The sequence below is a fragment of the Solanum lycopersicum genome, chromosome 1 (genome assembly GCF_036512215.1).
Source record: "Solanum lycopersicum chromosome 1, SLM_r2.1".
NCBI classification, from domain to species: domain Eukaryota; kingdom Viridiplantae; phylum Streptophyta; class Magnoliopsida; order Solanales; family Solanaceae; genus Solanum; species Solanum lycopersicum.
In genome coordinates, this window is record NC_090800.1 from 80,756,791 (window position 1) to 80,882,993 (window position 126,203).

The 126,203-nt window shown below is 31.8% G+C and overlaps 14 protein-coding genes and 1 long non-coding RNA gene across 21 annotated transcripts; 7 read left to right on the top strand and 8 right to left on the bottom strand.

The window, feature by feature from the left end:
• Window positions 1-4,311: 4,311 nt before the first annotated feature.
• Window positions 4,312-10,741, bottom strand: LOC101252525 (glutathione S-transferase zeta class-like). 2 transcript variants are annotated; one of them, XM_004229765.4, is made up of 10 exons: window positions 10,381-10,653; window positions 10,139-10,238; window positions 9,939-9,995; window positions 7,873-7,958; window positions 7,701-7,772; window positions 7,366-7,419; window positions 7,197-7,272; window positions 6,068-6,129; window positions 5,831-5,890; window positions 4,312-4,801 (listed from the first exon to the last, which is right to left on the bottom strand). In XM_004229765.4, exons 1-10 carry the CDS (start codon window positions 10,567-10,569, stop codon window positions 4,703-4,705), a joined length of 855 nt encoding a protein of 284 aa, XP_004229813.1. In that variant the 5' UTR covers window positions 10,570-10,653; the 3' UTR covers window positions 4,312-4,702. The 2 variants fall into 2 exon arrangements, with proteins under 2 accessions (XP_004229813.1, XP_010325736.1); XM_010327434.3 differs by lacking the exon at window positions 7,701-7,772 and having other exon boundaries at window positions 10,381-10,741.
• A 798-nt stretch (window positions 10,742-11,539) lies between these two features.
• On the top strand, window positions 11,540-19,787 carry FKBP53 (peptidyl-prolyl cis-trans isomerase lFKBP53). 2 transcript variants are annotated; one of them, XM_004229766.5, is made up of 11 exons: window positions 11,540-11,696; window positions 11,779-11,852; window positions 14,924-15,296; window positions 16,386-16,647; window positions 17,250-17,402; window positions 17,565-17,798; window positions 18,357-18,639; window positions 18,747-18,834; window positions 18,915-18,956; window positions 19,048-19,096; window positions 19,306-19,787. In XM_004229766.5, exons 1-11 carry the CDS (start codon window positions 11,684-11,686, stop codon window positions 19,388-19,390), a joined length of 1,656 nt encoding a protein of 551 aa, XP_004229814.1. In that variant the 5' UTR covers window positions 11,540-11,683; the 3' UTR covers window positions 19,391-19,787. The 2 variants fall into 2 exon arrangements, with proteins under 2 accessions (XP_004229814.1, XP_069143467.1); XM_069287366.1 differs by having other exon boundaries at window positions 11,544-11,696; window positions 18,360-18,639.
• Window positions 19,788-20,331: 544 nt separating this feature from the next.
• Window positions 20,332-26,643, bottom strand: LOC101253129 (ATP-dependent DNA helicase 2 subunit KU80). The gene is made up of 12 exons (XM_004229767.4): window positions 26,361-26,643; window positions 26,098-26,190; window positions 25,927-25,978; window positions 24,817-24,948; window positions 23,935-24,335; window positions 22,861-23,147; window positions 22,549-22,744; window positions 22,239-22,445; window positions 21,519-21,686; window positions 21,091-21,417; window positions 20,857-20,987; window positions 20,332-20,753 (listed from the first exon to the last, which is right to left on the bottom strand). The coding sequence occupies exons 1-12, from the start codon at window positions 26,373-26,375 to the stop codon at window positions 20,633-20,635; spliced, it is 2,130 nt and encodes a 709-aa protein (XP_004229815.1). The 5' UTR covers window positions 26,376-26,643; the 3' UTR covers window positions 20,332-20,632.
• Window positions 26,644-27,683: 1,040 nt separating this feature from the next.
• Window positions 27,684-30,159, top strand: LOC101253424 (uncharacterized). Its single transcript, XM_004229768.5, has 7 exons — window positions 27,684-27,928; window positions 28,017-28,073; window positions 28,520-28,645; window positions 29,307-29,376; window positions 29,467-29,559; window positions 29,642-29,755; window positions 29,837-30,159. The coding sequence occupies exons 1-7, from the start codon at window positions 27,789-27,791 to the stop codon at window positions 29,888-29,890; spliced, it is 654 nt and encodes a 217-aa protein (XP_004229816.1). The 5' UTR covers window positions 27,684-27,788; the 3' UTR covers window positions 29,891-30,159.
• A 635-nt stretch (window positions 30,160-30,794) lies between these two features.
• Window positions 30,795-35,182, bottom strand: LOC101253722 (AT-hook motif nuclear-localized protein 1). Of its 2 annotated transcripts, none has more exons than XM_004229769.5 (6): window positions 34,868-35,182; window positions 33,839-34,171; window positions 32,897-32,964; window positions 31,878-32,009; window positions 31,493-31,660; window positions 30,795-31,350 (listed from the first exon to the last, which is right to left on the bottom strand). In XM_004229769.5, the coding sequence occupies exons 2-6, from the start codon at window positions 34,140-34,142 to the stop codon at window positions 31,066-31,068; spliced, it is 957 nt and encodes a 318-aa protein (XP_004229817.1). In that variant the 5' UTR covers window positions 34,143-34,171; window positions 34,868-35,182; the 3' UTR covers window positions 30,795-31,065. The 2 variants fall into 2 exon arrangements, with proteins under 2 accessions (XP_004229817.1, XP_010325760.1); XM_010327458.4 differs by having other exon boundaries at window positions 34,668-35,182.
• Window positions 35,183-38,629: 3,447 nt separating this feature from the next.
• On the bottom strand, window positions 38,630-44,239 carry LOC101255543 (65-kDa microtubule-associated protein 3-like). 3 transcript variants are annotated; one of them, XM_069287371.1, is made up of 13 exons: window positions 43,861-44,239; window positions 42,772-42,860; window positions 42,460-42,666; window positions 42,114-42,356; window positions 41,616-41,825; window positions 41,383-41,538; window positions 41,086-41,245; window positions 40,732-40,883; window positions 40,563-40,650; window positions 40,185-40,258; window positions 39,971-40,045; window positions 39,662-39,881; window positions 38,630-39,501 (listed from the first exon to the last, which is right to left on the bottom strand). In XM_069287371.1, exons 2-13 carry the CDS (start codon window positions 42,841-42,843, stop codon window positions 38,897-38,899), a joined length of 2,262 nt encoding a protein of 753 aa, XP_069143472.1. In that variant the 5' UTR covers window positions 42,844-42,860; window positions 43,861-44,239; the 3' UTR covers window positions 38,630-38,896. The 3 variants fall into 3 exon arrangements, with proteins under 3 accessions (XP_069143472.1, XP_010325766.1, XP_069143474.1); XM_010327464.4 differs by having other exon boundaries at window positions 39,662-39,887; XM_069287373.1 differs by having other exon boundaries at window positions 39,662-39,887; window positions 42,772-42,832; window positions 43,861-43,991.
• Window positions 44,240-44,632: 393 nt separating this feature from the next.
• Window positions 44,633-51,499, bottom strand: LOC101254032 (uncharacterized). 2 transcript variants are annotated; one of them, XM_026031746.2, is made up of 2 exons: window positions 49,211-51,499; window positions 44,633-46,483 (listed from the first exon to the last, which is right to left on the bottom strand). In XM_026031746.2, the coding sequence occupies exon 1, from the start codon at window positions 51,208-51,210 to the stop codon at window positions 49,225-49,227; it is 1,986 nt and encodes a 661-aa protein (XP_025887531.1). In that variant the 5' UTR covers window positions 51,211-51,499; the 3' UTR covers window positions 44,633-46,483; window positions 49,211-49,224. The 2 variants fall into 2 exon arrangements, with proteins under 2 accessions (XP_025887531.1, XP_004229818.1); XM_004229770.4 differs by having other exon boundaries at window positions 44,633-46,488.
• A 629-nt stretch (window positions 51,500-52,128) lies between these two features.
• Window positions 52,129-55,125, top strand: LOC104645453 (uncharacterized). Its single transcript, XM_069294993.1, has 4 exons — window positions 52,129-52,138; window positions 52,431-52,483; window positions 52,593-52,908; window positions 53,722-55,125. Exons 1-4 carry the CDS (start codon window positions 52,129-52,131, stop codon window positions 53,769-53,771), a joined length of 429 nt encoding a protein of 142 aa, XP_069151094.1. The 3' UTR covers window positions 53,772-55,125.
• A 5,633-nt stretch (window positions 55,126-60,758) lies between these two features.
• On the bottom strand, window positions 60,759-63,505 carry LOC101254336 (LOB domain-containing protein 19). Its single transcript, XM_004229771.5, has 2 exons — window positions 63,053-63,505; window positions 60,759-61,312 (listed from the first exon to the last, which is right to left on the bottom strand). Exons 1-2 carry the CDS (start codon window positions 63,329-63,331, stop codon window positions 61,088-61,090), a joined length of 504 nt encoding a protein of 167 aa, XP_004229819.1. The 5' UTR covers window positions 63,332-63,505; the 3' UTR covers window positions 60,759-61,087.
• A 1,701-nt stretch (window positions 63,506-65,206) lies between these two features.
• LOC101255841 (probable carboxylesterase 9) lies at window positions 65,207-67,779 on the bottom strand. Its single transcript, XM_004231117.4, has 2 exons — window positions 67,371-67,779; window positions 65,207-66,753 (listed from the first exon to the last, which is right to left on the bottom strand). The coding sequence occupies exons 1-2, from the start codon at window positions 67,621-67,623 to the stop codon at window positions 66,044-66,046; spliced, it is 963 nt and encodes a 320-aa protein (XP_004231165.1). The 5' UTR covers window positions 67,624-67,779; the 3' UTR covers window positions 65,207-66,043.
• A 9,436-nt stretch (window positions 67,780-77,215) lies between these two features.
• LOC101256138 (LOB domain-containing protein 30) lies at window positions 77,216-82,487 on the top strand. The gene is made up of 2 exons (XM_004231118.5): window positions 77,216-78,206; window positions 81,808-82,487. Exons 1-2 carry the CDS (start codon window positions 77,829-77,831, stop codon window positions 82,243-82,245), a joined length of 816 nt encoding a protein of 271 aa, XP_004231166.1. The 5' UTR covers window positions 77,216-77,828; the 3' UTR covers window positions 82,246-82,487.
• A 5,787-nt stretch (window positions 82,488-88,274) lies between these two features.
• Window positions 88,275-94,079, bottom strand: LOC101254637 (pentatricopeptide repeat-containing protein At1g01970). Its single transcript, XM_026031751.2, has 2 exons — window positions 93,258-94,079; window positions 88,275-89,678 (listed from the first exon to the last, which is right to left on the bottom strand). Exons 1-2 carry the CDS (start codon window positions 93,723-93,725, stop codon window positions 88,899-88,901), a joined length of 1,248 nt encoding a protein of 415 aa, XP_025887536.1. The 5' UTR covers window positions 93,726-94,079; the 3' UTR covers window positions 88,275-88,898.
• A 1,909-nt stretch (window positions 94,080-95,988) lies between these two features.
• LOC101254941 (brefeldin A-inhibited guanine nucleotide-exchange protein 2-like) lies at window positions 95,989-109,262 on the top strand. The gene is made up of 11 exons (XM_004229773.5): window positions 95,989-97,585; window positions 99,374-99,691; window positions 99,797-100,142; window positions 100,235-100,657; window positions 100,741-101,030; window positions 101,446-101,719; window positions 104,936-105,435; window positions 105,533-105,854; window positions 106,038-106,416; window positions 106,633-107,318; window positions 108,393-109,262. The coding sequence occupies exons 1-11, from the start codon at window positions 96,399-96,401 to the stop codon at window positions 109,002-109,004; spliced, it is 5,337 nt and encodes a 1,778-aa protein (XP_004229821.1). The 5' UTR covers window positions 95,989-96,398; the 3' UTR covers window positions 109,005-109,262.
• Window positions 109,263-109,314: 52 nt separating this feature from the next.
• On the top strand, window positions 109,315-110,254 carry LOC138337516 (uncharacterized). Its single transcript, XR_011210867.1, has 2 exons — window positions 109,315-109,428; window positions 109,799-110,254. It is a non-coding gene; the product is annotated as an uncharacterized lncRNA (long non-coding RNA).
• Window positions 110,255-111,523: 1,269 nt separating this feature from the next.
• Window positions 111,524-112,456, top strand: LOC101255242 (calmodulin-like protein 2). Its single transcript, XM_004229774.5, has one exon. The coding sequence runs from the start codon at window positions 111,685-111,687 to the stop codon at window positions 112,258-112,260; it is 576 nt and encodes a 191-aa protein (XP_004229822.1). The 5' UTR covers window positions 111,524-111,684; the 3' UTR covers window positions 112,261-112,456.
• The last annotated feature ends 13,747 nt before the right edge of the window (window positions 112,457-126,203 follow it).

Here is a 126,203-nt window from a genome sequence, read left to right on the forward strand (position 1 = left end):
TTAAAAATATTAAAATTAAAATGATAAAAGTATTTTAAAAGATGAAAAAACATTAAAAAAATCATTCTGATCAAAAAGATTTTCCCTTTGATAAATATATTTATCATGTAATGATAAGTTATATAATCAAACACCATTTATCAAATATTTTTTTCTAAATTCACCGAATATATTTTTGATCAACCAGTCTAAGAGTTTGTCCTATCGATTTTGTCTTAATTGTCATTCCTAATTATTCATGAATATATTTCAATTAGACCCCTAAAAGTGATTTACTTGTACGTAGCAGAATTATTTTTACAGAATAAAGGAGTCGAGGTTTTTAAAAATATTTTGGGCTAATATTTAGCCACGTAAACTCGGAAAAATTATATAAATTAATATATTTTAGAAAATAATTATTAATTTTAGCAATATTTTTTGTTTATTACCATTTATAGCAATGATTTGTTAAATCTATAATATGCATTAAAAGTGAATTATGTATGTAATATATATGAATTATAATTGTTTTTTAAAATATATTATGTTTGTTTGGTAAAAAATTGTCACATTGTATTATAAGTGTATTAAAATGTGTGATAAATGTATTATTCATCATTAAAATTTGTATTATATGTGAATAATAAATTGTTCTTTGTAATATGTATTAAACTTGTATTATAAATAAATAAAAAATAATCAAGTTTTAAAAATATTTACCATTTATAGCAATAACATTTTTTTTCACTTGACCACTTTCAATCCATTTATAACACAAGTTTAATACATATTACAAAGATAAATTTATTATTCATAATACAAATTTTAATGATAGATAATACATTTATCACACATTTTAATACACTTCTAATACAATATGACAATTTTTTACCAAACAAACATAATATATTTCAAAAACAATTATAATTCAAATATACTGCATACATAATTCACTTTTAATATATATTACAGATTTATCACACAATATTGCTATAAATGATAATAAATAAAAAAGTATCACTAAAATCAGTTTTTATTTCTAAAAATATATTAATTCATGTAATTTTTCCTTTGTTTTATTCGGCTAATCAGAGATTAATTCAACTTTGAAAAATAGTAGTAGTAAATATCCCATGTGTATTAGAAATGACCAAAAAATTGAATTAAATTTGTTCCTATTTTATCTACTAGATTAAATTATCATACCACACTAAAAATAGTTTATCCTCCTTCCATGTATTAAATTAAATGTTAAGATTATTTTTCAGCTTAAAATTGCCCTTCATAAACGAAACAATGATTATATATAAAACTTGATTAATACACAGACTTTATTTATTAATCTACGTAATATTAGTATTTTATACTATGATATTTAGATATAGATGTTATTAATTAGTGAAACATATCTTTTATGATCTCTACCTGTTGGGATGTTAACTAATCTATAAGTTATGAGTAAAGAGAATATATTTTTATTACGTACTCATAATCATTCACCTATGAATAAATTAATATTTTAATATAATGATTTTTTGTGATCATGTTTATTGGTGTCATTTTCAGTGTATTTGAGTATTTAAATACATCAACAAATAAACAAATTATTTCGACACTTAAATTATAAACTGCAAATTGCAACTAAACATCTAAATTCTTTATACAGTGTTCATATTAATATTTTCGGTTTAAATTTCGATTGTAAATACATACGATCGTAACAAGTAATTCTTTAATTTTTTAAAATTCTTTTTAAACACTTGAATTAAGTTTTTCTATTAAGCATTTAATTAAACAAAATATTCTTATTAAATTCTTTTAGTTTACATATGTGTTCTCTATCATCCATTACATGAATAAGTTAACTCTTAACCAAAAAAAAAAAGTTAATTCTTAAAATATATCACCTACCCTTAAATATATGTATTTATCTTAATAAACTACAAAACCTCATACCTATCTCAACTAAGATTAATGTGTATATTTATGCTGGGGATGACATACTAGACTTAATGTGTATATTTAATTATGACTTGATGTGTATATTTAAGAACATGACATAGAAAATGTATTTTTGTTCTTCCCATCTAGTGTTTCTCAATTCATATTAGATGTCAGACTAAATTTGAATACCTTAAATTCATAAAAATATGTCAGTCATGGTGAATATACTGTTATGTGTCTCTTCTTGATTATATAGTATAAAATATAAATAAACGGCTAATAATAGAGACTACTAATTAATAATCTGTAACAACAATCAAGAAATATTAATATTATACGAAGATCATACTCCCTCCGTTTTTAATTATTTGTCAATATTTTTAGTTATTTTAATTATTTGTCTTTATTTTTTATATTTTTAATTATTTTGAAAAATATAAAACTTTTTTAAAATTTTAAGTTTTTAATTCATCTACTTCTTAATCAATATGGGTAAAATAATAAAAATTCACAATATCAATTTTTTTAAAATAAGTATAGCAATTTAAAAATGAAGTAATTAGGGACAAATGAAAGATACATTGTATTAATTAATGCTACTCAACAGTCAAATACGTTTTCCCAAATTGGATCCAAGTACAAACTGATGTGGGAATTAATTTAATTTACAATGATTGCATATGGTTATGCCAAAGTTTCTTTTGAGATAATCACATTCTATTTTCAACGTCTAATGTACTTTTATGATGAAAAAATATATATATATTTAAAAATTTATTTCTTAAAAATAATAAATTTTTTCGATTTTCTTAATCAATGATCATAACAAAATAATTGAAAAATAATATTTCTCAAACCTTTTGGAAGATCAAACTAATCACCAATTTATGAAGTGTAACATTTCAGTTGAAATATGGAAATTATCACTAAAGTTCATAGCCTCTTCATTCACATGATAATATCAAATTATAAAGGAAACGATGATATTTTAGAATCATTATTATGATATTAAAGACGTTTTTGATTAAGTAGATGAAAAGGGGGATAATTAAATTCTATAAGCGAATTGAAAGAATGATATTTGTGCGTAACTTTTAATATGTTAAGCACAATTCTTTTTTTTTTTAATCCTTTTTCAATTTTCATTTCAAATTCTATAACAAAGAACCCTTATAAGTAAAGCACATAAGAGTAAGTTACGTAAATAAATCAATTAGTAACGAAGGATATGAATTGAACTATTTTACTTATTCTAAGAATACATTAAAGTTTGTCTACTGTTATCTGCATATGTTTCATAAACTGATAATTTTTTAAATATTTTTAATGAAATTTCATTTAAACACTTGTAATTGAATATTTAAACACATGATAAAATATTTCTATTAAAACATGTTCGGACTTTCTTTTCTAAAAGCAACGTGTGTGGATGGTAACCCAGACACTGACATAATAATAATAATAATAATAATAATAATATAATAGCAACGTCATGAGAAAACTTAAGGGCCCGTTTGGACAAAAAAGGAAGGTCCCAATCGAAAGCACCTCCTTTGCACCCCATTTTCTCAGCCCCCCATTTACGATTTACGGCATGTGCTTTAAACGTTTTATTTAGAGGAGTTTTTATATTTATGAGATCTGGAAAATAAAAATTCGGATTGTGAATTAGCTAACAGATTTTATAACTTGTTTGGTTAATTTTTTGGATGATTAAAAAGTATTATTTTTTTAAATTAAAAAAATGCGATGTGGTTTAATTAAGTTTTTAAAAGAAAATTGAGAAAATGCATAACTATCCCTTTAACCTATCTCGAAATCTCATAAGCACATTTATCCTATACTGAGGTCCTATTATCCCCTAAACTTATTTTATATAAGTAATTTTCTATACTTTTTGGCCTACATGGCACTAGTTTGAAAAAAAAATCAAACAACATTGGATCCACAAAATAATGCCACGTAGGTCGAAAAGAGTTAAAATATTATTAATAAAATAAGTTCATAGATAGTAGGACCTTAATATTTGTCTGCTAATAATTTTATACACTTTTAAAAAACTATAAGTAAAAGGTAATTTTACTATATTACCCACTGAACATAATAAATGTATTGATCTCATAAAATGGACAAATATTATAAGACATTCAAAAATAATATAGTGTCCAATTATTATTAAACAGAGAGTAGTAAACATTGTGAGTTTTTTTTTTAATTACTAAACAGTATAAAAATCAATATATTTGCATAGAAAATGTGGACCTACAAAATTAAAGATTAAGATATTTACACCTTAGGATCACTCTGAGCTTTTGACACATTTTATTCCATGCTTGAATTTCCTTACGCATGACAAAAAATGTGAATAACCTAACTTCTCAGTCATAGCAAAACAACGATTATATTAATATACCCAGTGAATATTACAAGGGAGATACAAAGACAATAAAATATATACAGACCTTACCTCTACCTCGTAGAGATAGAGAGACTGTTTCCAAAAGACAGTCGACTCAAATGCTTCTCAGTCACATAATAGAAAAGTTCCATATTACAATATTCGTCAACAATATTTTTTCTTTCATAAGATTTTCTATTAAAAAGAAAAAGATACTTTATAGTTTCTTGCAATTGTGCATTTAACACTTCACCCTTAACCAGTACGAAGAAAATCTTGTTGGGAGTGTCAATGGATCCTGCAGAGTGCGACTCGGATTAAGTCGGAGCTCTAACGTGAGCTCCGGACACCGGGTGGAAAACCGAGAAAAATATAAGCTCAGGGGGAAGCATCAGGCTGTCGTTCTGGCAAGGAAGCTTGGAATTCTGGTAATGCTTCACAAGAATCATATATTTTCCTCAAGGTTGGAAACTCAGACTGAACATGCACAATAATGTCAACATCAAAATGTGAGATTTTTTTTATCTGCTAGTGAGGCAACATAGGGGGTGGGGTAAAAGACAGTAGAAGATGCACGTTAGGTTCACAAATATTAAATGAATGTGACAGTATATATATTCCAGAGGAGAGAAAACAGGACACATGTTTCAGTTTTCACAAGTGTGATGTAAAATGTTAAGCCACACAAAAATATACAAACAAAGGCTATATATTTATTTTTCATATATGATTGTAAACTATGATAGGGATGTCGATGGCGCGAGTGTGGTGTGCGTTTTATCTCAATCCACAAATTTACAACCTATGTATAGTAGTTTTTATGCAATTATTATGAAACAAATATAGCAAGATTTTACTTAATTACGAAATGTAGCATTATTTTTAATTTTAGAGTCGAGGAAGACACTATATTCACACAATGTATAATGTCGCTACCTAACTATATCCATGTGTGCCTGATTGCCTGCTATAGAACTCCAAATTATCGTTACACTGATAATTTTTTAAACCTAGTGCAATTTTGAATAAACAAAGGGCCTTAATTCGCTGTCGTGTAATTTTTCCTAACATGAAATGATAATGAAATCTTGTCTCAATTAAGGTAAAGATTCGATGAATATGATCACGTAATCTTAAGTGAATGCCATGAAAATGGCATTCAATTACCTTATTGTCAATTAGCCATCCCTAATACTATAGCTTATTTTTGGTGGGGAAGGTGAGATTCAGAGCCAAACTCATATCAACTAAGTTCACTAACAAGCTCACACTTGGTTACTTAGTCAAATAAGATGTGCCAAGCTTGAGCTCGTACTTGAGCTTATCTATTTAAGTGTTAGTCCAGAGCTTGATTCAAGTTGGCTCGTTTTGTAGTTAAGGACAATGAAGTTTGTTTAATCCAAAGCAGAGAGACTTGAGGGATCTCAGAAGATTTTTAAGCTAGTTATCATGTTGCAGTCAAAAAAAAAGAAGACCCAAATACATTTAGTAGCCACATAAACTTACCATGTCAATGTCAAACCTTTTAGTAGCTACTGCAATTTGAGGTGCCAAAAACACGTCAGCCTACAATGTTCACCGCGTTATATCAGCTGGGATCATTTAGGAATAACATTGTCAAGATTATTAGTAATCATTTAACTGTTGACATGATATTATCTCCACTACTTTCGAAGCTAAAAGAATTCAGGTGCACAATAAAACAATGCTATCAAGAAAGCATACAAGCGCTAGACAAAATACCATATATACTTCATCTCCTGTAGCATACTTTCCAGCAGAACCTGTCAGCAATTTTTCAAGAGCTGCTCTAAAACAAAAGAAATTTCTTCAGAACCAATGAAACAAGAGGTTCAAGAACAATACTGATCAAGGAAACAAAATTCACTACATCAGGCAACAGAAGGAGTCCTAGTTGAATCTTATAATCTATAGAAACATGAGGATAGTGTCATCTTGTCTAATTTGAATACCAGACGCCTAAGCAAACAAAACGAGGATATTGAACACTGCCAGGCTAAAAAAAACCATACAGAACTAATTTTACTCTTTTGATACATGAAAATCAAATTGACTACTAATTAAGGCAAATATGATCTCTATCCAGATATATGAGACACCCTTTATGACAATTAATCCAATAAATGTTCAATTGGATTTCAAAAAGTTTGAACATGTAAAAACCATAAGCAAAGTTTTATGGAATCAAGTATTAAGAACTCAATTGATAATATAGAAGATCGAAATCCCACTCATTTGATGATTTCCCTATTATACAAGTTATATTTACAAACCAAAAAGTAGTCCGCTACATAGAAAATATCTAAGCAAAACTAACTCCTTGATAACCAATCCAGTGAAACTATGTCAAATAAATTAGAAAAAGAGACTCCATGATGATGAAATTTCTTTTTTTTTTTTATGAGTACAACATGAGCATTTATGTACCAAAACAACTCAAAGCTCAAGATCGAATTAACTTGAAAGCTTTATTGGTGACTTTTCTTTTCTCACGTGGACTAAATGAGTATGGTAAATAAAACATGCCTAAAACTTATCTGACAGGAGAACATTTCCTGCGGTGGATACACAAGCAAGCATAGCCTGCTTGGCTTTACATAATTTCCCATTTTTACCTTCTTTTCTTAAAAATCAATGGTAGTTTCAATTTTTAAAACCTAGGCAAGGAAGAGATTATTCTATTAAAACATTGATAAAACCTCAAATACAAAAATGTCTTTGAGGACTGGAGGGAGGAATGATATAATTCCCTAAAGCTACAGGTGAAGTAGCAGAAAATTGTTAGGAGATGGTTAGGAAAAGAGCAAAGAACAAACTTAGGAATCGACAGGAAAATTCTAAAGAAACTTACCTCCAAAACCTTTTTGAATGTGAAATTTTGCCCATAATTGTTTCTCTTCAGGACCAACCCTTTCTTCCATGTACCTCTGAAAATTGAATGGCAATTATTATGGCCCTGACAAAACAACATCCTTAACAAGACAGAGCATAAAACGGGACTGCTGGAGCAAGAGAAATACCAGCACTGATAACATATGAAGTGGCTGCATATTGGAGCTGACAATACTTGCTGCCTGCAGAGAAAGACAAGGGGTGCACAACTTTTATCCTAGTTGCAGCCAAACTTGCTCCTTAGAACATATTTTATGAAAAAAGTCAATGTTCATCATCCATAAATTTGGAGATAATATATATCACCATTCTTCGAGATATCTTGCCCTTATGGACTCAAGATAATGAGCATACACATGCAACACAATTCAAAATGCCCTTTAAGGACTTCTCTTTCAGATTAATTCATAATGCCCTTCAAGGACTTCCTAAGTGAAAGGATCCATAGGCACTTGGATCTAACCTGAAGATTGAGAGCTCTTAATTGAGGTTTAATTGGCAACAGGGGTCTCTGATGATACTTCTCTTCCAAATACTACCCAAACAGCAAAGAGATTAACACACACAACTGAATCATTCATGACGGTGTCAGGATTAGGAATCAAAGAAGATCATATAAGCTTAAGAGATCCTACCAGTAAAATTGCATAGGAGTCTGAAATTACCACATCACCATCTACCAAAACAGGAACATAATGAAGAGGATTTAATTTATCAAACTCTGCAAACATGTATAAGACATTAGTCAGAATTAGCGGTGCTACAAGAAATTATGCATATACCACCAATATTCATTCTGGAAGCATTGCTCAAACTCAGAAACTATACTAGGTAATTCACTGAACACTGATTGCTATGGAAGATTGTGTTTATGCTCGTGTTAGGTAAAAAATTAATGGATCCAGAACTTCATCACAGTTCTCATAACTGTATTGCAGAGGCCGGCTGCCGGTATCACAAAGTTCTACAATCTGAAGTTGAAACTGGCTTTCCCCAACTCAATCAAGAGAGAATATCCTTATATCATCAAGTAGACCTATCTATGCTTCATCTTTTTTTTTACCCTGGATAAATTTGTCTGCTTTGACGCTTTCAACAGGGCAAGAGCTTGCATGTATACAAATGCTTAAATAAACTGACGCTACATACACAATATTATGGATATCCCATAGTAAGACTTCCAATTATTTATACACCTTTAATCCTTTCTTGACTTAAAAAAGGTCTTATATTACAGGAAGATTTAGGCACCAATAACCAGAGAGCTAAGTACTTAAAAAGGCTACTGGCTCAGCATCCTTACCAAAGGAAGTGAACGATTAAATGGGCATATATTTCCGTCGAGAAGGGTGATCTTAATCATATCACAGAAAATGTTGATTGGACAATTTTATGCTGTCTTAGAGAGGAGGATAGTTTGAGCTACAAAAACTAGAAATCAGAACCCGAAACAGCTGCTATTTTAAGATGATTTGGAAGACATGCTGCGTGAACGATGTCCTATGGATAAAAATGGGTAAGATGAGATCTTATTGGTACCAATTAATAAAACACTTCAGAAAAATATTGTAAATCATGAATGTTCCTGGGGTTGTAGAACCCACTTACAATGAGTCTTTCTTTTCCCTGATCAGTCCCACTGAATATGAGACATCTCTCATTGCCTATTGGCATAATAAACAAAAAGCAGTCACCTCAAGCCTAAGTTACAGATATGCATAGGCTTTTTTACTATATCACTGGCTAATGAGATTACTGTCAGGTGAAGCTGGAAACGTCACAAGGAAAATGCCAAGGGAAATGAATAATTTTAGGGATGGGCCTGAATTATTTAACCTAAAGCTGAACACTTGCATGAAGTTAGATCTATTTCTCTTAAACCCTGTCAGTGTTCAAAGTTCAGATATTTGGTACCCTGCCACGGGGAGCTCTCTATTATAAGCAGGCTAGAGAAGCAACGGGGCAATTCACAACTGAACAATATGTGTGTTATACTGGGGAATTCGGCATAGAGCAATTAACAAGAAGTTTAAGATATACTTTTTCAGCTTATTGGTTCTGAACCGTACATAAGCTAATGTTATGAGTTATCCAAAACAGTCGAACGACTTCTCTTACTTGTCGCGGAAATAGTTTCTAGTTCTACCCAGTGCCCATCACTATAGTAATCATGAGGTATAAGCTACTAGTGTTATACGTTTCAAAAACAGCCAAAAGGCTTATTCATACTCTTAACTGAATGACTGCTATTTCTGTTCATCACTACACTAATCAAGGACTATTCACTATACGAGTTCTGTTTAAAAGTAATCATGGCTCAGGAGCTATAAGCAAAAGCTTCACTTAAAGGGCTTACATAGACTCTGAAGAACCATGAAGTTGAACCATCAATAGCATATAGTAATGTTCACATTCTAACAAATATGGCAGCAACTAGGATCTCTATGTCTAATTAAGCAGATAGGAGCTAGATTAACCAATCTTCAGACTGTCGGACTCACCGTTATTTCTATTTAAAAATCTGCAGAGACATCTCGCCCAGACCACAAAGAATAGCTTTCTTGGCTGGAGTTATCCACTACTTATAGTAATTTCTATGGGAAATCTTCTTTTATCAACACAATATTGCCCTCAAGACAAGCCTTTGGTAATTCTGAATTCCATACAGGTGAATGACTATCAAAAAAATCAAACAAAATACCTGAAGTGAACTGTTCTCCTTTGCCAAGGTTGACTGCTCTATATTCATAAGAAAGACCTGTGAATCCCAGAAACCAAAACACAAAGTTAACAATCAAATAATTATTCAGTTGAAGTCCCCAACCCCAACACTCACCCCCACACAAAAAAAGAAAGGATATTAAAACAAAAATTCAATCTTGGGATTGACCAAGAATAGACCTTTGAGATTTAAGGCGAAGCGAACTCTCCAAGAACATGAACTTTGCCAGAAAGAATACAATACAATCTTCGAAACCCATGTTGAATCAGTTGCCTTCTTCTGCCAAAATGCATTGAACTTGGAATTTATTACATAAAAATGTAAGCTTTCAATTTCTCGTTCAGCTCAAAATTAGCTCCTTTCAAGCTTTGTGTTTTTTGGTTGGTGTGCGTGAAGACAGAGAGACAGAAAGAAAACTTACCATTGAGTTATCGGATTCCATGGAAGAACCCGAAATGGGAACAGCTAATGAAACATCAACAATGGAGTTGGTAGTTGGAGTTACAGTGTTAGAAAAATGTCTACCAAACCACAGTTGAAAATTGTCAGCTTTGACTAGTTTAATATAGGATCTGCTTATTTGCAACAACATTGGCGGATTTATCTTCATTTCTACTCACTTTTTCGGAAAAATTAACGTTTCTGCTCTCTGTTGTACATCTGAATTCGTATAGGAGAAAGACATATATATCTAAAGATAAATTGTGTTAAATTATTTTGATAAAAAAAAGAAAGAGATTTTTTTTAAAAAAATAAAGAACGGTTTATTTTATGGTTAGGACAAAAAAACAATATTCCCTCGATCTTAATTTATGTCACTTTTTTTATTTTAAAAATTAAATAGTTTAAGTTGAATTATAAATTTGCGTATAAAATTTTATTTTTTAAAAAAAGGTAAAATATATATATTTGTAAATCACGTAAAAGAATACTATGAGTCCCTATAATTAATAATTCAAAATATTTAAAAAATTTATAATAAAATATAAATTTGTTTAACTCTTGAAATCATAAATAGAATATTTTTTTTAAGTATAGCACTAATTTTTATCGAATGGTAATATATATTAAGGATTAAATAATATTATACTTAATAAATATATTAAATATTAAATATAAGTAATAATTTTCTTGCACTTTAAAATTGTAGTCTAGTTGTAATTCTCATCTTATTTTCACAAATTTAATTATATTTATGTTTAGAATGATAATTATGATTTATCATAATTCTTTTTGTTGTTGTTAATTTATTATAAGTAATAATATTATATTATTATGTTCATTAAAATGATATTCTTTTACCTTATTATTAGAGCATGTTTTCATATAACAATACCAACATAAGTTTGCTCCCTAATTATTACTATTATGATGATGAATTATCATTTTGTTAAAATATATTTTTGTAAGTAATGATAATTGTGAGTGATATATTTCTCTTTAAATACATTCTATATTTTTAGAAGATCCATTTATTTTTTATAAATAGTATTTTAATATTATAGTACACACAAAAAAATCAATTTTATTTATTATTCATTAACACGGAGCACATGCACTTAACTTCACTTCTACTCCAATAAAAGTTTAAGCGCGCTAAGTAAAGCAAAGAAACAAACTCCCGCCCAAACTCACACGTATAAATAGTTTAGGGTTTGAGGGGAAACAAAGATCACCGCTTCGCTTCGCTTCGCCTAGGGTTCACCAACCGCGAAGCTAAAACAATGGCGTTTTGGGGTAAAATTTTATCAACTGTTTTCTAAAGCTTTTTTTGATCGATCATCACAAGATCGCTTACTTTTTTTTTTTGGTTTTATAGGTATTGAAGTGAAAGCTGGTAAGCCAGTTACTCATTTGTCCAATAATGAGAGAGGAAGACTACGAATTTCTCAGGTGATTTATGGATGAATGAGATCTTCTACAATTCCCAATATTTTTAGATAAATTAGTGATTGACACAGTGAATTAGAAATCCATGTTGTATAGGGTTTAAAGTTTAAACTACTATAATCTCAAGATTCATATGAAAATATTTTCTTTTTGGGACTTCAAATTGTTTGGTACTAAGGCTGATGATGATAGGAATGCACTTAATGCAAGCTGATCCTGGGAATATGGAGATACAACAGCAGGAGAGTTTGAAATATCGAACCTACATGAAGTTTCTTATCTGAAAGAGTAAAGCAACTTGGTTAAAATTAGGACATGACAATACCAATTACTTTCATTTTGTGATCAAACATAGAAAACTCCCGTCTTTCTACAATACAAGTTAGGGATGACCAAGGTGACTGGAAGAATGACCCTGAATTAGTTGCACAGGTGTCTGTAGATTATTATACTGGTTTGCTAGGAAAAGCAACTCCAACAAGAGTTAAGGTCTCCTAGCTTTATTCAGAATGGTACTCTTCTAACTATTGATCAGCTGGTTGATTTCGTTAAGCCATTTACTAGACAGGAGGTAACGTCTGCTATTATTAAAGTTACTAGTATTAAGAGCCCTGGGCCTGGTGGTTATGGTAGTTGCTTTTCCAAAGCAATATGGGGTATTGTTGGAGAGGACATCACTGAGGCAGTCATGGACTATTTTCAGAAAAGGTAACTGTTAAAACATTCGAACTCCACTATCATTGCACTTATCTTTAAAGTTACAGAACATAGCCACAGAACAGAACCAATATTGACCAATCTCTTACAGTAATGTCTTGTATAAATGCATCTCCAAAATGATTTGTACAAGATTAAGAACTATTGTAAATCATTTGGTGGCTGAGAACCAAGCAATGTTTATGCAAGGGAGATCAATGATCCAATTTTTTTTGATTTGTCATGATCTACTTGGGCACTACTAGATGAAGTCTTCACCTAGGTACCTACTGAAACTTGACTTATAGAAGGCATATTACAGGGAGTGAGTTGGAAATATTTAGGGGAAGAAATAAAAGGCTTTTGATTTCCTGGGAAATTCATTAAGCTGGTGATGACTTGTGTGACGCCAACAAAATTCTCTGTTAAGGTAAATGGAGAAAGCCATGTTTTTTTTAAGGGAGAAGAGGACTTAGGCAAGGTGATCTTGCCTCACCAGACACCACTGTTGTTTTTCTTGGTGATGAATTACCTTACCAGGATTTTAAAATTAATGAGCTTGTTGCTAAGTTTAAGTTCCGACCAATGTGTAAGGACATACAGTTGACTCATCTTATATTTGGCGATGATCTTGTGCTATTTCATAAAGAGACAGTTTACTTAGTAGATAGGATCATGGAAGCACCAACAGATTTCAGTGATGTTACTGGGTTGGGTAGCTAATATAGACAAATCAAGAATCTTTTATGGCTAGAGTAACTTATGAACTTAAAATCCGAATCATTGCTTAGACACAATTTTCTATTGAAGCATCCTTACAAGATATCTTGGATTTCCCCCTCATCCAAGAAATAGAGTAAAATGCAATGCCAACAAGTAAATTGACAAAATTACCAACTAAATCAAACTGACATACTCCAAACAGTTATCCTCTGCAGGCAAACTTTAGACTAGAAATGTTGCTTTCTTTTCCATTCATAGTTTTTTGGTAGAAGTATTTACTAGTGAATAGGAGGTGTAGGGAGTACATGAGGGGAAGCTCTAAAAACAGAAGGAAGATCTCCTTGGTTTCATGGGAAATAGATTGTTTTCCAAAGAAGTTAGGGGGGCTAAATATCAAGGGATGTAGAACTTGGAATATTGCTTCGGTTGATAAATTGTTGCGACAGCTTATTCAAAAGAAAACTCACTATGGGTCAAGTGGGTCCATGGTGTATATATGAGATCTACTGAAACTCTGAAAGCATATGGGATTACCAGACTCCTCCAGATAGTAATTGGTATTGGAGGGAGATGAACTCTTTGAAAGAAAGGATGAAAAGATGGTATGTGCAGGGGATGTATTGTCTGACTCCTAGAGGTGAGTATTCCATTACTTGTAACTATTTAGATCTGACAGGAGAACAACCTAGACTTGCTACTACTGAGCTTATATATAGAGTCATTATGTGGTTAGCATCTCAAAATAGACTGCTTACAAAAGACAGGTTATTGAAGCTGAATATACCAGTGGAGGAGAGTGACTGTTGCCTGTGTGCCCATCAAGTTCCTGAGTACCCAACACATTTGTTTATGGAGTTTAGCTGGATCAATGTAGCGGACTGGTGCTACACTCTATGATAGATAATTGATAAGAGGTTTGATCAACCTGAAGAACAAGTAGTGGAAGCAGTTCAAAAAGGGGATACTAGAAGCTGTATGAGGAGCTATGATACACCATGCATGGAGAGTTAGGAAATGGAAGATATTCTAAGGAAATCATGTATAGCCGGATGAAGTGATTGCACATACAAAGAGAAATAGTCGTACGCTGTGATTCCAAGAAAGCAATCAGATCTAGAGAGGCTTTACATAGATTGGAAATGTAACTAGTTGCTGTTTTTTTGTTTACTTAAGACCTACTTTTCACCATCCTTCCTAGAAGATGGCTGTGGAATTAGGTGCCCTTTAGGTTGTGATTTGTGGTTGTTTGTTGATGGTAATCTTTCACATTTAACCAAAAAAGTAACGATAAATTGTTTGGCATCATTCAATTGCTGTACAAGCTAAACATGATGAAATGTTTTCCCTACCAAACTAATTTTTCAACAGTTTGCTAATCCTTTATTCCACAGAGGTCAATTTAATGCTTATTTTAGCTTTCTAGTTAGTCAAGTACTGTCATATAGAATGAAATGGAGCAACCGTGCGAGTAGTTCAATTTCAGGCAACAAAGCAAAAAGATGTAAAGAAAGGGGAAAAGTTTAAAAGAAGCTCAAAATCTAGATTAAGCTTTCATTTGAGTTGAATTATATTTGTGATGCGTATTCATTTCTTATTAAGGATGACCGGGAGATTAACCACTTTAGCTTCTTGCTTTGCATGTTGTGTCCTTTTAGGCAACATTGGGAATTGGGAATGCTGAAACTAAAAGTTTGGTACAGTGTAATGTGGGGAACAAGAGTCCTGTTTTCCTCTGCGCTTTGTTACCTAACAAGACAGAGTCGTGCCATTTGGATTTAGAGTTTGAGGAGGCAGAAGATGTGGTTTTTTCTGTTCTTGGTCCTAGAACTGTTTATTTGACTGGTTACTATGTGGGAAATAGTCGGCGAGCAAATGTAAACAGTGATACAGAGTCATATGGAGAGGATATTGCAGACACGGAAACAGGGGAATCCTGCCATGACAGTGATGATGACAAGTATGATGATAGCTTTATCAATGATGCTGAACCAGAAATATCCCCACCTTCACCCGCTTCAAGCAGTGGAGGTATCTTTTTAACTCCATGTGATCATGTAAGGTTGAAGCTATCAATTGTCTCTTAAATGTGATTATGAGTTCTGCACCTATCCTTTTCTGCTGCTTATCTCCATGAGTGTGGGTTGTGTTAGTCCAGTGGGATATCTCCTCTCTTTAGACAAACTAAGCTTACGTTTGTACATGCAATTCCATATCATGATTTCATATCCCAAATTCTCCAAAAAGCATGCTTTGACATTCCAAATCATGATTTCAAATTTTTATAAATGTCAAAATTTGACCCATAAGTTAATATTTTGTAAAAAAAAAATCCATCACTTAAAATTTTGCAAAAAATGTCTCATGCTTCCAGCTAATTGATTGTCCGTACCTTGTGAAATGATTATATTCAAAAAAATAACTGGTTACTCCTATTGTTTACTAGTGGATCTATATAAAATTATGTGTATTTGGAAGTTTGTAATTATAAGACTTTATTTTTAAAAGAAATATGGAGATATGCGATTTATCAATGCGGTGTCTTAGGATACTCCAATATCTTGTTTTTGAACTTTGGTTGCTTATTTGGTAAGAGTTCATAAGAAATGAGAAATTTTGATGGTTTTCACAACTTGTGGGGCTTTCATTTATATGAGGAAAAAAATACAACTTAAGAAATCCAAATTGCAGGGATTGGGGGCAGTCGACAGACTGCTAATCCCCTCTCTCTGCCTCCCTCCAAATCAGCACGACCTGGCAGTATATATGTTGATACAAATGATCCAGCTGGTGTGCTGCTCCTATATTAGGAGCAAGGTATCGTAATGTAGCAGGGGAATCTGCTGTTTCGGCTACCACAATAGTGTATTCCATTGCTCCTATTATTTTTCTGATAATGGTCCACTCGATACCCACATCTCCTACTAGTATAGGTAACGGGTAGTTTTGTCTACCAAGATTAGGAAGATTAAAAAAATTCCCTAGCTTTCTTTGTCCCTCTTTGGATTCAAACTCTGGTCTCCTTCATTGACGGTTACGCCGCACCCATGGATGCTAGTGTCTCTTATCTTTATGCATCCTGCACTTCTATTCTTCTGATAGACTTTTTGGCATTTTCAGTTCAGGAAGATGATGAGAATGTGTCAGACAATAAACTTATCAACAACAAAGGCGGCCATAAAAGGCTTAGGAAGAAGTACCAAGTAAGTGAGTCAGAAAATGAGGATATATTGCAGGAAAGCGATGATGAAGATAGTTGTCTCTTATCTGCTCTTAAGAAGAAAACAGACGTGAAGGTTGTAGTAGCATCAGAAGATGCTCAGAAGAATGACATTCCTCATAGGACAGAAAATGGTGGTGCAGTGGAGTCTAAAAAAGCTAAGTAAGTCACACAGAAGCAACTACTGATTTCTGTTATTGCAGTAACTTTTTGGTCTTGGACGTGGTTCATTATAAGCATTATAAGGAACTAAGGTATCTAGTATGATAGGATCTTCTCCTTTGAAAACCACCTTTTCTCATAGCTGGATTTTTTCATGAACTCCACGAAGCCTTGCTGAAAGTTTTCAATGTATAATTGGTCTATTATCCATCCTAGGTACCCGATCTTACCAAAGGAAATTTTACATTGAATCATTTCATATTTTCTCTAGCTTTGAGTGTTACCTTGAAGAATTTTTTAAACTTTTCTTTTCTTATATCCATTGTTGGCATTTAGACCTGTTGCCAGTTCATGATTGTTTACAAAAGTAAGCTAACAATTAAGATTGAATAGCATCTGGCAGGCCAGCTCTTGAGTAATCCTGAAAAGGAAAAACGACTAGAAACTATTCCTTCCAAGTGCATGTTTCATCTCTGCTTTGTGGGCATGCATTCATGTGGAATGTTCTTCTCCTTTATTTTGTCCATTCAAGGGAACATTGCTAATCTCTAGCACAAGTGTCTAATCTTCCAGCTTATTTTGCTCCATCTTATTGAACACAGACATGAAAACAGCATTAACTCAAAGAAGAAGAGGAAGCAGCCTGATGGCAATGGTGGTAAACTTCTTGAAGCAAATACCATCAGTGATAGGAAGGACAACAGAGAGGATAAAACAAATTTGGTGGATGTTGGGTTCGCAATGACAATTGATATGTAAGATGTTGCTTTATTTTTGAATTAAGTTGTTCTGTTTTTGTTCTTACTCATGTTCAGATTGCTAGTTTATCCATTATATATGTGCTGATCAAGTTTCTCTTAATTTTTTTCTTACACCTCATCACCCTTTTAATTTTTTCAAGCTATATGCTCTGGCAGGAAAGATGGCCAATCTGATTCTCTGGAGCCCCTTGCGGAAGAGGATTCTAATCATGTTCCAAAATCGAAGAAAAGAAAGCATTCTGTGGAAGCCAAATCTGTTGAAAACCATGATACAGACTGCGCTGTCATTCTTAAAGAGGATCAACTGAAACAAGATCCTCTAAAAGCTGGTCACCTGGGTGAGGATCCAATTGCAATAGATGAAGAAGATCAAAAACTGACCATCAATAAGTGAGTTTTTAATGTTTAATTAGCCAGGCTGTTTTCTTGAGAACTTCACCAAATCTCGATGCTTCCTACTGCCTAAAAAGGGGACCCTACCTTTATCAGAACTCTTTTTTTGCCGAGGGAAAATAGGTTGGGAAAAACTAAATCTGCTGCGAATTACTACTCCTGTTCACTTTACTTGTCCATTTTTGGACTTGTACGCCCTTAAGAAACAATGATTATATGAGTAGTTTACCACAACTCATATTAATTGATGTGTAGTCCTAGGTCTTGGGAAATGATTTTGGGGAATAAGTAATAATGTTGAGGGTAAAATAGGAAAAAGATAATTATGTTTACGTGATACATTGAAAGTGACTAGTAAAAGTGAATCTATTTTTGGAATAGTGGACGAGTAAGGTGATCGGAGGGAGTAGTAGATATGTCATTATTGTCAATTTGATGTACATACTCTGATATCATGCACTTGCCTTATACCTGCATTCTCTAGGCAAGATTGTAATAAAATTTGTTTTAGGGACGACTATTTGGTTATAACATTTTGACCATCCATGCATGCAGTAGTAGTAAAGATGGAAAATCTGACTCTGTAGCTGATGAGCACCAACCGGATAAGAAACTTAAAAAGAAAAAGAAAAAGAAGACGAAATCTCAGGACGACTGTTTGGTAAACAAGGATCTTCCTGTTCTGCAAGAGAATGAAATGAATAGACAACCCGTGGATGTTGAGGACAAGAGTCTGAAGGTCAAGTCTACTGTAATAAGGACCTTGTCTAATGGGTTGACCATTGAAGAGCTCGCTGTGGGTGAACCTGGTGGAAAATTGGCCGCTCCGGGAAAGAAGGTAATTTAGTTGAGAATTTATAGATATCTTGAACTATGAATTGAGGCGACTTTACCTCAAGAAAAATAGAGTCTCATTTTTTTTTTGATGTTCGAACTGTTGCACAGATCAAAGTTCATTACACCGGCAAGCTAAAGGAGAATGGGCAGATATTTTACACAAATATGGGAAAATCTCCATATAAATTTCGTCTAGGTATTCACAGGACTCTTGGAAGAATTCATTTTGTTTTAATGGACTTTTGAACTCAGATTTTTCCTTTTTCTTGTTTGAAGGTGATAAAGACGTCATAGAGGGATGGAACCTTGGTCTTGCTGGTAAAGATGGCGATGAGTAGATTTGATATGTCTGTAATTCTTTTCTTTAATTGCTGCAGCTGCTAATATAATATTGTGTTTTCCATAACAGGCATGCGTGTGGGTGATAAAAGAAGGCTCACAGTCCCACCATCAATAGGGTATGCTGCATATTCATGTTCTGAATTTATTTGAAGACACAAGATTCCTCTCCCTGCTTCCCCTCAATCCTTCCTCTCCTTTTAACTTTTCCCTTCATTACTTTCCCAGTATGAGTTCCTTCCTCCAGAATCCTCGACTCTGCTACTGAATGCACATGTAACTTCCTTTTCCAACTTTGCTCAATTCTTGCTATTTCTCTTTTTTGCAGCTACGGCAGTGAGGGAGCTGGGGAGAATATCCCACCAAACTCATGGTTGGTGTTTGATATTGAATTGATTGGAGTCCGTGGGTAATTCAGCTTAACTTATCATTCCTGGAAGGAAAGTCACCTATGCAGAACTTATCTTTTCCTCTTGAAATTTGAGACTTGAACTGTCTATTGACATTGGCGCTGAGGCAGGATTCAGACAGAGAGATAGAAACTTGGGGCACTTTCTTCATTACCAGGATGGAGTGGCTAATGCTTAAAAGGCAAACTTTTCATAATTTTGTGTTGTACTTTGTAAGCGTTGAAAGAAAAGGAAAGTAGGACAAGCCAGCCTCCAACCTTTCCAGGTGGGGATTTTTGCATACCTGGCTCTGTTCATGATTCTCTAATAGAAAAATATACTGTGAATGGATTTTTGCATACCTAGAGATCGTATGCATTGAAGGATAATACATTTTATAGTGTTGAATTTCCAGTATAAACTCACGTTTAGTATGTTTAGCATTAAGAAAAATGTTATTCATGTAAAATAAATGCTTTTTCTGTCGTAATTTTAAGTGGTTGGCAAGTAAGAAAACATTTCCCAAAAGTTGTTGCATAGGGTTGTGAGTGGAGGGTAGGGGTGTGCAACGCTACTTATGTAACTTAACTTATTTTTCTTAGAGAATATTTTTCATAACTTAATTGGGAAATATTTCCTCCAAGAAACTTCCTGTATAATAGTCGAGTGTTATTATAAGTAGCATCAGCTATTGTTCATCCTTTTAACAATCTCAAATATCATTAACTAGATTGTAAATCAAGGGATCCCTAAAACAGTTTTCTATTTGTACAACGGGAGACATAGTATTACATTGTTCCTTTTCTGTTTTTGTGTTTTGACACAATCAGAAAAACAATGTTCCATTCGCTTTAAGCCAGTTGAGAGGAGTTTCTAGTTGAAATAAGCTTCAATTGCTGCAAGTACGCTCATTGCCAGTTGTTTAGGAGTCAACAAAAGACGTGTAATATAGTACTAGGCAACACTTTACTGCATAAGTTATACCTTCTTAATACCTACCACCCTGCTAGCAACAGGCATGGACATAGAGACATCTATAGAATAGGTTTAGACATGACAAAGATAAGCAAATAAAAGAGAAGCCTTTGAATGACCAAACAAACAACTTGAGGATGGAGTAACATAATGAGGCTGATTGAGGTCTAAGATACAATCTTTAGCAGAAGCCTCAAAAAAAGATCTTTTCAAGTCTACATTATCATTCTTGCCGAAAATGCTGATTGCCTGTACATCACACAATATGCATATCTATCTGGGTTTCCTTTTCTACTTCCCTCCCAGGTATATACTCATAATATCATCCTCTGCTTTAGCCTCTGATTTCATATTTTGCGAGTCAAGTTCAGGCTTGACCATAAAGCTTCTAGCCTCATGTTCTGAAATTTCACTGATAAATACAAAGTTACCAATAAAGAAATCAGCATCAAGGAAAGAAAACAAAGGAGGACAGAGCAATATAAGCAGTTCAACATATTAAGGATATTACAGACCTGTCTGGAGCTTCTGCCTTGGTTATCAAAGTGATTTCATGAGATGTGAGATATAGACAGAAACTTCTCAGGTCTTTTTCTTGGCAAAATTTAGATAGGTGGCACAGGAAATCATTGAACTGCTTTGGTTCCTATGCAGGTAAAATTGACGTTGCTATGTTAGTTTGTTTGGGTGTGTGGCACAGATATTTGATATTTAACTATAGGACATAGAGAGAGAACCAGAAAACATACCTGCTCAAGGATGCAACCTTTGCGTAGAGCCACCAAACATTGCAATGCTTTATGAAATGTATCTCCGTCACAAGAATTTTCGACGAGATCAAAGATCCTATTTTTCATATCCTGAATGGCCTTACTAATCCATTTTGGATTATCTCTTCGAGACAGCATATCCTCAAAGTCTTTGACAGGATTAACATCTCCAACTTTCTCAACTTCTGTTTTGGCTGAGTATTCCATGGAGTCTATAGCTTTGACATCAGCATCTTTGTTGAATTCTTCTATCTCCTCATCTGATCCTGAAGGTCTCTCTTTTATTCTTCTTGCTGATTTTTTCAGCTGTGCATTAATTATATAATAATTGGTAAGGCATAAGCCACCATGGTCGGACTATTCTAGAAAAGTCCAATATGAATAAAGGGATAAATATTGAAAGTTACCTTTGGATTATCTTTTAGTTCAAAAGACCTACGGAGTTCCTCTATGATGGACTTGTTTTGAGAAAGAAGTTCAACATCAGGTTCTGTTATCTTTCTGAGGGTTTCATCAAGTGGAGGAACAGCTGCATCTGGGTGCTTTGACTTCAGGTTAAGATAGCGGTAGTAACGCTGGATATTTATATAATACTAATTAATTAGAAACTGATAGTGCAAAAGGCAATTATGGAGCAGAATTAGGATTCTTATGTTATGATTTTTTTAATTTCATATTAGGACTCAGAGAGTTAATGCACTGTTTATAATCTAAAAACCCGAATCTCCAAAGGTTTCTATCACCAGCATCCTGTTACGCACATTATTAAGCTGAAGTACCACCTAGGTCAAATTATCAACATATATTTAATATGAAATGATTAATCAAATCAACTTATCCAACTTAGCGGTGAAAAGGTTGTCAATACCAACTTAACGACAATTACAACTCACCAACAATGTCAACGAGAATCATAACAACTTCTAACCAAATTCGGCGACAGAAATGTTTTAAATGTTAATACATCACTTTGCTGCGATGACCATGACCAACTGGAAAGAAAATATCCTAAATTCATGAGCTCTTTACAAAATTAGTTTAGTTATGTCCCCAATGAGCGATCTAAGTGCAAAGGTAAATGTAGTTTCACACTTAATATTTAAACAATATCCTGCACGACGTCATACCTCTAGAACAGGATTAGGTGTGAAGTCAGGTGATAACACTTCCTGTTTTCCAGGTGGTGCAAGATCCAACATCTGAACCAATTTATCTGCTGCGTCTTGTTGCTTTTCATTTGGCTGCATTGATGAAGGTAAATTGCTGAAAGAAGGAAACTGGAAATCCCGAACATCCTCAGCAAAGGGAAGAATATTGAAGTAAAATGAATCAGGCTGCAAGCAGTGGTCAATGGGAATGTCAACAATCTAAGAGTGGAATATCGACTAAAAAAAGATAAGAGAATAATCAAGAGGTGAAAATTTGAATCATACTTACAGTATTATCCTTGTCAGAGACATTTGGTGTAAGGACCCCAACAACAACATTACCTTGGCCTTGCCTCCATACACATCGGACGATTGCTACTTTGTTCATTTCCTTCATTGCCCTTGCCAAAGCAGAAAGTGCAAGGATGGCATTTTTGTTGCCAGGTTCGGCTATGAAGATATTTACATCTTTCAGGTAGTAATGCCTGAGTAAGTGGAATATGACTAAGAAGATTGGAAAGATAAACAGCACAAGAGTTCCCACCTATCCCAAATATTAACCTGAAAAAACTGTATAGTATTCAAGAAACTAAAATTATACCGCATTATGTTTGAAGAATCTGTGAATCCTAGTAGCTTCACACTTTTCTCCGGTTTGAACTTTACAGCCTCCAACTCAGCAGAGGATATAGGAACTACTTGAGGTCCATACTGAAAACCTTTAATCCTCTGTTCTGGTGGCACAACTTTATTAGGGTCTTCTATGATTTTATTTTCGTATTCAACCTTGATGTCATGAGCACCAAATTTATCAGTGGTAGGAGTCCTTTCGGAGTACTTTTTCAGGGTAGGAAACTTCTCTTCAGATGTTTTCTTGTAAACCCACACCTAATAAAAAGCAATTATTAGTTCCTTTTTTCTTCCGAGAAAGATAAGGTTAAAAGAACATTTAGTAGTAACTAAACATCCACATCAAACTGTCTCCAAAATAGAATAGGAAGGAATGAAAAGGAAAACGAAACATGCACATATGATTAGCAAATTAGGGACCAAAAAGGACATACATCAGGTGTTCACTTTTAGCTACCCCAACTTGTTTCGGATTGAAGCATAGTTGTCGTTGCTTACTTCTAAAGTTACCAATCCTACTCATTTGCTAGACTATTGTAAAACCCCTACAATCCCCATAGACTTAAATCAGATACAACAGTTTCTAGATGAGAGTAAACTATCCAATCTGATTATCACAATATCTGTTGATTGTGTAAATATGAAATTCCGGGAGGATAGTTTTATTGACCCTAGTATTGATGGTACTGGATATTTCCCTCTTATATAAATCTGTCTCCAAATTAACCATTCTAGTAGCTGCCTGACACCATGATAAAATACTACCCCTCATGATTAGATCATGTCCCAGACATTTGATATGATAGACTCCTGAAAAAAGTCACAAAGAGGTAATGCAAAAACATAATCAGTCAAGATTCCTTAGGAAGGAATGCATATGTTATCACTAAATGCTCACTTGAACATAATTCAGTATATAGGGCAAAACAAAAGAAGAAAAAAATAAAAAGACTAAGAAAAGCTATTTTTCATTAACAGAAGAAAAAGGTAAAGAACCAAAATTGAAAAGAATTGCGTAAATCAGCATAAATTTCTTAATTCTCACCTTGATCTTCAATTGTGCACTAATTTCAAGATCACCTCTGTATATCGTGACTGGCGATATATTACGAGTTCTAAGTGCACCTAATAAAGAAGTTGGACTTTCCACATATACTACTTTTGAGGAAGATTTGTTCGAGAATACTGACATTAAAAAATCATTTTCTTCCATAATGCTCCTATTTGTTTCCCGATCTTGTTTCATTCTGACAATTACACAGTCCATCTTAATGCCTTGTGCTGTCATCTGGGTAGCAATGGTGTTTACTTGATCTTCCTTTGTTCCTTCAAATGGATCTTTGATGCGAGAAACAGCATTTGTAATAAGGCAAAGACGTCTCTTTGCCTTGTTGGTTCGTCCAAACTTAATGAGCATGTCCGTACCAACAACAATCGCATCAAGAACTAATACAGACAGTTAAAGAATCAAGAACTCAAGATCATCATGAGCACATAAGAATAACATTGAAATTAGAAGTCAACAAAATCACATGCCACAACTACTGTAAAAAAGTGCCAGTGCAAAGGCTACAATAGAACTAAACCAGTGCAGAAATATATTCCACAGCTAAAAACACATCCTATGGAATGAGAAAAGCTATTATACCTCATAAAAGCCTACTCTATTCATGGAAATCCTCATTTGTAGCTCTCATAGAAATTAACTTATAATGTTTTCTTTTAGCGCCTGATTTTGGTTACCACCAACACTTAAAGTTGTGTGCACAAGCATGCATTTTAAATGAATCATAATAGAGTGAGGCAGATGAATTAATATAGAGGAATAAGTATACTGAGGGAAGACGGACAGTGACTTGAACAAGGATTGCATGCTTAACAACTGAACTAGTCTGAACTATCACAACCCAGTAATTATAGAGGATACAATCTCCAGGAACACTTCCTCGTGGAAGTTTTTGCAGAGCATCAACAAGATCTTCATCTACAACTTTGATATTTCGCAGAACTGTCACGTGTTCATATCCTCCTATTTCCTCTTTCAATTCATTCTTGGTGTCTGGGAAAAAAAATACATATACAGGTCATCTGATAAAATTCCATCACCAATGCTAAGAAACAGAATTTTTTACCGCAACAAATTCCAGAAAGAGTCGGGTAATCATATGAAAATGATATGGACAGGCCAGTCCAACAACCCATTCTCCTCTATTAAGAAAGGGGAACAAAGGACACACAGTGTGTATGGTATGATAAAAAAGGCTTTCATTGACGAAATAGGTTGATTAACTTGAACTTTGATAAGTATTTTCTACCAAAAGTGCAAAAAAGATTTCATTTGCTTGTGGATGAAAGTTATTTTCCTTTACTATTATCCAACTCTTAGTTTATGTCATTTCTTTCAGCTAATACTTAGACATTGTTGTCAACCTTCAATACACAAAAGTATCACCAAAACATTATGTTCATACTCTATTCAGTTAGGTTAGAAGTAATTAGGTATCAGGAAGAAATTAGAAAACCACCCTTCAATGAAGATAAATGTATGACAAAGGAGAAATATACCGAAAGAGACACATAATTTAGCATTATCAGGTCAGTTAAGCAACAGCAAGCTGAAGATCTGAACAAATTTGTTATATAAAAGAGAGTACAAAAATGTCGAGGGAATAACCTCATAAGATTCACTCTTAAAGAGGTAAACACAAAAGATGGCGTCACACAAATTTTCTTCCCCAATATATATAAATGAAAATCAGGGTAAACCACTAACAAGCTCCCCCTGCGCTAGAATTTTATGAACCAGCTCCACCACAAAATTTCCAACTAGTTGAATCTCAACCTCCTCCATAAAACCTTAATCAGTTAAATCCTTCACTTTATACTATGACGATTTCTTCCCAATTATATCCAACCAAACACCAGAAAATAATAATTTCAAAAAAAGTGACTTGCGGATAGAAAAACATTTTCCACTAATGTAGGAAAATTTCACTCCATATCAAATACATCAGCAGTCACTATGCAAAAGACTCACCTGCAGTTCCAAACAAGACAAACCCCACTTCATCATATCTGCTGAAAACCAGCTACATACACCAAAAATAGGACAAATATGACATTTTTCTTAACGGGTATGTAATGTCGGAAATTAACAATTCCAAACAAAAATTAAAACCAGAAGAAACCCAAAGTGGCAACATGTTACCTTCTTCTGTATCAACAATGAGCAAACTTTTTCAATCTCAGGTAAAACCGAGTGCATGGAAGGACCCACATCAATTACCAATACCAACGCTTCCTGTTCACCCAAAAAAAAAAAAAAACTCTCAGTTGCAAACCCCTGAACTAAGTTTAGTATCCAGTACCAAAAAATCTAATCTTTTTTCAAGAATCAAAAGGAAGTGATTCAGTGAAGCACAAATTGAGGAAATAAATAGTGGGTATGAAAAAAAAACTGAAGTTTACTACCTTATTACGAGCCATTAGAAGGGAAATGAGCGTTCACGGCTGTTTGGTTCTTCTTCTTCCCGCGCCCTTAGTTGAATACTTGGCAGTTTCTCAAAACTTGCACTGGAATTTTCACATAGTGCTTCTCCAATTTAGTATTTGAAAATTGAAGAAAGGGAGAATTCACACGTCGGCTCCCCTTTTTCTTGTTAAGTCTCTTCTTTCCCCATAAGTTATAAAACTTATAGTTTTGTATCTCTTTGATTACTGACTTGACTCCAATCGTGACATTTAATTAAGAATAGAACGATTTTAACATAAGTTATGTTAGTTTATTATTATTTTTACTTTATGTAGTACTTTTTGTTTTAATTAGCTAGCATATGAAAAATTAAAAATATATTTAAACATAATTTTTTTTTAAAAAAAAAAACACAACATGAAACATGATTCATATTAAAAGTTTTTTAAACTAGTAAAGATATTCAACTACACCAAATGTACATACTTATTGATCTTAATTCTTATGTAACTTTATTAATAACTTTCATTATTAATGAGTCTCTTAATAAAATAAGTTTTAAAAAATTAGATAGTTTCAACAATTATATATTGATCAAAAAGAAAAAGTCTAGAAATTTTGGGATTTGAGTATTTAATTTAATTGATCATTAAATTTTTTTAAAAAATTAAATTACTCCTTATTTATGTAGCTGTGAAAAATTTTCAACTAAAAGTGTAATAAAAAGTTTTAACTCCTTATTTACGTAACTATGAAAATTTATCAACTAAAAGTGTAATAAGAAGTCATAAAAAATAAATTATTTTTCAAAGTATTTTCTAAAATGGGAATTTATCTGACCAAAAAAATAAAATAAAAAGGGATTTTCTATTCTAAAAAAGTATTTATTTTCAAGGTCATAACTCATAACTAAATACAATAAAAATTGTGATATTTTACTTTTTCCCAAGAAATCTGCTACTACCTTATATTAGAATTTTCAGTCACTTGGGGCCAAAATAATATGTCTTAATATAAAGAGAAAAAAGTTGTTTTATTCTTTTCTTTCGCTCTTAATTGTCATGTTATATTTTATTAAAATTAATTTATTAAAATTAAAATTAAATCACATTATATTAAAATTATATTTAAATATTAAATTTTTACATATTGATATAATTAAAAAGATATTATAAAATATTGATTAAAGTTCTAATAATATGACCTAAAAAATAATGAAAAATTAAAAGGGAAGAAAAGGTTCCATGTGATAATTTTTTTAAAAATGCTTACGTGTCATTATGGGAAACTAAAGGACTATCCACAAACTTTTCTCCTATGCTCTAAAAAAAAAAGCACCATTTTTCATTTTAAGGATTCAAGAAAAGGGGAAAAGCAAAAACCAAGAAGAAAAAAAGCAGCTCCCATTTTTTCTTCCTTGTTCAGTAATGGCATCATTAAGTAGCCACCATTTTTACCCTAACAAGTTCATAAGTAGAGTATATACTAGTAAATCTTCTTTCTCCCATTTCATTGTTTCATGTAAGGAGCAGCAGCAGGATGAGAGCAACAAACAAGTGGGGCGCAGGTAGTATTCCCTATTCCAACCCCTCTCATCAAAATGTTTCCTTTTGATGTGCATGATACTAAATCTAGCTCATTGCTAATATATGTAGGGAAATAATACTAAGAAGCAGTGAAATTGCACTTATTGGAGCCATCTTCAACTTCAGGCATGTATTCTCCTTGCTGCATTCAAATATATATGTTTGGTTTTGATTACTTAAGTCTTTTGTAGTAACCCCTTTTTCAAGATTTTACAATTGTTGCTATAGTCAAGCTACTCATTAAAATTTTGGATTTTCTTTTGTTGAGTTGAGTAATTTGTATAGAGATGGATTTCTGATCTGTGGGGCATTTGTTTCCTGTTTGCTCATAGATTTTGAAGTTGAAACTTGAAAATTTGAGTTCTTGCAATTGTGTTTGGATATGTATTTTACTCGAAAAGAATTTGAAGTTTTATGACCAGAAGTAACAAAAACCCCCCAAATTGGCTATTTGAATATTACATTGTCACAAAAAATATTTGAAGATACCTTTTCAAAATCTATGGCGAAACGCTAGCTTAGAAATAAGATGATTTGAGTAGAAAAGATTGAATCTTGTTTTTGTGATGCAGTGGTAAAAAGCCAAATTACTTGGGAGTTCAAAAGAATCCACTTGGTTTAGCTCTTTGTCCAGCTACTAACAATTGTGTTTCTACTTCTGAGAACATCAGTGATGCTACTCACTATGCACCTCCTTGGTAACTTTTCTTTTTCTTTTCCTTTTCCCACAGTAATTTGTATGTTTTATGTTTGGTCTCTATCTCTATCATTGATAAAAAGTGCACGAAAAGTAATCGACTTTTCTATATGGTGATGATGAGATGATGCTTCACGTTTAGTCTAAAGCAACAGTATCTATGTGCACATGGAAATTGTGCACATTAATAGGATAGCTACTAGTTGACACATGAATCACAAAAGCCTCCTTTTTTTGACCATTTCTATTTGACTAGAATCACTATGGGTGATCTTGTGTGTAAATTAATATGTGGGTGTGGCCCGGCATGGTCCTGGGTAAGATGCACTCTATCTAGACTATCAAAAACTGACATGATGTTACAGATAATTTTCAAGATGAAATGGATGTGTTAGATCCTTTCTATCCAAGAATCAGTATGCTCTTGAATATAAACATCTTTTTTTTTTTTATAACCGTGGTGTGAACTTCATATAAGCATCTTGGTGGACTGTGCTTTTAGAATAGATCAATATGCTACCCCGACAAGGTCTTACTATTTTCGTCAATGAAACTAAGGAAAGGAATATGATAAAATTTTGAAGGTTAAAAGATTAGCCTTTAATCTTTATCAATAGGGGTACTGTAGAGAGATGGTAAAATTTTGGTGCTTTGATTCTCAGGAACTATAACCCTGAAGGGAAACGTGGTAAGGTCAGCAGAGAAAAGGCAATGGAGGAGCTACTTCAAGTGGTAAAGAGTCTTAAAACCAGTTTCTCATCATAACAAATAGTTGAACAATATATTTCACTTACCAACCTATTGATCTGCATCATTTTGAAGCTAAAATCAACAAAACCAGACAAATCCTCTCCAAGAATAATGGAGAAGAAAGATGATTATGTGCGTGTGGAATATGAAAGTCCTATCTTGGGGGTAAGTCCTCAAAGTTGTAATTGCTCAGTTACAGACGCAGCATTTTCCTCAGCCACTAATGAATAAGTTCATGTTACTACAGTTGGTAGATGATGTTGAGTTCTGGTTCCCTCCAGGCAAGACATCAATTGTACAGTATAGAGCAGCATCTCGCATGGGGAATTATGACTTTGATGCTAATAGAAAGAGAATCAAGGTATGACTATACATACTATTTGCTGTTCTTGTGCTTTCCAACCTCGTTTAAGTCATTGGCTAATCTGGTCATATAAAACAGGCACTGAGATTGCAATTAGAGAACAAGGGATGGGCATCAGAGGACACAGTCTGAACGGCATGATCATCTACTGAATACAGATTCTCATATATTGAGCTTCTTTAATTTGTAAAAGCTTAATAGAACAGATGAAACTACACTAGTATTACTTCTGGGCAACGTGTTAGCATTTAACACTAACTGGTTAGTGAATGGTGAAGCAGTTTCATCACTGCACCACAACCCACATTGGTGACTTGGTGTGGGTAGTGATTTACTTGGTTGTATGTCTCACTGTTTTCATTTCATCAAGAAACCATGCTCAAACACGAAATTTAGATTGATGGATGAGTTGAAAGTTACTAGGTTAATATTTCGCCACTATTATTTTCTAACAATCATCAGTTCAATAATTTTTTTAAAAAAAATTATTAGAAACAAATGATAAGCTTATAAAATGTACAATTTAAAGGGTTACAAAGGATACATGTAGTGCTAATAATAAAACATACTTTCTGTGATAATATATATTTGGGGTTAAATTCCTGGACATTTTGTTTTATTATTTGACCATATATTTTCTCTGTATCTAACGCGCTCTGGTTTATAATTTTGTTCAAAATTGCATTTTTGTCTTAGGTTCATCGATGAAAGGAATCTTACTGTTTGTGGATGGCCTAGAGAAAACATATAGACAGTAGACTATTAGGATACTACTGATGCTATTTATGTTTTTTCTCATAAGACTTCGACAAATAGAAAGAAATTAACAACTGATATTGTCCTTGAATCTTAAACAAGTTCAACATCAAGTCATATAAGCTTGATAAACTTTGATGTAATATCAATTTGGCTTGATAATGTAAATCTGCTCAACTTTGAAGTCGAGCTTTATGTTATATACTTGTTATACATATTTAGTAGCTCATACACATTTCCATTTTAGCATGATATTATTAGAGCAATAATAGCTACAGTATTTGAGATAAAAGGTTTTTCTGAAACCACCCAAAAGAGAGTAACAATTTGAGTGTAACTACAAACCTTCAACTTTTTGACCAAACACGTTAAATGTTAAAGCACTCAAAAAGTTCCCTACAACTACACCATAATGATAGATGCTCTTCAGATGAAACAACATATTCTACCCTAACAAAAGTTATTGCCGATCAGACAAGTTATACTATTCAGGTACTGGGCGTATGAAGTGCTTTCACAATCTGGGAATGAATTCACGTAGAGGGATCAGATTACTCTCCTTGCAATGATATGTTAATATCTGTAGTAGACTTTCTTGAATCTTGAACAGATGGCATGGCCGTCCAGTGATTTGGTTGAATGGAAGAAGAAATAACATTTTGAGTTCCAGCTGCGGGAACATTTACAGTGTGTGCATTGGAACTTCTAGGCTCCATATTAGAGCTATGGGGCGCAGCAGGAGAGAGCGTTCCATAAGTTATTGCTTTGAGTTCTGCTTTCTGTTTCTTGGGCTTGACCTCTTGGTAGTTGCTTGGTAGAAAACTTCCCACTACAACCTAGTATATATTGAAAAAGCAAAGAACTTGAGCACTCTCAATCTCTATACTCCTGACTAACAGTAGAACATAAATAGGAAATTTTATTGTGAGAAAATGTCATGCCAAAGATTGGAATTCATGCAATAGAAAATAGTTTTACCTGGACAGGACTAGCAGCTATTAGCAGTCCTGCAAGTGTTCCTCCGACAACACGTCCATCCGGACTTGCCAAAGAAATGCTCATTCCTCCGGTTCTGCTAGTAGTACGAGAACCCCCAAACTCTGTTGGAGTAAAGGATCCAGACAAAGAAAGGATTTCAAATCGACCCTACACGACAATATTACACAAGGAATTTTGATCATTCATCAAATGTAATTGAGGATACCAAAGCAGGAACGAGGCTTATCCTTCTTTTCCCTAATGTAATGCACAGCTGCACCTCAATCCCCAACTCGTTGGAGTCGGATATAAGAAAGCTAATAACCACCACGATGTGATGCAAATTAGAGTCACTGGATGTTGAACACACAAGAAAAAAACCAACCTCATAAGTTAGAGTTCCCCCTGATGAATTTGGCTGGCGTAGAGTGACATTTGATATCAAACCAACAGCAGAAATAATGCAAATAGCTCGAGGCCCTTGCTGAGAAAATGAGATTATCTTCATGGTAACATCCTAAACAACCAACGAAAGAGTAAATACGTTTCTGATCTGAAGAAGTAATAGAGTAATAAACCATAACAAAGTGTTGTGTGGCGTTACTAATTCCCAGTTAGAAATTTGCTAACTGGGAAATGAAAGGATCACTCCTTTATATTAAATTCCCAAACAAGTATGAATTATTATTGGCAACAAAGCTAAAGTAGCTATAATATACAATTACACTAAGTCACTATATTTGTAATCTAAAAATATAGATTTTTTTTTTTTAAAAAAACATTGTGGAGTTATTTAGTGCATTTGGAAATTTGCAATTGCCAATTTTCCCCTCACACCAACAGAAACAACTCTATGTGGTTTTTTTTAGAAAGAGAAACAACCCTATGTGTTTATGATCTTATTCTTACATTTCATTTTTTTTTATCAAGCTATTCTCAAATGGTATTTGCAACAACATTATCATTTGAGATCTAATCCTACACATATACATCTCAGACTTGGTGAAAGACCTTTGAGAACCTTTTCCAAACATGGCTGACTGTGTAGAATAATTGCATGATCAACCATATCCAGTTTGAAAATTCACATCATCTGCAAGCACTTAAATTATACTAGTCATGTGTATGCAAGTCACCGATCACACAGCCGAATACAAATGATAGTTACAGAACCAGAACTGCTAACACCATTGTGCCACTAGGACAATTAGTACAATACTCACTTATACAGTCATTTGTTAAAACACTGTTGGATCACTCTTTACTTTTGTCTAAGCAAATTTACTTGATACCTTTTTCCTTAAGTAGTTAAACTCTTTGATAACCAAAAACTGACAAGACTTGTTCACATGATTTTAACCTTTGGAAATAGTTTTATTAACATTCTTGTACAACCAAACATACCTCACCAGCTTCAACTGTGATCATGTGAGGCAAAAAGTTGCCACCTGTGGAACATGAAATCCATTCACCTACAAGATGAGATCTAGGTGATTAGCTGCAAAACTTGCATGGCTAACTGGAAGCATATCACTTAAGTGAACTCAACCAATAAGGGAAAAAGATTATTTTTCGTCTCGACAAGGCTACTTAAGTTCTCCTGCCAAAATTCAGACTTATTTACATGCAACCAAAACAAAATGCAGAAAAAACAACTTCCTTGTGATATTTTTCCTTACAAAACCTTAGATTACCTACCTCAGAAAAGCTGGCCGAGTAAATTTAAAAACAAGAATTACATTTACTTTTTCATTTGCACCAAGAACAAGGGGAAATTGAAGAATCTAGACCACGCTCCTCATTCAGAAGGAATCCATGTATGTTTCAAACATAGATTCTTTTAAAAGGGTCATAGTTTATGTTGTTTGGATTCTTCAAACATGCCAATGGGTGCGTATCCAAAAGTAGTGTATTTATTGAGAATCCGAGACGGGTGCAACATGGAAAGCGAAGAATCCACCTAATTTAGGCCATAGTCCATACAAATCATGTCCCCCTGATGAACTAATGCTAAATCAATCACTAGTAGTTTATAAAATCAAGTCTCATTATCTTCATTTGGCAAAATGTAGAACAAGCCACGAGAAGACGAAAACGAAAGGAAAAAAGAAGAAGTTATAAACTACAGCTATCATCATGAAATCAAGAATATATGGTCCCCTAGATAGCACTAACTAGCCAAATGAACAATTAATTCAAGCCCCAATTCTCCAAAGGAAATTGTATTTAACTTCATTCATATTAAAAAAACCTCAACAGTACTACTCCATATCCAATATTCCAACATTCCAGGTCCCAACTGAAAACACACTAGTTAGAATCAAAGGCATAAAACTTGTACATTACCTAAATTTTCAGCTCCCACTTTGTTTCGAGCCTTTTTCTCCGATTCAGGACGGGCAACACTCACTTTCTTCGACAAGAAGTCTGCTGAAATAGGCGTAGGTGAAATTGTCCTTGCAACTGCTCCATCAGGCCCATACTTCCTAGGACGTCCCCTTTTCTTCTTCTCTGAGCTAATTGGAAAGGCGGTAGCCACCGGAGGGGGAATCACCGCCAATGTACCAGGTGGTATAGGAGTAGATTCTGTTCTAGATACCATATGATAGTTTGATGGAGCTTCTGGAGCTATAGCTTCCCTTGACTCCATTTTTTTCAGCAGATATTAATGCTTTGCAACTGTAAACAAAACAAAAAGAGTCAAAGAAGTGAGCTTTCTTACATTTTCCTTCAATGGAAAACTCAGTTTGAAAACAGAATCAATAAGTACATTGAACAATCATCACAAAATTATATAAATATCATCCTTGTAATACTCAACTATGTCGTTCGAACTCTTCAAAAATGTGTACCGTATCCTTCAAAAAGCAGTGCATTTTTTTAGGATTCAACCTCATTTTTGAAAAGTCCGAACAACGTAACTATTCAACCAACATCATTGCACATCTCAAGTAACACATCAAAAAATAACCCCTCAAAAAAAAAAAAAGACAACTTTTTTTCCTCTTTGCTGAAAAACACAAGATGGCAATTCAATATTTTTAAAGAAAAATACAGAGAAAGAACAATATGAAGAGCATATTATAATAGCTTAATATGACTTCTGGAAAAAAAGCCAACATTTTCTAAGCCTTTAATTTTCTATTGACAAAAATTCAAGAACCAAAGTACAGACCAGAAAGAATGTTCTTGTTTGTTTTAAAGATCACACCATGGCTGGCTAAGTAAAAAACTAATCTTTAGACCAAAAAGCCAAAAAGAAAATTTAAGACTTGCAAAAAAAAAAAAACAAGAAAATTTTCAAAGTTAGTAGTCATAAACAACAGATTTAAAAACAAACAAACAAAAAAAGAGTGAGAGTGGAGTTTGACTTACACTGCTCTATTTCACAGATCAAATTAAATTTTACAAAAGAAGAAAAAATGGTTATATAACCAAAATATTAATAAAGTTTTAAGATGAAAACAAATAGCTGTTTCCCAGCAAGAGAACCAGTTTTCAGGTGAGCAAAATTTCAAGACAAAGACACAACATGTAAAACAAAAAAGTGGAAAGCAAATTTCTGAATGCAATGCAAATTCACAAAAAAAAAAGAAGGAAAAAAAGAAAAGTTAATTATTTTTTCATATTAGTTGCAATAAAATATTAATTGCACTAAAACCAAAAAAAAAAATGTAATATGATTAAGATGAATTTCAAGTCCGAGTAAAGAAATTAATTAAAAAAGGGGTTCATTATGATTATTGAGAAAGGGTATTTTGGTAAAATGGTGATGAAATAATAGGTATTATGGGGAAAAAGATAAAGTTTCTTTTTGAAAATTGTATTAAATATTGTAGAAAATAAAAGCTGAAAAAGTGAAGGTAGGGGACCAAAAGTTTGTCAGAGCGGTCAACCTTTTTTGCCGCTGACCTACTTTTTGTCCTTTTTTTCAAACCAAGGGTATTTCTGAGATGTCAAGTTTATGCCCTGGAGAATTGAATTAATTACTAAACAATGCCACTGATATTTGATTAGTTCAATTATGTCCAATTTGAATAGACATTAATACGTACTTACTATTTTTCTGAAATTATAATACTCGTGAAAATGGCAAAAAAGAAAAAATAAATTACCAAACACAAAATTTAATGAATAAACAGACTTTTGATATAAAGCAACAAAAAGAAAAAAAAAATATAAGCGCAATAAGATGATATGAAATATGTATTATAGACACAAATATATTTTTATCTTATAAATAGATATAAAGTACTTTTATCTTGTGAAAGTAAAAAAAATAAAATTATTTCTGATAAATTATCTAATCAAGAAAAGCACAATAACATGTATTTAAAGAAAATACAATAATATTAAGTCTTGCTGGAAGAAAAAAAAGTAAGAGAGAATTATAAAATATATAATATAATAATTGAAAAAAATTATAATATAAAATTAATAATATTAATTATATGAGAGAAACTAAATAATATTCGATTACTTAATAAATTTAGAATAAAATGAAAAATATGTAGAAGAGAAATGAGGGTGGCACTAACATGTAAATAATCAAATTCTCACTAATAAATTTAAATACTTAATCAATTAAGCTATTCAGCTCTTCGACGAAGAAAACAGACTTTAGGAAAATGATTCAGGTAGCTCAGATTCTAACGTAAAAAACTACTTATAATAATGAGTCCTAAGAAGTAGTATCATCAAAGTAAAACACACATAACAATAAACTATTTTTTTTCATAGGAAAAGAGAATGTGATATTTTCTTGAGAGTATTGAACTATCACATAAAATGATGATGGAATAATAGTATATAATATTATTTTCATTTATATTGGTGGAAGTAATTTTTCACACGTGGGAGACATGCAATCGGATCTACCAAATTATTAACTTGAAAACAACAAGAAATTATATTTACATGTTTAATTCCAAGTGAAAAATATTATACATAACATAAAATATTGATTAGGCATATAAAAATAAAACAGTCAAATAAAAAATAGATTTAATTTTTAAACTTTAAATAATATCACATAAATAGAGTATTACGTATTTTCTACGGCACCAATGACATTATTAAATTGCATTATTTACTTTATTTTATAACAACACAATATATACATGTCAATATAATCTTTTTTACATATTTTCAGTTAATACAATATACATTAAACAACTGATAATTATTAATACTTAGCTAATATCGTCATATACTAGTTGATACTCTATCGTTTGAATACGACTCTTTTCTAATAATTATAACGCAATATTTTGAAGATATTAATATCGAAACAAGATTTTTTTTTTATATTATTATTAAAATAGCGATAGTAATCAATTGTATAGATTTTGTGAATCTAATTCATAGTGACTTAATCCAAAAGTTACGCACTAAATGACAATTCTTTTGATATTTTGGATCGAAAATCAAAATATAAAAACCCAATAGTCAATGAAAATTCATTGTTTCCTAATAAGTACCCTACATTTTTTCTGTCAAAAAGTAGGCTACATCAATTTTGAATCACGGGTTCAATCAACAATGATTTTCAAAATTAATTATGGCAGATTTCAACTAATTCCGCAAGAGACAAAATTCAACATTTTAGATTTTATATACTATACGATAGAAAAGTTTTTTTTTTTTCTAAAAAAAGAAAATAGTTAATTACTGATAAAATATTATTAGTAACTTACAATATAAATGTGTAATAATACACATTAACAATTCAAAATAATTTATTTTTTACATTATCAATGTTATTTGACTTATTATAAGCGTATCTTTTTTTTTTTCAAAGTTAATATCTTGCACTCAAAAGAAAAATAATCAAAACAAAAAATAGAAAGAAAAACAACGTTAAGTTAATAACAAAAAACACTCTGATAAATAAACAAACATGTATGCTAGTAAAAAAACGGAGGATAAGATCTCATGTGAAATAATTAATTAATACTATTCTCTCTCTGTTTCATTTTAGTTGATTATTTTTTAATACATATATTAAGAAATTATTTATAGGAATTTTTTTTTATTAATTCACACAATAAAAAACATTTTGAGAACTTTACAAACAAATATAAACACTTCAAAAAGAATTAATTACAAGAATAATATATTGAAATTTCAATGAATTTTTGATTTAGTCAGATAGACAATTAATATGGCATGAAACAACTGTTTCAACTAATATGAGAAGAGAGATAAGGTCCGTTGTTTAAAAACATTAATATCTATATTTTCCTATGACAGCCATGTTCTCAATTAAAAATATATCATATTCTATCTAATCACGTCTTTCAATTTTTCTTCGACCTATATCGGCCATGTATACCAAAATATTTGAGTGAGCTAATTAATATATGAACAACATAAGTGAGGCCTCTTCAATGGTATTTCCACATTAATTCAAACAGATGAGTGTTTTATCAAATTGTTCCAATTATATTTATTTATTATTGCAATCACAATAGCAATGCAGAATCAAATTAATATACTGAGGGATGAAAAAAATCAAAAAGGAAAAAGGACATTTGTGGGACCTATTAGGCTTTTTGGGGCAGTCATGGCCCATCTTTGATAAGTTGCTGAAATTTTAGTCAAAAGCTTAAATTATTGTTATTTTCGTATCTGTTTACCTTTTTTTTTTTTTGGCGGTAGGAATAAATAAATTGGTTAGGCAAATAAATTCATAGAAAATATGATCTTTTGCACTTTTACAATTAGAACATAAGAAAATTATCGGTCTGCATCTCTTAAGTGTTATATTAATTTTTCATCGTAAAACTAAAACATTTTTTATTGTCAAAGACTAGCAAATCGTTTATCCATATCAGAAAGATATATTCATTTAACACCTCTCAATACTTTCCGTTTTAATTTATATGTACACTTATTTTTTGCTTCAAATATATAACATTTTATGAGACTAAAAACTATTCATTTTAGATAAAATGAATAGTTCAAATTAAATTGTCATTTGGTTGTCTTTTTTTCAAAAAAAAAGAAAAAAAAAGTTGTGGACCGAAGAAGCTTGAATCAAAAGATACTTGACCTTGACTTAAAATATGTTTCATAGCTGACTAATTTTAGCTACCAATTGAAGCAATCCAATATTCACATAAACTTACCAGCAAATTCTCTCAAAAAGTAACTTTGACTGTTGGAAAAGCAAATCCCTATATTCTTTGGCCTTGGAGGACTCTTATTGAGAACATTGGTTCAATTCACACCACCACATCATCAGAATAAAATAAAACAGCACATCCCTCACACCTCGTATCTGTACAAATGACTAAAGAAAAAGCGCAGATCAGTATGTGCAGGGTTCGAGTGGAACCACGTTAAAAAGAAAAGGCATTGGCTATAAAACCAGATGAGTATCCATTGATACTAGTTGTACCGCTAAATCAAGCATTTGGTAATGACGTTGGCATGTGGCAATGGAACGTAACCAGTTCTTCTCTCCTCGAATGAGTACTCGATATTATCAGCACAAGCAGAAACATGGCGACTGGATGGGGTCATTGCAGTCTGCATGGCAGTGGAAACTGATGAAGGAGTTGCTGGCATTGGAATGGGCAATGTTTTTGGGGTAATACTTCCTTCAACAGCAGAGGCAATCTTTGTTGGAGTTATAATTGGAGTCTTGTTGAAAGACACTGTTTCCTTGAGTCTTCCTTCAGCAGTAGTAATCTTGGTTGGAGTCATAACTGGTGTTCTGTTCAAATACAGTGCTTCCTGGACCACCCCGCTCTTTAGGGTCTGATTCTGAATATTGATGGTACTAGCATTTGATGATAACAATGACGACAAGGGAGAAAGAGGCTTCCTTGTCTGTGTTGTTGCATTTTTAGGTGGATTTAACGGGCCCTTCCTTATCTGTGCTGATTTAGTTCTAGGTGGATTTAAAGGGGCCTTTCTTGTCTGTACTAATTCAGTTCTAGGTGTACAAGGGGGATAGAGGTTTCCTTGGTTCTTTCTTGGTGCCAAGATGCTATCTCTTCTGCCTACAACAAAAATTCAAAAGTTAGACAATTTGAATATCAATAGCGCGGTCCAATTTAGAAGCCTCAAAAGCTCAATAAACATAGACATAGAAATGAGTATACAACAATTTTGGTGGAAAAGTAAATTCAGATACACTAGAGGACAAGATCACAAGCCTACCACTTTGGGGAGTTTGCTGTTTCAACGAGCTTGACAGTCGAGAGGATGGTGCAGGTTTACCAGCATATGGGATTTGAAGCATTGATCCTCCAAGCGATAGTCTTTTATTGGTCAAACCTCCCATTGATGGTCTAAAATTCTTCTTTGCACTCTTTGAAGGACTAGGTATTGAACCAAAAAGTGCTTCTTGCTCCACCATCAACTGTCCCTGAAGCTTCTTCTGGTCCTTGAATAAAAAGAAGAATCTTATAAACAACTAATACACAGAGAAGTCATTTCATGTGTAATAATAAAATGGAAAATCCATACCCTCTGTCTCTGACGCTCGAGCTCCCTCTCCTGCTTTAGAACACAATATTGCTCAAGCATATAAAGAACGGCTACCTGGAAAGCAAAACTGAAGGCGTAAGTAAACAATACAAGAGCGTTATCATCAACTTCCAAGAGTTAAGGCAGCTGCAGATGTGGATTCAGGGTTAGTCTTGCTTAATATTGCTATAGCAAAGTCGAGTTAGGTGCTTACACCATCATACAAGAATTCATGTCCTCTTTCTTTCTGCCAAGCGCTAGTTCTCAATCTCAATGTCTCCACCATAGCTGCCACAAATTCAATTTTAAGATTCTTACCAAACTAGAAAAGTTTAATTGGCACACTAAACAGCCATGCAACAATGTAGGTGATTTGTTAATGATAAACTATAATTGATTTGCATAACAAATTTTCAGAAACCACACATATGATTTAACTCTTACTTTCTGGTATCTGCATTCTTAGAGTACACTTGTTATGCAGTAAGCTAACTCAAAGAAGATTAATATCAAAATCTAGGCAGGTTATTTGTATTAGCAAAATCAATATTTAATGATGGGAGACACGGGGAACAGAAAATAGGTTCCGTACCAGGTATTTTGTTGACAAGAACTCGAGCTTTCTCAGCTCGCTTCAAATTACGATGTGTACCTTTTCCACCATGGTAACGATTTTCATCCTAAAATAAAACATATTAGAAACAGAAGTATGGCGCAGAACATACAGGAAAAAGGTCAAAAAACAGAACATAACGTCCAACCCTGTTGTATTCCTCCAACCAACACTCCTCATCACATGCAGCCAACCACTTCTCCAACTTTTCAAGAATCTCTCTCCTACTAAAGGTTTCCTCTTTAACCTTGGCAATCTGGACCTCGATTTGCTCAAGCAGATATGAAGGATCAATTGTGCCTACAAATTATAGCTTTACTACTTGAGAAATACAACAAAAACTTCACACGTATTGGAAAATAAATAAATTTCTTTTAAGAAATCAATTTGCTTAAGCATACAATAATCCATAAATTATGACAAAATGATTTAGTTAGAATGCATTTGGTTAGAAGTAGCTACGTGTAATCTTGATGACTAATTCATGACAGGAATAAGTTACCAGATTCTATAGCTTCAACAGAAAAGTCAACTGAATTTTGTGTTTCAATAACCAAATGTGCTTTCCTACAGATCTCCTCCAACTCCAGCCTCTTTCTCAGAAGAACCTCTTTCATTTTTGTTGATTTCATTGCCTGCAATCTTGACACTTCTGCCTCTGCCTGCATAAGTATTATAGAATTGCAATAATCATTACTGCTATGAAAGCATCACAACAAGCCTAGAGAGCTCTCAGTTTCTGCTAGAAATTAACAGCCTAAAATAATAATTGAAGAGAATTAGTTTATGTATTTTATACATGTTGAAGACTGTCGGCAGACAAAACATTAGGCTCATTTATTTCATTTTCTGAAGCCGCTATGTGCCTGGTGAAATCATAAAATTTCTGTTGCTCCTCTAGTGGTGTATCCATCAAGCTCCACAGCTGAATCAGGGTAGTTGCAAGATCTTGAAGCTAAACAACAAGAAGAACAACATCAGTAGGGAGACAAATATGTGGTTTGGAACAATTAAATTGACATTTATACTAACCCTAAGCAATCTTTGTTTCTTGAGCTCTTCCAATCTGTTGATCATAGCAGAAAGCTTAAAGATCATATCTTTGCTTATGTTTTTCAAGACACGAGAATCTTCTAGGGTTGGATCAACCTCAGAAATAGTTTGTTTGTAATCAACCCCAAGGACCACACATAATGAATTGATAGTTGTCAAGTGGTCAACCAGCAGCTTCAGGCGGTCACTCTGAAAATGTTTACAACATTCTATTAGACAAACAGTAACTCTTGTAATTCTTTATTGCAGAGGAAATATTTCCGATTATTATGAAACTCTGCAACATTAATAGTGGAATGATACTCCCCGTTTGTTTTTTCCTCTATTGTAAGCTGTTCTGATGTGTCTGTGAAGTGACAGTTTACCGAACTCATTTTGCAAAAGTCGGAACTTTTTGTAATAATTTTATTCAAGGCAGCAATCGTGAGCTAAAACATGCAGAGTTTGAAGCAAGTAAAGAGAAGAAACAGAAAAAACCTTCTCTTTTTGCAAAGCAAGCAAATAATTCTGCATTTCTTCTAGTCTTCTGACAGACAAATCATTCTCATCAATTACACTCATTTGAGCATTCTCTTGGAAGTGTAAACAGAGCTCTTTCGAGAAAGTCTGTATCTGATCAACAACAGCCGCAAACTGGTTCATCCTCTCTCCTTTTCTCCTCTTCATCTCTTCTAACTTAGGCTTAATGGCCTCAAGTTCTTCCTTCAAACTTCTGGAAATCTGCTATGTAAGGAGGCCAAATGTTGAAAAATTTCTACATACCAAGCAAAAGATCATAAAGTTTTACTGAATGCTCCAAAGGAGAGATTTTTGTTTGTCTCACCTGCCTAGCATATGATGATTGTTCTCCTAGTGCTGCACATATCTTTGCAATTTCTGCTTCAGAGTCGGCAACAGTTTGCCGCAGTTGAGCCCGGCAACGACTTGCCTGATTCACTTTTCTTCTATATGCCTCCAGACACTCTTGCTGTAGCTCGAAAAGCATCTTATCCCTTTCGATATCAGGCTCTCCCATCTCATCCCATATTCTCTGATCCAAAATACAAGGTAACACACAAAAAAAGAGTACACTCTCAGAACACAATGTAAGTCTTGTATTTCTTAATAACAATAGAAGAGCCTAGTTCCAGCAAACCTGCATCTCAGAGAGAAGAGAGCCACAAGTTGTTTCCATATGCAAAGGCTTCTCACTTTGGCTGTTATTCATTGTTGAAGCATTAACACCTTGAGAAAGAGAAAGAGATGGTAAATGGAAAAGCTATAAGACTAGCTAAAGGCAATCCTGAAGCACGGAGATTGAATTTAGATGAGCTACATAGGAAAATCCCAGCTAAATTAGAATAAAACGTTGAAGTGTTTGCTGATTTATCACTCTCCAACCTTAAAATGAAAACGAAGCATTAACAATGAAGCGAACGACATTCTTTTTTCATTGTTTCAAAAGTTATATCTTTTAGCACCTCTTGGACAGAATCTCGCAAATGATTTTTGATATTTATTTTGTTAGGCAATAAAAACATATATCGCGCCAGAACTAATCTATTCAGTCAATCAACTATACCTCAATAACAAATTTTATGCAATTTAAAAGGATACCGCAAGAAAAAAAAGGCCTTTTAAGCCATGTTTAGTTTCTAGTCCAAAATGTGAAGATTATCATATGTAAAATTCCAAGAAAGACGAACTAATTGCCATAGAAACTAGAACCCTACTTCTTTGGATGTGCGCTAACAGACAAACATCTTGATCTGTTCCCCTTACCAGAAACTAAAAATCTTGAATATCTAAAACTCTTTTGCTCCATGAACCATTACTTACTAACTATTCAAAAAATGCCAACCAACAACAACAAGATATCCGGTGTAATTTCACAATTGGAACCTTAACCCTACTTCAAGAAGATAGAGAGGTTGTTTTTGATAGACAACGCCAACTCAAAAGATTCACGAAAAGCCAAGCCCTAAGTTAAAGAAAATATGATACATTTAGTTTAGAAATAACAGCTTTCAACTTGAAAACCCCCTTTAATTTGTAAAATTGAGTTAAAATTCAAGAAGCACTCAACCTCACCCAGTTAAATGTAGCAACAAAATAGTATAGAAGTCTCCATGGATGTGAATATTACGATCATTTGTTTAACCTATACACAGATACTGAATTCTGAAAACAGAGCACCAAATTTTCATCTAAAATACAAACAAACTCGAGTAATCAAAACCCTTACTAGAATTTTGATCAGCCGTAATTAAGAGAAAACTGTGATCCTTTTCCGGCAAATTTGCTCAACCCAAGTGAAATTATTGTTGTGATAATATGAAATTTTGTTAAAAGGGAAATGGAGAATAATCGTGTTGTTGAATTTGAGTGAGAGAAGGAGGGAAAGAAAAACGTTAGCTTTTGTTTTGTAAAGCAAACGTATGCACAAAGAGAGCGCTTTTATCTCTTTATAGGCCGTTTCATAATCACTGTTTTTGAATTTCAAAGTTCATCTTCCTTTTCTTTTTTTTTGTATTTTATAATTAGTACTATGTCAATCTTCAAAAGATATGATTAATGGCCAAGAAAACGTATTTTATAGTTTCAGCATGAAATTTTCGAAAACTGATAGTTGAGAAAAGTTTTTCATCATTTATAAAAGCTTCGAATTATCTTTTAACCTTTTACCTATTCAATTCCCGTCCAGAAGTCTTATATATTCTTTATTACATGCTAAAAATTTGGATAAAAAAAGAGTTTACGAACTTTTAAAAATTATAATTTGAATAACGTATGATACTTTGTAATACTTTGAAAGGTTTTGCATAAAGCCATCGTTAAATAACAAAGATCATCAAATATTATTTTATATCCTCATCGATTTCATATGATCGTAATATTCACATCCATATGGATCAAATGGATACCCATAATAAATTCATTTTAACCATATTTGAGGAGACTTTTAAAATAGCTTGAAGCGTATATTTGACCAATTATAATACGAGCAATCCAAATCATTATATATGGTCAAAATGAGCTCATATTTTATTAATATGGGCTGAAATTATCACCCCTAAATGGACCATAGCAAAATAACTACAACCAATTGTGATTCACACTTAGGAAGCTTTGGTGACAACAGTCCAAAAAAAAAAATGTGGCAATTACAAAGAATCTCAAGAAACATTATTGGCTGGAAACTTATAACTTACCCTCTTGAAAACTCATGTTTAAATATCAACTAAACTACCAACTTTGTGATATATAGGTGCTAATGACCTCAAAATGACTATGTTTTAGCACCTAGCATCAAGCAAATCTGTCTGAGACAGACCTCACAAAATGGCTCACAGAGGTCGTCTCTACTTGTTGTGCTTTTTCTCGAACAAAGCCTTCCAAACTACCACGCGAGGCATCCTGCCTGTACACATACATAAATGGGAAATGTGCAGAGGAAGAGGACTAGCTTGTACTAATCCCCTCAATGTACCAAGTTGAGAAAAGAGGCATCAAGTGTTGCTCCTCTCCTCACGGACGCTTGAGACCAGGTGACCACTGACTGAGCTGAAGTGGGATGAAGTTCACATGGCTTTGCAGATTAATTGGAGTTCCACTACACTTCTTCACATGGATCAACTGATTGGACAACCTAAGTTGCCACTAATCTTGAGGGAACCCCAAAGTGGCAAAAAGCTTGGATTTCGGCACAACATAACCAGTTGCTCAGAAAGCTTGGATTTTAGAATTCACATCCCATGTGAAACATATGAAAGAGAGAAAAAGCATCTAACAGCAATTGTAATTGTAGTTTAATTTTCATACATAAAATGTGCTGACATAACTGAAATTTGAAACTCACAGAATAGTCGAGGTACTTTGGGGTTTAAAGGTTCAATAAGAATGCCAAGCTTTGTGAGTGCAAACTGGACCAAGTCCCATGATCAGCAGGGATTGGCCAGACGGGGATCTTGTCCATCCAGAAGTCATTCAGAGTCTCAATCCTATGCTTATGAACATGCAACTCCCAACACTAAAATTTTATCGTTCCATTTTATTTAATGTGAAATGAAAAAATAAAAGAGAAAGATAAGGGGCTACAAATTCTTCTCCACTAGACCTTCAAAATTCCTTTCAAAAATAAAGATCTTAGCTGCCCAAGAAGGACGTAATGAGAAAATAAATGCAGAAATTCAACAAAAAGATTGGAAGCATCACAGCAAAACACTTTTATCACAAAATGTACTGAGGAATGCCAAGCAGTTCATTAAACAATAAACTGGAACTATTTTCTGCGGAATATGCCTTCTTTCTTAAGCACAAGAAGACGAGAAAGAATAAGGTATTATGCACGCGAAGCAGAAGATAAGAAAGCATTGTTTTCATTTTTAAGGTTAGAAAACTGTCATCTGCGCTTCACTAATGAACATCTCTAAGCAATATAACATAGGCAACACCAGTTGAGTAACAAAGAGCATTTCCCAATGTGTAAATTTTCTCCAAAAAGAAATAACCCAATGAAGCAAATAATGCAAACATAAAAGATGATCAAGACGCAGTATGTTAAGTAAGGACATAAAGAGCAATAATCTGCAAATAATTAACTTACTGAATCTTAAGTTTTACTCACCAAAACCTTTACAACACTCAATCCATATGCCAAAAGCTTGTATTCTTCAAAATAGCAGCCTGCCAACATTGTGCTATCGATGTTCCTGCAGTCCGTTTGTGATGGCTCTCATACGGGAACTAGCCATAAAACACTCTTGAACATCTCATACATTTCTAACAACCCAGAGCCAGAAAAACTAGTCTGTCCAATTTCCAAGATCCATAATGGGTGATCTATTCTACGCTTAGCATACCAAAACCTACCCTATTAGATACATGAAAAATCTAATTAACAGGATGAGCCATAACTTGAAAAAAGAAGAGCGGAAACAGGAAGAAGCATTTATTTTGATTCCAATTTATGAGTTAAATGTTTAACTTGTCAACTACATCACCATTTACTTTTAAGAGTGGCAGAAGTACAGTTAAAAAGAAGATAAAAGTCCTTGTTAATGAAGGACCTTGAGATCCAAAGAAGCTCCATGAGTTAATGATAATAAGCCTTCCACACATGTTTTTGACAAGAGGACAAATGTATTAACTTAAGAGAATTCAGGTATCTGCATATGTGGAGCAGGAGTTACAAAATTGTGGATAAGTGGGTAAAGACCTCAGGGGTAATAAGGGATGACGTAACAAGGAATAACAATCAAGACGTGAATTTTATCCTTGATAAAAGCAGGAGCAGACATCAGCCTTCTTTAGACATGCAAATATATGATACTTCTACGACCAAAGTGTAGGTATAGCAACAATTCAAATAGAAAAGGAAAAAAAAAGTGATGACAGAAAAATTTGCATAAGCTCTTTCTGTGTAAAGGAGAGGTGCCAACACACATTCAAGGAAATATTAAATAAACTTCAATTTGTTGCCCATCATTTTCATTCTGGGATGGTATACACGTAATTAAGAAAAATGAAGAAACAATTACAGGAATATGTGACGATAGCTTTTATGGTTGAACAGAAAATTACAGACAATGACAAGTTCCCATAAGCTTTCTATTCATCAATTGTATGTCCAATTTAAGATATATGCCACAAACTAGTCCTTAAACAATAAACCTTCACACTTTTTCAATGTTTGCTAGCAGCTTAAGAGGTCCTCACCTCAATCCTCATAACTGCTTTCAGAAATTGAGGCTAAACTTAGCAACCTATGGTCAATAGAAACACATTGATTATGTTTATCTTAAGCATAAACTAATTTAGTAAGAACTGCCATTTCAACAAATAGCAAATCAGGGAACTAATTCAAGAGTTGACTGGAAAGAATTAATTACAAGCAAACCATAAAAATCTCTCTAGGAACAAGGGCAACAATTTTAACAACACCATCACAACTTATTACACTTGTTTGACAAATCATATATCCACAGATTGTTCTCACACCAGGGATGCATAATAGATTTGGAATTATAAATCGCTTCAAAAGCAATTCCAAGAATGTGAGTAAAATTTAGAGATTGACTGCATTTAATTTTGCCAAAACTTTCCTAGAGAAGTCCTGGTGATTTAATAAATAGTCAAAAACATGTCTCTTCATCAGATCAAGGTATCAGGAATTCAAATAAGTTACACAATTATAAGTACTCTGTATTTAGATTGAGACTCATCTTTCAAGAAAATAAAGTTCTTACTTAAATTGGATTAGTTTTTAATGATTATCCAAATATCAACGAGGTTCGCATATGCTTATTAACTATTATTATTATTATTGCGTCATAACATAACAGGATCATACACAATTATATGTGTTGAATGAACATCATACAGTCTCATCTTCTCCAAAATTTCCCTTGTTTCTGCAATAGGACTTAGATTTTAGAGCAAACAGGCCAAAATAGAACTTGACCGAAACAAATCGTGAATTAAGCTAGATTTTTATCCTTGTCTTCTTTATTCTTTTTCCACATCAAGATGAGTTCATTAGCAAGTCAAATTATTTTGGAATATCCTCAAGAGTATGTATTAAGGAAGTCTATTTACATGATGATTTTAAACTACTATTGAATAGAATCATGTCATGTATCTATGTTCAACCTCAATCAGAAGCCAAAAATAAAATCCAATGGTACATCAACACTAACTCCTCAATTGCCCAAAAAAGTTGGGTTTTCATAGAGTTTCAAATTGTCATCTCCAACTAGAAGGTTTTGCCATCATCAAAAAAGGAAAAAATAAGAACAAACGAATAACTTGAAATTTTTTTCAACATTCTCGTACAATTTTGTTAATCTACAAGCTCTAGTCGTGGAAGAAGAAAAGGAGGAGGTATGAACAAAAACTGTTTTACAATGGGACGGGCTCATGAGTCATGATGTTCATATTAAGCAACATAATCAATACAAATCTTCACCCATATTCTCCACATACATTTGGTCACTCTATTAATCCACAAGATCCCTTGTGTTTCACCAGATTATAAGCAATCTTTTGGATAAATTTCAACTTATAGTCTTCTAGGTTATTCCTTTGGATACTACCCACCAATTGCTAATAGCATAATATAAATATCTATAAATATCACACACATTCTATAAACAAAGCTGAAATTTTGCTAAAGAGTTCATCTTATCCTAATTCCTAAATTAATATAGCTAATAGAAACAGGTTAAGTCAATCTTGGTCGTTATTTGAAAATTCAGATTATCACTGTCCTCAATTCTTTGGTTAGCATCTGAGAAGTAAAATCAATAGAGCAGCAGCATATACAATAAATGCACGATAGTAAAAGTTAATCACTAACTCAGATATGGCAAGTGCAACCAAGTTTAAGTTTTGAAAATTTATGACAGGTCAAATAACTATCTAATGTATGTGCAAAGAAGCTCATGGGCTGTACTTTACAGAATTACAACAGCAAAGACGACAAAGAGGCTGCCAGATGTTTCAACCTTTTGTCTACACAAATATACAACCCACATCTAACATTATAGTATGAAAAATGGAACAAGGAGGACTATAATTAAGTTAGAGTGGGTCACCAGCTGTAAGATCTCTAAACAAGCCCCCCAGGCTTGAATCCGCTGTCAACACAATCTGCGCCGGAGTCCAGTTCACAGGATGAATCAAACCATTTAGGGTTCTCAGGGTAGAAGTTCTCAACAACGAAGCCAACATCTGTATCTATACTCTCATCATGCCTTAAGGGCTTGGTCAATTTAGAATTCCCACAGTCAAGAATGCCCTTCTGATCGAATTCGCTGCACTCCAATGGTTTCTCTGATTTACAAGACTCACCCAGCAGATCCTTCTCATTCCTACAATCTGACCTTATCTGATCCCAAGATGCAACCTCCCCAAGTGTTCTCCCAAAGCTGTCTTCATCTTCCTCAATAAGCTCTGCATCCTTCCCATCCTCATAAATGCGATGATCGTGAACACCCCAATCTGCCAAATCATTTTCCCCGACCAATAGATCATCCGAGGTCGGCTTATCTGAGAGCAACCCAACTGACTTTGATCCATATTCTCTCACATTCCTAAGCTTATTCGCAAAATCAAACAATTCACGAGACACCGAGCACAATAACTCATGAGGAACTTTCCCAATCTGGCCCTCAAGCAGTGCAATCTCATTCCTTGCTTCCTGCATTTGCTGCAAAACTGAATGTTGCAGATCTCCACTATCCTTCCCAAGGAACCCAAAATCTTCATTTTCTACTTCGTCGCCCATCCCATACACTGTTTCCTGATCCATCAAAACCCCTCCTTTATGCCCAACTACTCGATGCATTATTCTTGCATTCCCATCTGAAGCACCAGGTTCATGCCCCGAGTGCACTGCATACAACTTAAAGACTGCTGTCCCTTCCTCCAGATAGACAAATGACTTATCCTTCTCATTATAATTTGATATTGGAACTATCGCCCTGATACGAAACCCACACCCACACCGTTTTGACGTGTAAGGCTCTCTTTTTAAAATCCTCGATTTCTTCGAGGATGCAGGCTCTCCAGCTCGATGACACGCGTAATCTTTAACCTCAGCTATAAATGGTTTGTACCTAACATATTTCTGCCTAATACACAAGGCCACTTTATACTTTGTGGCCAATTGTTGTAATCTAACAGGCACTTCCTTTGCGGGTACTTCAAATGATTCAGTATACTCAAACCTACGTCTCTTAGTACGTGGCGCAGACTCTGAGCACACGGGGCAAACCTCAACACAAACCCTAATATAACTCTCAGGTATTCCATAAAATTTAGCACCTACAGTCCACACCTGTTTAATTCTTTCTACAGTTTCTTTCAGTCCCAAGTGTTTTAAATCCGCATCACAGTGAAAACTTGTGACTATATCATGCCATTGATCAACATGGGAAACGAATTGACTGGAATTATTCTTGAAACACAGTAATTCATTACCATTCAAAGGGTCGATATTCGCGATAAGCTTGTCCTGGATCCGCTTCCACGCCGTGAGGTATGCCGTGTCCTCATTCCGGTCCTTCCACACCAAACGCCAGCTTTGAAGCACCGACGACGGCGTCACAGATCGAATTTCCTCCGGCGTCGCCGCACGGCCCGCGAGAAGACAGCGTATCATCAGGGCATGTGATTCCTTATTGAAAGTGTAGAATTGAGATGAAATGTGAGCTTCTGGGCTTATATTCGCCACAGCCACAGTATGCCGATGACGTTTCTCCGCCTTATTTTTTTCGCCCTTTCCCAAACCCAAATCAGGGTTAGGGTTAGGGTTCGCAGAAACGATGTCGTTCTGCTGCTCCAATTGGGGTAGCGACTGAATTAGCTGCTGGTGATGGTGATGGTGATGGTGATGGTGCTGATGTTGATCGGGATCGGAGGAAGTATGGCTGGTATCATCGTCGTCGTCGTCCCGGAAGAATCCAATATCAGAAAAAAAGGGTTCTTCTTCCTCCTCCTGTAAAATTGTCGGCTGAGATTGATCCAAGATTTGATGATGCGGGTCCAAGTGATGATGGAACATATCTTCTTCTTCAACTTTGCTAGGATTCATAGCTTTCTGCAAAATGGGTATCTAAAAAAAGCGTTCCTTTTTCTGGTCTCTCAGAGTAATCGAAGTGGCAGGGAGACGATTTGCTGACACAAGTAAGTTCCCTCACATTCTTGATTTTTCCGCTCACTGCTTTCTTCTGTTGAAATACCGATTCAGTGGTAGTGCGAAATAGAAAAGAACATAGAGGAAAGTGACGGACTATGTGGAACTTCAAGTCTTTGACTCATGTCAAACATGCACTACTACTACTACCTTTTGTTGTTTGTGAGTTTTGAATGTTTCTAAGGTTTGCGCCTCTTTAACCCCTTTTATATTGTGTATATATTGCCTTCAATTTCTCTCATCTTCTTGTTTTTGTGATCTTTGTGTTATTCCCTTTAGTTTGAAACAAATGTTTGATTGATCTAGGTTTTTAATTTCAAGTTGAGATTATTTTGAGAAAGATTTCTTTGTGATTTTACATAATATAGATAGTCGGCTTTTTAAAATCGTCAACAGTGTTATGCAGAGATAACTAAGAAGTATTCTTGAGATGATATAAGAGTAGGAGAAAGAAACGTACAATTATCATGTCGTGTGATCTGATAAAATGTCACCGGCAAAAGCTTAAATCTGTACATTTATGATTTCGCCTGATTAACTTAGTTGTGATATTAAAGAAAGAATTTTAATTCTTATTAAGTTGTAAGATGATTGAGCACAATCAACATAATCTACATAGTAGTTTTATAATTTAAATGTGTGAGCCTGTTAGGAAAAATAAGATTAAGAATGACATATTAACATTAATGTAGGAATGTTATGGTGAATAAGATGATTTGAACATGTAAAGAACAGATGCACGAATACCCAAATGAGAAAGTGTGAGAGGTTGAATACAATTGCTACAATGAAAGGAATAGTTAGATCAAAGAAGTAATGGGGAGAGGTGATGATTGGACATGGAATGACACATCTTTTTTCTGAGGATATGGCCTTAAGATAGAAAGATATGAAGATAGCATAGGGTGGTATGGAATAGGTAGTTAAGTATTGTCTCACTTTTCGGTTAAATTAGGCTTGATGGTAGTCGGAAACACAATGCATGTCATAACATTAATGTTATTCGTATAAATGTTATATTCTTTTTCTCCAGAGTGGGCATAAACACTGGAAAATCGAAACACTGAACTGAACCGAAATTTTTCAGAATTTCTCGATTTCGGTATTTTGGTTTTCAGTTCGATATTCGGTTTACTTTTTTGTATTTTTCGGTATTTCGATTCAGTTTTCGGTACGTATTATTTTGATTTTTGGTATTTCGGTTTAAACCGAAATATTATACTATAATGTATATTATATTAATTAATAATTATTAATATTAAATAATTTTTTAAAAAAAGAAACCCTGTGGCCCTATTTCTCTCTCTTTCATCTTTATAGTTTCTACTGATTTTCTTTTTCTCCTTTCCTCTTCTTCCTCTTCCTCTTCTCCTCCAGCCAGAAGCAGCAGCAACGCTGGCCGTCCGCCAAAAAAAGCAGCAACGGCCGCGAGAAGCAGTAGCAGCGCCGGCCGTCCGCCAGAAGAAGCAGCAGCGCCGCCGCCGCGCCGTCAAGCAGCCAGCAGCAACCGCGCCGCGCCGTCAAGCAGCCAGCAGCAGCCGCGCCGCGCCGTCCGCCATCAACATTCAACCAGTCAGCAGCCGCGCAGGACCGCAGGTTTGTTTTTTTACTTTTTTCATTTTTTTTTCTTTCTGATTTTGTTTTTGTTACTAGTTATTATGAATTTATTGTGATTTTTTTATATATAGATAAAAAGTTTGAATTAATAAAAATCGAGCCGGATTAAAATATTTTGGTTCGTTATTCGATACACAATTTACAAAAACTAAAAACCAAAAAAATTATTAAAAAAAAACCGAAATCGAACCGAAATACCAAATGTCCACCCCTACTTTTTCTTATTAGTTGTCATGTGTTCTTTTATGTCATATTCTCTTCTTTAATAACTATTTTGATTGTTGCACTTGAGCCCTTTCGAAAATAGTTTCTCTACATACCATCGGAGGCTACCTAGAATTCCAGGGGGGAGGGGGGCGCAAAGTGAAATTACTTGATGGCGCTTGATCAAAGCTCCAGTAGATAGTCACTCCCTTCTCGGATAGTTATACGTGAGACTTTCACCTGATAATGTTTTGTCCTAAGTTTTAATATATATAAGGATTTCCAAAAATAATAAAGTAACACTAGGATGTTTTTGGTTAAATTTTAGAAAATATAGATTACGTTTGATATAATGAATAAGATAAATTGGCTCATTACAGAAATGATAATTAGTATCACGATAAGTTATTTCTATCTTTTGATGGAATAACAATCAAGGATAACTAGTAAATGACAAAAATATCCTCTAGAACAAAACTTGGAACATTTTGATGCAACAATAGATATCATTTTTGTACTTTTTGGTTGTCTATAATGAACTAATGTCATCTGTTAATAATTTTTGATAAAATTTCTCCTGAAATACAGGATTTCCAAATCAAGTTTCCTTCTTTTTTTTTCTCCATGTTGCCGCATGAAGCACTCTGTAATACTTCACTCAACCACTCAATTGGGATCATCAACTTCTTCGTCGTCGTCGTCAAGTTTCTCCTCTTTCTTAGTTCGCAGAGATGTTTATCCAGCTCACGAACAACCTCATCTAATTTCTTATCAAGATTTGATGTCCATTTTAATCATTTTTCATTTTTGGTCTTTCTATAGTTATTTTCGAAAGCAAAGAATGATCCTCCTCTTTTTCTAAAGTACCACTACTTTTAACTTGTCCCTCCTCATTAGTACTTCTTATTCTCTTAGACCTTTTTGCCTTATCTTTTTCTATTAAGAACTTATTGCTTGATATTGATAAGTGTCATAGCAATTTACTATGTTTTTTTCCTTTTCTTCTTGCACTTTCTTAGGACAAGATGTGTTGTCCATTACATAAACTTGATTAGTCTAGCGTTGTGATATTTCCTTTGCCTTGTTATTGTAGTTCTTCATGTGCTTCCATACATCTTTGAGTTTCAATGATGAAATGGACGACTTATTAAAAAATTAAGCATGCCCCTTGTGTTGTTGCTTCTTTTATCATTTCACGTGTTAGCAATTATTAGTACGTGGAACAATTTTTTGAAAATTAGGACAATAAAAATGGTAAAAGAAGCAACAAACACAAGGGGCGTGCTTAATTTTTTTGAAGTCGTCCATTTCATCAATGAAACTCAAGGATGCATGGAAGTACGCGAAGAACTACGATAACTAGGTGAATGAAATATCACAACACTAAAAGGCTAATGAGGTTTACGTAATGAAAACCACATCTTGGCCTACAAAAGTGCAAGACCAAAAGGGAAAAAGCATGGTGAGTTGTTCTGAGACTTATCAAGATCAAGAAGTAGGTTCCATAATAGAAAAGGACGAGGCAAAAAGATCTAAAAGAATGAAAAGTACCAATGGGGAGGGACAAGTTAAAAGTAGTGATACTTTAGAAAAAGAGGTGGATTGTTTTTTGCTTTCGAGAAAATAACTACTGAAGACCATAAAAGAAAAGACGACACTTGCAATGGACACAAGATCTTGATAAGAAATTTGAAGAGGTTGTTTGCGAGTTAGGAGAAAAAGGTAAGGATTAACCTAGAACAGATAAGCATAAACAAACCAATCACTATATTTTTGTAATTTGAAAGTTAAACTTGTTCGAGTTACAAAGAGAGGACAGGAGATTACAAACAAGCCTAATATTACTAAGTTATAGTTTTTCCCTCAATCATATAACAATCATTATCATGTGAGATGATCTCCTTATACGGGAGATCTTAAAAGCATTAGTTGTTTCACGTCGTATTCTCAAAGATCTTGAATAATAAGTTTATTAACATTCAACTCTCATCACTTACAACTGTTTTTTTTTTTTTTGAAACTTCATTGTTTTCTTCGTTTGCAACAATCATATCATTTGGCATTGATTTCTGGATGACAGACAATATCCGTATTTAAGAATGAAATCGAGTATATGAATTTTTTACAATTCTAAGAAAGTAAGAGGGAACTAGTAGTTAAATGACGATACAACAGGGACACTGGGAATTTGCAAGTACCAAGAAGTGATAACTCAATGCTGAGTAGCACCTTTCTCTTTGGCGTTTAGATATATATAAGACAAGTTAGCTATGTGAAATATGTTTCATAATTATGTGCAATCCTTTATAAATATATATATATATATATACCTTACTCTTTGTGTAAACAGTGACTACAATTTCTTTGGGTAGAAGTGGTAAGCTGTGAAATCAGGTCTTAGGTCTAACTCACCCCAAAAGATTAGCTCAAAGGAAGAAGGATTGCTTAAGGCTTATAAGTAGTCTACTCATCTCATTAATCAAAGATATGTGACTTTTGTCATTCTTCAACACCCACCTTACACCCATTACTCGTATCGATAGTGAAATCAAAAGGATATTGGTTCAAATATCGTAAAGAAGGAGATTAGATCAAAATTTCTCAATTACCCCATCAATTTTGAGTTAAAATCTCCAAAGAAAAAAGAGAAGAGAAAAAAAAATAGCTATTCTGATTTGATGATTCATGTTAAAAAAAAAGAAGAACAAGCATCATCTTCTAGTAGGAATGACAAAAACAATTGTTGAAGATAATTATATTGTAATGGACCAACGTGAAGCAAATGATTTTGAGGCATAATCTTGTTTTCACTTCATTCTTTTGTATATCGATAATTTGAATTGTATATGACATAATAAATGAATTATAATCGAAGAATCATCATTAGTATGTATTACATAAATAATAATCATATGTCTTATTGTTCATATAGTTATATAAATCCAATTGCCATATACATAATTGATACAAATAATCAAAAATTACACAATTATATTGAGTGCGGAGCTAAAAGGGTAAAAAAATTGTCAAAAATTTCAAAAGGGCACATCAATTTTTTAAAAAACCAAAACGGTAAAATCGCTCACGACTTTTGCCTTCTGAAAAAGCGAAATCGCTGCAATAGCAGCGATTCTTAAATTTGCTTTTTTTTTAAAAAAAATTAAATATATCGCTCCACCCGGAGCGATTTTCAAAATAATAATAAAAAAGTTACTTTTGTTATAAGTCGCTGCAGAAGCAGCGACTTCCATTAAGTTTTTAAATTTTTTTCTTTATTTAAAAAATAAATTGATTTAATTTTTTTTTAAAAAAAATCATTGAAAACGATTTTTAATTAGTTTTTTTTTAAAAAAAATCAAGTCGCTGTAAAGCAGCGATTTACACTTAATTTATAATTTTTTTTTGAAAATTGAATTAAATCGCTGTAAAAAAAAATTAGCCGATTAAATTAAATTTTCAAAAAAAAATAAAAATTTAAGTGTAAAGCAAAAAATGTGTTAATTAAGAATTCATTTTATAAACACATAACCGAAATATATAATGAATTGTACTAAATCTCTATAAATGTACAAACAAACATTAACACATACAAATCAATACAAGTAACCGAAAATTACTTAATTTTATTAACTTGTTGACTTAAAATATATAACGACTTGTATAAAGTCTATTTAATATACATATCAAAACAGTATACAATATTGATGAAAAGTAATAGAAGATTACTCAAGTATATACATTTGTTGACTTAAAATATATAACGACTTGTATAAATTCTATCTAATATACAAATCAAACACTAACATATAGAAAATTTATAAAAGTAGAAGAAAATTTCATAAATCACGATATATGTTTAGATGAAAAATCATCCACGACTTGTATATAATTAATCTAATATACAAATCAAAATATCATATACAAAATGATACGAGGAGTCTTAAATTACTCAATTATATACAATATATTTAGACAAATTCACACACAAACAAACTTAGTCTGAAATTTGATACAAATTATATACATCTACAAATAATTTTCGAATAAATCAACTACTTCATATCTTAATACCATTCTAACGGATCTTAATACAAGTTAAACACGAATTAACCAAAAAATATATGAAATACATATACATAGAAGAATATACAACTTGTAATGGATAGATTCTTTTGTATATCTTTTTTTGTGTTTAAGCCATAAAAAAAAGTGAATTTTTTTCGTTCATATACTGAAGAAGCTTTGATTAAATGAAAATAATGATTATTTTGCATTTCTTCAAGAAGAAGAAGAAAAATTTATTTTGAGAAAGTATTCTAATTAAACTAAATGATATTTACTTAAGAAATTATTTTCCTTAATTATCGCAAAGATTTTTTATAATTACTTATAAAAAGAACGAACTATACAAATCAGAATCATAATAACTATTTAAACTATACCTATGACACCTAAATAGACAAATTATAATTAAGGAGGTCTACTATATTTTTCATTGTAGCTATTTATTTTGTTAGATAAATTTAGTTTGCTTACTTCAAAATTTCAAATAGCAAAAAGTCTAAACACAATTCTTCTTTCTTTTATCCATTTTTACCTTCTTTTTCTTTTGGCTTAATTCATCGATAGCTCTTAAAGTTGGCACAAATTTTCATTAGACATTTTAACTAAACTTTATTCATTAACAAAGTCCAGTTAATATGTCTAAACATACAAAACTTTTCTTTCACAATTTCATCTGAATTTATTTCTTATGTGCTCCATTTTTATATGAAAAACTCAAATGAAAAATATGGAGAAAAGTTTCGAACACTTCTTTTACTAATTAAAATTTTTTAAAGTCTGCAAAATAAATTTATTTTACATGTATTGTAAAATGACATGTCAATCTGTTAGTTTTGAGGAATATTAATGAGTTAGTATACAAATGGTAAAAATACATTTAATCTCAAATCAAAAGAAATGTATATTTGATCCATTAATAGTTTACAGGTATTTTTTTACATTTTTTGTTATTTTTAAGATGAAGATTCTTTCCGTAAGAATTAAGATTGTATAGTTAAAGTTAAGGGAAAAAAACTATAAAAACATAAAATATAGTAAAAATGTATTTTTATAGACAAATAACTTATGAGACGAAAAAAATGGATAAAAACTCACAGCCATAAAGAAATATAAAAAATCGATCGAATCTAATTGTATCAAATTGACCTATTTCATTTTTAAATAAAATCATAAATTTTTGTTTAAGCATATAACTGTTTTGAAATAGTCGTTTTAATTCATAACAAATTAAAAACTTTCTAACCAAATAATATTACATGTATGCAAATATATTTTATATATTATCAATATTTTTAATATTCTTTAAATATAAATATAGCGTAGGTCCTACGCCTTTGGTGAAGGGATGACTCGTAGCCGTCCTTTGCCCATTAATTATAAGGTTTTAGGTGATTAGATTTAAAAATTTAAAAAATAATATAATCGATACTCCATCGAACAACTCAATAGAAAGTTCTAGATGAAATAATATAACAAAAAGGTTTTTTACATTTTTTATTTAAAAATTTCATTTTTCACTAGTTTTGGCTCCTGATTGATACAGATATTTTCCTGATAAAGATTTTACATATCTATTAATATCATTTTCCTAATCTAAAGATACGAATTCACTCTGATATTTTTAAATCTGACAAAATAAAATCACAAATAAAGATGTAATGAGATCAAACATGGGATAATAAAACAGCAATATATATATTTTTTATTTAAAAAATACACCAACTTTATTTATAATCCTAAATCATTCTAAAACTTTTTACAAATACTATTATAATATATTTTTTCGTTTTCATTTATGACAAGTTTATTCGTCTAAGTACTTGTCTTTTTACTCAACAAAAAAATGATTTTAAAATTTTCCCTGTCAAAAGCAATTTATAAGATTTTAACAAAAAATAAATGAAAAATATTAACTTCACATGTTAAAGTAATTAAGAAAGTATGATATGAAAATTTTCCTTTTTAATACTAAATTTCAAGAAATTTTCTGAAGTTATTAGTGTTTATTTTGTATTTTTTATGTTAAGGATGTTCATTTTTTAATTTTACTAAATCTTTCAATAGAGTCAAATCAAATTAATTATATTAAAAGGAAATCATAAAGTATAATTAAAGTAATGATATTAGAGAGGAACCAAAATTAGTGAAAGATGAGATTTTTCGTATCAAAAGTTTGATGAGTGTTTTCTTGACTTGTTCTTTAACTATGATTAAATGGCTTGCTCAATTAAATTAAATTTAGACCTTTTAATTTTTTTCAATTTTAAATATAATAAATGTCACATTTAAATATGAAAAATTTGAGAAAAACGGTAATGGCGATGAACCAAATCCTAAATTGTTACGGATACAGCAGTGGATCGGATCAAGCAATGTAAGCCCAAACCCGAGTGACAATAGATGGTATTGGGCCACAGGAGCCATAGGGGAGCCCAATAGATAATGAAACAACAATGGGAAAGTTGTGCAGTATAGACAAATGTTTAGCTTATATTAGGTAATATAGTTATATAATTAAAGAAATTTATAATTTTAGGTTACAATTTTCCAATACTTGTTACTCACGTGAGATTCGGCTCCTCTCCATTTTTTTCTCTCCATTTTCCCCAAGTTTTTTTTTTCCATTTATATAATAGTTTTATTGCAATCTTTTGTTAAAAGAATATTAATCCGTGATTAATAAATTACCTAGAGATAATAAAATTATTTTAACAAACTAATTTCAATTTCATAATAAAATTACGAATACAGTGATACCAGTACATACGATAGTTAATTATAGTTTCTATACTTTTATTTCAGTTAATTAGCTAAAAAGATTATTTAAAAGAAAAATTTTAAAAAATCTTACGTATAAAAGAAATTTAGGAAGAGAATTTTTTTTCCTATATTTATGGACAAGATGATATGTTGCTAAGATAGTTATATTATAATATTTTTTAATACTTAATATATAATGTATTTATTAATTAAATCATGGTTAGAGATTTATTTTGGAAATTAAATCTTAACCATTTATTTTAACCTATGTCACGTGTCACTGATCCAAATAGGAACTTGGAGAAAATGGAGAGAAAAGAAATGGAGAGGAGCCGGATCCTTCACGTGATTACTATAATTCGCCTATATTGTATAATTCAGTTTTTGATTGTAGAAATCAAGAACTTTATATATGCTTACCTTAGTTATTTGTATATGTTTTATGAAAAAATTCATAATAAATTATCTTGTTTGAAAATTGGCACGCGAAATATAACAAACGAAATTCTAAAAAAAAATCCAAAATGTATAAATACAATATTTGTATATACTTTCCCTATTTGTATATTCGCAAGCGAAAATATACATACAGACAGAAATATACCAACCACAACCTCAATAGCAAATAGTACTATAACTACGAAGCGTATTTATCGAAACTATATTTATAGAATCTTATTACGTCTATTTATATTTGCTATTTTAAAATAAAATAGTTCCTTTTAACCATGCCAATAGTCCCAGGGCTTTCGATCTCAAACACTTCGACCATGTAGCTTATAAAATATGTACAAAGTATATACACACCAATAATGTATATTTTAATCTTAAACATTTTTTTTCTTAAAAAGAAAAAAGGCTATTTTATATACATAAACAAAGGAAGAAACACTAGGAACTCCGTAGATCGATGTTACAGTGATTTAAAACAAACACAATTAGCATTAACTAGAGAAAAACAGAGGGAAAAAAGTTACATACGTAGACAAAAAGAGAAAACTACATGCATAATGATTTTGATAGTGAGTTAATTAATTAATTATCTCCCTAGAACCTAGCTAACTGTAGATTAGTAATAAAAGTCTAGAGACGAATTGTGTTACAGTTAACTTGTATATATTGAGCTAGGTCACATAGAGTTGTCTAGTTGTTGATCCAACACATTACATAAATCTGTTATATCTATCAAAGGATCCCCAGAAGTACACACCGATGACGATACATTAGAACAACATGCAGCTGCTAAGTCTGCCTGTAATGGCGTTGGTGGCGGCATAGGGAGGTGGTGGTGGTGGTGGTGCAGCATCGATATTCGTGCTTGAACATAAGCTAACTCTGCTTGCAATGTCACAGCCTAAATACAAGCACAAAAGATATATATGGTTTAGTTAGTACTCATTTTTGTATAATAATAAATGGTTTGAATTCGATTTTAAAATATTAAATTGAATTGAACCTACTAGATAATTACCACTTAGAAATAAAACAATATTACCTTAGCTTGTTCTATCATGGTAACGTTATTAGTTTAATATAAAGTCTCCATATATTAAAAACTTATATTCACGTGCTAAATGATAAGATGAAGAAACTTTAATTTGTGGAATTGCATAGAAGCTACCTGTCAGAAGAAAAGTCTAATTTCATTCATTAGAAGTCAACTTTTTTTTTTTCCTTCTTATATTATAAGAATCACTTGCAACCAGTAAAGCTATATTCTACACTTACTTTCTTGTTTATGAGAAACTATATAATAAAAAGATCAAATAATAATTTCTTTTGTGTCTCAAAATAATTGTTACATATTTTTAAGAGTCGAACTATGGAATATCACGTGCAATTAGTAATATTTTGTAGACTTCCATAAAAGACAACAAATAAATACTAAAAAAGAAAGAAAGTCAAATTATTGATGTATTGAATATTTCTCGAGCTGCTAAAGTTGATTAGGCAGGGTTACTTGTTAGCTCCGGCAAGCAAAAAAAACATTAAATTATATTATATAATACATATGCATATAAAACTCACATCAACAAACTATTACATTGTGTTTATTACTGGGGCGTCAAATAGGCGGATTAAAAATATTTGGGCGGATTAAAAATATTTGGGCAGAAAAAAATGAACTATAGGTTAATGAGGTTCGCAAACACCTGTTTTGTTATATTTTCAGCGCTAATATTCAAAAGAGCAGATTTTCACTATTGATAATCTCATACAAACAAAACAAAGTATATGATACAACTATATTTAACTAGTACCACCCTTGATCTGAATACTTAAAAAAAAAACTCTCGTCTTTAAATAATCAATGAGTTTATTGTCAACCAGAAACATTTTTTGGTAAAACCAAAGTAAATATATTTTGAGTGTAAAGATAAACAAAGGTTATATTCCAACATTTTCATGCTCCTTCAGTTTTCAACTCCGCACATGCAAGTGTTTCTAATAGCATAATATTCTACTTCTCTTTTGGTCAAGTTTGTCAAAGAAAGATAAATATAATATCCTTTCACTTTCGTATATTTGATTTTGATTTGACATAAAAATTATAAAAAAAAACTTAAAAGACTTTTGAATGTTATAAAATTAAGTAAAAAAATAAAATAAAATGTAACCAGATAAAAAGTTTAAAAAAAATTACTAAAAAAGTTTCTTTTCAAACCAACTAAAAAAATAAAGCAAAACATACTAAATTGAGTATGTATAATATGCAATAGTTAGTAGAGATAATATACAACACAAAACTAATTTTTGAAAGAAGAAGACTTTAGTTTAGTTTAGTGATCAACACTCATACTATGCTAACTCGATAAAATGATAAATAACAGCTAATAGATCAAGAGGTTTTTTGTACAAGATATTTATCAAATCACCTAAAAGAATATCTACAAGTAAACATTCATAAGACTATGAGATTAGTAATTTTTTTGAAAATTCACAATTAAAGCGGTATATATGTAACTTCAACCCTTTTCTATTCCGTGACTCGAATTCATAATCTTTGATTTGATAGTGAGAGTGGATGTTACCATCCGAGTAACTCTCAGTATTACCTTAAATATTGAGTTGATGAGATTAAGATAAAATTTACCTGTTGTTGAAGGGAAATGATGTGACCAACACAGCCATAGACAGGGTCTCTAACTCTAGCAAGAGCTTCAAAATAAAGTGTAACAACAGTTTCAAAACGTTTATTTGGTGGAATAGTAAGTAATAGTTTTGATGTATTACTAGCACCAAACACCTTATGAACAACAGCAAAATGAGCCATGCCTTGTTCTGAGTCAAAATAAGGTGCAAATATGCAACCTTTCACACATTTTCTTCTAAGGAACTTGCATGCACCACAAGGCCCAGTACCATTGCTCATATTTTGTTAGTATTAATTAGTGTGTGTGTGTGTGTTTCTCAAATTTTAATTGTGGGGTATGTGGAATGATGATGATGATGAAGAAGAAGAAGAAGGAGAGATAAAGATTAAATTTATTTATAATTGTATAAAAAGGTAGGTAGGACTACTGCTTGTTGCTGTTTGTTACTACAAGTAGTTTTTAATAGTATATATAGGAAAATGTTAGTAGAAGCTTTTGGTGGTGGGTCACTTGATAGACAGCTATGCTACTCCCCCTTCAACCATATTTTATTAAATAAAAAGACTTTTTTTTTAATCGCCTTAATAGTTGGTTAGTAGCTAAGTTATATATATAAATATTGTAATTTTGTGTGAGTAATATTTTATAGTATATTTTAGTTTGTTTATTTAATTTTTATTTGATATTAAATTTTTAAAAATAAAAAAATTTGCAATGGAGGAATATGTTGTTTCATAGTACTTATTTTTTTTTTTACTATATAAAAGATTTACTACAATATTTATTTTATAATTTTTTTATAATTAATATTTGTATTACTTTAACCAGCTATATAGAACGACTCCTAAGTTATATGCATGGTAAGAAATTTGTTGTACTATTTGGTGAATTTATAGATAAATATAAGATTCATACAATAGTGAAATTAAGATACGATTATCACTATAACAGAAAAAGATGACCATATTGTACATTAACATGATGACATGTGAGAATAGGTTTACTACTTAAATTTACTTTTAGATACAACACTAAGTATGATTTTTTAAATTAAAATCTTCAATATTTGGATAAGATTATGTTAATTAGCAAATTAACCCTTCTAATATAAAAAGAAATAAAAGAATGTTTTAAAGGGTGCCTTTTGAGTTTTGGGTTGCATATAATATAAAATTGGTGTAAACTTTGAAGCTAAGTGAAAAGAAAAAAGCAGAAAATAAGGGGAGAGAAGCTGTAGCTTGCGTGAAGCAAACATGTGTACTAGTGTTAGAGGGAGTTGATACATGAGGACGAGAGTAGCATTTTTTTAAAAAAATAAAATAAAAATTTCACTATGATTTTTATAGTTTTGATTTTTCGCTCAATATCTAATATTTATTTGAAGAATCGAATAGTTCCGGATTCATATCTAAATTTTCATTTTGGCCAATAAAACGCTTTCTACCTATATCACAATCATTAGTGATTATCGTGGTCTATTTTTGGATGACCAGTGCAAGATATGAAATTGTGAAGGTAGTATTTAGTAATGACTTTGATCACCTTATGAATATAATAACGAAGATCTCTTTTTGAACAACAAGGATAGGGTGAAGTAACCCAGCCAGATCAAGACATTGAATGGTGAATTCATCATGTGTGGATTTAATTTCTATCATTCACAAATCAAAAAATAAATCATTTGTTTCGAAGACACAAGTGAAATATAAAAAGAATTTTTTCTCCAAGCCATTTTGAGCTCTTCAACACATCCAAACAACCTAATTAATAATCGAATTTAAAATATAAAAAAACATAATTTTATGTTGCCTATTCGTCAAAAAAAAAATTTAAAAAAGAGATAATATTATCGTTATTATACATAAAAAAATATTAAAAATAATCATTAGTGACCATTACTATTTTTGATATATATTCTTAAAAATCTTTATCGATAATAATTCAAATGACATTTATCTAATATAAATAAAATTTTAAATATTTTTTATTATTATTAATATTTATTGCCGATAAAAAATAATATTTTTATTATAGTGATATGGGAATTCTACAGTTGTAGTATTTAATGTAGTAGCAGAGGCACTGTTGGAGTGTTGAGTAACTCGAAAGGAGGTACAGACAGACATCCCATCCAATTGTCTCTTACTCAATACTTCGGCCCAACACTTCTTTTTTTTTTCTTTTTCAATTGTCATTTCAATCATAAATCACACTCAATCTTCACCACTATTAATTACGTACTGCAGTTAACAAAAAAAAAAATATTACAAATGAAAGCAAAATGAGGATTGATTATCTTTTTCCTCTCAATCAATGAACAATTTCATATATGCATGTAACACTACTGTATGAAGTTAGACTTTTTGTTGTCGATTACTTGTGGTATTGTTGGTCACATGTTTGGAGTAATTCATTTATTCACGATATAAAATTTGAGAAAGTAAGAAATAAATAATGTAATCTTTAACATATCGCATTACGAAGAGTCGCGGAAAAAGACTTTCATTCTATCAAAATTGACTTTAAAAAGAAAAAGTAAGATAAGCATATTTGTTATAGATAGAATGGGTTTGATCAAATAGCAGTAGGACTAGAAATCAATTTTTTCACTTGAGAGCTAAAAAAAAATAACACATTCGACGAAATCTAACGGTATAATTTAAGGAAGCTAGAATGTATATATATTTTATTCTCAGTTCTATATGAAATAGTTAAAAATATTTTAGAAAGACCCTGCTCAAATAACATATATCAAAGCATTTTTTCAAATAGAGATATAGTGAATAATAGAAAAAACATTATACAATATAACACTTACATGGAACATGTGCAAACTAGAGACTAATACAAACTTCCAGTAATATCACTTACTAATTATTTTTAACATTGTACTAAATTAATTAAAATATAACAATCTCTTAAAATAAAATATTGTGAGTCACATATTACATATCAGAAGCTTAGTGCGCGGAGCCAGAATACATGAATCATCAAACAAACTCCTTGACAAAATTAATAATAGCAGCAGCTCTTCTACTGTCCACCACTTCAATTCCATGAAATCCAACATCATCAAATCTAGCTTCAACCATAACCCCTTGTTTAACTAACATTTGCACAAATTCTTGTTGCCTATCAACCAAAGGGTCCCCTCCAAATCCAATAACCAAACACCTCCCAAGTCTTTTAATCTTGTCCTTACATGGCTCATTCATCATTGGATTACAAAACCTATGATCCCTATCTGTCCCTTTTGGTAAAGCAAAATCCCACAACGCATCAATTACTGGTAAAGGAAAATATGGATCTGTAGCTAATCTCATTTCTGATTTTGTCCTCATTTTTCCACCAAATAAAGGTTGGTTCAATATGACCCCATTGATACGTAATGGCTCTAATTTATTATCGAGTAATTTAAGCGCCGAATTAAAAGCAATGTTACCACCACAACTAACACCATAGAGGTAACACCTTGAGAAATCTCCATATTCCCTTAGCCATTTTTCGCCATTTACGCGATCCAACGCTTGGTTCTTGATCCAAACAACTGCCTCTACCGTGTCGTGGTATTGAGATGGGAGCTTGTTTTCAGGTGCTAGACCATAATCCAATGCCACAACAATGGAGGGGACTTCGCTACATAGTTGGTTACAACTTTCATGTATTAATGTACTTGCTACACTGAAGTGAATCCAACCTCCTGCAACGCCAAAACATAATAATTAAACTCGTCTCGATACAATATTATAAAATTAAGACATAAGAGTATAATGATCTAGGAGTTTTTTTAAAATTTTATTTTACAACAGCTTACTTTAAAATATCGAAAATAAAGTAAACGTATTAACATAACTAGATAAATATTCCTTTTGGTTTTAATTTTATGTGTTCAAGTTTCTTTTTAGCCACTATTTTAAAAAATAACCTTGTTTTTAGTTTTATATTTAATAAATTCTAACATTTTGACAGTCCTATTTTATATGACACCATTTTCTTTTTAAATATATTTTGTTAAATATGGCATCTTGTCTAATGTAGGGTAGATCTAAACGTTTAGCTTTGGGCTCAATTGAGTCCATAACTTTTATCCTATCCAAAAAAATTTGAAAAAGAAAAAGAGAGCTACGAACCGATAACTCAAACAATGTGATGGTTTTAGTAATAAAAATAATTGAAATTCCGTACTCATAAAATTAAAAATACTGAATCAAACGTATAAAATAAAGCAAAGGGGGGAAGATATAGATTAGTAATTTCAAAAATCGTAATATTTAAGACTTCAAAAAATTGAAAATACTGAATCGATCTGTGACCTACCCGTATGAAGATAAACTATAATAGGAAGTTTAGCGACAGATTTGTCATTAGAGGGCAATTTACTAGGACGATAAAGTCTCATCCATGTTTTCTTTTCTTCATTTAAAGTAATATCTTTGCTAACAACAGCTTGACCAGGGAGATGGTGTTGATCACCAGTGGCTTGAGTTGTAGGAAAATCAAGAAGACGAGTTATACTTCCATCTTGGTTTAACACCACATTAAGGTGTTCATATGGATCAAATTTTGACATGCTACCTAACTAATTTAATTGTGAGTAACTTCAAAACCAAAAATATTATTAATTACTTAACAAGGTAATTAATTAAATTAATAAAATGTTGTTAGTAGTTTTTTTGTTTTTTTGCAATGTCATAATAACAAGTACAATCTTAACTTTCGGACAAATTTGTGCTTGTAACATGAAAAGTGGATTTTGGTTGTGTATAAATGTTTGTTAGTTTTACATTGACCAATTCTTTTGGATGTTCCTAGTGACTAGTTGTTTGGTTGAGTTTTTTTTTCTTTTAAAAAATCATTTTACAAATAAATAAAAAAAAAGAGAGCCTTACTTTTTTAAGCTACTCCTATTATTATTTATGAATTTTTAGGTTTTATTCATATTCTAAGAAATTGTGCAAATGTGGTCCTTGAAAAAATTATCCTTTAAGAACAATGTTATACTCTGGTATACTGTTTAATTATTTTTATAAATAAAATATTAGATTATTGTCAAATGTATGCAAATAGTTTAGAGAGGTTTTTACTGTGGTATAATGTTATTTTATAAAATGTAATTTGCTCAAATGAAATCTTTACATTGTTATCTAAGAAATTTTAAATTGCAAAAAATAATAATATAATTTACATAAATCTCAAGTGTTAAGAGTAAATTATATTTTATCCCTACTTTCGAATACATTAAAGAGTATCTCAGAGATATTATAACATAAATCGGATACATAATACGTAGCTTGCATACATCAAAAACTAGCACTGATACATAATATATAGCTCGTATACATTATAAAATAAACACAGATATATAATATATAGCTCGGATACATTAAATACCGGCTCGGACACAATAATATGTAGTTCGGAAACATATAATAAATTAGGATAGAAATAAAAAATTTTAGAAATAAAGGGAATATTGAAAATATGGAAAGTGTAAGACGTGTATTTCAATAATTTTAAAATATGTATAAAAGCGCCATTTAGGAAAATTTCTGATCATTGGTGGGCTTCTGCTGCGCATATCCAGTGGGCTGCTATATTAGTCTTTAGAAAATGGGCCAAATGTGAACTTAAGCCCATAAAATTTTCAAGCCTCAATTTTTAACAGTTAAAGCAACACATTCAACTCAATGTGTGTTAATATAATTCAATTGCAATGTATAATATAATCTAAACGGAGAGAGTAGGGCTCGTTTGAAGCATCAAATTTTATCGAAAATAAATTCATTATTAAATATACCTTTGTTTCCTTTTATAAAAAAATTATATTAACACGCAAATTTTTTTTATTTAAAAATTAAATGAGATTAAGACATGTTTTCTTGATCACTTGGTCTCCCTTTATAAAATAAGTCGATCAGATGAAGGAACTAATCACTTGACCAAATCTACTTTAATTGTCATAAAGTAGTAATGAAAAAAATTAATAATGATTAGCAATTGTTTAAAACTTCTAAGTAGCCTTGTTACTACTACTTTGACTCCTTTAATTATTTAGTACCTTTAATTAATTTAATATTAATAACTAAATATACTATTTTTTTACACTAAATAATATGGATCATTAGCTTTCTTCTTATATAAAGCTATATAAAACAAACTGATTTTACAATTAATAGCTATCATGCCGTATGTTGGGGTGACATCCTGTCATTTAAAACACAAATTTCTTTCCCGAAATTTGGTAAATTTGTCATTTTAATTTTGAAGTCTAAATAAATACTAAAATACACCTTCGATTTTATTTTATACAAACAATGTCTTCAGTAGCAACAAGAGTTCTGATGCAGCGCTACGTACTCTTTCATTCTTTATAGAGATTTCAAACTCAAATTTTTTAGTGTAGAATAACCTTTAATTTATTAAGAGACTATGGCTATATTCCTAATATGACACTTTTTAACATAATTTTAAATTTGATCGAGCTTCAATAAAAATATTGATCACCCCATAAAAAATTCGAAAAAATTAAATAAAAATCCTTAGTTTATGTTTCCTAGGTTTTGACCACACGAGTGAGAATCAAAACCTTTACACATTATATCAAAGAAAACTTGCAGCCTGTAGGGACATAACATTATTATATAATAATATATAGCATCATCCAAATATAGATTGATGAACTAATTAAATGAAAGTCTAGTAAGCTAGTAATAATACATTATTCTTTTTGCTTTTTTGACCACTAAAAAAAAAGAGAAATATGAACCACGTTTAAATTTTAGGAATTAAACTTTTATAAGAAAGGGATGTTTGTGATTTGCATGAACGGTTAGCTTTTAAATTCCTCGCATGAACCTAAAAACAAGTAATATCGACATCTTATTTATTTTATATAGTTTGACCTTAATAATTTGAGTTAATTTAAATTGTAATGGTTTAAAAAAATTTCTTTCATGTCCTAGAGTTCATTGTGTTTCGACACTTTGTACACATGTATATATTATTTACACGTAAAAAACAAATTTATCAGCAAGATGTTGTTGGATTAATTACTTTTTTGGTGCTAGTATTATATGAAAAGGGTAAAAAAATATATTAAATAATCTTAAAAAGGTAGCAAATACAAAATAAAAGTTTCAAATAAGGTCATTTTCTTTACTTAGAAAGGACGTCAAGACTTAGTTACAAATTAAAACGTTTGTAATTGTTAATTTCTAGAACCATAGTTGTTAAGGTCATACTATTTTTCTTCTCGATGAAATTAATTTGTCAAATATCCTCCAAAACATATAATAAAATAAAAAATAAACCTTTTACAGTATTCTTCTTTTTTTTTTTAGTGGCCAGGAGGTTGAAGGATCAATTTTTAGATTGTTAATTTGTGCGAAAACTAGATATACCTACTTCGGTGATATAGGAATAAAAATAAGATAATCAACGGGGATTGAAATATAAAAATTGGAATATTAATTTTAAAAATTAGATCTCAAATATTAATTAAAGTTGTTTGTTTTTTAAGTTTTATTGACAAGTGCAGTCTTTTATTATTTCACATTACTTTATGAAAATTTATTAGTTTTGAATGATTTATATGATAATATTACAATAGAATCTTAACTTTATTAAAATGTCTAGTAAAGTATTTATATAAATTATAGAAGTTCACGGCTATTTCAGCTGTTTTTACGATTGATCAGGATTGCTCATCAATATTAACTATCATCACATCACCTCCCCATCATGACCGTCAGTTAACATCGATTCACCACTAATCATTATTTACAACTCTAATCATCAATCATCCCAACCAAAAATAGAAAATTACTGAAAATAAATTTTATAGCTAAACATCAAAATTCTATCATAGTTAATTTTTAGTATTGTTTTTGTTCAATTATTTACCATTATCATCACTATTAGTTACTATCAAACATACAAACCGAACACTCAGTTGGCACTCTCATCCACCATCGCTAATCATCACTACTATGAATATTTATATACTTTTTATTTTATTCTTTTATTAATATAAATAATATTATATCAATTTAATATTTTATTGTAATTTGTAATCAATAAAGATTAAATTTAATATTGAGCATTTCAAGTGTTAAAACCATTTTTGTTATTTAATATTTCTAATTATTATTTTCTATTATAGAAAGTTTAAAGGGAATAGTAATTTCCAATTATGATTAAAAAGTGACGTGGTTGAATGAATTGAGTCAAGTAGTCAGAGGTTATACCTTGAGCTTCTTGTGTTTGGTGAAAACAGACTGTTCTAACGTAAGCAATCGGTCATCTAACCAAGTGTCACAGTAATACGTGGCACTTCATTCTTCGATCCAAAAGGGAAAATTATAAAGATGAAAATTGTAATTGACGGTGATAATTTTGTTACGAATCATAATTTTCTTTAACAAATTAAACTACTATATTATGTGATTTATCAAAATTTTAGCTATATAAACTTAATTATTTATTATTTTCGCAATTTCTAAAATTTTCCCAAAAAAAAATAAAATAATTCCTTGCTTCATTCACACATCACACGCTTTAGACAAAATCGGACGGCGCGGCCATCCGCCGTTACTTACTGTTACTGATTCTCATTATACCTCCCTTACAATTTGTACGAATTATTTTGACCAACAATTTCAACTTCTCGGTAAATAGTTCTCTACTAATTTATTTGTAGTGTCAATATATTTTTACTAATTTATTAAAAAAAATAATGTAAATATTTTATATCATTAGTAATTTATTTCGTGTATATATTCTTTGCGTATATAAGATTGATATACTAATATTAAAGTAAATATAATTAATATACAAAGAACTTTGATATATGCATTAGATTGATTGAGGATATAATTACCTTTCACAACATTTCCTCTATTTTAAAGCTAAAGCAAAGTGAGAGTATTTGTGAAAATAAATATTTTTTAATAAAAGTTATGTGAAAATTGTTATTTGTAATAAATCAAATCAAATAACATATAAGAAAAAATGTCGAAATAACTAATACTTCTTTCATTTCGTTTTATATGTAATTACTTTCTATAAATAGTTATTTCATAATAGTTATTTTTTCATAAAATTAATGCGTGTATTATCATATTTTGTTTTAACTCTTGTGAGTTACTAACCTTGAAAATATACATTTAATCAATTAAAAAAAACTAAGTAAATATTCATGTTCATTAGTTAAATTAATTAATCAAATAAACTAATTCATACTTATTGATTGAAAACTCAAATTTTTTAAAAAAAATTAAATTACTTTATTATTATATTAACTCAAATTTTTTAAAAAAATTTAAATTACTTTATTATTATAATATAAGTACAAAGTAAAAAGATATATAAAATGAGTCCGAGGAGGAGTACTAACATTACTAAGGTAAAATTCGTGGAATCACGTGTTTTTATTACAGAGACTCATTTTTACTGTTATGGTAAAAGGGTTGTAAATGTGGTGACTGGTGAGATCATCTATACTGTGGCCGTTACGTTTTGGCATCACGAAATCCACGTGGCAATTTACTACTGGACACAGAAATGAAACGCCTCACAGGTCCTTTGAACGCCGAACTCTCCCTTTGACTTTATTCTTCTTCTTTTGTTTTGACGATCTACTCCTATATCTTTATCTAATTACACATAATTCCCTTCGTATTTACAAAAATGTTTTTTCTATATTCTCAAGTTATTTATTGTGATACGAAAAAAGATAAAATATATCGTTGAATTATCGCAAAAGAGGTCAATAGACATATTAATTCACCTATTTTGCTAAAAATATAGTCTTCTTGTTATATTTTTGACTTATTTAATTACTTATTTCAATTCTTAAAATTATTGTCTCAAATTAAGCGTCATTCACTTTCAATCCGAAGGTTTTACTAGCTCGAGTCACCAAAAGGGTTGTTTGGATGACATGCAATATGAAATTACGATTTGAAATAAAATAATTTAAAATTAAAATTTTATTTGGACAAACAATTATAATTTCTTTATACGAGTTTTTTTTCTCAAACATGACCCAGGAGTTGTCAAAGCTATCAAATTTTTCTCAGTTATTGCATGATCTTACAAAATGAGCAAACTATAGTTCATATATAAGATATCAAAATATCCTAAGGTGATACATTAATAAATTATATCCATATATGTTCTTTTTATGAATAAATGTTAGTGATTACAAATATTCAAATAGACATAATATTACAAAGATTTATTATTTCAACAAAATAATAATAACTATTTATTCTTTAATATAATTCTTTCACATGGTACATACATTTTATTTTATTTTTTAAAAAAAATTATATTAAAGTACATGTTAGGGCCTTGTTTTTACAAACTACTATAAATTTAAAGTGGGTCTAGTTTTATAAGTATTTGGAATCTCATGTCTTTTGAAAAAATTTGAAATTTAAAATCATAATTTTACATATCTAATTTAAAATCACTATTTCATATCACAAGTTTAAACGCCTATTTACTTGCCACGTGTTAAAACAACAAACAAAAGGACACTTTAAAAAAAGATAAATAAAAAACACTTCCCTTCCTGCCAAACACTCTCTTCATCTATTTCATTAGTATACGCATGTAAACACACACATTCGACATCCATCTAATTTTTTTATTTTTTATTTTTTAAAAATAGTGATCTTTTTAAATATTTTTCTATCATCTTGGGTCAAAATGTATTTAAAACTGATTGATTAGGTAAATTGTGCTTATGGAAACTGATTCAATCAAAAAAAGAGATTATATTAATAAGGTAAAGATCAAAATTTAAAACAAATATTTCCTTGTGCTTCGAGACTAATGATGTGTTTGATAAAAAAAAATGTTTGACAATTTAATGTTGTGAAAGATTATATATGAAACAATTGACAAAATTAAAGTTTACAAGAAAATTAAGATGTAATTATCATATTCTAACAACATTAGAAAAGCTACTAAAATTATCCATCATTAAAAAACTCACGAGTATGTTGAATGAATTTATGAATATAGAAAAGCAATGATAGTGTTCTTTTCTAAATTAATTATTAGAGTAGTTCTCGTTTTGTCTTTCAAGTATTAGAAAGTATACTAAGCTTAGAAAGTATTAAGTGATACATTTAGGATGTTATATCATATTTATTATTGTATTATGGGAAAAATTACGCTTTTAGTCCCTTAATTATTGATTTATTACGATTTTAATATTTTGAAATATTTTGATAAAAATATTTAACACTAAGTATTTAATTAATTAAATTATGTATTTTTAACCTTTTTATATATATTTAGACTATTTGTAATTATAATTATATTACTCTCGAACATTGAGCAACAATTCTTTTCGTCATAACATATTCATAATTGAAAAACTTATGCGTAGTAATTTATTAAATTTTGTGATTTTTTTATGTAAAAAATCAAAAGTAGTGCCATATTAATTAATATAAAAATTCAATATATTTAATAAGAAATTATAAGAATCAAATAAGAATTTGTTGATATTGATAAAGAATATTTGGCGATATATATAACTAAAATTCTTTTTAATTTATAGCGTCTTACAAGCTTTTATATAAGGACAAATGACTAGTACAGGAATTAACAGCCTAAATAATTTTTCAGTTTATCTTTTCTTCATTTTTAGAAGTGACGTGTCTATTCATTTACGACAAATATAGAATTCTTTGTAAAAGTAATTACAACTTAATTTGTCAACATTACGAGTTAAACCAAAAGAATATGAATTCCATTATGATTATAATAAAGCTTGGTCAACCCAATTCATGAAGTGAAAATTATTTGAGCAAAAAATGAAAACAATATGAATTATATACCATAGAAATTTACAAGAAATTCCCTAACACATTTTTCGTGGGAACTGTAAAATTTCAATTGATTAATTAACTATATATAGATCGACAATATAAGAAATTATGTATTACTCCATAGTTAATTTATTGTTATAACATATAACAGTACTCTTTCATTGATTAAAAATATCAATGCATAATCTTAATTGGGGAGTGGTTGGGGACCTCTTGACTATTTACGAAATGAATAGATAAAATTAATTTTTTCGAATCTCTAAAACATAAGAAAAAAATCTCTAATAAAAAACATAAAATAAAAAACTATAAGTATAAAATCAATTTTTCGAAAGTTATATGTAATTTTGCAATTTGTGCCGTGAATGATTGGCTTATCATGAATTTAACCAAGTTAATTATAATGCATATCGATTCACGTTAATCTTCATCATTAAATTATTATCAATCATATAAGAGTAGTACTTATTTCGAATTAGGCACGTCAAAAGCGTGCATCTAGGCATAGCATAACCTTATTATTATTATTTTCGTTTTTCACTCCATGTATTTGTCATATTAAAGCTTAACTAAATTTAAATTTGTATTGAAAAGTCTCTCCGTATATATTGTTCAAATCCAAGATATCTGTTTAAGAATGAGTACTTATCACTCCACCACAATCTTTGTTGATGTTAACAAGTACTTTAGATACAATGAAACTAAAATGGTAATTCTATGACTATAGTTGTTCTTTGATAACATACATTTTGGTTAATTTTTGCTGGCACGATATTATTGATGTATAATTAATCGACTAAATAAAAATAAAATATTGCTCCTAAACAATGTTTTTTAAATGGTTAATCTAATTCATACGTATTTAAAGTCGTCCGAATTAATTTTCTACAAAGGGGAAAAATACAATCGATGGAACTTCACTTAAAGTTGGGTAAGATACTTATCTAGCAAATTTATTAGCCACTTGAATGAGAAAATCTAAAATTAAAACAAAATGATGGCTGTCAATATCAATATAATACATATTTTTCATTTTAATTTAAAAGTGCTGCAATACCAACTTTTAGCAAATCTTGATATGGTTAGACAATGGACAAGAATCCAAGATAATGATTTTGCTACAAATGTTATTTTTAATACAATTTTGTTACTTTCTTCTTTCTCTTCTTCATTTCACATATTTTCCTTTTTAGTTTCACGACAAACTTTGACATCTTTTGTATAAACATTAATACAATAAATCCCACTATAAATACTAGTCCTAATACATTATTTTTCAGTATAAACAACTTTTTACTTAGTTATTAATGTATGTTATAATGATATGACAACCGAGTCTAACTCAACCTCAAAAGCTAGTTCGTGAGAAGAGAATTGTCTAAGTTCATATAAGGAGATTATTAGTCTATTTCTCGATCAATATGAAACTTTTACCCACTCTAACGTATGTAACTTATTTTATTTTCTATATTACAAATTTCGTACACGTATTTAGACGGTCGGTATAATATACCTTAAATTCAAGAATATACAAATCTTGAAAGTACTAAATGATAAAACGAAGTAGCTTTCTAGGTAATTATGTCATTCCAACAAACTCTTTATGTAATGAAAAAGAATACAAAGCCGTTTCTATTTGTAACTTCTTTTTTTTTAATATAAAAAAAAGAATGAAAAGATGAGGTAGAATGAATTCCTTTTCAACGTCGAAAGGGAGAGATATAGTTGGCGTCTTTTGCCCTCTACGCAGCTTAAAACACGCACAGGAAGGCTAATATAGACACTCTCATTGACACGTTTCAACATCTCTTTTTTTTTTCTCACTCAATTCGTTTTAATTTGTTTCTCTTACTTTTCTTTATAATCAGTATCAAAGAACACGTCTCTTTCCTTCTTTTAGTAACTCAATAATTCTACTTGCTCATTACATGTTTAACACCGTGAACACGACTCAAAAGTCACAACAAGAATTCTGTGAATTACATGAGATTTTCTTGAGAATTATTATGAAAATTTGCATGAAAATAAGTTTCTGCGAAATTTATTCAAATCCTCAGGAAAATCCTCATGCAATTCAAACAGTTTTTGTAGTGAGTCTTTTGTACTTTTTGGAATTGAGTAAACTCGAATAGGGGATCTCTTTATTTACTAACATGTTTAAGACCATAAACACGACTCAAAAGTCTTTTCTACTTTCTGAAACATTGTGTAAATTCAAATAGAGGATCTCTTTATTTATTTGACACAACTCGCTAATACTAATGTCTGATTATAACATGATTAAACACGAACAAGATTCAGAAGTCTTGTATACTTTATAAAATTTTTGTATTAAGTCAAAATCAGACAAACAAGTTGAGAACGAAAGATAACATTATTATTAGTTTGTAAGTTAGTGTCATATATGAATGTTGTTTCCTTTTTCTTTCTTTTTTTTTCTAGTGTAAAGCAAGATTGGATGTATTAGATCAAAAAGAAATATAGATAACTAAAAGGAATGAAAGAAAACATGAGGAGGGAGGTGGGTGTTGGTAATGCTAATTGGTAAATGGTAGGCTAGCAAAGGCCAAACATTCACGAGAGGAAGGAAGATAAATAAAAAAGGCAGTTGGCTTATCGCATGTTTGCTTCACGCAAGCAGCTAAATGGGGTTTGCTTCATCGCGTGGCTTTAAAGACTTCATTTAGTGTTTAAAACTCCCCTCCTCTTAGCTTCCTCCACTAAATATATATTTCTACAACAACATAAATTTTTTAACTTCAAAAAATTATTTTAAAAAATATATAAAATTATTAATACCACCAACCAAACCCTAGTAATACACAACACATCTTCTTCTTTCTTTCTTTTTTTTTTATTCTCTACAAAATACAAACAAACCCCTTCAAAATTATGTTCCAAAAGTGGTGAATTTGAATTATCATTGAAAATGAGCTCAAATAACCATAGTAGTAGCACCGGTGGTGTCTCCGCCCCAGGCGGAGGAGTGACTAGTGGAAGTACTAGTAGTGGAGGCGGCAGCGGTGGTGGTGGTGGAGGAGGAGGGCCATGTGGTGCTTGTAAATTTTTGAGAAGAAAGTGTGTTGCCGGTTGCATATTTGCACCTTATTTTGATTCAGAACAAGGTGCAGCACATTTTGCAGCTGTACACAAAGTGTTTGGAGCTAGTAATGTTTCTAAACTTCTCCTTCATATTCCTGTCCACAAAAGGCTTGATGCGGTTCTCACCATTTGTTTTGAAGCTCAAGCAAGACTCCGAGACCCCGTCTACGGTTGCGTTGCTCATATCTTTGCTCTTCAACATCAGGTTAGTATGAATACTGTCAACGTGTATAACTTAAATTCTATGATTTGATTGATTCTCGCTATGCTAGATCATATGAAACTTTTTGTTACTTGAAAAAGACTTATTTGTCCTCACAACAATATAGCTTTTTTTTTTTTTTTTGTTGAGTCTGTCTTATCACTAAAGTTGGTAAACTAAAAACACCCTTCTCTTCTTCCGTTACAAATCGTTTTGCTTCTTCTTTTAGATCTTTTTTTCTTTTTTCAACAACTGATTTTATCAATGCCTTCACTCTACTTCCACTTTATGTTTTCATTTCTAGATAAATACAAGGCTTAATCTCATTTGCGTATTCAAGAATCTATATTACTATTTTTTTAACCATTTCTCTCCATGCGTTACAAATATGAAACTCTGAAACGTATTCTTGCAGTTATAATAAAAATAAAAAAAAAATCTCTAGTTTAATGAGAGTCAAGATTACAATAATGATTTTAGAAAACAAACTACTCCATGTGTTTCAATGTTTATTCTTTCAAAAAAATGTATTTCTAACTTCTTCTTTCTTTTGCAATTTTTTCATTCTGACTTTCTATCGCATGTTTAAGACCTAAGATTAACATATATTTGGTTTAAAACAACACGATTTAAATTTCCTCTTTATTTTCTTAAAATTTATGTCAAGTCACAAATTGAAACGGATGAAGTATTTTAATTTATTCATTTACAAGATCCATTTTTTTTTTCAAGATAAGTGAAATGAGACAGCTTTTAAGCATTAGTATTATGTAAGAAATAAAGGTTAGCTTCGTATTAATTGAGGAACATGGTGTTGGATCTGGCATTGGTTGTCAAAAGTAAGTTAAGAAAAGACTTCTTCTTCTTAAGGTTACAATATGAGTATGTTTTAAGATTTTGAGTTGGCATATGTAAATTTGTCTCCAACATTTTTGTGTGGAATAATATAGTATATGTGATTGAAGATAATATATATTGACACTAGTGAATAGTACTAGATCTTGAACAAGATTTTCTTGTACAAAGGGGAAATGGACCATGATGTGTTACATTTAGGGAACAGTTTTAAACTTTGTTGAAATCAAGAAGTTGTTTTGATTGATTCACTTATGATGATGATGTGGGCAATAGTGACTCTACTTTTTTCTTACCATACCTCTTTCAATTTTGCTGTTATTAAGGAAATGGTCGGCACAAAATCTTCTTCTTGTTGTTCAAAATTCATGGAAATATATGGAAATATTCTTCTCTATAAAAGAAATGGAATAGCTTTAGTTTTTTTTCTCCTTAAAGTACATTTTGGTTATTTTTAGCACAAGGGACAATGACCACTCTTTTGTTGTTTCTCTAACAAGCATGTTGAAACCGATACTCCTCAACTAGGATAATAATAAATATTTCAAGAAGCTTTTTTTTTAACGTACTATTCTTCCCGTTTTATATTACTTGATCCATGTCGATTCGATATATCTGTCAAAGAAAAAGTTTTTATTACAGGCATATTACTAAGCGTAACTTATGAAAACTCTAAATTTGATTACTACTTCCTCCGTTTAATTTATGTGACATTGTTTGACTCGATAGAAAGAAACTCTAAATGTGACATTCTTGTGTAGCATAGATATGAGACTAATTAGGGAGTAGTAAGTTACAAGTATGGCATATTAGCACTACTTGACTTAAGTTTTGATAATCCAAATTTCCAATTAATTAGAATAGTGAATTATGTCTGCTTGTTGATAAACTTGTCATTTTTAAAACATTACTTAACGTTAATTAACATGGTAATATGTTTGGTGTTCACTACATTTTAGTTGCTTTTAGAATAAGGGATAATAAGTTTGATCTTATTAAATAGATTAAGCGATTTTTAATTAAAATTTTTGTTTAATAATAGAGATTTAATAAGATTATTGTCTCCGTGTCTGCTGGTTGACTTTGTAGATTTATACATTGAATCATTTCTTTCTTTTAATTTTATAATTTGGAGTATTGGGAAGAGGGAATAATTTCTTGCTTAAATGACTTTTATGCTTTTAGAAAGAACCCAAATCAATTTCTATTCCTTTCAATTTGTCAGTAATGCACCGATCCCCAAGTCCTTGCTTTGAAGTTTGAACTACGTAAAATTTATAGTAGCAAAATTATTTTCGATATTTTTTTTTTGATATATATTCATCTGAATTGAGATTAAAAAAATATATTTTTTAAATTTATGATGAATTTTTAATTATTTTATTCTTATTAACACTTTATAATCTTTAAATTAATGAGGGACTTTAACTATTCTATTAATATTAATGCTTTATGTTTATAATCTTTAAATTTATGAGATTGAAAAGAAGAGTATAACTTAAAATGAAGTGTATCATTATCTAATGGGGGTTTAGAGAAATGGAATGAGTATGAAAAATGTGAAGTAAATATGGACCCTTTAGAACCAAGCACCCTTTAATGGTTGAATTTTGAGGGTAAATAGGCGGTTTGGGTTAAATTTAAAAATGTCAAAATAAGTGAACTTTATAAATAAACGGCTCATTTGCTTAGATGTATTAAATAGCTTGGATTGAAATGAGTTAAAAACTAAGTCATAACTCAACGTGATTAATTCTTATTAAGTTTTAAATTTAAAGTTTGTTTTCATATATTTATTTGAGTACCTAATATTATTATAATGTGATTATAAAAAAATAAATATCAATTCTTTATTTAAAAAAATACTTTAAAAATATTTATAGACAATTTCTCTTGGATCAGTTTGAATTATATATAAATTCAGTTCAAAAATGAGTTGTACTAAGCGGATTAAAATAAGCCCAGCTAATAAAATTAGAAGTTATTAACTGCACAAACATATACAAAATGAATGGCTCAGGATTTTATGAGTTAATTTTGATACCACTTATAATCCCTCAGCTTACTTTGTGTGCATTCTGGATAATTTATATAACTTCTTGTACAATATTTTCTTTTCCTTTAACATATATTTTGAATTCTTTGATAACTTTTACCAACTTAATAATTCAAGTAAATAATTAGTCTTTTAGATCATCTCCATGATTACAAAATGGTTACTTAGACTATATAGTACGCAATACCTTTTCTTTTGATTTGGCTACAAATCTTTTCATTGAATTAAATCCCAACACTTTGTGAATTGTGAGAGTTCACACATCATGTAAGAATGTATTTTCCAGGTATGGTATATGTTATATATCAAGACTCTCTCTCCTTATTACTCCGTTCTAAAAAGAATGTCACATTTTCGTATTTTGGTTTAATTAATTAAATTTTAAACTGTCCCATTACCTTTAATCATGAGTAGTTGCTTTAATTTTATTTTTTGGGAGGGGATTTGATGCGTCACGTTTATAGCTACAGAAGTCATATCTAGTGCTTCTATCTGAATTTATATGACTCGTTTTTTTAGATAATCAGTTTCAAAAGGAATGAGACATTTTTTTACTGGACAAAAAGGTATATTTTTTTACGAACATTACAAAGTCTTCTCGTATTTCTTAAACTTGGTGTTAGAAGGGAGGGAGAATATTAATTTAGACCATCATAAAATTCCATTACATGATACCATATTTGTGTGACTCAGGTAGCAAATTTACAAGCAGAACTCTCATACTTACAAGCCCACCTAACAACCCTGGAGCTTCCAACACCGCCGCCACTGCCGCCACCGCCACCGCCACCGCCACAACAACCTCAAACAATGCTCCACCAGCCATCACTCACCATAGCAGACTTGCCAACAGCAGGACCTTCATTGCCAGCTGCCTATGACTTATCATCACTTTTTGACCCAATGGTTATTCAACCCTCATGGGCAATGCAGCAGCAGCCACGACCGCCGCCCCCTCTGCCTCTGGACCCGCGCCACTTTGGTGGCGCTAGAGCTCCGATGGACATGTCACCATCCACCGGAGGCGGGGGCGGCGATCTTCAAGAATTGGCACGTGAACTTCTGCATAGACATGGATCAGCAACAGTGCCATGCACAGAATCATCAGCTTTGCCACCACAGACCAAGTGAGATCCAAAAGTACTGACTTATAATATGTTAAATATTAGTGGTACTCATGAGATGTTTAAAAAAAAAAATTAAGAAAAATGAGGGTTATCAATTTTAATTGATCAAAAAAAAAAAACTAGGCAAAGTCATGAAAAATCTTTAATTTTACCCTATTTGTAATTTTCTTGATCCTTCTTCTTTTTTGTTTGTTGTACTACTTTTTTTTTTTGGATTAATACTAATTACATTCAATATTAGTTATAGATCTATAATGCTTAATTACTTTTAATTGCTCCCTTGTGTGTGGTGGTATCTAATTTTGATTACATTCTTGCTTCAATGTATATTATCTTTGAAAAATTTCAAATTTATTTCTCAATTTAATCATTGACTATGGACTAAATGACTATGGACTAAAATTTCGATTTTCTATCTAGGGCGAGGATAGAATTTTTTTTAGTTATGTTTTACTTTTTTGATCCGGAGTTATATGACAATATTTTTCATTCTCGTTCTTGACTTTAAGTTCCGTTTTAATATAGAAGGGGACTTCAAATATCCTCCAAAGGTCTTCTTTTTTTTTGGATTGGATGTTGAATCTTTATTTCTTGTCTAATTGGGTTTGTTGATATTTTAATTTATACACATTTTTATAACTATGAATTTTATGCAATGAATTGATTTGTCTGTTTTTAAGTCGAAGAAGTCATTTATAAGTAACGAGTTTTGTTAGCGAGAGCTATGTATTGGTGTTTAATTGAATTGCTTTACGTACACTCATATAAGATTTTTTGATTTACTTTATTTTGTTTCCTTGTTAGATTTCTCTAAAAAATATTCAGTTAATTTAGACAAAGTTGTATTTATATATCGACTCAGAGTGAATATAAATGAACCAAATTACTATTGAAGTAAACCACACACAAAACAAAACAATAAGAAAAGACATTTAAGATTGAGAAATAGATTTTTTTTCCAGTTTTGGGTAATCATAAACGAAATAAATCATTCTTAGGTTACAGATTAAGGAGTAGTTTGAATCTTTTACGTCTCAAAAAGGATACACCACATATACACTCTTCAACCCCTTTTTTAGCTTTCATATTATTCATGTTTCAAGTACAAGCAATCACTCAAACAGTATCAATATGATTGTGGTGTTGTGGTTGAACTACTTTACCCTTGAAGCATTGATTTCTGAAGTTAATCGGAACTTCAATGCAGACTCTGAATACCGGGTGGAAACCAAGAAAATCAATCAAAGAGTGTTGGCCTAGGATTACGATTTCTTTACTAACGCAATTTTTCTTGCTTTTATTAAAGTAATTTTTATTATCCAGAATAATAATTGATTATAATTTGTTGCAATCTAAGGGTATGTTCGGTGGGAAGGAAAATGTTTTTGTAAAAAAATAAGTAAATTTTTTTTTTGTGTTCAGTACGTAAAGTAAAAGTATTATCCTGAATATACTCTAAATAAGAGGTGGGAGTGGTGGTAGAAATTTCGAGGATTGGGAAGATACAATCAATGTAAAATATCACTTGTAGAGCTTATTTTGCCCACCTCCACAAGAAACGTTGTTTTCTTCATTTTTAAGAAACTTATTTTCTCTCTCAACCGAACATGAAAAAATTGGAGGTAACATAGCCTAAGATTGTGATTTGGATGTGTCGAGATAATTTTATTCTCCCTTTATCTTGTTTTTTTTTACACCTTCTAATGGTATTGTTTATTCGAAATTAGCTTATTTGAGTAATGAGAGCTACCAATTGTTTCCATCTGACTTAAACAACAATTTGGTTTTCTGATTGATTTATATTGATTATTGAGATAAAAGCATGATTATTTCTCAAAAAGGCTAACACCTATATCTTAACAAAGTGAGGTTCAAACACTTGGATTTTCACACTATCGCTAGAACTACGCCTCAGCCTCAAATAAGTTGGATTGAACAATATGAATCCTCACTAACCATTTTTTTCATTTTTGAGGTTCAACAACAAAAAGTAAAAAGTTGCAACTTATAATGAACCGAAGTAATTGAAATACTACAGGAAATGTTTTCACATTTGAGTACATCCCCAAGAACATAAAAGCTCTCCTCTTAGTTTTGTTAAACCCTCAACCTCTTACCAGAAATATGAAAAAACATACATCTGCTTGTTTTGTTGATACAAGCAGCAATGAGTTGTTATACTTTCCTGGGCAGTATGTTGTATCGACGTACAGCAAGCTGGATGAAGATGCGTGAACCAGAACCAAAACCAAAACTTTTAACTAAACCAGTAAGCTCATGAGACTCTGTTGTGCTTGAATATAGTCAGATTGAAAAGAGGGAAGCTCTTGTTTCCAGTTTTCTTTGTTTTTCAACCCCCCTTTTCTCTTATTGCGACGTGGGAATAAGCAGCAAGTTACTGAAGACGGGTTTTAGCAAACCAGTTCCTTTCGTGAAAAAAGTTTTACATACCTGCAGATTGGAAACCAAGACTGTGTCTCTCAAATAGATACAACAGAGAGAAACTCCTGGCCAAAGCAAAACACATCAGTTTAGTAATCCGCACTTTGATGTGCAATCTCTCAGAACAAACTCTACTTCTCCAACTACCCCAAGTCTCTTGAACCAACGAGCCAATATTGCATTGTTCCTTTTTGTTATTTGTGTTTCACACAATCAGAAAAATAACGCTCCATTCACCTTTCTGCCAGTTGAGAGGAAAATAAGCTTCAATTGCTGCAAATATGCTCATTGCCAGTTGTTTAGGAGCGAACATAACAAGTGAAAAAATAGTACTCGGGAACAAACACTTTACTGCATAAGTTAAGAGAATAGGTTTAGACGTGACAAAAATAGGCAAATAAAAGAAAGGCCTATTTAAGATTTAACCAAACAAACAAGTAAACAAAATGAAGCTGATTTAGGTCTAAGATTCAATCTTCAACGGAAACCTCAAAGATAAGATCTATTTAAGTTTACACTGTTAGTCTAGCTGAAAATGCTGATTGCCTGTACATCACACAATATGCATCTCTAGGTTTCCTTTTCTACTTCCCACCCAGGGGTATGTACTCATAATATCATCCTCTGATTTCATATTTTGCGACTCAAGTTCAGGCTTGACCATAAAGCTTCTAGCCTCGTGTTCTGGAATTTCACTGATAAATACAAAGTTACCAAATAAAGAAATCAGCATCAAGGAAGAAGTAAGGACAGAGCAATCTGAAGCAGTTTAATATATTAAGACAATTAGAAATATGATCAGACCTGTCGGGAGCTTCTGCCTTGGTTATCAAAGTGATTTCATGAGATGTGAGATACAGAGAGAAACTTCTCAGGTCTTTTTCTTGGCAAAATCTAGACAGGTGGCACAGGAAATAATTGAACTGTTTTGGTTCCTACTCAGGTAAAATTGATGTTGCTATGTTAGTTTGTTTGGGCGTGTGCCACAGATATTTGATATTTAACTATAGGACATAGAGAGAGAACACAGAAAACATACCTGCTCAAGGATGCAACCTTTGCGTAGAGCCACCAAACATTGCAATGCTTTATGAAATGTATCTCCTTCACAATAATTCTCCACGAGAAGAAAGATCCTAATTTTCATACCCTGTTACTAATCCATTTTGGATTATCTCTTCGAGACAGCATCTCCTCAAAGTCTTTGATAGGATTAACGTCTCCAACTTCCTCAACTTCTGTTTTGGCTGAGTATTCCATTCAGTCTATAGCTTTGACATCAGCATCTTTGTCGAACTCTTCTCTTTCCCCATCTGGTCCTGAAGGCCTCTCTTTTATTCTTCTTGCTGATTTTTTCAGCTGCATTAGTTATATAATAATTGGTAACGCATAAGCCACCATAGTCGGTCCATTCTAGAAAGTCCAATTTGAATAAAGGGATGAATATTGAAAGTTACCTTTGGATTATCTTTTAGTTCAAAAGACCTACGGAGTTCCTCTATGATGAAAGAAGTTCAACATCAGGTTATGTTATCTTTCTGAGGGTCTCATCAAGTGGAGGAACAGCAGCATCTGGGTACCTAGACTTCAGGTTAAGATAACGGCAGTAACGCTGGATAGTTGTACAATACTAGTTGTTAGAAACTGATAGTGCAAAAGGCAATGATGGAGCAAAATTAGGATTCTTGCGTTATGATTTTTTTTATTTCATATTAGGACTCAGAGAGTTCATAGATAAGCAGCACTGTTTATAATCTAAAAACCTGAATCTCCAAAGGTTCCTGTTACACACATTATTAAGCTGAAGTACCACCTAGGTCCAATTATCAACATATATTTAATATGAAATGATTAATCAAATCAAGTTATCCACCTAAGCAGTGAAAAGGCTGTCAATACCAACATAACAACAATTATAACTCACCAACAATGTAACAACTTACTTTTAACCAAATTTGGTGACAGAAAGAAAGTTTGAAATGTTAATGCATCATTTTGCTACGATTACCATGACCAACTGGCAATAAAATATCCTAAATTCAGACAGCTCTTTACTAAATTAGTTTAATTATGTTCCTAATGAGTGATCTAAGTGAAAAGGTAAATGTAGTAGTTTCACACTTAATATTTCAACAATATTCTGCATGACGCCATACCTCTAGAACAGGATTAGGTGTAAAGTCAGGTGGTAAAACTTCCTGTTTTCCAGGTAAAATCTGAACCAATTTATCTGTTGCTTCTCATTTGGCTGCATTGATGAAGGCAGATTGCTGAAAGAAGGAAACTGAAACTCCCGAACATTCCCAGCAAAGGGAAGAATATTGAAGTAAAAATGAATCAGGCTGCAAGCAGTGGTCAATAAGAATGTCAACAATCTAAGAGTGGAATATCCACTAAAAATAGAAAACAGAGTACTTAAGAGGTGAAAATTTAAACCATACTTACAGAGACATTTGGTGTAAGGAACCCAACAACAACATTAACCTGTCCTTGCCTCCATACACATCTTACGTTGTTCATTTCCTTCATTGCCCTTGCCAAAGCAGAAAGTGCAAGGATGGCTTTTTGTTGCCAGGTTCGGTATTTTAAGATACACCACATAATACATATACACTCTTCAACCCCTTTTTTAGTTTTTATGTTATTGTTTCAAGTACAAGCAATCACTCAAAAGAGGTCTCTGAATTTAGTCGGGCCTCTAGTGCAGATTTCAAAAACCAGGTGAAAACAAAGAAAATCAATCAAAGAGTGTTGGCCTACCATTACGATTTCTTTACTAACGCAATTTTTATTCCTTTTTTAAGTAATTTTTTATCATCCAGAATAATGGTTGATTATAACGTGTTGCAATCTAAGGGTGTGTTTGGTAGGAAGGAAAATGTTTTGTATAAAAATAAGTGAATTTCTCTTCTTTTTTTTTTTTTTGTGTGTGTGTGTATGTTAGGTATGCAAGTAAAAAGTATTATCCTTATATTAAAATATAATCTAAATGGGAGGTGGGAGTGGTGGTAATATTTTGAGGGTTGGAAGATACAAACAATGTAAAATATCACTTCAGAACTTGTTTTTCCCACTTTCACAAGGGACATCGTTGTCCTCATTTTTAACGTTAGAAAATTGGACGTAACACAGCCTAAGATTGTGGTTTGCATTTGTTGAGATAATTTTGTTCTCCCTAATCTTGGTTTTGGTACACCTTCGAATTAATGGGATTGTTTATTGAAATTAGCTCATTTGAGTAATGAGAGCTACCAATTGTATCCATCAATTTAAACAACAATCTGGTTTTCTTGATTGATTTTTTTTACGAGGGAAACTCGCAGCCGCTACCCTAGGGTAAAACCCAGCTCCTATACAATAGAGTTGTAAATCACATAGGAGAGGTAACTCGCACTAGGCAAGCTTGGTGCGACAAGCTCGACCCATAAGGCAAACCCCTTACTGGCAAGGGGTTTCGAATTTCAAACCTCCAACATGGAAGTCCCAAGCTCAAACCATAATATATCAGTTATTCAGATAAAATTATGATTAGTTCTCAAAAAAGCTACACCTATCTTGGATTTTCTCTCTATTGCTAAGATTACACCCAAGTCACAAATAAGTTGGGTTCAACTATATATAAACCTCACTAACCATGTTTTTTTCGTTTTTAAGGTTCAACAACAAAAAAATAAAGAGTTACAACTTATAATGAACCGAAGTAATTAAAATACTACAGAAAATAGTTTCACATCTGAGTACATCCCCAAGGACATAAAGAGCTCTCCTCTTAATTCTGTTAAGCCCTCAACCTCTCACCAAAAATATGAAAAAACATACCTCTGCTTGTTAGCAGCAGTGAGTTGTTATACTTTTTTGGGCAGTATGTTGTATCGACGTACAGCAAGCTGGATGAAGATGCTTGAACCTAAACCTAAACCAAAACTTCTAACTAAACCACTAGGCTCAAAAAGTTTGACATATGTGTTGGTGCATGAAACTATCTTGTGCTTGAATATATGCACACACACATATTTACGACTATATTCACCAAGTCAGATTGAGAAAAGGGAAGCTCTTGTTTCCAGTTTCATTTGTTTTTCAACCCCCTTTTTCTCTTACTGTGACATGGGAATAAGCTGCAGTTACTGAAGACGGGTTTTAGCAAACCAGTTTCTTTAGTGTAAAATGTTTACATACCCACTGATAGGAAACTCCTGGCTAAAGCAAAAAACATCAGTTTAGTAATGTGCAGTTTGATGCGTAATCTCTCAGAACAAGCTCCACTTCTCCAACTACCCCAAGTCTCTTGAACCAACGAGCCAATAATTCAGAAGCTTCTCTGCCAAGCACAATACCATCCCTCTCTAAATCCATCAAAACATCAAGTGCCTTGCTCAGTTTATTTTCTGTTTCATAAGCTGTCAGTAGCAACGTAATACACTTGTCATTTGGCTTTATGCCAACTCTTCTCATATTTTCAAATGCAATACAAGTTTCACTCAATTGACCAGCCATAATATAGGCATTCATAAGCAGACCACAAATTGTCGCATCAGGGATTACTCCTGCTAACTGAATTGTGTCAAAAACCCTTTGAGCTCCTTTGCTATCACCACTCATCGAATAGGCTCTCAGAAGTGCTTTATAAACTTCTGGTCCAGCATAGGTCTCTTGTTCTTCCATTTCCTTAAGTAAAGCCTCTCCTTGACCAAGCTTTCCAGCTCTAACATAGGCCATGATTATTGACCCAAAGGACCTCTTATCCAATGGTACACCAAGCAACCTCATCTCTTCAAAAGTATCTTCAGCCAGCTTAAGGTTACTGGCCTTGCTATACATGTGAACTAAAGCTGTCAGTGTCACCTGATCACATGTGAAGCCTCTGCTCTTCATGGATAAGAACACACTTTCAGCTTCTTTCAGCCGATTCTGCTTTGCATAGCCATGAATTATCTTGGTGTAATCACGAATATTGGCTTCAAATGATTCTGCTAAGAGGGACAATTCAGCTACCTGAGATATAGAAAGTGCACCAAGGAATAGATAAATTGGCTGATTTCCTTGTCTACATTCAAAAAATTGTTGAAAGTTTAGTGGAAAGACTAGTAAGCACATAGTTTACGGATATCAAGAAAATTCAGAATAATTGTAGCCCTGTTCCTGATTCCTAGCTTTCTAAGTGAACTAGGATCAGAGAAGGATGTGTCTTCAATTGTTCTTAATCAAATTGTGACTCAACAAATGATTTTGCCTGGATCCCAACAATATTGGGGCTAAAGTGGCCACAATTAAATTCACTTGAAGGGTTTAATAATGAAAAGGAGATGGATAACACAATGATAAGAAGAATCAAATGCTCTTTAAGAATAAACTAGAACTACTAGAGAACAATCCACGGATTTAATTATTATCACATGATGGATTTGAAAGATCAGAATTGTTACCACCTTTAAAAGAACAAAGCCGATTGAGCTTTTTGTACCGATGAACTTTCTAGGTATAGTCAAACACTGGCTTCAAAGTTCAAATGACTCTCCTGAGAGGGAAGACATAATAACCAGCTCTAGCAATCTCAGAGGCACATAGCAAGGTTCAAATTAACATATACCATCTAAAAAAAAGTTTTGCAAAAAAAATCTATATTTACAGACCATTAATGAACTAGAAGATTTTCATGGTATTCTAATGCTTCTACTTTCCTGATTGAAAAGGATCCAAATATTAGCATCGCAAGCATCTGGCTTGATGCATTCATAATTCTTATCTGAATAAGCTAGTAGTTAAATTGTTGGTGTGTCACCCCCTCCAACATCTCCCCAGATTAAAATTAATGATGCTGTTTATGATTCGCTGTCGTGAAGTTTTTACGATTAATAGATAAACAGGAACTATGCACGCCAGACAGCAAACACAACCAGCAACATTCAGCTTTTCGGTTAACTTGTAAACTAGAGGGACTTTAAATTACGCCTTTAGAAGTCCACTCAGATTTCAGAATTCACTCTACCTAGTAGTAAAGATATTCTCCTGTAGATCACTTCCTCTAACAGAACGTGAGGGGATTACACAGACTCCAATCACTAAAGCCATCTGCACTGAGAAGGAGATGAGAAAGTGATTCAACTGAATTGCTTTCTCGGGCTGAATCTTACAAGATGACACTGATCCCATTATTATTCTTCTCAAGGCAAAACACAGAGAATATATAGACTCCATTAGAAAAATTATGTGCAGGTTAAGGTTGAATAGTTCAGAAAACTTGCAAACAAGACTGACAATCAAGTCATTGCCAGTCCTCTAGAGATCATCCTTCACCCAAAATTTCTGAACATTTCACTGTACATAACACCTTTCAAGATCAACCCTATAACTGGAATGATTGCTTGAGCCTATCCATATTTTCACTTCTACATTCCTTCCCCACTCTATAAAGGATACGAGACTTTAAGCAACAGGGACTTCTTGTTTACGACTTCTTTGCTGGTAGCTGTTTGGATGTTCACTACAATGATGTTGCAGTTGCACTTAACTTATTTTTATCTTAGAAGTGCAGTAGTGGTAGCAAGAATGTTACAGAGTGGCCTCCAGGGCTTAGTTCAAGTGGCAAAGGTTGAGGGACTTGTGACTTGGGTCACAAGCTTTCCTGTGCCATGTGAACTAAGCCTGGTATAGAGTGAAGAAGGGCAGAGCGGGGGACCCATTATACACGACTTTGAAGGCTGAGGTTGGTCCTAAGGATTGATCCTAGACGGATTTCTGAATTAACAAGTAAAGAATGTTACAGTGTGCTCATCCTAACATAAGTGTCATCTCTATAATAGTCATTTGTCTTAAGTTTGCTACAAGTGATTAAAAGATGACACTGGAGTTGACTCAATATACCCTCACCTTTATCATTTCAAGAAAATTTACTAACTTAGAAAGTAGTGATGCCTTTTTCATCCAATTATAAGTTCCACAAACGTGCCTGAGTTATCCTACTTTTTCACCATCACAATTCTAGAGGACCTTATGTGCCAAGAACGGCACTATTATCCAGTTGTAAGGATTATGGAAATTGTTGATAGGTATTGTCAAGTACCTAATTCTTTTAGGAATAAAGAAAAGGATTCGAGTAAAGCTTATTTCACAACTTAATAAAATAGTCCTCAACGGCAATAAACCTTCTGGTAGATAATGTCCAGCCGCTTGTATAAAAGCACAGTCCGCACTCAGCATTAATTAGAAGATGAACAAAAAGGGCCAACAGTAATTTGTATAAAGGAACCATGAGCAGAAGAGGAAAGGTTCCAAGCATTCTCATGTCATAGGCTATTAGACTCAGAATTCCATTGCTCTAACTAGATCTTAGATGGGTTCAACATGTTTCCTATTTATCCATACTATCTTCTGGCAGCTACTCCGGTTTAATTAGGAGATGAACAAAAAGAGACAACAGTTATCTGAATAATGGAACCATGGGCAGAAGAGGAAAGGTCCCAACATTCACATTGGACTGATCTCAAATCTACACTTAATAATCCAGAAGTTAAGTAAATAAATAAAATCTCTAATGACTAATCTACTACCTAATGGACGATGATTGTCAAAGAAAACAAATTCATCCATTTTAATCCAGCGTCCTCACTAGTTAACATTAAACTAATGATATGCTACCAGCTATCTCAAGGAGAATATCCACAAATCAGAAGGCTTAACAAGAGGACATACACATTGTTCGACAAGAAATGGTGTCAAATTCATGTAGGACAAAGGTTTATCCATCATAAAGTGATGTCACTACTACTTCAAGGCATTACGTCAAACCTAATGTGCTGCCATAGTGAGACTCCAACTAGACTCCAAAAGGAGGGGAAAGGACAGAGAAAACGTGGGAATAGACTTGAACCCAAAGAAAAGGATATTTAATGGGCTACCAAAAGAACAAGCAAGTTAGTATTTAGATAAGGTACAGAAGACAAGGAACAAAAGGAAAGATGCATATGATTTGGCAGACTAGATTCGGAACCACCTATGAAGGTTGTTGAAAAGAGAACACCGTCAAGTTAGTAACAGGAGACATATCAACAATTTTTGAGAAGTGAGCACAACATTATGGAGATGGTTCCAAACAGTGGCGTAAACACATAGAGTGAAGGGTGGCCAGTTAAACACTCTTCATCGAAAAATTATATTGTATATACATGTCAAAAACTGCTTATACATATATTAAACCTTAAGCCCCATCAACAAAATTTCTGGTTTCACCGTTTGCTCGAAATGACTACCCTTGAGTGATGTGCCTTCAGGTGAGCGTTAAAAAGGTGAAGATGGAGGAAAATAGCAAGTAGAAAATTTTTAAACCTTTTCTGTTCGCATCCATCAAATTTAATGAAGGCAATGTGACATTCTGCACAATTCAAGTTAGGAAGTGGTCAAAGTAATGGTTGTAATTAACAATTTTCCATGGTAGATAGACGATTGAGACAAGAGAACACTAATCCAGCAAATTTTGTGCATCAAAACTCATAAAGAATGTGAAACAAAAGCCAGCAGCAAGCAAGACTTTAATGAAGTCAAGAACTATGTGGTAGAGGACGAAAGTGACATTACCTCCAAATACATGGGATGATTCAACCTGTCCAATTCCTTGAGTACCGCAAGCCAATCAGCTCTGTCAGGCTTCATACTCTTCACCCAGGCCTCTAACAAGAGTGACACACTACCCTTTTCAGGTGAATAGCAAATAATCTGTTGCATTAATGCCTTACATCTATTTATCATCTTTGGTGGAAGCTTCAATATAGCCCTTTGCTGTTCCTCAGTAACATCAGAGCCTATCTTAACCCACCTATACCTAGGTTTATCATTAACTTGGTTTTCAGCACTACTCTTCTGATTAACTGCTACATTACTCACTGCTAGTAAAGGCTTAAACCCCAATTCACGATTCTCAAAACTGGTAACTTTTTGCAAGAAAAAAACACCCTTTGAAGGATACTGATTGATTCTTCCAATAGTATTGCTTCGTATAGATGTTTGAGTGGAACAACACAAGACACCAGATGCCACAAAACCCATGTCAAAAGTCAGATATTAATTCAAGAATAATGCAACAATAGTGGGTTTTTTCACAGATTTTTGTGGGGCTTGGCTAATCCAAGTAATACGCAAGCAGAAAGTAAGTAGAAATTTTTAGAAATAACAATTCTATCAAATTGTCACAACTATCGCGGGGAAGTAGATGACACAGTCATCCATCGATACGCTAAAATTTACTTGTTATTTAGGAATCGTAATCCGTCATTATCGTAGCCAACAAAGAATGAGCGGTAGCGTTGCCTGGAAAATAAAATCGGAAGGGCTAAGTGGATAGCATAACTGCTGAATTTTTAGTTTCATTTTATTTTAGAAGGTATAAAATATTTCGAAACTTCACTTCTCTCTTTTTCGTAATAATTATTATCAGATCATAGTTGTTTTTTTTAATTTAATACTCCCTCAGTTTTATTTTAGGTGATATTTTTCACATTTTAAAATTTAAGTAAGTATATTTTTTATCGTATATTTTTCATAGATTCTTTTAACATTTTAAATTATCAATTATTGTAACTTATAATACTCTTTGCATAGTTTACAAATATATAAATTTTATCTCAAAAAATTTGAAAATTCTATACGTAAATATCCGATCAAAGTTAAATTGTGTTGACTCTCGAAAAATGAAACTGTCATATAAAAAGAGACAGATGGAGTACAATTTTTCAGAACATCACTCGATATATAAACGAAAACATTTCTAGTACAAATATATTAGTATAAGTATCAGGGAAAAATATTTCGTAATTATAAATAATAATATGTTCACATAGACATATATATATCTTTAAAATACACCGTTAAATTGTTTAAGGGTAAAAAGTCCTTCATAAAATTTGAAACCATAAGAATAATTTCAGCCAAAGTTAAAACATTTTTCAACCCCTTTTTCTAAGTATTATATTGTGACTTTCAAACATTTTTGTTACTATTTAAATTAGTTTACATTGATATCAATTTATTATGATTGTACAGGAATAATAACTATCAAAATTATAGTATTTTTATAGTATCTAATTCAAATTGTGTTATAATTATTATTTTTTTAAATCTAATTTTAATATAATTTTTTAAGAGTTTCATCCCTTCTTTCTCGTAATCGCCACTATCAAATCATTGATTGTTTATATTTAATACATTTTGATACAAACTTAATACTATAATTTTTTCAAAATTTCACCTACTTTATAATTTCAATACAAATTTTATCAAATAGTTATTAAAGTTAAAATTATGTCATATATGATAATAAAAACAAAGTAACACTTAAAAGGCGAAATTAATCAAAAAAAATATTATTTATGTAAAATTTCCTTAAAATGTTGTTTAGTTAAATATTTTTTTCTTTTGATAAATTATTATTTATAATCTTTAGATTCACAATCACAATCATCATCTTCCTACAAATATTATCGCCAATTGATATAACCACAACTACCGATCAACGATCATTACAAACTACTTTCAATTCATGATTTCATTGCTATCAATGCTAATCTCTATTCTTTACAATATTAACCACATTTACGGTTGCGATTGTCATTATTATTAATTTTCACCGATAAAAAACATTATCTACCTTTATTGACACCCAAACAATTACAATCACCACAATTACTATCGTCAATCGTCATCAATTAACAATAACAATCAATCACTACTGTTACCATGTGTTATTACTATCAACCTTAGGACACTCACAATTACAACCATTATTATCTTAATTATCAATCATCATCCCCAATCATCAAACATCAACATTATAAATAATAACCACCACAATTAGCTCCATTATCATAATTATCATCATCATAATTTGCCACAACTATCGTGTAAGACCACCCTTAACCCTTAGATACGATCGCCAATGCAATCTTGAATCATCATCGAGCATTATTATATACTCTTCGCATTTTAAAAAGAATGTTTCTATTTTTTTTAATTTGTTTAAAAAAGAACGACTATTTTCCTTTTTTGACAACACGTTAACTTTAACTTTTCACGCATCATGTTTAAGACTATAATATTAAATGACATTTTGGTACATTTGACATAACTTTAATTTAGAACTACAAAATTAAAAAATCTTATTTCTTTTCTTAAATTTTGTTTCAAGTTAAACTAGGTATTTTTTTTAAAACAAAGAGAGAACTGACATAATAATATTTGAATTAACTTATTATTGTTTTCTTTAATAAACATATCCAAAGTATTTAAAAAAAAATGTATATATCTTTAATATGTCAGGTAAACATCAAACTTTTTTTCTTTGAAAAAAAAACATCAAAATATCCCCTAAGATTTGTAAGGGAAATTTTATTTGACATTCCTATAGGGTATTAATATGTTTTTTTTTTCTTCTTTTTTCAGTCCAATATCCTAAAATTGAAGTACGAAGCAACCAGCATGTTCATTTTCTCCATTGTCAAATCATTGGGCTGCACACAACCTGTTTGATAATATTACTATAAGCAATACCAATCGCGATCTGGATTCTCCTCACTTTCTATCACTTCATCACTCAATTTTCCTGCGCCGATCCACATTCTGGCCACTCATATCGCCGCTGCAAACCCATTACTGACGCCGTCTGCAACCACCTTCGTCAGCCGCCGTGCCATTGCCAATCCAGATCCAGTCTAAACCAACTCGGGAATGGCTTCTTCGGAAGCTGATTCCCGGCTAAAGCAAGTGCTAATCCCAGCCCTTGAGAAAATTATCAAGAATGGATCATGGCGTAAACATTCAAAGCTATCCCATGAATGCAAATCGGTTATCGATTTCCTCACGAATCCATCTTCAACCCCACCCACTTCTCCGTCTGCCGAACCCGATCCGGATTTGGCAGCACATCCCGGAGTTCTTCTAGATCTCTCTTTCAATGATTCGGAGCTTATTCTTAGCCCTTTTATAAACGCTGCTGGTTCAGGTCATCTTAAGATTGCTGAAGCTGCACTTGATGCTGTGCAAAAGCTCATTGCTCATGGTTACCTTCGTGGGGAAGCGGACCCGACTGGAGGCCCAGATGCGAAGTTTCTATCGAAATTGATCGAGTCTGTTTGTAAATGTCATGATTTGGGAGATGATGCGGTGGAATTGCTTGTAATTAAGACTATTTTGTCTGCTGTCACATCTGTTTCAATTCGAATCCATGGGGATTCTTTGTTGCAGGTTGTCAGGACTTGTTATGATATTTATTTGGAGAGTAAGAATGTGGTGAATCAGACTACTGCTAAGGCTTCATTGGTTCAAATGTTGGTGATTGTCTTCCGGAGAATGGAGGCTGATTCATCTACCGTGCCATTGCAGCCTATTGTTGTGGCGGAGTTAATGGAACCAGCTGAAAAAGCTGATGCTGATGGATCAATGACATTGTTTGTTCAGGGGTTTATAACCAAAGTGTTTCAGGACATTGATGGGGTTTTCAATGCGGGGACTCCAAGGGTGGGGGCTACAACTACTGGTGCTCATGATGGGGCATTTGAGACAACGACGTCAACTGTGGAGTCCACGAATCCTGCTGATTTGTTGGATTCCACGGATAAAGATATGTTGGACGCTAAATATTGGGAGATTAGCATGTATAAAACAGCTTTGGAAGGGCGAAAAGGGGAGCTGGTGGACGGGGAGGGAGAAAGGGATGATGATTTGGAGGTTCAAATTGGGAATAAATTGAGAAGGGATGCATTCTTGGTGTTTAGAGCCTTATGTAAGCTCTCAATGAAGACACCACCCAAGGAGGCAGCAGCAGATCCACAGTTAATGAGGGGCAAGATTGTGGCGCTGGAGCTGCTCAAGATATTGTTGGAGAATGCTGGAGCAATATTTAGGACAAGTGACAGGTATTTACTTACTATTCTGATTAAAATCTATTCTATGCCTCAATTACTTATGCAAATTGCTCATCCAATTACTGTACCCTGGTTCTTATTTGGAAGTAGTATTTTTCTGTCATTGCTTTATTTTTTCATGGCATAAATGTGTCCATGACACACTTATTTTTACTTACGCAAAGCTGCTTACTCTGTAATACAACGCGTCCAATCGTTTTCCAACTTGTTTTTAATCTTCATTTGTCTTTGAAGCGGTACAGTCTTCCTTTTTCTAATTCCTTGTAGCCACCATCTTTTAGTTTATATTGTATTCTTGCTAGCATATTTTTTAGACTATCCCAGGGAATAAATATGATTTGCAAAATGAAAATCAACATGTGAGTTTCTACACCTTTTGTGCTTCTAAAAGTTTGAAAGTGACCTTTTCTTGCTTGGATTACGGCTCCAAGGCTGTTCTGTCTAAATCGATTCAACAAAAAGAAGAGAAAAAAAGAGTTGGCCTATCCTACCTTATGCAGGTGAAGGAATGTTACTGTCGTCACTCTTCTCATATTAGATCATAGCCATGTGCTTCCACTTAGGTGGGGAAACATATAACGTTGCATAACACTGAGATATTTCTGAGGCTTATGCTTTATAGACATTCACCTTCTGTGATTTGGATATCCTGAACTATTTAGAGCTGTCAAACCTTAAAGCTTACTCCACTGAACAGCTTTTTAGGTCCCTCGTTAATGTGGAGAATCTTGAAGACATCCTTCAATTCTTTCTTTGGGGGAAGAATTGCATTTTGTAAATCTAAAGGCTCTTTTGAGGTCTGTTTGTGATGCTATGAGTAATATCATGAGGAACAGAAACCTTCTGATTTCTCAATCATCTTTTTTTGCAAAACCTGATTTTTGGTAGTGGTGTACTCTTCTTGACCCTGTTACTTTGTAAGGGTGACACTCCGTAGGTGCCTTTTTGGTTAATTAGATTGTTTGTACTTCAGATGTCTTCTGTATAAAAGATGTTTTTTAGTTTAATACACAGCTATTATAACTTGTACAACCTTGAGACTTTCGTTAACGTGACGGGATTTGAAACGAATGAAAGAAGCAAGTTCAGAATGCATAATCTTAGCTAGTTAATAATACTTAATATCAACTACAAATTGTAGGTATGAGTTCTTGAGAAACTGCTTGCTGTCATCAATTACTAGTTACTGTTACAGGCTTACATTCTATTTCTTAGTTATTTCCTGGAACATTGTGTAACAACTCATGGACTGCTGGTGGTTGAACTTGAAAGGGGGTTTGCTGTGAAGTTTTCCCTAGGAAAATCTCTCATTAAAATGGGAGGGAAAGCTAGGGTCTATATAGAGGTAACTTCACAATTCTAACTATTGAGACATGGTTTGGGTTTAAATCCTAAGGGGACAAAACCACAAGACCCAAAAGCCTTGAGGTGGCGCATGAGGGGTTGGCCCAAAGCAGTCAATACCTTGGCAGATGGGCCTGGCCGCGACATGTTCAAGTTATGATGGTGTTATCCTTTCACTCGTTATGCACGAGTCACAGTGTAGTCACCATTTCACTTCTTTAGCCTGATTTCTGCAATAACTTTTCTCCTTCTGGTTGTCTACTGGTCTGGTGCTTAAGTCCCATAACATCTTTTTATTTGAAATTCTCAATCAGTGTCTGATTATTTGATGTACTGCAATCAGCAAGGGAACTTTTTTGCATCTTCCAATTTCAATAATACTTGATCCGTTCATGGTTATTTTTGGTTTTAATTTTTTAAAAATTTTTTTTACAGGTTTTTAGGTGCTATTAAGCAGTACTTGTGTTTGTCATTGTTGAAAAACAGTGCTTCAAGCCTCATGATTGTCTTCCAGCTTTCGTGCTCAATTTTTATAAGTCTGGTTGCAAGATTTAGAGCTGGTCTCAAGGCAGAAATTGGTGTTTTCTTTCCCATGATTGTTCTTAGAGTATTGGAAAATGTTGCTCAACCAAATTTCCAGCAGAAAATGATAGTGCTTCGATTTCTTGAGAGGCTTTGTATTGATTCACAGATTTTGGTTGATATTTTCCTCAATTATGATTGTGATGTCAATTCGTCAAACATATTCGAGAGGTATCTTTCAAATCCTATTATCTGTATTATTTAGTTTAAAATTCTGAGTATGATTTTAAACTTCAATCTTTGGTTCCTCCTTTATTATCTGCAAAATTCTTTCAGAATGGTCAATGGGCTTCTTAAAACTGCTCAAGGTGTACCTCCTGGTACCACAACAACTCTTTTGCCACCACAAGAATCAACTATGAAGCTAGAAGCAATGAGGTGCTTAGTGGCTATCTTGAAGTCTTTGGGAGATTGGATGAACAAACATTTGCGTATTGCAGATCCTCTTTCAACCAAAAAGTATGAGGCATCTGACAGTAACTCTGAACCTGGAATTCTTCCCATTACAAATGGCATTGAGGATGAGCCTACTGAAGTATCAGATTCTCATTCTGAATCCTCTAGTGAAGTTTCTGATGTTTCTACAATTGAGCAGCGCCGCGCTTACAAGCTTGAACTTCAGGTAGGTGATCAATATAATTGTTCTTTTGACCAGTAACTATTCTGATTGCCTGAGCAGTGTCTGTGACATTTTCTAATTTGAAACTTGTGCAGGAAGGTATATCTCTGTTTAATAGGAAACCCAAGAAAGGCATTGAATTCCTGATAAATGCTAATAAAGTGGGGAACTCACCAGAGGAAATTGCGGCATTTCTTAAAGATGCCTCTGGTTTGAATAAGACCTTAATAGGTGATTACCTGGGGGAAAGGGATGACTTACCATTGAAAGTAATGCATGCGTATGTGGATTCCTTTGATTTCCAAGGGAAGGAGTTTGATGAGGCCATCAGGGCCTTTCTACAAGGATTCAGATTGCCTGGCGAGGCACAGAAGATTGATCGAATCATGGAGAAGTTTGCTGAACGGTACTGTAAATGCAATCCAAAAGTTTTTAGTAGTGCAGATACTGCCTATGTCCTTGCGTACTCAGTTATATTGCTTAACACTGATGCCCATAATCCTACAATCAAAACCAAGGTACTGCTTTTCGTTTTGCAGGAGATGTTTGCTTATGCCCATTTTCAGTAAATCAGCCTGATTTCCCATTTTTCATTCTGTAGATGTCAGCTGATGATTTTATAAGAAACAATCGCGGAATTGATGATGGAAAGGATGTGCCAGAGGAGTATTTGAGATCTTTGTTTGAGAGGATATCGAAAAATGAAATTAAAATGAAAGACGATAACTTGGCTCTCCAACAAAAGCAGTCTCTGAACTCTAACAGGATTTTAGGTTTAGACAACATTTTGAATATTGTTGTCCGTAAGCGAGGAGATGAAAGTATGGAGACTAGTGATGATCTTGTCAGACACATGCAGGAGCAGTTCAAAGAGAAAGCTCGCAAATCTGAGTAAGATTCACTAGATAATTAGTCTATGCTTTGACTGCAAAGTTACATTCTTGAAGTATTATCTTACTTCCATCATTCTGTATTATTCTTTAACAGCTCCTTTTTTAAAATTCTGTGGCACTTCCCTGTGAAGATTTCAAAATGAAAGCTTCAAAAGAATTACGTATCAATCTGCTGCAGAAAACTGATTTCCTTTTTTTATTCTTATTGTATTTGTTTTTTGTAATGATCAATCTTCACACATTCTTATTGATAAGGAAGCTTTAGAAGGATATGTCATAGTTTCAGTGCTTATGATATCTTTAGGGAGAAGAAATATGTAATAAATTCATTACTCAAGCTCAATCTTGTGTACCACCTTTCATTCCATTGCGTGATTAACCTAGATCACCTGTAAATCGACTTGCATTTGCAGGTCAGTTTATTATGCTGCAACAGATGTGGTGATCCTCAGATTCATGGTTGAGGTTTGCTGGGCTCCGATGTTGGCTGCCTTTAGTGTTCCCCTTGACCAAGCTGACGACGGTGTTGTGATAGCTCTGTGTTTGGAAGGATTCCGTTGTGCAATCCATGTCACTGCTGCAATGTCCATGAAAACACATAGGGATGCTTTTGTGACTTCTCTTGCAAAATTCACTTCTCTTCACTCACCTGCAGACATCAAACAGAAAAACATAGATGCAATCAAGGTTTGTGTTTGCTCCTGCTTTTTTCATGCCCATGCTTCTACTGTGCTGAGTTAATCTTTTCGTTGCTAATATGCATCTTGGTGATGCTTATTAGCTATGCATTTTTCTTTTTTCTTTTTTTGGTAATGAGACCATGCATAATATTCATGACACTCTGGATGTATGCATTGTTGTCAGGAGTTAATGTTTTCCCCTGAACTAATGACTTATGATCTCAAGCATCGGACTGAATGATTTACCAAAAGAACTTCCTTTGTGTTAGTAATTGATAACACAGTTTTGTAACATTAGGAAGTTGGCACCTTGAAGTTCTAAACAAGTTAGAGTTGATTGTCATGATAAACTGTAGGGCAAATATATGGAATTGATTAATTGGGCTAATGTACCTTCTATGGGGTAAGGCTGTGCTGAAGTTTCATTAGTTTACCGTACTCCTTTGATGTGCTAGATTGTTTATAGGTAGTAGTTTAGACTAAGACTATTTTTTTCTGTAAGTTGTAAAACTTTTGAAGGGGAACTACACTTCTGTTGTAGTATACCTGTGGATATATAGACTAAAGTTACCAGTTTCCAAAAAAAAAAAAAGCTTGTGAAGCCACAACTCCACTGATAATGAAACAATATGTTATGAACCCAAGATGATGTTTGAGTCAAATAACTGTCAATAGAGTTGGGTACACTTCTTGCTGTTTATAGTGCCTACTTAAATCTACTACATTTAGGATTGTATGGTAATTTTCCCTATGCTTCTTAGAATTTTTCATACCCTGTCTCTCTTTGAAGCTAATTTCAGATTTTTTTTGATAACGTTAAAGTAAAGCCTAATTTCAGATTTTTGCGCGTTCTTGTTATTATTTTGAGAAACCTGTGGTCTAGATTTAGCTTTCCAACTCCTCGGTACTACCAAAATCTTTTGTTCTGCTGTTTCTAAATTTTTCTCCTTTTACTCTCAAAAAAGATTGTTGAAACTGCTGCAGTTATCCAATTGTCATTGACCTAATATCTGCTTAAGCCTGCCCAAAGAAATGACTAATTCCTAGGAGGCCTGGATGCTCAGAAAATTCATGCTCGACTTCACATTAAGTTGGGTAACTTGGAACTTGGACTTTGGGTTCTCAAAGTTCTAGCAGAAATCATCCGTAGAAATAGTCTCAAGTTCAGTAACTGATCTAATAAAGTTGCTTAATATTTTTGTCACCAATCCCCAAGAACAAGGTGCAGCATGATTCACAAATGCTATACCTTATAATGCATAAGTTAAGTTCTGACTACCTTGACTCTTCTGAAGGCTAAGGGATTACATGCTAAATATCAAGTACCAATAGAGTTTCCTATACCTTTGCTCTCACACAAGACAGTTTGTTTCTTGGATTTTGTTAGTATGCCCAACTAGAATAAACATCTCTTCCACACTCCCTTCCCAGCCTGATGAAAATAAGAAAAGAGAAACAAAGAAGATTTATATAACAAAAAAAATATTATGGGCTCATTTTTTGCCTCTTAAATTGGAAATTTCGTTTGACCACACGAGATTCAATTTTATATATATTCTGAACTTTTTCAAGTTCTTTAAATTTCAGAAGATTAATCTATGATGCGAAGAAACTCTAAAGAAATTTTGGATTGTCTTGGTTAACCACATTTTTTGTCATGTAAACCAAAATATCAAAAATTGAAATACTCACAAAACCAATCTACTTGAAATAAAGAAACTCCTATTGTCCTTCATCAAAAAAAGAAACTCCGACTGTATAGTTATTTTCAGTTTTTGCAGACAGGTCCCCTCCACCGTCAGTTAATTATACTTTGTATTGTTAAAAAAAGGTTACACCTCTTCAAAAGACCTCTTCATGTTTTTGGCCCTCCAAACATGATGTAAACACCTATTATGAAATTGTTATAATAATCTATTTGGATATCAAAAAGAAAAAAAGCATTTAGCAGAGCACAGAGTGTCAATAATGGGTTGCCACCTGATATCACACTGTATTCGAAGTAGATATTTAAAAAAATTTATCTAGAAGTTGTGAGCATTTAGAGTGCCAGGATTTCTACCAGAGTAGATGATGGTTGTAAAATTTTGTGGATCCTACCAAATAGGACTGGTGGAGGATATCTCTCAACATCAATGTATGCTAGCCGTAATCACGCTTGGTATTATGATTTATGACTCAGTTGCCCTTTTATAACATGTGGAGGTATAAGAGACTTTTGTACTCTTTGACTTCTCTTTTAGCCTGGACTTTCTTTTTCTCAACCCTCTTCTCCCCCCTTTGGACTAATTAGACAACTGTAAGCTCTTTCATTTTTTTTTGTTTCTTTTAGGTGAGACTAGACTAAATTTTACTGAAATCCAAGAAAAAAAGTTCTTCCTTGTATGAGTTTGCCTGCTCCTTGCAGATAGGCAATTTTCATTGGTATAATGAAGGGTTTGTTGGCAAATATTCTTGTTAGGGAACATTTACTTTTTGTTTTTGCATTTGCCTTTAACTACACTTCTAATGTGATTTTAGGTTCTAGATTTATCATATTCTGGTGGGACTTTAGGTATGTTAGTAGACTGCTCCTTGCTGACCAAGTGGCGAATGTAAAAGCGGGACCACATTTTCTTGTTAAAGTAACAAGTAGTCTGGAATTCGTTTTAGCCGAGTGTTTAGTTTCCCTGTAGCAGTGCTATTAAGTAGTCTTTGGAGTGAAGGAAATTGGTTCTTGGAAAACATAGTGGCTTTCTTTCTTATTTTCTCGTGTTCGGTATGTAAGCAAAAATTATTATCCTTAAAGCATTTGTATTAATCGAGATAAATATTGTGGGGAGTGGGGGTAGGAGTGCGGGGTGGTGGGAATGGGGTTTATGTAAGACTAATGTATAGTGTCTTCAGTACGAAAGAAATTGTTTTCTCAGACAACATTTTCTAGGAAAATAAGTGTGTTTCGTACTTAATTCTCTCGTGTTCGGTATGTAAGCAAAATTATAATCCTTAAAGCATTATTATTAATCGAGATAAATATTGGTGGGAGTGGGGGGTGGTGGTGCAGTGAAGACGAGGTGTGTTGAAGGGCAGGAAGGACATAATCAATGTGGAACTCCACTTGTTGGTACTCGTTTTCCCTACTTCCATTAGGGAAGTCATTTTCCTCATTTGTAAGGAGTTTGTTTTCCCAAAAATTTGACCAACTGAACCTGGGAACTCAGCATGTTTCCTTTTTGTTTAACAGGCAATAATAACAATCGCAGATGAGGATGGAAACTACTTACAGGAGGCGTGGGAGCATATTCTGACATGTGTTTCTCGGTTTGAACATTTGCATCTCTTGGGGGAGGGTGCCCCTCCAGATGCAACTTTCTTTGCACTTCCTCAGAATGAATTTGACAAGTCAAAACAAGCTAAGTCTCTCATCCTTCCTGTCCTGAAAAAGAAAGGTCCTGGGAAGATTCAAAGTGCAGCTTCAGCTATGAGAAGGGGTTCATATGATAGTGCTGGTATTGGTGGCAGTGCTTCTGCAGGCATTACGTCTGAGCAGATGAACAACTTGGTGTCTAACTTAAACATGTTGGAACAAGTTGGTGAAATGAACCGCATATTCATAAGGAGTCAGAAATTAAACAGTGAGGCTATAGTGGACTTTGTGAAAGCTTTATGCAAGGTCTCTATGGAAGAATTACGTTCTACTTCAGATCCAAGGGTTTTTAGTCTCACAAAAATAGTTGAGATTGCGTACGTTCTTTGGTTTCTTTTCATAAAGTGTATTGTTGTACTTACCCTTTTGCTTCCAGATTACTAGCAGAACTGTTGATTCATTTTCTTTAAACAGGCACTACAATATGAACCGTATCAGATTTGTTTGGACAAAAATCTGGCAGGTTCTTGGTGAATTTTTCGTGACCATTGGCTGCTCTGAAAATCTTTCAATTGCCATATTTGCAATGGATTCTTTGCGGCAATTATCAATGAAGTTCTTGGAGAGAGAAGAATTGGCTAACTATAATTTTCAGAATGAGTTTATGAAGCCTTTTGTGATTGTTATGCGCAAGAGTAGTGCTGTGGAGATCAGAGAATTAATCATCAGATGCGTCTCTCAAATGGTTTTGTCTCGAGTCAATCATGTGAAATCCGGATGGAAGAGCATGTTCATGGTATCAAATTTTCTCCCTTTTCTTGCCATATTTTGCAGTCTTGGTAGTGTAAACCATCTTTTGATCTTTGCTTCATTATTGATTGCACATTAATACTGCATATGTGTTCTTTTCTTAAATTGCTAGTTTGTTCTTTTCACCTGATGTTCTTCTCTTCTTTTTCTGATTACCCAACGTTTTCAGGTCTTCACCACTGCTGCTTATGATGACCATAAAAACATTGTGTTATTAGCTTTCGAGATAATGGAAAAGATTGTGCGAGACTATTTTCCTTATATAACGGAGACAGAGACCACCACATTCACAGACTGTGTTAATTGCCTTGTTGCATTCACTAATAGTAGATTCAACAAAGATATTAGTCTCAGTGCCATTGCTTTCCTTCGTTTATGTGCGGCAAAACTTGCTGAAGGTGATCTTGGCTCCTCAAGGAATAAGGACAGAGAAACTACGGTGAAGGTTTCACCATCTTCTCCTCATAAAGGAAAAGACCACAACATTGAAAATGGAGAATTGACAGATAAGGAGGATCATCTTTATTTCTGGTTTCCACTGTTGGCTGGTAAGGGCAAAAACATTTGACTTGGACCAAAATCTCATGCCTGCAAATCATATGCTCTCTTCAAAGACCTTTGACTTTCTAGGATTAAAGTGAAATATTTAGACTAAGATCTCATGCCTGCAAATCTTATGCTCTCTTTCACTGTTCTTTTTAACAAGACAAGTTCAGGCCAACACTCGATACACTTTTTAAGAAATTACTCTGTTTCTCTTACAGGACTATCTGAACTTAGCTTCGACCCGAGGCCTGAAATCAGAAAGAGCGCTCTGCAAGTCCTTTTTGATACCTTGCGCAATTACGGGCACCATTTCTCTCTATCATTATGGGAAAGGGTATTTGAATCTGTACTATTTCCTATCTTTGACTATGTTCGGCATACTATTGACCCTTCAGGTGAAAACTCACCTACTCATGGAATTGATGCTGAAGAGGGTGAGCCTGATCAAGATTCATGGCTTTATGAGACCTGCACGCTGGCGCTCCAACTGGTTGTAGATCTCTTTGTTAAATTTTATGATACAGTCAATCCACTTCTGAAGAAAGTGCTGTTCTTATTGGTGAATTTTGTCAAGCGTCCGCATCAGAGTCTTGCTGGTATTGGCATTGCTGCATTTGTCCGTCTTATGAGCAATGCTGGGAGTCTTTTCTCTGAAGATAAATGGCTTGAAGTGGTTTTGTCCATTAAAGAAGCGGCTAATGCAACTATTCCCGACTTCTCTTTTCTTCTTAATGAAAATAACAATTATTGGTCCCAGGAAGAAGATATGACTGGGAATGGCAATGCAGAAACCACTGGTACAGATACTCCAGATGAGGACTTGGATAATTTGAGGAGGCACCGTCTGTATGATGCTATTGCTGATGTGAAGTGTAGGGCTGCTGTTCAGCTATTATTAATTCAGGTATCCAGAAAAGCCACTACTGTGGGTTTAGTTCTAATTCATTTATGTATGCTCTAGCTTAGAGTTGGCCACACACTTCAACGTAGTATCACAACAGGCAGAGTCATTGGATCGAATCTCACTGACACCCATCATAAAAAATAAGAATAATTTATGTATGCTATCCAGAAGTGAGTAAAGATAGTTATACACTATGTTAGTGAATTGCTTCACGTTCCTTCGTAAAAAACACATAATGTGATGGACTCAATAAGCCCAATGAGGTTGTAGTGTTTGAAAGATCTTTTGCATATATCGTGGTTTGCTTGACATGATTAGACACAAAAGGTGGGTTATGTGTCAAATTATGTGGGGGAAATGTCGGGTTGCCATATAAGATTTGGGTTTTAATATATATGCACAGTTAGAGTCTTTGGACATATGTATGTTTGCTGTGCTGCTGGTGATTATGCACAGTGAGATTCTTTAGACATGTATATATGGATAGACAATAACAAATTTATGTTGGAAATTAATGCTAATTTGATTGCCTAGAAGGATATACCATGCATCCCATGTTGGAATTGGAGTAATTTGAAGACAGTTGAGTATGATAGTTTAGTATGGAAAAATAACCAGATAAGTACTCCACTTGATAAACACTCAATCATTATAATTCATAAGTTGTCAATTTACGATCGTTATTTTTACTCAGTTTTTTAATCAATCTGGAGTTGATACTTGATATTAGTTTATTTTAAATTACAATTGAATGAAAACGATGGACTCTTGATGCCTTGTCAAATTTCAAACAATATTTCTACTGCTGATCCAGTAGCGTGAGCTTAGTACGATAGGTGTTTGTGTTTTGCATCTATTTGTAGTTGTGTACTTGCAGTTGGGATATCTCTGTATTGTTAATTTGGTCATTCTCTGAAGTATGGGGCCATGTTGTTGTTTTCTTCAAGGTCATGCCTTCAAAAAGAACATTGATATTATTGAAAACCTTGTATGGTTAATTTGATTAATTATTCCTTTTTTTGTGTATATCTAGAAAGCTTAATTTCTACCATAATGATCTCTTGCACATTGCAGGCTGTGATGGAGATCTACAACATGTACAGACCTCAGCTGTCTAGCAAAAACATCATTGTCCTCTTTGATGCCATGCATGGTGTGGCATCGCATGCTCATAAAATAAACAGTGACACGACACTGCGGTCAAAGCTGCTAGAGTTCAGTTCCATGACCCAAATGCAAGACCCTCCGTTATTACGGCTTGAGAATGAGGCTTATCAAATTTGTCTCTCATTTTTACAAAATCTTGTGTTAGATAAACCTACTGGTTTTGAAGATTCTGATGTGGAAACTTACCTCGTCAACCTTTGCAGCGAGGTCTTACACTTCTATATTGAAATCGCACATTCAGGACAAATGTCTGAGTCATCTCTTGGTGCACAGCTTCGTTGGTTAATTCCCCTGGGTTCTGGCAGAAGGAGAGAGTTGGCTGCACGTGCACCTCTTATCATTGCAACTCTCCAGGCAATATGTAGTTTAGGAGATGCATCATTTGAGAAAAACTTGTCAGGCTTCTTCCCATTACTTTCAAGCTTGATAAGTTGTGAGCATGGTTCAAATGAGATTCAGTTAGCCCTGAGTGATATGCTCAGTTCATCCGTGGGTCCTGTTTTGCTTCGATCATGTTGAGCTTAGGGTACTCGTTATTTCTTTTGCTTTATATGGTATATTTCTTGTATTTTTGCCAATTTTCCTATCATCTAATATTGCAGAAAGATAGTTTCGGTGCTTCAAAAACTAGTGATTGTTTATATGCCCAGGCATTTAGAACCTTCTGCAGTATATTGAGGGGCTTAGCTCTTTGTAGAGTCATTAGATGTTAGCAGGAGTTCTGATGTTGTATGTGTAGCATTTTCCTCTTTAATATACGAGCAATTTCATGCCTAAGGATTGCTTGTTGTGTATCTACTCAAATTACTTTATGAGCTTTGTTTATCTGATTAGTTGCAGGGGTTTAGCAATGAATTTTTGATTTTACAGCTCTGAAGCAGTATAAGATATCCGTGGTGATTCCATTGGTTAGAAGAGAAAGATGTTAGTGTTTGATGCACAGGTATGCGTATGCTAGATTGATGGCTACTTTTTTTTTTTTTTTCAAAGAAAAGAGTTTATTTCTTATGGTAATGGTGTTCGGGTCTACTTGAAAATAGTTCCGTTTTATAGGACTAAGAGTAACTAGGGTTTCTGAACCTTTGAAACTATTCGGTCTCCTCTTTACGTAAGTTTCTGTCTGCTAGATTCTGGCTGATTAATGGTCTCCATTTCCCACCTAGTTTCGAAACCTGTATCCCTTTTTCAAGTTTAGACATTGATGAAAAAATATGAATATCGTAGAGTTGTTAGCTGCCTTGCTGTTTTATATATCCTTTTACAGCGAAGTGTTTTGCATGGCTGTATATTTTTTAATTTACTTGCTATTGCAGCTGCTACTATTGGCTCTTCGTAAAATTGCCAAATTCTGTTTATGTAGCATTTCTGCAGATTTATCTGCTTCACGTTGTTTGAGACGTGTGTTGTTTGCTGTGCTTCGCTTCTGCAATAGTGTATATTTTCTGTGCCTAGTCTCAAAGTGGATTATTGTCACTGATATAATCTACGAGATCATCAACCACTTCAGATATACGCACATTTACATATATTTTTGGCTTCTGGTTCTCAAAAAAAGGGAAAAGTGTTATGGTTTACTTTACCTCATCTTGTTGATTCTGAAAATCTCATCTTTTGTTGTATGTTTCTATTACCTTTGTACATGTTGAGTGGAGATATGTTCCCTATGAAACTCATATTATTTCATTGGGAAAAAAGAGTAATATTTTCCTAAATCTTGTAAGGATATTGTTGACTTGGTGCTTTCTTATGGTCAATATCATTTTTGCACATTTTCTGAGTGCTTTGACCCACAAGTCTCAATCAACTCTCGTAAAATGTGGGGGAAGTAATTGCGCCAACCTTCCTTGTTCCTACTATTCGAATAATTGACCAGTATCTCATTTATAATTCTATAATGACTCAAAGATCTACCCTACTGGCTCCAATAATTAAAGGAAAAAAAGGTTTCTTCTTCTACATATCAATGTGAAAAAGAGACTCAGAAGATATCATGGCCAAAAATATCATCAGTTGTTACTTTTCAAGTCTCAAACCAAGTTTTTAGAATGTGTTTGTGTTTGTCCCAACTAAATCGGGATCATGTATTATACTACTTATGTATTACTAGACTTATTCAGGGGATGATGCTTTCAACAAGATTTTTTTATATCTAGAGGTTAAACTCGATAACTATGGTTAAGGGCGATGCAGTCTCACTTCCATACCACAACTCGATGTGTTAAAGAGTGTTCTTACTTCCAAGCTTGATAAGAGGACTAGTTGCAGCTTTAAAGATCCAATTTTGAAACATAATACTGTATTCACTTATGAATTACTCAATCATTAGTTTTGGTAATTCAGTAAATAATTTTGCCAAAGAAAAGTATAAAGAAGAAAAAGAGTTGGTTAGTATATATGTAGGGGGCTTGTGCTAAAGATCCGTTTAGGAGTTCGGTTGAACTATTAACTTTAGGTTAAATTTTGTATTTATGTTAATAAATTTATGTAAAATGTACAAACAATTTACCTTTTTTAGAATTTAGAAATTGCGTTGCATGTAAGGATGCATGATGACAAATATTGCCGGCAACTTTTAAGAGGATATTTGTATATTCCACTAAGAATTAGTCTTGGACCAACATCAATTTTTCACTTAGACTAAAAATAATTTCATTAATTTTATTTCAAAATTAAATTATTTTCAATATATTTTTTTGGGATGAATAAAAAGAAAATTATCCTACATAATTGGGATAAAGGAGTATGTTTGGAAAGTTAATTTTCCTAATAAATTTGGAAAAGAAAGAAAATTATCCTCATAGAATTAGGAAACTTTGTCGTAATAATAAGTTTGTTTAAGGAAAACATACAATCCGAAAACCTTTCTTTTATAGATTTTGTGATTATTTGTGCTCTATATATAAATAAGCAATTATAGTTTACTTTCTTTCAAAGTAAAAACTCTGTATTCTGTTTGATAAATTAAATTCAGTCAAATCTCGTTAAATCCTTATATTATTTTTAAATTCTACATACGCGATTGTAGGCTAGTTAATCCAATATTTCTACGACAAAAGAGTACCTTCTTAGAAAAATAAATAAAGGGTAGTTGCTAATTCATATAGGACCGGTCAGCGGTCACAAGGCTACAGTATATGATTAGAAATTGACAAATATTTTCCCCCCAAATTGTTCATTACTTTTTTTTAAGAAGATCACTATGGATTCTTTAACAGAATGGTTCAAGTCTATTGGGAAATTTGTTGGACAATTAAAAAAGGGAAAACCCCCAAAGAGAATGGCTTCTGATTTGAGCTGTTTATCAGGTTTTGCAACTATGGAGGTATCAAATCAACTGAAATTAGTGTTTAAATTGATTGATACAAATGGGGATGGAAAGATTTCCCCTTTAGAGTTAACTGAAATTTTGTTGAGTGTTGGACATGATCAAGAATTGAAAGCTGCTGAAGAATTAGCAGAGGTTATGGTTAAAGAAATGGATTGTGATGGTGATGGATTTGTTGATTTGGATGAGTTTTTGAATGCTATGGGGGTTGAAAAAGATGAAGCTAAGGATATTGATGAGATAATTAGACAAGTTTTTCTCGTGTTTGATGCTGATAATAATGGCCTTATTTCAGCTAAGGAATTGAGGAGAGTTTTAATTAGTCTTGGTTGTGGAAATTCTAGTGTTAAAGAGTGTAGAAGAATGATTAAAGGAGTTGATAAAGATGGTGATGGATTTGTTGATTTTCAAGAGTTTAAACAAATGATGGCTGCTGGATGCAATCTTTAGCCCAACATTGTTCTTTTGTTTATTAGAGCGTGAGTGATTCTATGACGGGCTTAAATAGAGCGATATAGACAATGAGGATTCAAGTTCGATTGAGGTGTAGCAGTTGTTCTTTTGATGTTTCTTAATTTGGTTGCAAGTTCTTTGTTTGTTTGATTATGTTATGAAATCAAGAAGGTAACTCCATATTTTGCATAAACTCTCCTCTTTCCAAGTTCTGCTTTTGATGCTTTTAAAATAAATTTTTATTTGTAGTTTCACTACTCATATATTAAGAAATTTTCTTTTAAAAATTCTTAACATTAATTACTTTAATATTTTTCTAAATAAAATTTTCAAAGCTTAATATTAAATATAATAACTAATAAAGATAGTAGAATAGAGTAGTGATACCAATCAACATTTTTTAAAAATAGCTACTCTAAATTTATATCAACTGATTTTTTTCATCATTTTGTTAAGCTTGACTTTTCATTGACCCCAAAATACCCCACCCCCCCCCCCCCCAAAAAAAAAAAAAAACTACCTAAAAGAAATACAAGCATTGATGAGCTTCCTTACAACGTCACGCGTGTCAAAATGTGATAAATATGCTTACAAAATTATGTTACAGCAAGAAAATATCACCATTATTGTCGCACTAGTAGAGACAAATAATACCCATAGGATATATATCATCTACGAGAAATTAATAAGATGAGAAAATGCTTGAATGTTGATTCTACACAAATTTGTAAAAATACAATTTCGTTTATTTTTAAATGTCATAATAAAATTATATTATAAATGATATTTTACTATATGTTTTTCATCATATTAACATACAAAAAATTATGATTTATAGTATTTTTTGATTTTTTTAAAAATATCAAATTAATGTAATTAATTTAACTTACAAAATTAGTTAAATTAAATTTTGAAAAATATAACATGACAAATAAAAATAAAGGAGAGAGCACAACAGAATAGTTTTTAGAGAGAAAAAAAAAAGAAATTTTACGTGTAAAAGTAAGAAACTAAATTTGAAAAAAATTGTAAGTGATTTACAAAATCAAATCTCCCCTATCTCTTTACCCAAATGTTCATCAAAGACATCTGAAGATTAGTCAAAATTCATTATTTAAAATGCTTCTAAACTTTGATTTAGCTTCATTATTTTCCTCCCGTGCTACATATTAATTAGTTGAATAAAGTATATGGCATGGGAGGAAAAATATATAGCTCTCAATGAGGAAAAATAAATAAAAGAAACACGTTTAAGATCAATTTTAATGAAGGCTAATTAAATATTAAGACATTTAAAATTAGATTATACGTTTGTGTAATAATTACTGTTCATGTTGGTCATCAAAGTGCTTGTGACTAATAATCAAAATCAAATTCAATAAGTTTTAAGATCAAGCTCAAATATCTTTATATTTACTTTCGTAAAAGATACTTAAAAAAATTATAGAAATTGTAACATTTCCTTTCTCTCATAACTGCAACAAAATATTTGTTATCAAAGTGATGAAGAAAATTGGTTCGATATCATCTTTGAGGAATATGTCTAATAGTAACAGAAAGTGTGAAAGAAGAAACATAAATGGTAAGTTTAATTTGCGCACTATTCCCTATATTCATAATGTACGATACCATGATATTCATATTAAAATTTGGCGTGATTATTTATCATATTATGATTTACGAGGAATATCATCCTAGCTTGGAATTTGGACATACAAAGATACAAATTTTCGCTTTTGATTACCAAAGACAACCACAACAACATACTCATCGTAATCCAAGCAAGTACATTAAAATTTTCCATTAAAATTGTGTGTTTGTGCATGATTAGCCTAAGCTTTGCTGTGGAATGTTGCTAGAAAAAATGGCCCTTTCTCATACACTACCAAAGCCCATTTGTTATGACGGCCCAAAAGAGCCCATGTATTATTACGGCCCAAATTGTCCATATATAATAGTACTAGAAATATATGTTTTTGAGAGTAACTAGTTTATTTTTATTTTTTTATTGATAGAAAAGAAATGCAAATGAGTGTGTAGAATAAAGTTTGTAACGTGATATTTATTTATTATTTTTTTAAAAAAAATAAATTAAAAAGCTCATTACTATGTTAATTGACCTTATCAAGGATTTTTATGATACATCTTAATTGGACAGTTTTTTAATTTATGAATTTTTAAAACAAATTAAACCAAGAATATGAAATTGGAAAAATTAAAACGAAACATTAAAGTTGTAAAAATATCACTGCTATGTTACCAGCAATATATGTTTAATTAATAGGACTATATAACACTAGGATGCACCAAATTCATTAGTTTCTATTTCTTATTATATTCAATTATGTGGAAAATAATGCATGTATAGACAGTAAATTGTTCTTCTAATACTTAAATGATCATTTTTGAAATTGTTCTCGGCATAGAGGATCTAAATTAAAGGCAACTCATGGGTTTCATTAGATATATTGTTAATTCTTGTATAAAGGATCTAAAGACGAATAATATATATATATTTTTGGTTAAAAAAGAGTACCAAAGGATATAAAATTTTGTTGATTATTATTTTCTTTATAAAATGGGACAATATAATGGCACCACAAAAAGTTCTTTTAAAATCCTGTGCAAGATCCTAGCTAAATTAATAAAGCATTTGGGTTAATTAGGATCTTCATTTCATACAACAAAGATTTTGTTGTCTAAACCTAATTAGAATATTTTAGCAGCCTAAATGGTTATATTAAATTACCACTGAACACAAAAAATCTAAAGAGGGTTCTGTTGGATTTCCAAATATATATATATATATATATATATATATATATTGTTCATCAGATCATTTAGGACCCTATAATATAAGTTAATACTCAATCATGAAATAATCCATATTAAATATAGTGCTGTCTTCCTAGCTATACATACATAGTGTTTAGTGTAACTTAATCAGCACTTTTCCAACATCCTCAAGACAATATTCTTTTTTTCAAAAACAAAAAATATTCTGAACATATTAAATAAAAGTACAGTGGCATGAAAGTTGGGATAAAAAAAATTTAAAACTATCAGTTAAATATATGATCTATAGTTGGTCGTTATCTTGGCATGTTGCAACATATGTCCTAATCTTTTCTTTATTTCTCTTTATCTATTTTATATATGTGCTGCTCTTCTTCCAACATGAAATTTTCTTAACAATCTCAATATTCCATTTCAATGATTTAAATAAAAATTATAAATAGTCTTCCTATTCATTTTTACTTGTTCACTCTATTAAAAATAAATATTTAATTTTATTTGTTTAGTCTAGAAAATCAAAAGATAATTGATTACTTCTAATTTTTATTATTGTTATTTATTATATTAACAGAGAATAATAAAATTATTCATTATTTATTATTCTTTATGATATATGTCAAATCAATATTGACAAATAAAGATGGATGGTGAATACCAGGAGTGTAGCTTAACTCTTGTCGAGGTGTCCAATTGAACATTCTTCATCGGAAAATTATACCGTATATACAAGTAACATGATAAATAAAGTGATTAAATAACATATTCTAAACATATTTAATACAACAACATGAGCATCCCAGTAATTTCAGACGCCTTGAAAGAACCAACACACAAGAACTTTAAAGTGTTCGTATGTCCGTATCGAACTAGCAGCATCTCTTTCACTTTTTAACTTTTCAAAAACACTTGTCCAAAAAAGAAGTAATTATTAATGTTACGTAATTTAATTTAAAATTTTTAATACACTCATTTATTCAGAAAAAAATGGGTAAATTTCGTAATATTTTTAGCTCCGTCACTCATTTAATACTATAAAACAATTATTTATGATATGGTCGTGTTCATGGAATCATATTGTTCTAGTTAAACTAATACTCTCTTTCTGATTTCTTGCTCTCTAAGTCCTACTGCTGATCATATCATGCCTTTAAACTCGATTTATATATCCTTTATTAAATTATAAGAAGTCTCTCTTATGTTATTTATTATTATTTATAAGTTGATTACTTTTCAGAAAGCTTTTCAATAACACTTCAATGAAGTTATCATTACAGACAGTTCATATCTACACTTTAAAACAAGCATCTTCATATGTTATTATTGTTTTGAAATATAAAATAGATTAGTATTACTTGTAATAATTATAAGCAGTACTTATGTAGAAAGAGTTCCTACCCTTTTAATTATTGTGTTTAAAGTTATACTATGTATATTTATATTAATTAACAACTTTTATTTTTCGCTTTGCTGCTGGAGGCTCCTCTATAATTAGTTAATTAGCTCTTCCAAGTTGGCAGGAGCATATAATATATAAAACATTATTAACTAAAAAAAAAAAGATAATCCCGACACTACAATAGATAAATTATTTAACTGTAATTATATAATTGCTACTATAATATATGTAATATTGCTAAATGACATAATATAAAATACAATTCTTTAAACGGATGATTCTTTGCGTGAACCTAGCTAGAATATGTTAATATAGTAAGTTATAAAATCTCATGTTTTAATACTATTTAACTTGGGGAATATCATAAGGGAAGAGCAAAAAGGAGATAAAAATGTTGAATAAAAACTTCTATCGATATAATTAATTAATTTGGATCGTCATAAATGATATCATAACTAGTATATATGTCCTTTATTGTGATACGATGAGGCAAATTTCAACGAAGATACTGATTCTTTAAGATGGTGTACGTGATCTAATTAAATTTTGGAATTAGATTCTAAACTAAAATTATTCAGTTTTAAAAGGGGAAAAAGTGTAATTTATAAGATGCTATAAGCTTTTTGCATTTCAGAAATATAGTCCCCAGAAATATAAGGTTTAAGAAAACCACTTGTCATACATAGATTTTATATATATATAAATAAAAAAACATGGCGTTTAATTTAAGTGTGGAAAATTGAAAAAGACTTGAATGAATTTTCTTTAAGCAGTTACATTTCATACTTGATCATTGTTCTCTATGGAATTAAAAGTCTGAAATGAGATGCTAATACCTAATTAGTGGGCTATAAAGAAAAATAAGTCATCTCCTCATACAAGCTCACTGATTGGTATGATGATTAGTTTGCTTTCCATGTTGTTTGAAATTTAGTTCTCATGACGATTGACTCAACAAAACATCACTATTTTTAAAAAAATAAATAAATCGAAAGCGATCTATTTTTTATTTAACTATTTGGTATCATAAGTCCATCAATTTGATTAGTTCAGATTCAACACAAATATGCATGTTAAGAAGAGTAAAAAGATTTCAGATTCTAGAATTTCAAAATTAAGATTGTTGATTTTGACTAAAATAAATTCTAATCATTTTATTACACATGGATAGTTAATTAAAGGTGAAAGGATTTTTTTATTCTTTCAATTTTACCATTCAGTCAAGTGAGATATACTTAAAGCTTAAGATATACTTCTTACGTTTCAAAATGTCATTTTAGCAAAAAATATTTATTTAAAATTAAGTATTACTATAGAAATCCAATATAAAAACTATGTTTTTCAAACTATACTCTTATACTCCATCTTCTGAGTAATCATAGTCGATTTTCAAGATATCTCTTGATGAACATAATTTTTATTAAGACGAGAAAGGGAGTCTTTAAGACTTGTTAACATCAAGAAGACCAAGAACAACACTTGGCTAAATGGCAAGAAATTTTGTTCCTACATGAAAATAAGCTAATTAAGATATACTCTATATGATGAATAATGTCAAGCAAATTGATGTGAAAAGAGAGGGTTGACATAATGCTAAAGCCAAAATAATTTTAAAAAATATTAATTAATTAATTAATTAAAAAAGTTGATAAGTAATTAAGAAAGGGTAGCAGGTGGGAGAGTGGATCGAATCCAAACCAATCACTCTCATCCTTCACGTGGATAAGCCTAAACATGGTCGGCTGTTTAGGACTTTAATTATTCCAATTAATTAAAGTCTGTAGCTACTTGCTTTTTAATTAATCTCAACTTGAAAGCTTAATGACAAATTTGTATACGACAAATTCATTTCATTTCCCTCCTTTTTATTGAAATGAAATAAAGTGATTAGGATTTAGGGCAACGCAATTCTAATGTAATCAGATTCGATTGAGCAATGTATTACTGTTAAAACATGCTGTACAATATTATTATGCGTGTCTTGCTTCTAGTTAAATAAAGACACATTCAAAATTTAAATTAAAGTGTGTGTATATATATAAATATATTTGAAAATATTGCGGACTTGATATTTATAAGTTTAATCCCAATAATATAAGTCATTTTTGCACCATATTGTAAATTTCCAACAAATTATACACCGTTGAAAATGTGGAATTACTAGTAAGAAGTTTGTTGATCGAGATGACATTTTCAACAAGCCAATTTCCTACTAATTTCATCAAAATAAACTAATTATTTATTTTTTCTAAAACATATAATGTATAATTTTATTAGTGAAATTTGAAAAGGATAGCATAATGTATGTATATCTTTTTCTTTTTTTGGGGTAGAAAAATTGATTCTCATATATTCTCAACTTTAAACAAACTTGATATATAACTACTATTGTCTTGATCAAACTAAGCTAATATATAAAAAAATTTATTAAAATAATAAGTTTTTCTAAAATTCTATAAAACTAGTATAAACGTATTTCACAGTAACGTTTTAGGGTATTTTTTTATTTTTTAAAAGCTCACGGCAACAGTAACGTTTTAGGAGTAAAACGTTACTCAAAATAACATTTTAGGAGTAAAGCTACTTATAGTAACGTATATCAACCTAACACTGTTTAGTTTTTAAAAAACGAAATATACCCTAAAACGTTACTGTGTAATACGTTTATACTAGTTTTATAAAATTTTAGAAAAATGTATTATTTTAATAAATTACTTATATAATGGTTTAATTTGGCTAAAAATTCGAGTATTTTTTTTTCAAAAAGTAAAGAGCAGCTTAGAGAAGAACCGAATCATAAGGATATTTTTCGAAAATAAAAATAAGAAGCTGATGGATGTAGATGAAGTGGGATAAACATGGGATAAGAATCCACTAATGGAAAAGTGAAGTTTTGAGTCAAAAGATTCCAAAAGCCACACAGAACCCTAATTAGGTGCTCTTCACATGAAGGGTTAAAGATATAGTGGTCCATGATCATGTTTCTGCCGCAACATTAGCTTCTCTAATTGGAAGGTTATGGGTGTACGTTCATTTATTTAATACTTAAAAACATAATTAATGAGTTGTAGATTAATTAATTAAGATAAGGACTATATTATTGCTAATATCTTCATCATCGTGGTTGTCTAATCTTTGCAACAATTTCTTATGTTTTTTACAAAGTTATCTAGTGGGAAGAAGAACACCATGACCCCACTTTTTCAAGATTCCAACACAAAGACAATATGGTTGCTACATGCTAATGCTAATGCTAAAATAGTAAAAATGTAACTTTATTTCTTAGACAAGTAAATTTCATATTTAATCATGGCACTAACATGAGTTATTTTAACCCCTTGTAAGTCTTGTCATAGGCAGAATATGACATTATCTAAAAAAATAATTATAATATTATCGAACAATTATCACTATCAAAGATGAAACAAGAAAAATTTATTATTTGCAAAAAGTAAAATAGATTTAGCTTTGTTGATTTTTCTGGGGTGGGATGGGATGTTTTTTTTTTCTGGTTCGAACTTCTATAATAGGATTTTTTTTTACTAATAAAATAAAAATCTCTCCACTTCTATCTCGAGTAAGCTTCGTTTGACCTTTTCAAGTTTTTATAGTATTATTTTCTTCATCGTTATTTGTTTTTGATTAGGTAATTGCGTGCTAATTAAATCGCGATTTTCTGCAACGTTTTCCCATTATCATTTTTGGTTATTTGGGTCTTTGGGATAGTTAAAATTGTGTCATCTTGATTTGGACCTTGATATTTCGATGTTTTTAGTATGTTCATGAATTAAAGAAATGGCTCTTTAGATTCGAAGAATCTCATATGAAAGTAATATGAGTCATAAGTCACAGCCCAAAAATTATGTGATAGTACAAAATTAAGTGATAGCTAATATGAATATATATATATATATATATATATATATATATATATATATATTTTGTTTTATTTTACATATTTTTAACACAACATTTTTTCTAGCATATTCTTATTAGATTTTCTTAATACGCAACTGCCAAGGCTTCTATTAAGAAAGCTTGAATATACGTTACCAATAAAAATAAAAAATAAAAACGTATCCACATTTAGTACTTGAACTTTATGAAATGGTGGGATACATATTTTTAGAATTAACACTGTGATTGGAAATAAGGAAATTTCTACCATTACCAATTGGACTCTTATACAAAGGTAAAAAAATCATTTATTTTTTTATTATATAGAAAAAAAGATTAGTAGAAATACCAATAATTTGGGAAACCATTGGCCAGATATTTAGTTCTACTTAAACAAGGGGAAAAAAAGTGATAAATAATTTAAAGAAAATAGTAAGAGGATTGATTGCATTAATTTCAGTTCCTGGAAAGGTGGTGGGAGAATCGTTGACTGCCCTTGAAAATGATGTTTTTGCTCTATTATTTGATTTGGATTTTTCCTCTGTTGTAATTTCAATTATTTAAACTTCTCTTTTTATTTTTTTGTTTTATTTATTTTTCAAACCTTCTGAATTGTTCCTACTAATTCATTTACACTTAACGTAAGTCTTGATTATAATAATTTAGATATTAGTGAGTAAATATATTTTCAAATATGATCAATCTTATTTATGAAGTTTGTCTTTTATAAATTTTTATAACACAATTTTAAAATCGTTAAGATATAAAAATAATTATTTATGTATTACTCAATACTTAAAAAGAGAAAATTGATTGATATTGGTCAATTTTTTCCCTACAATATTTTTAATAATACCTCCCCACAATTGTGGAATTTACAATGATAAAATTGAAAAAGTGTAAAAACAATCGAGTTCAATAGTTTAAAACTATTGCAAAAAGTATTTTTGTGAAATTGATCGACTGATAAATTTTATTTTAAAAATTTGTAAGATTACTTTTTTTTAAAAAAATTGAGCTTGAAAAGGGAAGAGCATAAAAAATAAAAAATAATGTAAATCTTGAAACAACAAGTACTACCTCTGGTTTAGTGTAAGTTCAAAATTAATTGAATTCAATTAGTATTCTCCAAAAAATAAAAATAAAATAATAGATGGATATTGATCAAATTTTTATACTGTCCAACACTAAATCGAAGAAGGATTTTCAATTGACTTTTTATGGATATTCCTTAATAATCAATCGTGGTTGATTTTTCCCTTTTTAGTAGTGACTATTTTATAATTATTTTCACTATTAGTTGATATTATTTATTATTATCAATTATTATTGTCATAATTCTTAATCACTAAAATCAATCGTCATTTACGCTCGCCATTATATATAATCATTATCACCAATTACTATAGCAATCATCATTTATAATCATCATGATTTGCAATCATTATTACAATCATGCATCAATCACTATCAACAATCAACATAATCTGGTGTTACTATATATCACTAACTATCGATATTAATCATCATCGTCATTAGTTATTATTATTATTTATCACAATTATTTACTAACACTATCAACTACAACAATCCACAATCAGTGGTAATTACCACCATTAACTAGTTACAATCACCACCGGATAACATAATCTCCATTCATCACTCACAACTACTATACTATGATTCTATACCATAATTTTTTTTTAGTTTCTTCAATTGTTATATAATATTTTAGAAATATTTATTAACATATGTAGTATTAGATTATTTTGTATTTTAGCTAAACTTTATATTTATTAAATTTTAAATATATAAAGACAAGGGTTATTAGATTTTTTTTTGTGTGTGTGTCAATCTCAATACATCATTTTAATATTTTAGTATATATTCAGATTCATATATTTAAATTTTAATATACATTTTAGTATTCAATTATATATTTGAATTTATACATCTCAATTTTAATAAAAATAAATTAGATTTAAGAAATTAGAGAAGAAGGCGGGCCAGTTAACCTGGGGGAAGACCCCACACCATTATTTAGATTCTTCATTATCCAATTGCCAACCATTATATTCTTACCAAATTAATTATTATAGTTATAGTTAGTACTTAATAAACAATAGTATTATTGTCATTTTTATTATTAATATAATCGTTATTAAAATAGCAGCAGCAAGGGCCATGCGACTTCATGTAGCAGATATTTGACATCATCGTATTAATAATATATTATAGTAAATTAAACTATTTAACTTCTTTTAAACTTTGAAAATGAGAAACTCACCTTTTGAATGACATGAGAATTTGCTCGAGTAAAAAACATTGATAAGCAAAATGAGATGCACTGTGAGAATTTTCAAATAGCTCATAAAGGGAAAAATGTGAGTGTATATATATATATATATATAGGGAATATTTAGAACTAAAATGACTGAGAAAACTAATTTGCTCGATTGAGCAGTTTAGTCTGATATATAGGTGCACTAATATTTACACCCTTACGTCTACTATACAGAATATATATAATTGTGTTGTGTAATTGTACACGATCAATAACACACGTCGTATCTCAAGTCTCTGGTCGAGGTCGAGTGTCGGGTCTTGAATTTGCTTCGAGTCTTATCTCAATATTCTCTTTAATATATAATAAAATTTCTATTGATTTTTATAAAGTAATAATTGATATTATATTTTTTATTTTTCAAGAGTTAAATAATTTAATTTTGATTGATAATTAGCTTATTCAATCTTTATTTTTTTTTAAAAGAAAATTAACTTTTATATTTGTAAACTATATAAAAAATACTATAACTCAAAATAACGAAGAATTCAAAATATTTAAAAGACATATAAAAAGCAGACTTGTTTAAATCTTGAAATCTGCAAAATGTCACGTAAATTTAGACGCGAGATGTAATGTAGGTTGGATTTACCCGTGTTAAGTCTTATCTCAAATCTACTTCGTCGGATTTGTTTATTCTGTTACTTTAATTTTTTAAAGAAAAAATTAAAAAAAGATCGCCATAAATTGCTTATTTTTTTTTTAAAAAAAAGATTAAAGGTAATAGTCCAATACTTACTTTTTATGCATGATTATTAATAAATATTGATAAGTTGTAAAGTGATGCAATGCGTGCTGGGATTAAAAAGTAGAAAAATAATATATATGAACAGAAAGTGGAAGTGCACGAGTTTGTTTGTGGAGGGAGGGGTAATAATCACTGAAAAACCAAAAATCAGTCAGAATGAAGCCAATATGGAGTAGTATTATATATATTATATCGGTGAAAATATTATAAATTACAGTTAGAAAAGGGATAATGTCCAATACCCCTCAACCTATGCCCGAAATCTCAAAGACACACTTATACTATACTAAGGTCTAATTACCCTCCTGAACTTATTTTATTAATAATTTTTTACCCCTTTTTGGCCTACGTGGCACTATCTTGTGGGCCCAACGCTGGTTGACTTTTTTTTCAAACCAGTGTCACGTAGGCTAAAAAGGGGTAGAAAATTATTTATAAAATAAGTTCAGGAGGGTAATAGGACCTTAGTATAGTATAAGTGTGTCTCTGGTATTTCGGGCATAGGTTGAGGGGTACTTGTGCATTATCCCGTTAGAAAATAAAATATATGAGGCATTAAGAAAAAAATATAAGTTTGAAAAATAAAATATATGAAACAATAAAAAAAATTATAAATTAAATGTGAATATCTCATACGTTTTTTTTGTAAAGAAGAGTAATATATTTTTGGAAAAATTACTTGGAATTATAATTTTAATAAATAATCACTGATTTTAGCAATATTTTTTTTATTTACACCATTTATATCAATACTATGTTAAATCTGCAATATATATTGAAAGTGAATTATATATGCAATAAATATGTAATATAACTGTTTTTTAAAATATATTATGTTTATTTTGTAAGAAATTGACATATTGTATTATAAGTTTATCAAAATATGTGATAAATATATTAATCATCAATAATACTTGTATTATGTATGAATAATAAATTGTTTTTTGTAATATGTATTAAAACTATATTAAAAGTGATCAAGTGAAAAAAAAATACTATTACTATAAATAATAAATATTTTCTTAATATAATATATTTGTATAAATTTCCTTCATTTTTTATCGATTCAATAGCATAACTCAGAGTGTCCTCTCAAAAATATAATAGTCCGATAATATTGTATGACTTACACAATTCCAAATTAATTGAAAAGTCCATAATTCTACCGATAAAAAATACGTTCCTTCAAAATAAAATTATTCTGTTTTATAGTAAATATATAAGTTGAAACTTAAAATAATATTTTTCTTTTTCTAGCTCTCTCGTTTCCTGCATCAACCTTAAATTACAATCGATAATTTTTTTAATTCACAACATAATACTTTTCATCCTTCTTATTTACTCAAAACGAGAATATTTTAAGGTACTTGTAGTGAGATATTTAATAGGAGATTAATAATTAACACGTCATACAGATTACATAAATAATAATAATAATAATAATAATAGTAATAATAATAATAATAATAATACACTTTATGTCCATTTATATTTATACACTTCACTATTTTAATATTAAAATACAAATCAACACTAAAAGGATATTTGGATTGTGTTAAAAATTATTCACATATACTTTTAAGTCAGCTTTAGACTTTTAAAAATGTTTGACAAATATAAAAATAATTTAAAATAGGTAAAAGATGACTTAAAATAAGTTTGAAAGAGTTCGAAAAGGTTAGAAATAACTTAAAATAATTTAAAATAAGCTAAAAACAAAAAATTTCCCTTTTACTTTATATTTTTTTAACCTAAAAGTTATTTAAATTTAACTTCTTATTTTCAATTTTTTTTTATTGACTTGAACATATAACTATTGTGTTAGAGACTTTTTTCTAAAAAGAAGTTATATATTAGCTCAAGTTCTAAATTTAAAAGTATTCATATTATAAAATCACTTAACAATTTCAATTGATCATCTGATAAAAATTGCAATTGACCTATCACAAGTTAAATTTCGTTGATAGTATATATGAGGTGACATTTGAATTTGTTAAATTAAATAGTCTAATGTAAAAACATCAACTTTATAAAGTCCCTAGTTATGGCTCAACAACATCTTAAATCTAACATTATTAGTGTAATTTCAGCCTAGCAAGAACTAATCTAATCTACGATTGAATGACCACCAGATTCATAGTTTTTTTATTCTGATCTACATACTCGTATGTTAAATTGATCATAATTCGCTCATTTTTTAAACTCTATTTTTAAAAAAAACATAACAATTATCGTAAAATGATGATAAACCTGTTTAATTTGTGTATGTTGGAACAAAATTGCTTTAGGCATAACTCATAAGTGGGGAGAGTAGAGGAGCAGGGTGGTGGCAAAAGACTTAGAAATTGTCAGTGCAACCCACTCTTTTTGGTTTAAATTCCTATTTCCAATAGCATCCCATCAACTCTTTCTCACTAATTCCCTTTGACCAATTGAATTAATTTCTCACCTCAAACTCTTTTTTGCATTGAAAATATCCCCACTCCCTGACCCTGTCACTAGAAGGCCGAAATTTTACACTCTCATCATTCCACTTGTGACTATATATACTGCTTTGCTTACTTGCCACATGACTAGTACTACTATATTATTCATTTCTACCAACTTTATATAAACAAAAATCTTTGAAGTAAGTGATAAACTAAGGTGACACTATTTTAAAATGACCGTACGCAAGGATCATTAGTAAGTTAGGAAAATATCAATACAATAAAAAAGTTTTAAGTTATTAGTAATGGATAAAAGTTCTAATTTTGAAG

What these genes read in the sequence shown, in the direction of transcription:
- LOC101253722 (XM_004229769.5), bottom strand. Translation starts at nt 34,142, where the DNA reads ATGGAGTCAAGGGAAGCTATAGCTCCAGAAGCTCCATCAAACTATCAT. An exon ending in AGTGGGAGCTGAAAATTTAG is followed by an intron (nt 32,965 to 33,838) that starts GTAATGTACAAG and finishes CTCATCTTGTAG; the next exon opens with GTGAATGGATTTCATGTTCC. An exon ending in TCACAGTTGAAGCTGGTGAG is followed by an intron (nt 32,010 to 32,896) that starts GTATGTTTGGTT and finishes TTGGTTGTTTAG; the next exon opens with GATGTTACCATGAAGATAAT.
- LOC101254032 (XM_026031746.2), bottom strand. Translation starts at nt 51,210, where the DNA reads ATGAATCCTAGCAAAGTTGAAGAAGAAGATATGTTCCATCATCACTTG.
- LOC101252525 (XM_004229765.4), bottom strand. Translation starts at nt 10,569, where the DNA reads ATGAAGATAAATCCGCCAATGTTGTTGCAAATAAGCAGATCCTATATT. An exon ending in TGGAATCCGATAACTCAATG is followed by an intron (nt 10,239 to 10,380) that starts GTAAGTTTTCTT and finishes GCATTTTGGCAG; the next exon opens with AAGAAGGCAACTGATTCAAC. An exon ending in TTCATATGTTATCAGTGCTG is followed by an intron (nt 7,273 to 7,365) that starts GTATTTCTCTTG and finishes TTCAATTTTCAG; the next exon opens with AGGTACATGGAAGAAAGGGT.
- LOC101254336 (XM_004229771.5), bottom strand. Translation starts at nt 63,331, where the DNA reads ATGAGCAATGGTACTGGGCCTTGTGGTGCATGCAAGTTCCTTAGAAGA. An exon ending in TCATTTCCCTTCAACAACAG is followed by an intron (nt 61,313 to 63,052) that starts GTAAATTTTATC and finishes GCTTGTATTTAG; the next exon opens with GCTGTGACATTGCAAGCAGA.
- LOC104645453 (XM_069294993.1), top strand. An exon ending in GTATTTCGATTCAGTTTTCG is followed by an intron (nt 52,484 to 52,592) that starts GTACGTATTATT and finishes TTTTAAAAAAAG; the next exon opens with AAACCCTGTGGCCCTATTTC. An exon ending in GCAGCCGCGCAGGACCGCAG is followed by an intron (nt 52,909 to 53,721) that starts GTTTGTTTTTTT and finishes CCTGAAATACAG; the next exon opens with GATTTCCAAATCAAGTTTCC.
- LOC101254941 (XM_004229773.5), top strand. Translation starts at nt 96,399, where the DNA reads ATGGCTTCTTCGGAAGCTGATTCCCGGCTAAAGCAAGTGCTAATCCCA. An exon ending in ATATTTAGGACAAGTGACAG is followed by an intron (nt 97,586 to 99,373) that starts GTATTTACTTAC and finishes TTTTTTTTACAG; the next exon opens with GTTTTTAGGTGCTATTAAGC. An exon ending in CTTACAAGCTTGAACTTCAG is followed by an intron (nt 100,143 to 100,234) that starts GTAGGTGATCAA and finishes AAACTTGTGCAG; the next exon opens with GAAGGTATATCTCTGTTTAA.
- FKBP53 (XM_004229766.5), top strand. An exon ending in GAAGACTACGAATTTCTCAG is followed by an intron (nt 11,853 to 14,923) that starts GTGATTTATGGA and finishes GTGTCCTTTTAG; the next exon opens with GCAACATTGGGAATTGGGAA. An exon ending in ATGGAACCTTGGTCTTGCTG is followed by an intron (nt 18,957 to 19,047) that starts GTAAAGATGGCG and finishes TTTCCATAACAG; the next exon opens with GCATGCGTGTGGGTGATAAA.
- LOC101256138 (XM_004231118.5), top strand. Translation starts at nt 77,829, where the DNA reads ATGAGCTCAAATAACCATAGTAGTAGCACCGGTGGTGTCTCCGCCCCA. An exon ending in TCTTTGCTCTTCAACATCAG is followed by an intron (nt 78,207 to 81,807) that starts GTTAGTATGAAT and finishes TGTGTGACTCAG; the next exon opens with GTAGCAAATTTACAAGCAGA.
- LOC101253424 (XM_004229768.5), top strand. Translation starts at nt 27,789, where the DNA reads ATGGCATCATTAAGTAGCCACCATTTTTACCCTAACAAGTTCATAAGT. An exon ending in ATGAAAGTCCTATCTTGGGG is followed by an intron (nt 29,560 to 29,641) that starts GTAAGTCCTCAA and finishes ATGTTACTACAG; the next exon opens with TTGGTAGATGATGTTGAGTT. An exon ending in CTAATAGAAAGAGAATCAAG is followed by an intron (nt 29,756 to 29,836) that starts GTATGACTATAC and finishes CATATAAAACAG; the next exon opens with GCACTGAGATTGCAATTAGA.
- LOC101255242 (XM_004229774.5), top strand. Translation starts at nt 111,685, where the DNA reads ATGGATTCTTTAACAGAATGGTTCAAGTCTATTGGGAAATTTGTTGGA.
- LOC101253129 (XM_004229767.4), bottom strand. An exon ending in GATTCTTCAAACATAATGCG is followed by an intron (nt 22,745 to 22,860) that starts GTATAATTTTAG and finishes CCACTTACTCAG; the next exon opens with GCATTACTACCTGAAAGATG. An exon ending in AAGGTTGCATCCTTGAGCAG is followed by an intron (nt 20,988 to 21,090) that starts GTATGTTTTCTG and finishes TTACCTGCATAG; the next exon opens with GAACCAAAGCAGTTCAATGA.
- LOC101255841 (XM_004231117.4), bottom strand. Translation starts at nt 67,623, where the DNA reads ATGTCAAAATTTGATCCATATGAACACCTTAATGTGGTGTTAAACCAA. An exon ending in TATAGTTTATCTTCATACGG is followed by an intron (nt 66,754 to 67,370) that starts GTAGGTCACAGA and finishes TTGGCGTTGCAG; the next exon opens with GAGGTTGGATTCACTTCAGT.
- LOC101255543 (XM_010327464.4), bottom strand. Translation starts at nt 42,843, where the DNA reads ATGAATAACAGCCAAAGTGAGAAGCCTTTGCATATGGAAACAACTTGT. An exon ending in GGTTGGAGGAATACAACAGG is followed by an intron (nt 40,651 to 40,731) that starts GTTGGACGTTAT and finishes GTTTTATTTTAG; the next exon opens with GATGAAAATCGTTACCATGG. An exon ending in TCTTGTCAACAAAATACCTG is followed by an intron (nt 40,259 to 40,562) that starts GTACGGAACCTA and finishes AATTTGTGGCAG; the next exon opens with CTATGGTGGAGACATTGAGA.
- LOC101254637 (XM_026031751.2), bottom strand. Translation starts at nt 93,725, where the DNA reads ATGGGTTTTGTGGCATCTGGTGTCTTGTGTTGTTCCACTCAAACATCT. An exon ending in ATCATCCCATGTATTTGGAG is followed by an intron (nt 89,679 to 93,257) that starts GTAATGTCACTT and finishes TCTATATCTCAG; the next exon opens with GTAGCTGAATTGTCCCTCTT.